Here is a 144,179-nt window from a genome sequence, read left to right as displayed (position 1 = left end):
TCTAAACATCAAGGACAATGTAAGGAAATATATGGTACAATTTACTTTGAGAGCATTCTTATGATTTATAGTTTATCTTTGGGCATCAAGTCACTCTCACAAAACTCAAGTCTGATCTTAAGGGACTCAAATCTAACCAGCAAAGATTTTTTAGACAAGAAAACCTAAGGCATTTATTAGATAATAACCACCATAATTGAATTATGCATGACATCAACATTAAATTAAATTGTTATTACCACCACAATTGAATTATGCATGACATCAACATTAAATTAAATTGTTATTGACAAAGCAAAGAAGCTTTATTCACAATGATTAATTTATAGAAATAGCATTTTAATCTATCGACATAGTTAAATTAAGTCAAGCTTGAGTGTATATTTATCAATTGCATTTATCTAATTATTTAAGATTATTATGTAAAGAGATTTATTTCCTTACACTTTTGTAAAGTGGACTTATCTTTCACCAACCATATTTTAGCCTTCATTTTAATTAGTTTTTCATATATAATACTAGCATTTGCATTTAATGGAGGTGCGATAGATTTCTTGATTACATTTTATGTACAATTTGTTTGAAAGGAATTTTATACTTGAACACTTTGTTTTACTATTATGGGTTACATATCAATGGAAAAAGGTCAAGGCCTAACTTTTATGTCGTAGACACTTAAAATTGTCATAAACACTATATTAGTTGATTTAATATTTCCCTTGACACTATAATTGATTATTAATTAATTAATTATATTTGTCATATTCTTCTATTCATTTAATTAGATAGGTTCACTTCCCTAATGTATTTAAATTTAATTTAAATACATCCCCTCTAATGTATTAAATTTATTTAATACATAGTGCTCCATAAAATCCCTTTTAAATAAATTCTAATTTATTTATGTCCCTCCACTTTATTAAATTATTTAATCCTATGATTAAGTTAAATCCTATTTAATTTAATCTTAATCCCATCCTAAAACCTAGTCTACACCCATCACTCTCATCCTTCTAAGCCTACCCATTAATTAATCTCACTTACTAATTCTAAACACCTTTCTAAACACATCTTAGTCCTTAAGTATTTGCTCACATATGTGTGAGAAACTCAAGATCCAAGAAAGCTTCCATTTTATTATTTTATTCAAAAAGTCTTACACCCGTACACACTTGTCCCCCTTTCCTTTCTCCAAGGTTTCTCACACACATGTTTGAGCAAACCTTGAGCCATCACTTTCACTAAAAAGGCTTATGTTGACCTTTGCATGGCTTGTCCCCTTAGCCCATGTCTCCCTTGTGGGGCCTATTGGATGCCACATAGATGCCACCTCCCCAAGGCCTCTCTCAAACCTATAAATAGAGCCCTTGTCTCAAGCATTTCACATCTCCTGCATTGCATTGTTATCATGCTAGTTGTGCTTAGAGTTTTCTAGTTATTTTAGAGATTTTTAATACTAACCCTTTGGTAGTTGTTTATTTCTTGCATTAATTTGCATATTCATGATAGTATTGCACTCTTAGATTTGCTTCTTACATCCACTTCCATATTCCTAAATGCTCTCAAACATGGTTGCTTCCATAGCCATTGTTTGAAGACATTCTTCATTCATCTTAGCTTAGTTTCATTTGTCATCTTTCATATTCATTTACATTGGGATTCATTCAATGGTTGTGTTTGGGAGAGCACATTCACATCCCACAATCTAGAACACACCAACAAGGCCTCTTATGGATGCCCTTGTTGAGTTGTTTTGAGGTTGCATGAGGACTCTAACATTTCAATTACATAGTTTTAAAACTAAAGTAGAATTAGTAATTTTCCAATCTTATTTGAATCTTTAATATGCATATGCTACTAATGTTTTCTTGTTTATGCGTGCTCCTAACATGTTAGTTTTTCGCGTATACACCATCTCCACTGGGGTTTTCCCTCTAATTAAGGGTTTCCCTAATTAACACATCTAGTGTTATTGTGCATGAGTATCTTGTTGTGGTTTCTGGTTATATTGTTCAAATGGTTAAGTTATATTAAGGTTGATAATTGTGATAATAGTTGGATAAATGATTCACCTCTCCCCCCCCCTCTCAGTTATATTGGTGGGCTATAGATTCTAACACATGTTGTATGTCACAATGCATCAGTACTCAATCATAGTAATACAACATCATGACATGACTCTTCCATCCCTTTAGGAATCTCATCCTCTATGAGTATCTCATCTAGTATGCAGTCTTAGGCCACTCTGCCTTATGGAGGTATGATCTCCATACTATATCATCTCCTTACATGCAATCAAATCTAGCTCTCCAATATAACATATCTCTAAATTGCCATATCTATGCTAGGAATAAGAATATACTCATGGAAGGCTCTACTCTAATGCCACTAGAACTCCTACTGGTCAAGTGCATTCAAAGTGATCAAATAACCACACTTGTAAGAGTGTATACATTGTCAAGTTTTCTCTCTAATGCTAGGTAAGTCTGCTCAACTTTGAATATAAGATTTCTAGCATACTCCTCCCCCATGCAATCACTTCTCACTCTGTCTCCACTTTTTATACAAAATAAGTAAAGGGTGTCACAAACACTATCTCATTACTATTGGGGTCATGATGAATTTTACTACATAGCATATTCATTGTCTAATCAAAGGAGTAGGACCCACTATGATGTGGTGAAGATTGATGTGGTCTTTCCTAGATCTCATATATGATCAATAACCCACACAATACTCCTCATCTACATAGATCTCCTCTACCTCCCTACCTGCATGTGGCCTCACTGGAAGCACTCTAATAGGAATATAGAGTATCTTGTCCACATCCTCTAAGCTCAATGTAATATCTACACTTGGAAGATGGAATGTACATGTATCCTCAATCCGCCTCTATATCAAGGATAGAATCATTCCTCGATGGAATCTTGTATACGATAGTTGGCCTACCTAATACGGGGCCACTTCTCTCAATAAATGGATGTTGTCCTCAATAATACTCTACATTCTCTCTCAAACAAAGTGCATCTCCTATGACATTGGATGCACCCATAGAGACAGCAGCTCTTACAAATCACACCAAATCATCCACCAGTACCATGATCTACAAACTATAGGAAAGCCCAATCAAATTTGACAAGGTCACCTTTCCCTTGATCAAGATCAAGTTCTCTTATCAGGAATGAATTTTCCCTAACCATGGTCAACTTTTATGATCAAGGTCAACTTCCCTAAGAAGGGTTCACTTTCTTGATCAAGTTCAACATCTGCCTAAACTGAAGAAATTACCTCCCAAGTGCATATCTCATAAACATAAAAAGCTCTAAATTTGATACAGAAAAGTTCAAGCACATAAAAATCAAAGTGGAATATGCTCAGTACTAGTACTTACCTCAAGAAGTGTCTCAACATCTATCACGACCTCTCTTAGAACCTCCATCCACGTTGGCTCCATATCCTTCTTTTCCATCTTCAAGACTTTTCTTCAACTTTCCCAATCTACATAGGTAACAAATGAATGGTAAGCATACCTATTTATAACTTTTTGAAAAAAAATTAGTGTTACAATTAGGGTTTCTCCTTTCTATGCATTTAGAATAGGTATTCACTCTTTTCATCATAACTTGTGCTACGTAACTCTGATTTCCTCACCATTATAGGCATTGGAGTTTTGATTCACTTATCAGCCCTTTAGAGTTGGTTTAGTGAAGTTTTGATAAATTTCTTATTAGTTTTGAAGGTACTTTTCATCAATCTTCATATCTGGTCCATAGGCTTAGCTAATATCACCTTGTTTCACCTTTCCTAAAGAGAAAGTTGAAATGTGGGGCATATAGGCACCTATAAATTTCACATAATCATTCTTAGTAAGCTCTAGGTGATTTGGATTTCTCACTAACATGTGTTCTGTAGGTTGTGGGTACTAATACTTCCTTGCAAGATCTTGACATTGTGGACTTTGTTATATCCTTTTTCCTTAAGTAAAATTTTTCTTTACTTTAGTTTTCATATTCATGTAATGTCATATCCAGTTACAGTGGAGGCAAAATGTATTGTCTTAAATTATAAACAGTTCAATTTATGACCATTTAGCACCTATTTAATGCAATTTAATGTGAATTGTGTATTTAGGATGAATTTTCATATCTTCCTTGCACTTTTCTTAAATGGGATGTAGGTAGGACATAATAAGTCCTCATTGGAATTCCTATTCTTTAAAACAAAACTTGGGGTAGGATCTATTTACTTAGATCCTCCCCTTTTTCTCATCCCAATCATCTTAAATTCTTTTCTGCACTAGGTCCCATTTTGGGTCCTCCCTTTTGGAACTTGCAATGAGGGTTGATCTGTGGCTTTATTTCTTGCTCATTCATCTAGTGGTAGAAAGTTAATCCAATTACCATTATAAGAACCCTTGATTGCTTCATTTGGCACATACGCGTGTAATAATAAGTAAGCATGCACAAGAAATGAAGAAAACAAAAGCAAACATGCACATAATGTTACTATGAATACTGATGATATTCCTATGGGGGAGTATTCTAGCATTGGTGGACTAATGGAGAGATAGTTAACATGATTGTGTTGCATTCACGACTATGTTTGTCATTTATGTCAACATACTAAGAAGATTAGCAATGTAGTAGGCAGAGATTGAGGTCGTACGGATTGAGAATTGAAGATAAAGTCAAATGCAGTTCAGGAAATGTTCTACATTGTGTCTTGATGACATGGCCAAGAGCACATGCAGAAAGTCAAAGACCAATAGTAGTTATTTGTGATTTACAAAAGATAGTTTGCAGACAGAGCTCCTAAGAAGTGGTTTCTGGTGTTCAGATTATATCTCCCAACAAGGATGAAATTTGGATGAGCATAGTTAGATAGAGATAGTAGACAATCATATGATGATGTCAATGAGTGCACGAGGTCCAAAGTTACGTGTGTGAGAAGTTGTGAAGACTATGAGATGACAGTATTTTGTAATTATGAAAAGATATAATGTATTGCATTACCTTAACGAGGTCCTATTGTAATTAATTGGGAAAGCCTCAAGGCTGACTCAATGAATCATTTGAGGACATGGTATAAAGGAAAGTTATTTTTCTTATGATAAAGAATATATTGTATGCAAGTGATTTTGTCCATGCGATAAGAGAAGAAGATTGGTAAATGCAAGTATATGATCAAAGGGATTATTGTGATGCAAGTTTGGAGATCTAGTATTGAGATCTGAGAAGTGTTTTGTGTGGTAGAGGCATGGTAAGAGGACAGAGAAATTATTTGAGATGTTGAGAACAATTACATTTCTATTATTATAAAAGGAAAAATATAGAAGCTAGTTGGACAATGAGTTCGATGGTCTTTCCCCTAAAGCTTTTTGAACAATGGGTCCATCTACCTTCTACAACTCCTAATAGTGTTGGTGTTAATATCATTATGGTTTTTAAAAAGTGGTGACAAAACATTTAGTCATTATCTAGAAAAGAACAGTGCAAGCTGAGTGCATAGTGTATGTCGAGCATAAGCCTCCAGATAATACATGTCAAGTAATATGATAGTTAGTGTCAAGCACTAGTATGTGTCAAGCAGTCAATGTGTGTCAAGTCACTCAAGTGCCAAGAAAACAAAGGGAACCAAGCAAACAATGTGTGCTGATTGATTCAGGTGTCAAGAAAGAGCAAGTGTCAAGTCATTCAAAAGTTGAGTATCAATATAAAGAGCATAGTAAAGGTCAATCATTAGAGTCTATTGATATCAAGTTACCAGTCTTTGACACAGATGTTTGTTATGGCACAAACTTCTATGTAAACTATTTTTGGTCAACATGAACATGAATTTTTTATATTAATAAATAAGGATCCAGTCATATTATGAATCCCTATGCCAATACATGCATCCAATAAGATAAAGGTAAGAATTAGGCAGCAATAAGGATCAACCATAGCCATTGATTATGACCTAGCCCATCTCCATAATTTCTACTTAAAGAAGTAAACCCTAAGAGGGAATTATCATGATGCAAAGAGAAGTATTACATGTGTAAGGAGAGGAATGTTAAGAGCATGGAGAGAATTTCATGGTGGAAATGATGGCTAAGTTATGGAACTACAATGTAGAATCAGTTTGAGAAGAATAGAGATAAGCAATAAAAGGATAGAGAAGATAGATCTGATTAGGAGGATTAAGAGATAACTAGTAAAGAGGAGATCTGACATCAAGCAGCAAGGTGCTAACCGAAGGATCAGTTGTTGAATCATTTTGATAGGTGATATAAAGTAAATCTCTTAACAGAGTAGTCCTAATAGACTTTTGAATCTCCTAACAGAGTACTTACTTAGTTGTGAGTTGAAATCCTTTAGTCAATGTGAGACCTAACAATCATGTAAGCCTTTAATAGGCAGACCTTTCACAGGGTAGATCATAATTTGTGATAAAAACTTTGTTGTCATAATTGGCCACGCTTTACAACTACAGTAGTGAAGATTTGTGGGTGTCATCCCCACCCCAGCTTTACCTTCTCATTGGAGGGTTTCTAGGTAACCAAAAAATATTATGTGTTATGTGTTGATTTACAATATGGTTCAGATGTGATGCATGGTTACTTATTTCAATTTATAAGTTAAGTTATGAGATGGATGAATGGTGAATTATTTTTATGGTAAAAGTTTTAAGTGTTGATTCACCCCCCCCCCCCCAACCTCCCCTTCTCAGAACCTACTTTCCCATTGTTATTTCCAATGTTATTGGTATAAGAGCTTTGTTCTCTAGAAAGGAAAGTTTGACAACTTTGGAGGTAAGATCTTGAATATGGAAGTCTACAAATTGGGAAAGACTATTGAGAACTAGAAGATTGAAATAAAAATTTCTCTACATCAACTCAAGGAGGCAAGAGATGAACTATAACAGCCATTGAAGAAAAGAAAGGAATAGGCCATTGAACAAAATCACACTCAGTATCATGAAGAAGACACTACTAGATTTTTTGAGGACATGAACTCAAATAAATTTGATGCAACAATTGCATATCTGATGGAAAAGAACAATGCCCTAAATGAAGAAGTCGAGAATCTAAAAAGGGAACAAGAAACTCAATCAATATTGTTATGTGAGATAGCTGAACTAAAAAAGAAAGTTGAAGAAGATAGAGTCGTGATTGAAGAAGAAAAAATACTACTAGTTGATAGACTTTAGGAGAAGTCATCAGATGTGGAAAAGTTATCAAGCATTCAATTGGATCTGATGAATCATTTGATGCTTGCAAATCAAGAACTGAATAGGAAAGACATTGAGATTACAACTTTGGAAACACATAATGCCCTATTGCAAAATGAATTGAAGACTAAAAAGGAAAAGCTTAACAAGCTTAGTGAAGCCATAAAGTACTTTGAAAAACTGATGGAAGCACCAAGATCAAAAAATGACACTGCTGGATTGGGATATTCTACCAATGAGAAAGGAGAATCATCTAGAAGTGGTGAATAAAGGAATGATAAGGGAAAGAACAAAAATCCCACTTGTCATCATTATGGAAAATTGGGTCATACAGTAAATGTCTGTAGGAGTAACACTGGAAATCAAAGCTCTAAGAAAAAATTCAAGGGACATTGCCATAACTACAAGAAGCAAGGACATCAGGCACATGAATGCAAGACAATGACCACCAACACTTAGAGTTTTGAAGGGTGTTGTTACAACTACCTAAAATATGGACATAAGCCATATGAATGTAGATCCAAACCCAAGTAGACATCAAACAAGAAAACCAAGGTACATCATCATGGGAATTCTTATGATTGGGATTACAATACAAGGTATGGTTGTCATTATTGTGGTGAATATGGTCATGTTGTTGTAAATTACATTAGGACACATTTCAAAGTTAATTAAAATAGATGGTTGAATGAGATTTTATGCTTTAGTTGTCTTAAGACTGGTCACGTAAGCAGAAATGATCCAACTTAGTCACCTGCACCGAGCAATGAATTCAACAAAGGCAAAGGAAAGGTAGATACTGAGAAGGTAAGGATGCATATGAAGAAAACATGGAAAAGAAAGAAGATTGTAGTACATCGATTCCAAATGAGGTCACTTTATCCAATGGATTAGGTGATCACATCACCCCCAACTAGGCATTCAAAGGTATGTGTGGAACTAACATATGAAATGATATATTTTACATTAGTTCCAAGCATGCAAGTAATGAAATGGATCTATCAACATATATTAAGATGCAATGAAGTGATTAGAAGAAGGAGACAATCTATTGCTACGTTGTTTTCTTTGCTTTTGTCGAGTATTGGAAGTATTGCAGTAAGTGTCGAGTAATAAGGTACTATAGTGACTATTGAGCTAGCTATGATAGCCAAGTGAATTGAAAACCCTATAGCAACTGAGCTTATAGTTGTATATGCACTAAGCATTAATTACAAAGTTTTGAATGCTATATACTCAATTTTTTGAGTCATTTGCATTTACTAGAAGATCAAAGAACACAAAGGAGATTTGAGAAGGGGATTCTAGTGACTGCATACCAGACTTAACTACTACATGACATTTTACATTAACTTGAAAGGTATTTCACTTGTGTTGATTTATACTATTTTCATTTTGCAAACCCTAGCAAGTGAAAAATCGTAGCAAGTTCATTGGCAGAAGTAAGAAAGGAAGGTAAAGAGGTTACCAATGTATAATTGATCAGTAATGATGTTTGTCAACCACCATTCCACACTATTCCTAAGATTACATACAAAGGAGATCCATCTAGTGCATTATCGATTATTTCGCCCAAGGTTTTGATGATTCAAGATGTAAGATGTTTTTGCACATGCAAGGTTGGAGAGGTTGGAGACTTAGAGATTAGAGAGATTATCAAAAGTTGTGTGAGAATGGTGTTTTGAAAGAAGAAAACAAAATCGTAGAGTGAAAAGGGTTAACACATGCCCTAGATTTTCTCCAAGTTTTCAAAATAGAATGGATAAAGATTGTATTGAGGTGAATACATGACAATCAGTTATGGTTAGAGAATAGACCTATTAGAATATCAAAGAGGATCATTCATAGAGTGATAGGGTATCCTACCCTAGACAGGTCGAAGACATTGAGGAGTGATGTAAAAGAAGTAATCGAGAATAATATTGGAGCCATATGGAAGAAGAGGGGAATTTCAATTGATACAATTGAAGACCCTATTATTACATTCGCAGTGAGAGTGATAGCACACAGATTCTACTAGTCGAGATGACTTAATAGTGTGTCATGCATTTTCGTTGACCTAGGTTACAAGATCATAAAGAAAGATCATTTTTATGACCTAGCTGAGCTACAGCTTTAACAACCATCAAAAAACCTAGAGGCTATCAGAAAAGCAAAGAGTTCTTCATGTAAGTTTGGTTCACTCATTATCTGCATGTTCTTCTTTGTCCAAAATACTTTTCCTACATTTGGCAAGGTAGTTTGGAAGTCCAGTCAGTCTATTACCCAACAGATAAGTGAATTCATTGAGCATTTGGGAGAAATTTTTTGATTCAATTATGACTATTTATTTTGAAGATTTCAAGAAATCAATGAAGTAGAGATCAAGAATTCTTGTATCTTTAGTGGAACAACATTATAATTATGTTTGCTTCCTAGTAGATGTCAACTATACCTATGTTTAGGAAGATACTCCAAGGGTTAGATGGTTGAGACCATTAACATATGAGATAAATGTTGATGAGGCATCAGTACCCATCACTACATTGTTGGCAGATGAGATTGACAAGGATGCTACATCCTTTGGGAATTATGATGAAGCCAAATCAATGATAACTATAAACTTGCAAACTGCCACCGTCATTAGAAAGAAGAACAAATGGTGAAGAAATTGAAAGAAAATTTTGGTGAAGGAGAAGAAGAAGAAGAAGAAGGTCAAGGACCTTTACAACTTATACAAGGAAAAAGAGAAGATCAAGCTTCATAGGATGAAGAGGAAGTCGAATAAGAACCAAATAAATCTAAAAAGAAGAGGAAGGAACAAAAAAAGAAAGTAGAGAAACCAATGAAAGTGGAAAACAAGGAACAACAAAAGCCAAATGCACCTTTAAGAAGTTGAAGCACAAGGGTTGCCACTATACAAGTTAAGGAAGCTCAATCTGCAAAACATAAAATTTATGATATGATGGCTACTTTTAAGACAACTCCTTTAGATATTTCTAACTCATTACCTAAAATTCTATATGAAAGAGTTGAGAAGAAATCAAAGTTTAGAATGAAGGCTGAAAAACAAATCAAGGAAGCTACTTTAGCTCAAATTATGTCTAAATTTGATAAGAAAATGATCACAAAGGTTGTTGATAAATACAAAGGGAAATTTGCTCCTAAATAAAGAGCCTTTCATATTATGAAAAGTGGAGTTGAAGAGGTGGCAACCCAAAGAATATTACTTTGGAAAGCAATCTTTGGGTTGACCACACAAATAGTGGAAATAGTTGTAGAAGAGAAAGAAGAATAAGTGAAGGATGATATAGTTGAGGAAGATGCACAGGATGTCAATGATCCAAGCACCATTACTACACATGAAGACAAAGAGAGTCAACAAAACTCATTAACTATTGAGGACATACCTGATAACTCTACACAAAATGTAAATCCATTGAGTGGGGAAGATTTAAAGAAATTGCAATAGGAATCCACCAATAGTGCTATTTCATGCACAAATCCTATATTGGTAAGGATTGATGAATCTCAAAAGGTTGAGATTGCATCCACTTAGATAAAATAGCAAGACACATCTATTGTGCCCCAACATGTTGTGGAAGTTAAGGAGAAGGAGTCACATTAACAAACAACATATCAAAGTGTAACCCTGGAACAAAAAGGTGAACTTAACAAAGCACCATCTTCAATGCCTACTATTGTCATTGTGATGAGTCTACAAAGCTCAAGGTTGCCAGCAGTTGTCATAGTTGAGGAAGAGGGTAATGAAGAGAAAGAGGATAAGGAAGAGAATCCTACACTCACCTCACTGAAACTTATTGAAGATCAAAAGGAGCTTGAACAAAAGAAAGATGATAAGATGACTGCTGAGATAGGGAGACATGTAGCTATACAAACACTGGTCACTTTACCAATCACTACACCTCCTCCCAGCAGCTAGACTCTTCAAATTTTGAGTACTCAAGATACACCATTGCAAATTATCAAGGTAGAGTACCAATACAACTAAGAGTGATGATACTACATCATTTTAGGATGTGATTTTAGATGAAGTGATTGTTCTACCCCAATTTTATCCAACAACAATCACACTTGAAGAAATGGTTGTTCTTCAAGAGGCTTTACAGAGGAAATCAAGGCAAGAAATCTTGAGAAGGGAGCATAAGAAAAATAAGGTTCTACATGATATTAGAGATATTTTGTAGATGCTTTTGATATTTCATATTCATTTTCCAATAAGAAGATCTTAGAGAAACTTTTACATATAGTTGATAAGATAAAGGATGAAGATATAGAGACAAATGTAAATTATCGGAATGGTCTGAAAGGACATTTCACGTTGAGGTTATGGACCAAATATCTAGTGCCTTTGTTGATTTATTAACTAAGATGGAGAGTGTGAAGAAAGTTTTGGATAACATTTTCTCTTTGTATAGAAAATTATGTGATGTTCATATCTTTACTAAAGAAACTCAACAGTAAATTGATGAGTTGCAAGGAGATTTACAATTGACGGGTACTACATTGAGGCAATATCCTAGCAATAGTCAAGTTCATTTTTAGAGATTATTGTTGACACAGAGTAGGCTTGTTGAGTTGCAAGCAAACGATGCAAATATATGATCAACATTCAGTCCATGCTGACCCCACACATGGAATTTTTATAGAAGGAACTAACCTTTGTAGAAACATTGATGAAGAAATATTATCATCTTTCTACACAAGAAGGTCTAGTAGATATGGAAAAAAATCTAGAAATAAAGATTTAATCTTTAGATGCAGCCAGTGATAATTGGGATTCCACTTTGGGAATCATAGTAGAACTACATAAGCCATTTTTGGACAAATACAGTGTACCATCCAACTAACATAAGTTTCCAAAAAAGGCGATTTTGAAGATTTTTCAAATTTTGGATAGTTTCATCAACGTAGATATCTACTTAGAAGGAGTTATAGAAATGAAATGAAATATTTACTCAGGGGGAGTGATGAGATATGGGAGAGCATTTTTTGCAAATTTTGAGATTTTGAAATTTTGTCTAGAAGCCAAATAGAGATGATATATTGTCTAACTTATGCATAAAATAAGATTGTATATGCCATGATAGTGTTTTGGACACTCATATCAAAGGGGGAGATTGTTAATCTCATTATGATTTTGACAAAGTAGTGACAAAACACTTAGTCATTATCTAGCAAAGAATAGTGCAAGCTAAATGCATGGTGTATGTTGAGCATAAGCCTCCAGACAATACATGTTGAGTAATATGACAGTTAGTGCCAATCACTAGTATGTGCCAAGAAGTCAATGACTGTCAAATCACTCAAGTGCTAAGCAAACAAAAGGAGTTAAGCAAACAGTGTGTGTCGAGTAATTCAGGTGTCGAGAAAGAGTAAGTGTCAAGCCATTCAAAAGCCAAGTATTAGTATAAAGAGCTTCATGAAGGTCAAACATCAAAATCTATTAATGTTGAGTTACCAATCTTTGACATTGATGTTTGTTATGGCACAAACTTCTATGTAAATACTTTTTGGCTGACCTGAACATGAATTTTTTATATTAATAAATAAGGTTCCAGTCATATTACAAATCCTTATGCCAATACATGCAACCAATCATATAAAGGGAAGAATTAAGTGGCAATAAGGATCAACCACAACCGTTGATTATGACCTAGCTCATCTCCGTAATGCCTACTTAAGAGAGAATTATCATGATGTGAATAGAAGTATTACATCCACAAGGAGAGGAATGCTAAGAGCATAGAGAGAATTTCATGGTGGAAATGATGGCTAAATTATGGAACTATAATGCAAAATCAGTTTGAGAAGAATATAGACAAGCAATGAAAGGATAGCGAAGATAGATATGATCAGGAGGATCAAGGGATGACTAGCAAAGAAGAGATATGACATCAAGAAGCAAGGTGCTAACTAAAGGATCAGGTGTTGAATCATTTTGACAGGTGATATAGAGTAAATCTCTTAATAGAGTAGTCCTAAAAGACTTTTATAAATCTCTTAATAGAGTGCTTACTTAGTTATGAGCTTAAAGACTTTAGTCATGGTGAGACCTAACATTCTTGTAAGTCTTTAACAGGGCAGACCTTTCACAAGGTAGATCATAGTTTATGAACAAAACTTTATAGCCATAATTGGCCACACTTTACAACTATAGTAGTGAAGATTTGTGGGCGTCATCCCCACCCTAGTTTTACTTTCTCATTGGAAGGTTTCTGGGTAACCAAAATCTTATGTGTTATCTGTTGGTTTACATTATGCTTTGGATGTGATGCATGGTTACTTATTTCAGTTTACATGTTAATTTATGAGATGGATGAATGGTGAATTGTTTTTATGGTAAAAGTTTTAAGTGTTGATTCTCCCCCCCCCACTCTCAAAACTTACTTTCCCACTATTATTTCCAACAGTTGGCACAACTCATTACAAGGTTGAAATCTCTTCACAGGGATTCAAAGTCTCTTAACATGGACTAATATGTACTGAATGTATTTCATTGGTTCCTAATAGAGTTCATCCTCTTACAAGGAACTTATGTATTAGTACATCATTCTATGGGTGCAATCTCCACCATGGTTTTCCCTCTGATCAAGGGTTTTCCTAGTTAACATATCTGGTGTTATTGTGTATGCGTATCTTTTTATGGTTACTGTTGTTATTGATCATATGTTTAAGGTTTCATAAGGTTAATAAAATTTGCATTGATTTGATAACTGATTCACCCACCCCCGCTCTCAATTATCTTGGTGGACTTTACTTTCTAACAATTGGTATCTTAACAATTTAAGGAGATCAATGGTGGATCATTTCAAAAAAGAAAGTCTTAAGTTTGATGGAGTTAACTATGATAGTAGGAAAGAGAAGATGAAGACACATCTACTATGCATGGGTCCATGATATTGGTTAATTAAAAACAATGGGAAGACTATTGTAGAAGAAAGAAAACTTGAAGAATGTACACAAGCTTAAAGAGATTTGTTTATGTGTAACATGCTTGCCAGAAAAGCACTTTTTTCAGCCCTTCTTGAAAATGAATATAGTTGGGTAATATCTTTGGTATCATCTCATCAAATTTGGAAAGTATTGGAATATACTTTTGAAGGTGATAAGCATGCCAAAATAATTGGATTGCAAAATTGGATATGTTTGTTTCAAGACGCTAAAATAATGGAAGATGAATCTATAAGAAGTTATATTGGTAGAATATTAGAAATTATTAAAGGAATCAAGTATTGTAATGGAACTAAACATGAGGATGAGGTCATATGGAAGATCTTGAATACTTTGACACTGTCATTCAAGAAGACAGTGTAAATGATTGAGCAAGTGATATCTTGTACTTAGAAATTTTCCAGAGAAACTCTTCTTTGAAGATTGGAAGTGGCAGAAGTAAGTTTTAAATAGTCTAGAAATTTTCCTAGAGTGGAGAATACTTTTAGTGCATTGAGTGTTCAGCTTTCCCTATCAAGGAGTGCAAGCGCTAGTGGAGATTATGCTAGCATCAATAGATCAAGATCTAAGGAAGACAAAGAGATTATAGAAGGAATTTCCTTGCTTGTGAAGAGAAAACTAGATGGTAAGAAAATATTTAAAGGTTAGACTTGTAATGAATTTGGTCATTATGCTTCTAAATGTCCTAAGAGAGTAAAGAAGTATAAGAATAATTTCAAGTCTAGAAGGCCTAGAGAATGTTTGTATACAAATGATGATGATGAATCTGATGAAAAGAGTGAAAGTGAAGATGAGTTAGGATTCGTTTCTATAAAAGAAGAAAATCCTTAAAAAGAAGTCAGAGAAGAGAAAGCCTTAATATCATAGGTTGAGAAGAAAGTTGATTGGATCATAGATAGTGGTTTTTCACATCATATGATTGGTGATATGAATAAGTTTGTTAAGTTCAACAGACATGATGGATGAATTGTTAGAGTTGGTAACAATGTGGCTTGTCACATTAAGGAAATAGGATTTATTACACTTGATGGTAAAACTAACATAGATGATGTTTCTTTTGTTGATGGTGTTGGCGCCTAAATTGACAGATTAAGTTTCCTATGAAATGATGATCCAATTATGGGAATTCCTAATAGCAATTTCCCAACTAACAGGTTCCACTCTAAATGAATGCAAAACTTTGCAATTTTGGCTCTATAGAACCAAGGTTGGTAGGCCTATACCTCACACCTTAGAGTCTTTTTATAGCAGATAACTTGGGGGACCTTGGTGTTTTAAGGGATTTTAAAAGTTGATAAAAGTTTGTAGGTGTAAAATGTAAATGTATAATAGATTTGTTGACCTTTTTCACTTGGATTTATGTCTTTTTTGCAATCAACATGAAGAATCAAATCAATAATCAATAGACTAGTGCCTTAACTGATGGATTCTTTATCATTCTTCTATCAATCATTCACAATGTTTAAAGTATCCCTTAGAGACAAACAACAAATCCTTTCGAGATAAATTATTGTCACTTTAATGATGTATGAACTATTAAATGCTTAAATGAATTTCAATACTTAGTCTTATTGAATTTAACTCCTCTAAAGAGTCCAATAAGAAAGCAATGAAGATCGATTTACCAATACAATATCACTATTTTTCAAACACTGAAATCACTTGTTGCATTCAATTAATTGGACAAACAATTAAAGAAAATTTAAAATTTGATCTGAGGAAACAAAATAAATGAGACATAAATGATATCACCAAAAGACCAATTGAGCACATGAATCCTTGTATTGAACTTGAAATGCTTTCACCACAAATACATGTGTTGTTGGTGCATACAGATAACAAAATCCGAAGTAGACAACAAAATCAACCTTCTATAAAATGTATATGAAAAGTATATGGTAGTGAATTATATATGATCTCCATAGTTGGTCCTTATAATTATAGACATCGAATTGGTTACAAAATGAAAGGGTATGACCCTTTTTTTACAAAATTTGAACTAACTGACTAAATAATAATCAATTGTCGATTAAACAAAACAAGTTTATAGAAAGAGAGGATCATTATGTTGAATTTGATGATGGTTCCTCAGTAAAATCATTGCATTTTTTTATGTGTTCATGATATTTATCATCCTTGAGAAAATCTACATTTTTTATCACCTCTCAGGCTTTGACTTCAATCTTGAACATTTACTCCATTTGCTCACTTATTTTGGTCATCATCAGATCATCATTTTGTGTTGCTCCTAGGGATTGGTCCTGCATTACATGGAACATTCCCATCCATGTCTCTTGGTCAATTGTATTTTTGTCTATATCATGCCAAGGTAAAACCCCATGCTCTATTACTAGTTATTCAAACAATTGAAAAGGGGTCTTGAAGTCTTGTGAATATACAATGTGATCGTTGATCAATTTATCTGCTTCCTAGATGTCTTCATCCTCTGCAAGATTATTCTTTTCCTCAACAAATTTCTTGTATACTTCATTATGTTGTAAGGCCATAAGTTTATATGTATTGTATAGATCCCAAACCTTCCCTAACTTGATTAGCAACATCCTAAAATGGTTTCTCAATATTGTGCCAGATATTTCTCATTGAATCATGGGTATATCCTTCAATTTTGTGTTTTCTTCTTGTAACCTTTTCAATTCAATTCTCAAAGCATCATCAAATGACTGGATCATAGGTTGTACCTATGACTTTCCTACTTTGAGCAGGTTTTCATACATTGCTCTCCAATTGTCCCTCTCAAATGCCACTCGCTTCATTTGGGCTTGATTAAAGAAGGTCATGTCCACCTACATACCTACTACTTTATTAGGTGTTTTCACCCCTATATTTAGTGTCATCAAATGTCCAAAGTCCTTATCTACATCAATAATCTATGGCCTTTGGTGTGGAGGGTCTAAGGCCCATAACAACATTGATCTTTCATCATCTACAAATCTAGAACCGATAATCACATCTTCGACACCCTGCACATCTAGCTTCATGTCCTTCTTCCTTTATTTCATTAGGCTATCAAAAATGTAAGAGGCACTCAAATCCCATCTAGGAAAAATTGTGATCCCTGTTTCATTTAGCAATTGTCTTCCTCTAGATGGAGTCATGTTTTCAACTTCCCTTTTAATATCCTCCTTCAAACCAGCCATTAGCTCCTATTCATTTTTTGGATAGATTTTTTGGATACTTTGCCTCAATATTTTCCCTTCGTAGTTATATAGAACATAAATGAATTCACTAGTAAATTTGGACCTAGTTTTTGATGCTTTTTTGTTGAAATTGCGACTACAAAATGTAAAAAACTATTGTCACTAAACTTTAGTCATACATTCAATGGCCAAGATAAGTGTCGATATATTGATAGAAAAACTATCAAAAATTATTGCCATCATCATCCCATGGTGGTGTTAGACAACTAGTTTAGAACGTTGAACTATCGACGCCTATGAGAGAGTTTGATGGCCAAGATGAATGTCGATATATCAATGAAAAAACTATTGGAAATTATTGCCATCATTGTCCCATGATGGTGTTAGACAACTAGTTTAGAACATCAAACTATTGATGATTATGAGAGATGGTTCGACAGGTAGTCAAAAACATTGATGGTAGGATGTGTTGACAGAGCGATGACTTGGAGATATGTTGTGATAGATTTGACATACTCCCAATGACAGTGTCCATCAAACTATAGACAAGCTATAGAGATGTTTTGACAGGTTGCCTATACTATCGATGATAGTTAATCTCAAAATAGTGACAGTAGTCAAAGTTTTTTTTTTAAATCATGTAGCAGCAAGCAGAATTCTATAAAATAATTAATTGTGATATAGATCTCACGTGGTTGTAGACATGAGATTGAGAACAGAATAAAGTGTCTGACAGACTGGAAAATCAAAGAGTTGAAAACATTTGGTTGTGTATAGATCTCTTGCTAATGCCCTTGTAAGAGATTATTGCAGAAGATATGCATGCCTTCATGAGAAAGGGTATAGGTTAATGTAGAAGAAGTTGCATCATATGTTGAAAGGAGTGTTTCTCATGAACTTAGTCCTTTTGTAGTTTTGGTCTACTACTTTTCGGGAAGGTTTCAATGTCCCAGTAGCAAATTTGATTGAATACCTTGTTGAATCTCAACTTAAGAGCTAGTGATAGTCAGTTTGTTTCATTTTTAAAGGAATTGCACTCTTTCTTTTGGCTTAAGAGCTAATGACAGTTAGTTTGCTTCCTTTTTAAAGGAATTGTGCTCTTTCTTTTGCACTAATCTTATGGCATTTTTAAGGATAAGGTGCAAATGTATGTAGGTTGTAGACTAGGCGAAGGCTCCAGAGGAGCAAATTGTGAGACTTTTAAAGCAGGCTAATGATTAAGAGAAAGTTATCTTATTGATCTATTGGGGGTGGATTATTGGTGACCTGGGCATGTGCATAATGGGAAACTGATTTTTGAGCTTTTCATCCTATTGTCCAAGTGTTTGGTCACCCACTTCCTATTAATGGTATGATGCATAGAATGTTGGCAGAAGATATTTATGAGATTGTATCTATTGCAATGGAACTGATTGATACAAGATTATCAGATGGTAGGATTCTGAGTTTATTTTGTATGGAAGGGGCAGGTAAGAAAAATTTGATGAAAAAAGCTTGGAAGGTGTTTTAGAAATGTGTGGTGGAGGAGTTCGACATGAGCAAGTTTGAGGCTTTTTGTTCTTCGAATGAGAACTTGTTACCATTAGAAGTGTTAGAAAGGCTTATTTCTATTGGCAACATGATAGGTTATCTATTTCATTAAGGTAGTAGGATAGGTTTGTTTGTTGAAGTGGTTCTGTATTGGAGAGTATGCTCCTTTTGATGTAATCATTTTCTTGGTAATATAAATATTAGACTAAAGAAAAACAATAATATCTTTGTAATATGATTATATAGATTAATTTGATCTTAAAATATTTCAGACATAATATGGATATATGGTACAAATAAGTTTCTAGAAAATGTCAATACTCACAAGCCACAAACAAAGCATTGGAACAACTTTTATGTTAAATTTACATTAACGTTATATTTCATCTCTTTTCTAACATTATGTCATTTTTGGTGCAACTACCTGAACAAATATTGCAATATGCCTTTATTTTATTAATCAATAAGTAAGATGTGCAATTAACTTCTAACCATTGTGACAATATGAAATATACTTTTTTATTTAAAGCTAGTGAAATCAAAAAAGAAATTCATAGCAAGACATTTAGACTTCCTATGTGAATATAGTATATATTTTTATTGAATCGGATACAACAACATTGAAATCTAGCCACCTTTATTTTGGACCCCAACAAACAAAAGATTATACTTACAAATGATCCACAGTAAAAACTAGATTTTGAATGAGGAATAGGTGGTCGTTGCATTGGCCTTTGGCATACTTTAGATGATCAAATATAACGCTGGGTGGTATTGCAAAAGATGAAATTCACCAAAAAATCATTTTGTATCTCTGCAAAAATCTGATAGGAAAAAGTAAGCACTATAAGAAAATCGACTTCAAATCACACCATCAACTAAACCTAAATGAATAATCAAATATCAAATAAACTAAATCTAAATGAATAGTCAAACATCAAATAAACTAAACCTGAATGAATAGTCTATGCTATAGTATTGTTATTGATTTACATTCCTTCAATGTCTTGAATGCAACTACTTGATACTTGAGTCACCAATGCTTCAATGGCTTAGTCATCCTCAATATGTTCCAATGGCATTCACTAGCATACTCTACCTTCATTTGCATGCCCATTTCATATCACCAATTTAGGAAATTCATTTACTTTCCTATAGTATGATTACTAATCATAGCAATGTCAAAATGAACTAGTTGTTGCACCAACCATAAATGTTGGAAACTCTCTTGCTGCTCTAAATAGATCGTGTGCATTAAGATATGGAACAAACAACCAAATACCAACTATATCCCATGTTGGAAATGCTCAAAAATCCAATTCGATGCATTCATAATAGGTCGATCTAGCTAGAAAGATCCCACAAACTCAATCTCAAATAATATTAATAAGATCTGTCTGTGACATAATACTACAAAGCGTTACAAATGTAGCATATTTATTAAATTCCATACAATAGACAAATAAGCATAAAAAATTCATACACATTTACTACACATTAAGCTACTAATCACCCAAGACCATATTGATGTTGATAACTTTAAGGTTGGCACACAAAACATATAAATAGATTCAAGTATTATTATGAACTCACCACTTGATATCTATGAAGTACACATTATACTTACAAGGCATGACTAATTTTTTAGTAAACTTAGAAGATTAATGTACCTTAATATTGACAATAAATACTTTCTCCTCCTTGGTGGACAAGTGTGATACACAATCTCTTTTGTAAGTATCATGTTGGAGACTTCAAAGTTTGAGCATCCCCATGATCTACAATAATGACAATAATACATGTGAGAATCAATAATGACATGATACAAAAATAAGTTGTAACTAGAATGCTTTTAATGGGTTTAGTTTGAGCTTCACTTGGTTTCGAGAATCCTTTCATATTCTTTACTTAACAAGGCCAACCACATGAAGGTGGAAGCTCATTTGGCCTCTCCGTCCTCCCCCCCCCCCAATAATCACTCTGAATTCCCCATTAACAACTAAGTAAATATTTCATTCATTTATTTTAGAAGTATATCATTGAATCATTATAACCACATAACATACATATAAATATTCATCAATAATTAGTGAACACAACAATCATTATAATCACATAACAATATTCAATAATATGACATAAAAATCATCAACATTCATCATCAATAAGCAACATTCATAAAAATCCATTAATAAGAAACATTCATCATCATAAAAATCCATTAATAAGCAATATTCATAAATATCAGAGATTACTTTAGTGGCAAATAGTTTCCTTTTGGCGATCCCGTCTCATGGGTCGATCATCATTTGGTGAATAGCACATGCAATGTAGGCCAACCGCATCACTAAATATTTATTAGATTTGGGTTCAACGCCTATGGTAGTTTCCCATTAGTTATCACATGATTGGTTAAAAATATCGATCCAATCGCCAATACAATATACATTTTGGATACATTTATTTTAAACATTTTTCCAGCTTTTACATTTTTTTTCTTATTGGCCTACGTTATTTCACCATTACTACAACCAAATAACTTTCCCTTGGGTTGGGCGTCACCTACCATTTTCCCATTTTCCCGACATGTGTCGACCACCAACCTTGTTTAGCTAACAATTTCATACTGCGGGCTTGCATAAGAAGGTGCGCTTCACCTACGTTTGACATTCCCACTTATTAATCCCGCATAATTTGCCAACCTAGATTGGACTATAAGATATTATTACTCCACACAATTTGCTATTTTCTAGTCTAGAGATTGGCATTTCTTATTGCCACCAAAGTTTTAGAGTGCTGAGTGCATTGCCCATTGACTTGTGCACCCTGGTTCTCATAAAAGGCAAGCGATTTTTAATTTTTTTATGTCGACAGCAGTACTATCGTACCGATATAGTGGTACTAGTTATTTTTTAGTTTTACCACTAGTGACTGGACATCTCACATGCTAAGATAGCCAGACCCTATAGGTTTGAGAATTATATTGGGTAGTACCGTAGTAGTAGTACCATTTTTTGGAGAATGAATCATATTATTGTTATTATATGTAGTCTAAGTAGTCTACTATCATTGTTCATAGTCTTTGAGTTGTCACTATTTCAATCTTTTGTTCAATAACTAAATTGATTTTTTTGCAACCTTTATCGGTTTGCAATCTCAAACAAGAGGGGTAATAGGGGTTCTGGTATGATCACTGAAAGCTAAGAGAGGCCACTATTACCAAAACACAGAAGCATAGCAGCATATTTTGGTGGTGAAAATGTTGGCAGCCTACAAGATTCACAAGTTAGATCTCTATTGCTTATTGAAAAAGGAGATTCATCACAAGTTGGAGACTCGGACCATATTGAAGTTCAAGTTGGTGAACCTGATATCTCAGTCGAGAACAAACTTGAACACGATTTGGACACTTTGTCCAAAATGAGTCTGAGAATTTCAACACTTTGTCCAAGGACTTACTAATGGGAAGAAGCTTCTTAAAGACAATGATACTAGATGGATCTCTTTGGATGGACTAACATATCGAGTAATCTCTGAATATCCTTCATTTCTTGAACTAATCCACTTTGTGCGAGACAGATTCCCTCGGCTATATTCAAGTCTAACTAATGTTAAGATACTCTTTAGCAGCTATTCTCCCCATGCTATAGGATATGAGAAATATTATAAAAAAAGGTTAAAAAAAGAGCTATGTACATTGCAGAATATAATAAGCTGCGTAAAATGACATGTAATAGCCTGGATACTCTATATCGATTACTACCATTAGATGAATCAAAGTTTGCAAAGTGGATAGAAATCACATATTTGAACAATCCTCAAAACTTCTTACATATTGGTGCAAACGATGAGGTTTATGCCAGGGTACATGGAGTTGACATACCAATGCAGTACTATGTCTGCATCAACCCTGACTCCAACCCCAACAAAGTAGGAAGCGAAGTTAAATTAGAACCAAAGAAGGTACTTTCACGTGTTACAAGTGAAGACTTCAAGAAGATCAAAGACTTTATGCTTGACTCTGTCAAGCGAGTTTGCTATAATATTTCATCAGAAATTAGATTCAAATTCCCCCCAGAGGAACTGCTCGAAGCATTGTCAATTGTTTTTCCACAATATTGGTCTCTAAACTGTTTGACTGATTTTTGAAGAAGCAAGACAACTTTGATTCAACATTTTTGCAAACCTAAAGTAATCAATGGAGTAACTATAAATGGAATTTTAGATGAATCTCGACTAAGAGATCAATCATATTCTTTTGCAAACATAATAAGGGAACAATATGAACTTATGAAGAACCCAAATGAAGAGCGAACGGTAACCAAGCTTTGAAAAAACCTTGGTGAGAGAAATTAATTGAGAGAATTAATACCAGAATATTTCAAGCTTACCAATTTTTGTTTGACAATGATATTGGGTTTAGTGGAGGATGAGAGAATTTTCAGTACTTTGGTCTTCCTGAAGTTAAAGGTTAGAAACAAATTAGACAAAAATCTGGATAATTGTTTGAGGCTCTATAATTCTAGGTATGAGGTAGATAGTTTCCCTTATGATAGGGTTCTCAACATTTGGAGAAACCAATGTCAAAGAAAAGAGACTGCCAACATTTTAGACCCAAGTGGCAACGGCAGTGGTAGTGGCGGTGGTGGTGGCAATGGCAATGGTAGTGGTAGTGGCAGTGGTAGTGGTAGTAGCAGTGGCAATGGCAGTGGTTCATGTCTTGATATTGAAAGCAATGAAGATGATGTTGACCTTGGCATGCATATTGATGCTGATAGTGAATCTAAAGAGAACACAATGAACAATGAAATGTTATATGCAATAAATGAGGAGGATTCTAATGATAGTGATGCTGAGCTGGTCCAAGCGAATTGGCAACTATAACAGCTTCTCAACCTCAAGTTCTAACTTCTGTGTAAGTCAAGTAGTAGGCTAGTAGTAGTAGCTCTAATCTAAGACTCTATCTACTAATTAATTATGTTTCTAGAAGTCAATTTATAGCCTTCATTCACTATCCTTTTATAGATGCTTAAATTTTTTTTTGAACATGTTGATGTTACAAACTTACATGTTGAGATTTTCATTGATTGTATTCTTTTAACATCTTGAGATTTTCATTGATTCTAGTTTCTTTAAGAAATTGTAACATAATGCATTTAACAGAATAAGCTCTACTTTTAAAAAATTGTATTATAATTTATAATTATAAATCAACTTGTAACATAATACATTTAACAATTACAAACAATTACAACCCTTTGCAAATGACTCGATGTCAAATTGAAATGACCATTGACCCTGAATTCCCTTTTGCAGATACAAGGGAGCAACAATAGCTATAGGTCAGTTTGTAATTATATATATAATCAAATTATTACTACATAATAAATTATGTGTATACAACATAGTTCCAAGAATCACGACGATTCACACAATTTGATGATTCGATTCACAATTTGATTCAAGCTTTCTAATTTTGATCTGATTTCGATTCTTATTACTTTGGTATACAATCACATTGCCAATTGTAAAAAAAATTCAAGTAGTAGGACTAGAGAAAAATTTTCCATCTGCTCTGTATAGTAATAGTATGTCAATGCTTGGCTACCCAACTATCCTGATATGTTGGCTCTTGATTCCTGTAACAATTAACTTTAAACAAAGTTGAAATTAAATTCAAAATTTGAAATTAAAGAGCAACAAGTAACAAAATGATTATAGTACTATCACTTACTAAGTTGTTACTTCTTAGGGCTATCATCTATGGCTGCCACTGATAGCAACAGTAACAGTTTTAGTTTGAGAAGATGACCTAGCTTCAATTAATTTTTGTAGGGTGCTCCATTCTGCATCATTTGGAAGCTCCATTTGTTTGAGGTTGTAGCTAAATAGTTGTAACCTCGTCAACAGTAAATACTTCTAAGAGAAAGTTTTACATGAATCAAGGAATTTATCTATAACTTCATTCATTGTTGACAGTGGTTTGATGCAACTTGCAATTCTTTCTGGAGTGGTTTCCTCGGGAAAGTTACCTAAATCAGAATTCATGTTGTCCTACAAATTTTTAATGTAATTTTCTTTTCCAATGAATCTATCATCTGAGTTAGCTAGATTTGGTAATCCAACAGTCAGCAAGTTTAGTATGATGTTATTCATCTTCATCAAGTCTTTGGAAGTAGGTTTGAGAGCTTCAGCCATTTTTGTTACTTGTTCACAATTGTGACAGACTTCAATGGTCATTACAGAGGCATCCAAGCGGTTGTTTATTCCATGGTTTGCCAAATCCCTATCACTGGATCTCTTTACTTTATTCAAAATTTGGCCAGAAATATTTTTTAAGGAATTGGTGAAGATTTGTCTTTTACCCACAAATATCATTTTTTACATTTTCAAAGACAAGTCTGAGATTGCTATTTAATTCAAGCCATTCAAACAAACTATCATTGTTCTTCATTATTTTGTCCCAATTTTCTTGTTTGATAATCTTAATTGTGTTTATTATAGTATCCTTCACATGATGGTCTTCAAAAAAGGTTGTTTTATTTTCTACCATTACATTCTCCATCTTTTTCTTCATTTTAGACATCTCTTTTTCACTCTTTTTCTGTATTTCCTCTAGTTTCCCTTGCCAATTAGTTTCTCTCATCCTCTCATCCTCTAATTTCTTCTTCAAATCTTGGATTGTGTTTGCAGTAGTTACCTCTATTTTCTTCTCATCCTCGAGTTCCCTTTTCAAATCATGGATTGTCTTTGTAGTGGACTCCTACTTTTTCTTTGCATTGTCCAAATCCTTCTTCAAATCATGGAGTCCTTGAGTAGACTCCTCTTTCTTCATGTTCACCAATTCCTTTCTCAAATTGAGGATTTTCTTTGTAGCTAACTCCTCTTTTTTCTTTGCATTCTCCAATTCCCTCCTCATATGGTGGATTTTGTTGGTGCTTGTAGTAGCACTAGACACCATTTTCTTTGCATTCTCTAATTCCTTCTTCAAATCACTGATAGTTTTTGCAGTTGACTCCTCTTTTTGTTTTAGATTCTCCAATTGCTTATTCAAATTGTGAATTGTGTTTGCACTAGACTCCTCTTTTTTCTTCTCATTCCCCAATTCCTTTTGCAAATTAAAAATCATCCTTGCCCTAGACTCTAAATTTTTCTTTTCAATCTTCAAATTATTATTTTCGTTGACAGCAGAGTCCAAGTTAGTTTTTAATTTATTGTTGACATGTGCACTACTCTTTACAGACTTGAACAACTGTGCAGAAGAGGCTTGTTCATGCTGAAGTCTTTTTGGCATTCATCCAATTCTTTAGTCAATTTTTGCAGTTGTTCATTCATCTTTTCTTGTTGGACAATTACCTCTATATGAGAAGATTTCTTTATCCTATTTTGCAATTCTTTGAACCTATTGTCTATTGCTTTCTCCTTCACCTTTGCATTATCAAGGTCTACTTGTAACTTTTCTATTTGCTTTGTAAGCCTTTTGTTTTCCCTCTCCACTTTCAGAAGTGTAGAGTAGACCATTTTGTTGCTCTCTTTTGATATATTGATTTTGAAAATATTTTTCATTTTTAACAAATCCATTGAAGAATGGTAACTTTTATATCATTATGATTTATTATATTTTGTGGTGGATTATTATCTCTACCCAGGGGCATAATAGCCATGAAGTTCATCATTTCATTGTTTGGATCATATGTTGGAAATATTTTGTTAGTAGATCCCTGACATTCATCAACTACATCACTTTTTAAAGTCTTCATAATTTGCCTATTTCTTTCACTTTTCTATTCAAAATTTGATGCAAACTCATTCAAACTAAAATCTAGGTTTGTTGACACAATTGAGTGTTTGAAAGGTGAATTATTAGTTTTATCATTGTATGCTTCTCCAACTCCAATTAAACTTACTCCACCTACAATTGTATTTTGAGGATTGCCAACAAACTAAAGATGGCCCATTCCAAATCCTGGCATTTTAGGACTATTTTCTGGGTTTTGTACAGAAGCTACTGGTGCATACATTGGTGAAGTAATTGTTGACATTGTTGGCAGTGTAATTGTCATAACTTTTTGCTTTTTTGTAGAAGGTTCATCCATGCTAGTGCCAGTGGGATCAACTACAATTGGATTTGAAGATTTAACAAATAATTTGTTGGGATGACCTTCAAAAGTAGAAGTATAATGTTTTTTCCCTTTCTAGATGAATCATCTTCAATATTAGAGAGTCCAATGATTGGATTACATCCTCTTTTGGGTGTGTTTGGTATTGGAACTGGATTCCAAATCCCTTCACCACTTGCACCAATGGGCCCTATACCTGCATAACCCATTTTTTGTATCATAGTTGCCCCTTTACTATATGTTTGTTTAATAGAAATTGTTCATTTGAAGTTTAACAATATCTCTGCCCCTGGTTGACCCAGAATCCTGAATACCTTGAATGTCGACATCAGACTCGAGGTCCTTCTATCTTTCATTATCACTATCACTGCCAAAATCATATAGTACAGTTGGATGCTCTTTATTCCAATAATTGTTGAAAAGTTCATCATCCTCAAATTCATCAAAATCAGCTGATTTCATTGGTTCACCCAAATTTTGCCTCATTTTTCAAAAATCAGTAATCTTGGTTTAACACCACAATTTAGCTATGCATGCCTCTTTAATTTCTTTCGGCATAGACCTCTTAGAAGGTTCATATGCTTTCTTGTAGAAATTTAAGAATTTCAGAGGCTCTGATTTGTGCAATGTCGTAATTTGGGATGACAATTCTTACATTGAAATATTATTCTTTGTTGCATGTTTCTCCATCTCTTTCTTAACCTCATCCCATGAATCCTTATTTTTTAACTTTTCTATCAATGGCATCTCCTGATGTTGATATTTTCTCGCAAAGTTCCCATTGGTAATAAGTCTCATTTTTATTATGTTTAGTGGATCATAATTCCAGTGACTGACAAAATCAAAGCCAAAAAAAGTTACCAATTCATTTGCCACTTTGAAATCCTTTCTCTCACATGTGAGGCCTCCAATTGCAAAAGGCAAGGAAGGAAATATCATTTTCTTTTGTTGTCCACTGAAAAGTTCATCTGCGCTCTCCATCTGCCGTACATATTCTAGTGCAAAAACCCTTTCTGTAACATGCATTGGAAGTTTGCAGGGTTCAACCACTAAACCATAAAACCTTAAGACAATGCACTTTTCCATGAAGAACCAGTCAACCAATTGAATCTGACTTCCCAGTTGAATGCAATCTTTACAAGACACAAGCAATCTAGGCATCAAAGTGCCTATGATTTTTTACTAAATAGGTGCCAAAAAGAAGTCTACAAAATGGTTGTAGTTTTTATTTGCAGTAGTCATCCTCATCTTATGTGTCCACTCATATACTAGACTTGGAGTCTCTGATTTATTCTAGCTTTTCTCATCAAACTTATAGACCTCAATATCAAGCTTGTCATTCTCTATCTCAAATATTGGGCAATGCTTTGCTAAAAGAAGGTAGCATAAGTAACTTGTGAACTAAATGTCTCATCTTGCCTATAGTTGTACTTTGTTTAATCATTAGTAATTGTTTTTGCATAGATTCAACAATGTGTTGAAAAAATTTATATCTTACATCTACCTTCTCAACTAATTGACCTCTACAATGGATATTATAAATCATTTCAAGAACACTAGCCCCCACTTCCTTGTTACTATCCAATCCCAAACAAAATGATAACAAAGAAATAGTATTATGAACCCATGGCACAAAAATATCATACTGATAAGGAGGCTTATGGTCTATGTCCAGTGTAACACTAGTAGAGGACTCATAGTTTATTAAACCCTTAATAAATGAATCTTGAAAAACTCTTTCCAATTTTTCATAAGCCTATCCTAGTTTATCCAAGTCAATGCGCCTGTTAAAGCTTTCTAGTTTAAACCCTAGCACTAGGTCTAACAGAGTGAAAAATTCACTCTTAGTTATGGATAAAATTTCCTCTTGAGTGTTTTGGTTTACAATTGCCTTTCTATTTGTTGGGTGATGCGACGTGCTCCCCAACCCACAGGTGGTTAATTATGTGGCGTTCCATGTTCACTAACAATCATGACTTTTGGTGCAATGGCAAATGGGCCCTACAATTGGTATCAGAGCCTGGTTTTGGCCTGGTCATGGGTTCAAATCTCCCCGGTGCCTTCTCGACCTACATAAGCACCTGGTATGCACATCGAGGGGGAAATTGTTGGGTGATGCGACGTGCTCCCTTGCCCACAGGTGGTTAATTATGTGGTGGTCCATGTTCACTAACAGTCATGGCTTTTGGTGCAACGGAAAATGGGCCCTACACTATTTTCATCTCAATTTTGAGCACATAGCATTACAATTTTAGGGCAAGAAAATACTTCAGGTACAGCGAGGTTTGCTAATCCAGTAACTAGAGCAACTAGTTTATTTGTATGTGCATGAATATTGTTGTTATATTTGTAATAATTTCTCCCCTTCAGTGGATCTTTCCACTTATTAAACAATGAATGTCTAGTTCCCATGATTCCTAAATCTCCATGGATAACAGGATCAAAAATATCATGACATTCATCGGTGAAATGTGGGGTTTCTAGCACTTGCCTAAGTTCTATAATGTGTTTCTTTTCCTTTATGCTTGCACTCATATGGGAGGTTTTTGAATTTGTTTTGCCCATGCCTACTACTGGTTATTACACAAAATTCTTCTTCAAGCCCTATATAAAATAATTGTAAAGTGTAAACCTAAGATAGTTAAAATCAAGATTTCGATTGCTGCAAATTGCAATGAAAAAAGTTTTTAAAAAATTAAATACGCAAAATCGAGATTGGATAATTGGTGTTGTCATTTGATACTCAAGTTTCACACTTTTAGTCTTTAGAACACAAAATGAATTTTCGCCAGTCTGAGAAAATTTGAAATTTGAAAACCCTATCGTATCAGACTCAATTTGGAGAACTTTCAACTTGTTACTCTAAAAACATACAGGGTTAATAGTTTTTTTTTTAGGCAAAAGTGGTAAGCCACTATAATATTTTATTAAATTTTATTCAACGAGGTCAAATGGGAAAGAATCAATGAAGAAAACCCAACATCGTCCCTAATATATACATAGATTTATATAGTTTAAGCAAATAATTACAAGGGGTGTATGAACTACCACCCAACGGTGAACTAGAGAGTGCCTTGACATTGATTTCTTTAGACTTTTCCAAGCACTATCTTCATGACAAGCTTATCCTAGCAATTAGCATTTATCTTACAAATCTTCCCAATCATACACAAATCCACCTTCAATTGACCCAAGCCCACTAGGAATAAGTCCCCAACTAGAACATAACTCTGAAGTGACATGAATCCAATCCAAATCTGAGTTATTGCACAGAAGCTACATTCATACCCTTGGAGTTGGAAACATTAGGTTCCTTCTGCAAATCAATCATAGCCTGACCCGCTATCTTATGGGCCAAAGCTTGAAGCATTTCAGGAGACTACAGGAGATCCATAGCATTGGAAAGGAAAATTGAAATGAACTGAGACGGGTAGAAAAACAAAAGTGTCGAAGGATATAAAAACTCTTCACCAATGATATGTCAAATAGCTCTTCAGACTATGAGTGAATAAATTAAAAATATTTGGTCCAACACCTAATCCGAAATAATACTCTGTAACACAGTTTCCTCCAATGTCGGTGGCAAGCATATACAAAAATTCTTTGGCATGATGACAAAATACTATTTGTGACACGTTTCACAAGCCAGAGTGATATCCCACCCACAACTCATCTTGTAACACAAACACGAGCACAGATCACAGAATTGAACTCTTGCATATATGTGCAATTGAAGATGTCATTCCTCAAGCAATAAATTACACAGTGCAACATGATATAAGCCATCTATGATCGCACAGAAAATGTCCTTGAAAGAGCTGGAAAAATTACTAATGATGATGCATTTTAATGACTCAGATTTAGCCACATGAGGAAATCAAATCACAGAAATAGAAATTAAATGTCGTAAGAGAATAATCAAATTTGAAACACTCAAAATATATTGTACATGTCATGTCATCATAAATGCTTTTGATAAAATCATACAACATTAATGAGCTTTGAATCCAAGGCAACTCGACACCTAATACTTATGACCTTGACTCGGCATCTAAAAACCTACTCTGCTCTACACTTGAAACAATCCTTCTAAACTTGACACCTTAACTCAGCACCTGATACCATTCTGCTTCACTCGGCACCTGAATGTAAGCATCTGGTACTTAATAGCATTACTCTGCTTCAATTGCCTTCTTGTTGAACTCAGTAACCAACTACTTTTCTTGACACCTAAAATAATCCTGCTAAATTTAGCAACTTAACTTAGCACCTAAAGGATATCAAATACTCTCGGCACCTGTTATTTTTCACTCGGCATATATCACATTCAAACTAGAATAGGATCAGCTATGTTTTCTAGACAATTCGGCACCTAATACAATTCTGCTTCACTCGGCACCTGAACATAAGCATCTAATACTTATCAGCATTACTCCACTTCAATTACCTTCTTGTTGAACTCAGAAACCACTATGTGTACTGATCAACTCGGCACTTGATACAATTCTATTTTACTCGGTGCCAGAACATAGCTTACTCGGCACCAGAATATAACTTGCTCAACTCGACACCTAAAGACTTTCTCAACATCTGATATTAATCTGCATTACTCAGCATCAATTATCTTCTTATTGGACTCAACACCTAAAGTATGAACTTTAGATGTCGAGCGGATAGAGGCTTCTAAGTCATCTTGAATAAGATTTTTTAGAACCTTGTATTTCTCAATAAAAGGTAAAGGATGAAAAGTAGAGGCGGCAATCCCATCACAACCCAAATTTGATAAAACATCTGCAACTTTATTCCCTTCTCAATAAATATGCAAAATGAAAATATCCAAACATTCATCGAGAAGTCTCCAAATTTGGTTAAGAACATATTTTAGCTTCCAAGAAATGATGCACCTATGGATACAAGCATCAATAATAACTGAAGATCCCCTTCTATATGTAACCTATGGAAACAACCTTGTTTAGCTAAAATAAGCCCGGCCAATAGGGCATGAGCCTCCGCTATGTTATTAGTATCAATGGGCAAAGGAGAAACTATGATAGCCACAACCTGACCAGAGAGATTTCTAATACATGCTCCAAAACCCAATGGACCTAAATTTCCTCTTGAAGCTCCATCAAAGTTCAACTTCCAATAACCATATGATGGGGGTCTCCAAAAATTCTCTCTAGGTAAGAAATAAGTGGGTGAGTAGCTAATTTTCCACCCATTTGGTATGAACAATTGTTGCCATGGTTGGACAATTTGGGAATCCCAATGGGTCACAATCGGGTTGAATTTAATCACTCTTTGATTGGAATTAGTCACTTCCAAGATTGATTTTTCAATACTAATCAAAAAAATGTCTAATGGTAGGGATTCCTTTCTAAAAATATGCTTATTATGTTCCCACCAAATAACCCAAACTACCAATGCTAGTATGCATTTCCAGATATTTGCAAACAATGCTTTCCAATAAAGAAGTGGCCAGGCTTGAAAGAGGTCCCAAAGATTGTTTGGTAAAGGAGTAAGATAATTAAGTTTATTCAAAATGAAGCACTAACATTGATAAGAAAATTAACATGTAACAAACAGGTGATCCACAGTTTCTTCTTGTTCCTCACAAAGAACACATTTAAGAGGAGCAATATGTAGTCTATTCAATCTGTCACTAGTTAAAATCCCGTGTTTAAGTGCTAGCCATGAGAAACAACCTACTTTAAGAAGAACAACTGGATTCCAACAAAATGAAAAAGCTCTGGAAGTAGGTTTATTCAAACCATTATGTTGTAAAATTTTGTACCCCTCTTTCACTAAATAATTTCCATCCTTAGCTGGAGCCCAAAAAATCTGATCTTGGGCTTCAAAAAAAAAGACTTGGCTTGAATTCAAAATATTTTGAAATTGAATGAAGTCTTGAGGTGACAGAGGTAATTTAGTGGGATCCTTCCAAACTATTTTCTTTGAAAATTCACAGACATATTCCACATAATGATTAAATTGGGATCCCCAGTGAAGCTCAGCAACTTGGATAACATTCAGTGAGATTCCACTCTTAGAAAGTGGAATTTGACCATTCTAGGAATCATTCCAAAAATTAATACTTAAGCCATTATTGACTTCCCAAGAGATGTAGTCTACTATGATTTTGTGTGAAGTTATCATGAAATCCCAAATAACTGAGCCTTTTGGAGGATTTGAAATAGAAAGTATTCTAGAAGGATCATTGTTATCTAGATATTTTTGCTGCATAATTTTGCACCACGTAGACTGAAACTTACAATACATGTGCCAAATCAATTTCCCACCAAATGCTTCATTTCTAATAGATAGATCATGAATTCCTGCCCCTCCAACACTTGGACTTTGTGACATATCTTGTAATGAAATAAGTGGAATCTTACGACATTCATTCATATTAATCGACCAAAGAAAACCCTTAATTAATTTTTGAATTGTAAGTAACACTTTAGGTGAGATCTTGAGGATAGCAATGAAATAATTAGGAATTGTAGCTAGAACTGATTTGATCAACAAAATTCTTCCCACTAGTGACAACCATCTAACTTTCCAAGATGCAATTCTACTCTAAATACGCTAAATAATCGAAAACCAATATGAAGATCTATTTGAACCCATGAAGAAAGGAATACCCAAATATACTGAGGGAAGAAAATCTTCCGAAAAACCCAAGATCAGTTTAACTTTGTCAGAAACCATTTTCTTAGTATTGAACAAATAAATCTTGGATTTCTGAGCATTAATAGCTTGATCAGACACAACTGAGTAGAGATCTAGGGTATAAAAAATATGGAAAACTTCCTGGACATCTGACAATCCAAACAAAAGAGTGTCATCCGCAAAAAGAGAATGTGTAATAGATATGTTTGTACCTAAAATAAGAGCTCCTTTCCATTTCTGCAACACTTGTTGGTGTGAAATTGCCCTACTAAATGCTTGAACCATAATAATAAATAAGGCTGGGGATAAAGGATCCCCTTGTCTAATCCCTTGTTTAGAAGGGAAAAAACCCATAGGCTTACCATTAATGATTAGTGAAAACCAAGCTCTCGAAATACATGCCTTAATCCATTTGCACCAATTTTTTGAAAAACCCATTTTATCAAGAACTTGAAGTAAAAATTTCCAGCAAACTCTATCATAATCTTTCATCATATCCAGTTTAATAACAAAGTTTGAAGAATTGCTTGAATTAATAGAGTGGAGAAGTTCCTAAGCCACGAGAGCCCCTTCCATGGTTTCCCTTCCCGAGACAAATCCACCTTGTTCTAGAGAAATGATACGTGGAATAAGATGCTAAATCCTAAGATTTATGGCTTTAGTGATAATCTTATAGGATAAATTGCATAAAGAAATTGGTCCAAAATTCACAAAAGTTTGGGGATCCTTAATTTTTGGAATAATGGAAATATTGGTAGTGTTAAAATATTTCAAAATATGTTTAGATCTTCTAGATTCTTCAACAGCTGCCAATAAATCCCATCCAATTATATTCCAGCAACTTTGGTAGAACAATGTAGTACAACCATCTGGACCTGGGGCTTTGTCAAGCGGAAATGAAAATACAACCTTTTGAATTTCTTGAATAGTGAAGGGAGCCATCAAAATATCATTGCCTTGTTCTGTAATCAATTTTGGAATAGAGTCAAGAAGTTCATCCACTTGTGACACAGAAGGATTAGGCAAAACGTCAGGTGCAAGAAGGTTTTTAAAAAAATTGATACCTTCATTTCTGATAAGATTTTCATTGGACAAGAGATCACCAGAGGTACATCTTTGATATGGAATATTGTACTATTAATTCTTTTTTGCTTAGCTGAATTATGGAAAAACTTTGTATTTTTGTCTCCATCCTGGAGCCATAATTCTTGAGATTTTTGTCTCCAGTACATCTCTTCTTTAGCACACAAGTCCTCCCATTGTGATTGTAGATTCTTTTGAGAAGAATATGTTTCTTCATTCATTCCCTATTGGATGATCTGATTATATACTTCTTCTAACTATTCCTTGACTTCTGCCTTTTGGTGAAACACATTTTTGAAAACCTTTTGATTCCATATTCTAATTTGGGATTTGACATATTTTAGCTTCATAGAAAACTGATGCATTTTCAGACCTTCCATAGGAACTTCATTCCACCACTATTGGATATTATGTAGAAATTTTGGATGCCTAAGCCACATACTTTCAAATTTGAATGAAGAGTGAAAGTGTTGTTCTGAACATTTGTTATTGCAAATGAGGCTTAAAGATATAAGAAAGTGATCAGATCCTGGCAATGTCAGGATTTCTGAGGAAATATCTGAGCAACTCAACTTCCAATCATTTGATAAGAGAAATCTATCTAGATGAGCAGCAATATTAGCAAATTCATATCTCTTATTAGTCCAGGTAAATGAGCCATTATTTGGGTGAACATCCATCAGATTGTTATTATCCACAAAAACATTAAAATCTTGTATCGTTTTGGGGGGGGGGGGGATAATACCTCCAATTTTCTTGAATTGAGATAATAAACCATTAAAATAACCTCCAATAACCACTTGTAGATGCTCTTGCATTTGAAGAGAGCATGTGATAGAATCCCATAAACATGCTTTATCCTGAGACGAAGCAGGTCCATATACATTAATGAGGATAAAAGATATGTCAAATGCAGTTTTATGAAGCATCTACCAATTTTTTTCTTGTTGGAGGAGCTATGAATTAGCTGTAAGAGGATTCCAAAGAACTACTAAACCTCCAGAAGCACCTAATCCTTGCATATGATAAGAGTTCCATTTTTTCTAATTAGCAACTATTTTATCAAAGTTATGTTGGGACAATTTAGTTTCCTGCAATAAAATAATATCTACCTACAAAGAATCAATAACTTGTTTGATTCTTTGCCTCTTGTAAGAGGCATTTAAACCTCTAACATTCCAAGAAATGATTTTCATTAGAGACAAGGAGAACACCTAGTTCTCCTTGTCGATCTTTTAATAAAAATGAAGCTAGTGTCCAAAGTTGTTTGAATACCTACAGCAATTTATGTTCTTATCTTGGAACCCTTCGGTCTACCTCGTGCCTTGGGTATTTTAGCAGTAGGAGGTATTCTAGACGGAGATTGCAATATTGATAGAGGCTGAATTTTAAAATTACCTTGATTGTGAAGATCTTGAGACTAAGATTCTTTAGGAAACGATACTGTAGACTTTTGTACTAGCTGATAGAGATTAGCCTCTAGTCCCATGGGATCTTCTGCCATTAAATCTACGTTTCTTGTGCCAAAATCCTAAGGAAATTGGTTAAGAAATATCTATTTTTCAAATGCCTGACTTGGGATCAATTTATTCCAAAATTGAAATTCTCAGAGCAGGGAGTCAATTACAAGTGAATTGTAATCCTCAGTTTACACACCTTCTTTGGAAATATAAAAAATAATAGAAGTGGTAATTTCAGACAAAATTTGATCACAAATAAAAGTCAATATCACAAGACAATGATGAATAGAGAGGCACCAAATAGGCTGCCCTAGCAATGAAAGTGAGAATCTTTAGTTCTGAAAATTGATCAAATTGAGTGACTTTGGAGATACACAATGTTGAAAGTCTATCAGAGGGAGTAACTTAGATCTCACATCTCTAAAGGAATCCATTGAAGATGAAGGGACAAAATCCAACAAAAATATTTTACTATTGAAGTACGCACGCTGGAAGAAAGCCATAATCCAAAGAAATTGTTAAAGATAAACCATGAATGAGATTGGCATAAATTCACCTGTATGCATGTTCGCTGCATGCATATTGTGCAAGCTATCTAATGTATCATCTTGATCCCCTGACATGGAGAGAGTGTTATTGGCCTCAAAAGTGTGACAGTCCATCAAGGAAATTTTTCGAGAGAAAATATTGGGGTCTGAACAGTGATCAGGACAAACTTGTAAAACATCCTCTTGTCCAGTTTGGCACATAAAACTGAAGTGACCAAGTTTATCTTGAAATTTGTGAATCATAGAGGAATCCTACACCTTAACTGATTGCATCCATTTCCCCCATTTGGATATGAGAGCAATAGATATAGGAAATGGTTTGTGCATATTACTCAATAAACAAACCCTGACTTCTATTTTAGGGCACTCATATGAAATCAAATCATGTTTCAAAAAAATACCCAACTTGTTAGCTATAATTTCCACAATCTCAGGATCACAATATTCCAAAGGTAGAGAAGGAAAAGAAATCCAATGTGGAAAGAATTGGATATTAATATCTCCTGGATTAAAATTTGGAATCCACAACATCGTATATAATCCCACTCCTTGACAAAACCAACCCTTCTGCTTATTAACAACATCTCTTTCATCTTTTGAATTAAAAATAGCAATAAAGAAATTGGAATCCGAGTCATGATAAAAATTATCTTTAAGTCTAGACCAGCGTGTGAAAGCCCAATTCTTGATATCCATAAAAGATAAAGAAGCAATAGAAAAATTACCTATGAGAGCTATCTGTTGAAGAGTAGAGATCGAGCTCTACAACATTTGATTTGAAAAAGTGACATACAACTGTTGTTGAGAAGGATTCAAAGGATCTTGATCCGTATAATTTTGATAGTTCTCTTGACTAGTGTCCTGCAACTGTTGGTCAGGTGCAAAATTCGGAAGGCCCTGATCTAATTTACCCTGAGGTTTCTTTCTCCAGATCTTTTTTGGTATGAAGGGGGCTCTATGAATTCTCAAATCTAACTTCTCTTGAGTCAAACTGTTTTGCATTTGGACAGATTACATTTGGATAGGTAAATCATGAGGAGCACCTTCACAAATATAAAAAACTGGTTTCTTTTTGAAGATATTTCTCTTTGGACTTCTCTGTGCAAGTGTAGATTTATATCACATATTCGCCTTTGCAGGAACTAATGAATCTGAAGTGTTTCTCCAGAACGAACGATACATTGAATGATTATTATGAGAAAAAATTTCCCGCCCAAAAGATTTTGGAGGCTGAGGCTGTTGAGCATGGTTAGAAGATTCACCCTTTTCAAAATAGGGTGAGAATCCAATGTTTGTAGCTTGTGAACCTTTAGATCTCAATTGCAACCTTCGATCATGAAAATGAGGGTTAAGGAAAAAGGGTTTGGCAGGCTGAACAATTGCTTTCCCTTTGAAAATAGACTTATCATTGGTATTTGAAAGCCATTTAGAATTTATATCTCTGAAAGGTCATCTCTGAAACAAAAAAGGGTTAGACATAGAATCGATTGGTTGTACCACTAGTGTAGAAGAAAAAATCTATCTAAGGTCATGATCTCGAGTTGTTCGAACAATAGGGGTAGATGAGACAATGGAAGAAAATTCGTGAAAGACAAAATCAAAGCTAGTTTGATTACCCTCTTCTTGTCGCATGTCGCCATGAGATTTTCCCTCGCACCTATGTTGATGCTTCTCTAGGCCACACAGCTTCCCCTCATGCATGTAATGCTGCTGCTGTTGATGAGCCAGGCCATGAGAAACCCCCTTGCATCTGAGATGTTGCTGGTCAACCCCCTTACCCCTATCATCAATGTCATTGCCCTTGCCCTTGTGCTCCATACCCAAAAGACGCTTTAACTCACCCATTGTTCATTTAAAAATTATTATACAGGGTTAATAGTTAATAAGAAAGTATTAAGTAATTAATGGTTTTAGGTACTTTATTAATAGTATGTACAATGTACATGCAAACAACATAAAGAGTCAAGACTCAATAATTTAGTAATGTACATAACAATAATAATAAAAAGTAAAAATTTATTACATTGATATACATTTGAATAAATTTGTTTATTTTAAATTAATTAATTAATAAAAATAAAACTTAAGTATCGATGATTCGATATGATTTTTTAGGTGAATTTGTGGAGTGATATCGCTATTGTCAAGAGTCATCTAGAATTGTGACAAGTGTTAATCGTGACACTTGTCAAGGACACGTGTCACAATTTCAGATGAATCTAGGCACTTGGGAAAGCATTCTCCAAATCAGCCCAAAATTCATCTCGGGTCGTCGATCTTTCTTTTAGTCAATAGTCAGGATTTCAATTTTCGGGTAGAATCTTGTAGTACATGTGTCTCAATTTTAAGTTAATTTAATTATTGATATTCAATGAAGATATATTAAATTTTATAAAATAAAATTGGTGCAAGATATGAAACAAGTGTCACTAGTACTTGCCTTTAGTTTTTATATAAATCTAATTTAAATTTAATAAATTTATTATAATATATAAAATATTTTAATTAATAAAAATGTAATATAATTATATTTTTATGTAATGATGTTAATTTAAATTGAAATTTTATTTATAAATATATTATATAATCATTGATATATATGTTCTACTACATATATATCATATGGTTATAATTATATTATATTAATAATTATATATTATATTATATCTTCTATTATATAACAAATAATTATAAATAGAAAAAATAATATTTTTATAATAATAATAAATCTTAAATGATTATAGCCAATAGTGGCATGTTGTGATGGTTAAGTTGTTGTGTTGTTATCCTTGCCATCAAGGTTCAAATCTCATGGGGATGAGGTCCCTCGTTTGTGGCCTCATTGGTTCATAGCTCCAGGTCAAAGCGTTTACCCCTCTTTTAAAAAAAATAAAAAAATCTTAAATGATTATATAATATAAGTAATATTATTTTTAATTGAATGACAAAAAAAATATTATAATTTATAAAAAAATACATTATTACAATATAAAATATCAACCAATGCACTTACATTAAAAAATATATAAATATTAACGTTAATGAATCACATTGAAAATGAAATATTTAGCTCTTAGCCCTAAGCCTAGTACCTGTCGGCAAGTACTAATAATTATTAATAAATTACAATGACAATAGTTTAATTTAAATAAAATTAAAAAATATAATTACAAATGTTATATTTTTATTCATATTTATTATTTAGTTTCAAAATAAAAATGTAATATAGTTTAATTATCTATAAATTATTAACAAATATTGATAATTATGATAATTGTTTATAAACATAATTATTAATAATATTAACCTAGTCTTCCAAGTGGCAATGATCGAACACGTGTCACGATTCTGGAGGAATCTAGGCACATTGGAAAGCATTCTCCAAATTGGCTTGAAATTCATCTCAGGCCATCGATCCTTCTTTTATGCAACGGTCAAGATTTCGGATAGAATCTTCGAGTACACGTGTCCCAATTTTGGGTAGAAATAGACTTTATCTTCAATCTTTCAAATTTTGGCCCGAAATTGAGCCGCGGTAATTGAAAAGAATTTACATAGCATATTAATTAATAAAGAGAAAAATAAAAAAAATTGTTATTAATTATTATTATTTTATTTTTAAACTTGAGCAATGAGCATGACGAAATCATGATGTTAATTTAATTATTTATATAAAATATTATATATATAATATAATTTATAATAATTATTATAATAGTTTTAATATATATAAATAAATGATTTTCTTTTCTATTATAGAAATGATTTTCTTTTCTATCATAAGCTTTTTATTGTAAAGATGATATGAAAAATTCAATGAAGATATATTAAACTTTATAAAATAAAATTGGTGCAAGATATCATGAAATAATAATAATGACAATAGTTTAATATAAATAAAATAATTACAATTTAAAAATATAATTACAAATGCTATATTTTTATTCATATTTATTATTTACTTTCAAATATAAAATATAATATAGTTAAAAGTATCTATAAATTATTAAAATTTAACATATATAGAAAATTGTGATAATTGTTTATAAACTATTAGTCATCATTTAAAAGATTTCATAATGAAAAAAAGTTAAGAATAGGTGACAAGATACGAATGAAATAAAAATTTGACACATATATTATCAAAATTATATTTAACTTTGTTAAAGTTATAATCTATTAATCTTTAGTTTTCCTTGAAGCTCCATTTGTTTTAACCAATCAGATTAAAGAAAAATAGTTAATTATTAATAGTTAACTATTTTTAACAAAGTCGCAAACTAATAGTTACATTTCAACAATGCATTGAGAATCAAGATGCCAAAAACAAACATACAAAGTTGTAGACTAACAAGAACAACGATTTGAGAAGCCAAAAATTATTATTTTCATTGATAATATTTTAGACTGTACAATGTACATAGTACTGATTCATAGCATAGATATTTTAAATAGCTGATTAAATCAGCCTAGTTTTACTATTTTGTAATTCATAAAAAAGAGCAAGGCCCAATCCAAAGAAAAATACAGATATCTTAAAAATATTTTTTTTCCCTAAGGGCAATGGGTAAGGAAACAATATTCGAAAATGGGAAAAAAGGAACCAAGGAGGCTGGAAGCATTAGTGGGCCGAGGGGCCAAGGGTTTGAAGCCTTTAATAAGAAAGATCTTCAAGTCCATCCACGAGGAATCTGTTGGAGAAGATGATGTCATTGAACTCGTCCAGCCATGTGAAGTCGATCTCGCTGATGTTGTCCAACAACAACCATTTCAGTAGAAAATCTCTTACGAGCCACACCCACTTTCCATGGCAAGTCAATTTCCATTCGTTCATGCCGAGCAAGAAAGGATGCTTATGTATAATGCACCCTATACCTTCCTCCCAACAGTTGTCTGCTACATCTGTAAAAGGGATGCCAATGCCCGACCCCGGTACCTACTCGACCAATACAAAAATTTTGACAACATCTTCTAAAAATGTTATGTAGAAGCATCATCATGTCTATTTGACTACCTCCAAGGTTGAGAAGAGATGCGAGGAAGCGGGAGGTAATATCCGTGGACATATGCTACCTCTTATCATTTCTCAAGAATTCATGGTCAAGTACCATGAATATAGCATGGCGGATAAAAAGACTTTGGGCATCTACCTTGCAAACCATGGCAAGGAAATTGTTAGGAATTCTACCCAAAAAGGGCTTTTGCAAAGACATTGTAGAGCATTTTAGGCAAATTAGCATATCCATGACTAAGATTCAAGAAACTTTGCAAATTGCAACTGTAAACTGAATTCAGATTGAAGAATAAGAGAAATGATAGTGAAAGAGGAATTGAAGAGGCTATTTAATGGTGGTTTCATTTAATTCTTTGGCATTCACGATCTTTCATATATTATTTTTTGTATTCCTATTAATTTTTGAGTGTGTAAAATACTGAAATGTACTGGCATTAATGTCGAACAATTGATAGTGCCTAACATTGAGTAATGATTTCCATGCAAACCCTTCCACATGTCTCCATTCTAGAAAATTACATGTGACTCCAGGTCTTTTCAAGTGAGTGGCCCCGAGATGCATCTTCTATCGTTGATCTCTAACTAATCAATAGTCAATAAAACTAATGTATTTACTATTAACAATACGAAAGTGATGGTAGTCGACTTGTTAATAGTGACACTGACATGATGCTATTTAATAGTAGTTTCATTCAATTCTTTGGCATTCACGATCTTTCATATCTTATTTTTTGTATTCCTATTAATTTTCAAGTGTGTGAAATACTGAAATGCACTGGCATTAATGTCGAATAGTCGATAGTGCCTAACATGGAGTAATGATTTCCATGCAAACCCTTCCACATGTCTCCATTCTAGAAAATTACGTGTGACTCCAAATCTTTTCAAGTGAGTGGCCCCGAGATGCATCTTCTATCGTTGATCTCTAACTAATCAACAGTCAATAAAACTATTGTATTTACTATTAACAATACAAAAGTGACGGTAGCTGACTTGTTAATAGTGACACTGACATAATGATGTTATGACATTATGAATAACACACCTAAGATAGTACACAAGTTGAAACTTGAAGAGACTACTCAACAATCAATATAGTCACTAGCCAATACATGTGCAAATTTCGCTTTCAGATTAAACAATTTTTCAGTTTACCATTGAAGATTAGCCAAGACCATTATTATTCATTTTCCTACAAAACAAGTAATTCACCTCTGACATTATTAATTTATTTTTGGCAAGGAAAAAAATAGCCATCATTTATTTATCCGTCAACAAAAAAAAACATTAATTCGCCACATTTAAAATGATTTTTTCTAAGGCAAGGAAAAAATTGCCAACATATAATATTTTATTTCCCTATATGGAACAAAAAAATTGCCCTTGACATTAAAATTTTTCTGCCCACAAAATGTTGGATTTACCAACATTTTAGGCCTTTTTTTGAAAGGGGTTTCTTAAAGTTATCACTGATAAATATCCATCACCAAACAAGGTTTTTAACATTCATTTCTTCTTTTTTTTTTTTTTTTTTTGAAGATAAAGACTAATAAGCACATCATGACTATCTTCGGCATCCTATGGCTCTTGTGATTCTGATCTTACAACATGAGGCTTCCTCTTCTTTTGTTGAAGACAAGGTTGATGCACCCCTATAATAAGAAATAAATGGGTTTAATTCTAAATTATTTTTTAATGTTATAAGTATTTCATTAATCTAAAGAATATAACATGGATTTTTCTTTACCTGATAGTGCCACATCATCTACTGTCACATTATGCTCAGCCCCAACCTCAACATATTGAACGCTAACATCATGCTCTACATACTCAAAAAATATCACATAATGGTTACACCAATTACAATTTAAGATGTTAAATTTTATTAATAACTACATGATTAATTTTCAATAGAAATTGAATATGTACCTGTATCATTGTGATACACATTGAGGTCTTCATCATGTGTAGGATCTGTGCCTTTATCTTCATGAGTAAGATTGGTGCTGCGAGTAGTAGATTGCAGTGAAATGTCATGCAGGCATTGTTATCATCGTTTGAAATTAACATCATATAGATTATTTTTCATGAAGTTCTTAATTACTTTTATTATTCATTTGGCCTATTTACTTGTGTGTCAACCGCTGCATCAAAATCTTTTACACTTGTTTGGCCATTAGAGTCTATGCGATAGTGGACAACCACTACTTTGTAGCCTTGCTTGAAGCCAATTTCTTTGTCTTCTTTTGTGGGCGCTAGATTAAATTCAATGCCCTGCATTTTTTGCATAATATCATCAATAATTAATGTATTGCTTATTTGTAATTTTATATTTAAAAATTGATATGAAAGTTCATTTACTACTACTTACAAGGCGTGAATTAATTTTCATATATTCACCAGAGCCAAGATGGTGTTGACCAACCTTCTCTTTCCAAGCTTTTGTTTCCTTCAATATTTCCTGCAACCTATATATGTAAACTTTGAAATATGTTAGATTATATAAATCCACAATCACACTTCTCGAAATATGTTAGAATATATAAATCCACAAATGAATTAAACATGCAAATTGTAGGAGGTGATGTTCTGTCAAAGTGTGATGTGTGATGAGACACAAAGGTGACCTTGCTTGTGCTATGCAACATCATGAGTGTTGGCAATCCAATTGAAAATATTGACTGCCAATGAAGATATTAATACAAGAATCTGACCATTGCTTACACAGAGATTGTGATCGTAGAGTTCGAAGGTTTATGTTTTAGTGATATCAGATGGAGCTGTGGTGTAAATGTTTTTTGACAAAAGTTGATAATGATTTGTTCCATTAAGCATCTTCCTACTGAAAAAAACAAGAGGCGTGATCTATTTAATTTATGCAAGGCTGAGTAGTCTTGGTTTGAAATTTGAAGCCCAAGATAGTGTCCAACAACCCATTTTCATTTTACAAATCCAAGTAGGTGTGGTGGGTGGATGTATGAGAAGCACCGCTCTTTGCATAAATAAAATACATAAATTGAGGAGTTTTGAATATTGCTTGCAAAGAAATTTAAGGTTGTGTTGATAAAAGGGAATCCACAGTGAGACATTTGGAGTTTCCAATTTTTGAGTTTTCCAACCATGATGCATGTGCAGTGCGTTAGTGCAAAGTTTGATGTGTATGGATTACAAAGATCTTTTTAGCTAGTTTCTGAACATTGATGAAGGAAATTCTAAGTTTTTCCTGAAAAAAAATGTTAATGGCTTCCATCACTTCACATTGAGATGAGCTAATAGTATGTTGAAAAGAGAAAGACAAAACATGATAATGCAATACCTTCAAAATGATTTGTAGTTGAGGTAGAAAATGTGTCACACTGAAGTTTTCTCTAACCTTCTCCCATTGTATTTTCATATGTTCATCATAGCACTTCTTTTAGGACAATGCATTAACCTTCTTATAAATAACATGTAATGGCAAAAGGCCTCATTGCTCACTGTTAGATAGTAAATATTGTGCAAATTTAGAATGAAGAATACATTGATTGTATGATTCTCAATGTATGGGGATTAGGGAAGGTGTTAATTATTTCTTGGTTGTCTTGATTGTTATCTTATGGGTTTGAATCATAACCATCTCTCCTTTTGAAGAGTTGACCATGAATCAACATGTTAACTATTGTTGCAAGCAAAAATAGTGAATCAACATTCTTGAAAAAAAAAACATGACTGAAGTTTATGAGACACATACCTTTTTTTTTTGGGTGGTGGGTTGATTCCTTTATCCCTTAGTCTCTTCTATTTTGCACCTTCAATGATTTCATTCCACTCCAACTGTGGCACCATAGGAGGATGCTCGTACTTTAGGTTGAGCTTTAGAGCCCTTATGTACTAGTCTCTCACAGTCTTTAGATGTTTGCAAGCTTTTTTTAGAAGTTGGACTCTATTCAAAATATTTTGACCAAAGAACTCCTCCATAGTTTTTATGAGATGATTTTTTAATTTAGGGGCTTGGTCAATCCAGCTTTTAACCAAAAACAAATTTGTTAGATAAAAAAATTAGTTCAAGGATGAACGAATAATGTAGCAACCAATTATATTAAGCTACATACCTTTTACATAATGTAGGCCCAAATATCTTCAATGTTAAATCATAAAAAGTTTCATAAAAAAGATCATTTCCTACAAAATCATCACCACATCATTAGTCAAAAATGAGTTATGAATAAGTAAACTACAATTACACTCTAAATAATTACAATTTTAAAGTACTTGGAAGATTAGGAAATTTTAAGGGAATCATATCTTTCTCGGTCATCAACAATGATGCCTCCAATGATCCAATACAAGTAACATGTGTTGCTCAAGGAAAGGCTGGTAAATTATCAGTAGTACTAGTATCAAGGGTACTTGCCACATAATAAAGTTAATCAATGTCATAATATACTCAAATGAACAAGAAAGTACAAATGTTATCGTATTCAACACAAAAAAATGTAGCAAAATAAGGTTTTACCATCTCTCACTACTACATTTAACATCATTTTTTGACCAAAAATTTTGACCATCAACTAAATAAATTTAGGGTGGTCGAAATGTAAAGGCAAAAATTTTGTTTTTTTACATATAAGACCCGTGTTGGCCGAAATTTCGACCAACATAGGGCTTATACATCCGCAAAGTTCAAAAAACATTTGCCCAATTACATTTTTCGCGCTCGGTTTCATTTGACATTTTTGGAGCATTTTTGCATGGTTATCTCTGCATTTTCGCATGGTTTTCTCTGAGCCCAGTTTCATTTCAAGTTTTCTCCACCCACTTGATTAATGATGTCTGCTAGCCCTGGGAATAATATGAAAGGGAGCCCTACATTTGCATCAATATAGGGGGGTGGAATAGTAGTTTGAAACTCTCGATATTGTCTTTCTTTCATTCTTCCTGATGTGCTCGACTTCAAAAGTTGTTCCATTCATGACCTCCAATCACACCTACATCTTTGGTGGTCGAGGAGAGGGATTTCTCTTCGAGCATATTTCCATAGGTACATGTGTATTTTTTTTGTAGGTTTTTATGATAATATTGAAGATGGAAGTGAATACTATTACTATCATTATTATTTTTTATGCCAAAGTTCAGCAATTGTTGTGTAATATAAATGGGAGAGTCTCCGCTCAAGTGTTTTTTCTCAGTGATGTTTTGATGATAAGTGTTAAAAAGAGTCTAGTTGCAAAAAGAATGTAATGTACTTGTTGTTTCATTTTATTGAAAGTGTGTAGATGTAGATTTATCATTTGGAATGTTGGTCTATTGTAACAACTATTATACTTTTTGTTATAGTAATGAAAGAAAAGAAAGGAAATGTATATGCAGAAGCTGTAGTTGTAAAAGCTTAGAAGAAATAATAATGACAAATTTTTTGTTTTATAAATATAGTTGTGTTGGTATCATATTTTTCTTGTATTTTTTTTTAATAATACATAATTATATTGTATCATTTAGACAACAATTTCATATTCAAAAAAAGAACAAAAAGAAAAGAAAATTGAGTGTGTTTCTCTCTTCAACTCTAGAACATTCAACTTAAAAATCAACACATGAAGATAATAATTTGAAATCTGGTGTGTTTAGTGCTTGGAGTTGTACCCTCAATACCTAGGCCATGTGGGCTATAAAACATGATATTCATGTGATTCTATGTTAGATGATGATGATGATAATGAATAATCACCATCTACTACTAGCTCATGTAGTGATAAAAGGTCTTCAATGTACCTCTAACTACAAGTATGCCATGGAAAACTTGTGATGGAGATGACTCCTCAAACTAATAGGCTATCATGGAAATTTTTTGATGAAGATGACACCTACAAATACTAGACTATCTTCAAAAACTTATGATGAAGATGGCAACTAAATTTACTAGACTATAATTGAATTGATGTACTTTGGATCCTTCACCGAAAGTCTTTGTCATTTTGTTAGAAGATGATTTATCTTCTAATTCAACCAAAAGAATCTCTCTCCTATATTTCAACATTACATTTAATTGTTGCATTGCAATTAGGTCTTCCTACAAGGGTTTCCATTTGGATGAATAACAAACTTTTTGGTGTTTTAAAACTACTAAGCAACAAAATGCTTAATACCAAGATGACAATACTCACACAGTCTAAAGACTAGCCAATTCTTATTATCAATTGTATGTGCACACCATTTGGGCCAAACTTCTACAAAACCAAGGGTGGTTTTCTACTCTTTTGGCTCTACAAAACCAGGGTGGGTATACCCAAGGATGATACAAGACTGGGAAAACTGTATGAGAATTATTTTAGTTTCATTCTGATTCTCATCTCAAATTCTCCAATACATGTACAATTATTGATACTTTAATAAACACATCCCATTTAATAGATATGGCCAAAAATATTCTATAGGTTTGCAGATGTTCTCTGCAATAATGGATAACTAAAGCTAAAACATTCCATGCAAAAAAATAGAGGCCAACTTTGAGGATCTACAAGAAATAAAAGTAAAGTTGATTATAATTCTGCATTTTGACAATCATGTGTGACACATTTCTCTTTCAGCTGGATTAAATTTGATTAGTGCCTAATCCATTGGGGTTCAGAGTCTACTACAAATCTCTAGATCTAATTTGTTGTCTTACAACAAATTTTATCAACAATTCTTATCAGAAATCGTTATTCAAAATCCTTTCCACTACTATGGAAACCTTATCAAATTCATCAAAGCTTTTACTTAATCCATTGAATTAACAGCCATGATAAACAGATATACAACCTAATTGAACTACATTCAATTGCACAAGCCTTTACTTATACAACATCAAGATAACCAAGTAAACAAAAGGAGACAAAGTTCAGAAAGAACTGATATGGGGACAATTCATAATTTGTATTCATTTTCCTTGAAAATTGTATACAATTTACAATAGACTCAGAATGACCTTCAAAAAGAAACATAGATCATTCTATATTCATGTATTCTCAAGATCTGACAGAGAAAATACATCACAAATTTTTGCTAGAAAATGGTGGACCAAAAACAGATTAAGTGTATCACTTAGCAAATAGAATTCGGACCTTTTCTCTTGCCCTATAATTTCACTTATATTGTGTGAAATGCAACAAGCTTCAGGCTAAGAGAAACTGACAGGTGTCTTTTATAAGGAGTATCTACATACACCTATCACAAAATGACAAAATTGTGGGTAATAGAAGATATCGAAATCAAATCATTCCTTTTGGTGGGTCAGCTTCTATTACATGTTCTGATGTTGCTGAGTTGGCTACTGATCTAATTTATCTTCATATGTAACTGCTAAATTAGCCAACGATGAAGCTTGTTCTGACGAGGGCACATTAACCTCCACCTGCAGGCTTCCACCACCTTCATTCTGCATGGTAAGGACAACTTCTACCTTTTCCTTTTCTTTAATTGTATTGGCATCTTGTGGTCCCGGTTCTGCAACTGAAAGTGACAGGTTTTTCTTGTCTTCTTCTTCTTATTGGGTTTGAGTAGTGATGGTATCAATGATTTGGACTTCCTCACACTGCACCTCATCATTGCCAGTTTCATCTACATCAAACTGTTCACTAGAAGGCATTTCTGCCATCCACCTATCAAATAATGTGTCATCTAGCCAATTGAATTGAAAAATATCCTTCTATTTCTTTATTATATAATCAGCCTCATTATCAATATCAACAAATTCCTATTTTAAAGAATCAAAGAATTTTTTGGCTTTCACCATTTATTCTATTGTGGTGGCCCACCATGCATGCCCTGTTTCATTTATGACTTGATTCATTCTTAAACAGAATAAATCATCAATTTCCTTCGCCCATTCCTCTTTGCTTTTCAAACTATTTTTCTTATCTAGGGCATGAGGAAATAAATTGAATTTTTGGCTCTTATATTTGTCTAAGTAGCCTATTATTATCTTCTGTAAATGTATCCTTTTGCTATCAAAATCAGCAAGATCAGAAAGAATGTCAAAGGTTTTATCAATCTGATCACGAGAATTATTTATAATAGATAGACACAATAAGGTTATTGCTTTCTCCCTTCTCACCCATTTGTTCACAATAGGCTTTATAGCCTCATCATCTACTTTTAACTCCTCCCAGATGTTAATCACCCTGGCCAATTGATCATGGATCAGTGGCCATTCAACCTTGTCTCCTAGATATGTAAGAGTTGTTCTTAGTTTATCTTCATATTTAGATTCCAGCTCTACATGTAAGGCCCACAGTTTACTCTTTTCTTCTTCAAAATCCTTAGCAGTGTAATACTGTGGCCCTTGGGGTGTGTCTGGTATTTCAATGAGGGGGGTAGATTTGAAAGGTTCAACAGGGCGGTGAGGGTATGTTATTTTAGGCCTGGTGGATTTTCCCAGCAGCTTGTTCTCAAGCTTAACTCTCCTTTTTACCTCTTTATTGTAGGCATCCAAAAATGCCTCATATTTACTTTGTAATTCAAATATTTCCTTTTCCTCCCTTTTAGCAGTAGCCAAGGCAAACTGAGAATAATCCACATTCATGTGGGCTGCCTGTACGTGTGAGGTATCAGCAACTCTCCTCACAATAATATTCCCTATCAGTCCTGAACCATCAGGTTGTGCTGATACAATCTTGGATCCTCTTCTTAATGACCACATAACAAGAGCAGCTTGATCATCACTAAAAGCAGTCTCTGCAAATTCCTTTTTATTTGGGTCTTGTAACTCTAGTCTATTAGAAACAGAGTTGAAAATCAATGCATCTGCAATATCCCAATTAGGCAATAATAGTATGTTAGAAGTTTTTACCATTTGCCTTCCCTCCTCAAGGGTAATGTTTTGGAATTCTTGCATCATTTCCTCCTTTATTTGGTTTTGGATGGAGGCTTCATCCATTTTTTGATGCTCTTTTTTCATGTTCTTACATCTTTCCTCAAAATTGTGGATGTTTGCCCTCCAAGCAAATTGATGGAAAGCCCTAAAGCTTACAAAACTATCATCTGACAAAAATTGCTGGCTGGCTTGTTCCAAAATAGGGTCCAATTCCCTTCCCTTAAAATCAGCTACAGTCAGCTCGAGGCTTAGCACAGGAGGTTCCTAAGGGTTCCCTTCATCGATCTCTGCTTGAGTGACAAAAACTCCCCTTTGTGATCCAATTTGTTCAATTTGCTCAATAGTGAGCTGCTCCTCCCCAATTCTCAAAAGGGTCTGTGAAGGTGAATACTCCTCAACATGAGAATCCTCCTCTCTTATTATTTTCCTCCTCTTAAGGGAGGGCTTAGTAGGCCTCTCTTCCAAAACCCTACTAGTGGGCTCAATTATTTGTTTGCCTTTGTCCACTGTATTCTTTTTATTTTGAACAATAGTATATCCCGGCCTTTTTTGGACAGTTAATTGAGCTGCCCTTATATTGGGAGTAAAACCCAATCTTCCCATTACTTCCCTGGCCTTATCCAGGTAGAACCTAATAAAGAATTGCTTCTTTTAATTCATTGCCTCTATTATTTCAGGAAAATTATTCATAAGTTTTCTAATCTTATCTACATTTGTAACTGCATCATCCAAAGGACTTTAATCTGGATCAAAACAATGAATGAAATCCAAAATTTTAGAAAAGACTTTCCACTTTTCTTTCCTAGTCTCTTGCTCCTGCAAGGAGTACTCATTCCTTATTAAGTCTTCAGGAAAATAAAATCCATGCTCAATTTTACCAAGCTTAATTCTCTGCCTTAGAGCCAAATGATAAAATCCTTCAGAATCACAAAAATGAGGATGGGAAGTGGCCATCTTATAATGATTCAAAATCTTGTGCAGAGAAAGCCAACCTCCTTTTGTGATTACAAAATAATGAGCCACTATGCAAGTAGGAAAAATTGACCCCTTTTGTCTTTTCAATAGAAGGGCTTCCTCCACTCCTCCCAACTATCACAATATCTCAGCAACTCCTACCTTCAAAGGCACTTGGTAGGGTAGTACGTGAGGGCTTCCTTTAAAACCATATATTCTAAATACAGTAGAAACAAAATATGGAATGACATCTCCCCAATTATATGAAACTTTCAAACCACTTGGGTTGTCCATAGGCCTCATGAGATTCATTAATGCTTTGGGGATTCTGGGATTGTCCCTTAATAGGAGGCATCTCAGCTTTGAAGCGAAATACCTATCAAACCTGACAAAACTGACATTCTCTGCATCCCAAGTCATATCTGCACTCCACAATTGAACTGGTAATGCTTCCCCACTCTCTTCTCTATCTTATTCCATTTCTTTACTAAAATATGTTACTCCCTTGAATAAGAACATGTGCATTAACAAAGAATAATGGCCAAAAGTTTTTTCCACCTTACCCTTAGCAATTCCAATCAGTCCAATGTGAATCTCCTCAGCTAAGTAAGAAGAAAAATCAAAAATTATATCCACACCAAAAGAGGAAATTTGAGTAATCATATACATAAAATCCACAAGCATGAACTCTTCTTCATCTCTCCCAAAAACTTTACACAAGGACCTATATATTTCTATAGCCCTAGAATTGAAGTATGCCCTTTTGAAAGGCTCCCTGGAGGATGTTGTTATTGCTAGCAGTGTTCCAATTCTACCTATGTGTGTGCTTAGCACTCCTTGCCTAATTGCATCTCTCTTAGACATATACTCATTTTCTAACCCTTTCAAATCAATGGGCACATGATGATCAGTGACAGGCCCTAAACTGAAAACTTCCCTAATCTCCTCTGTGCTAATTGTAATCAAGATTTCACCATCAGTTCTCCTCACTACCCTAAGGGCTTGGTCATAATTCATAGCTACAGCTTCCAAAAGATCATAATCCATGAAAACACTGGGAACCACTATTTTCCCTAGACCAAAATTCTAGATGTTGGCATGTGGGGCAAAAAGGTTCCTCTCTGAAAACCATTTTTTGAATAAAACAAGACCAGTCTGTGAAGTTGTTGCATCCCTAACCTAGTTTCCTTTGTCATATAGTCCATCTGCTATTTTTATCCTAGGGTTTAATGAAGTTAGCCTCTTAACTTCTACAGTTTCAACAGTGGAAGAAGGGAGCAGTTCAAGAAAATCATCGTGGACATTCCTATCCAAATAGTTCTCTTGACCAAAAAATGCTTTCTATTTTGGAGCCATTTTAATTAACTCTCGAAGGAATTGAAATAGCAGGAGGATTATAATGCAAGTACTTACTTTGAATTTCACTCCAGTTCTTCTCAGTGTTACTGCAATCTTTCTACGAACAAACTGCTTCACAATCTTACCAAATCCAGCATGGTCTTCTCAACAACTATTTCTACTTAGAAATTCTCTGAATCTTTGTTCGAGTACGATGGAATTAAGAAAATCATCTGTGTTATACTCTATTTTTCTTCACACGCAAAGCTTTCATCTCTCATAAATGCACAAGATGGCATCACCTTCTATATTCAAATTTACACCATGGATTTACGAAAAATCCTACAATCCAGGGATGCAAGAAAAGATGACTCATGTTCCTCTTGACAAGCTGGCAGTCAACCCAATGAAAATTTTCCATGTGTACCTTTCCTTCATTTTTTGTGCCTCTGAACTGGACCCACAGAACTTTGAGGACACATGTCACTTAGGTGCTATCTCATTGTACATAAAGAGTGAGCACCTTGCCATAGTGAGATAGTGCCCGTCATTGATCCTAATTTGATCATGTGGATGACATTTGATGCATTGCTCAAAAGAAATATGGTGGGCCCCTTATCACCATGTCGCTATTCGTAACCTTCATGCAACTCGCCATAGCAAGATAGCGACGATCATGGATCTGAGATAGATCTGATGATCAGTCTTTCATATATTTTGTGAATAGGGTGTGGGTCCAATCATTGATGACGTGATGAAATCCTATCTATATTACCTGCTACTTGGGGCCCATATTTTTTTATTTCTCGACCGGGCACTATGTCGCTAACGACGAGAAGAACAAGTTCCCGATAGTGACATAGTGAATCTCGATGTCTTTGCTTTTCCCAGCGTATACGTGTAGCCCATTATATGCCAGCGAATTCCAAAGCTTTATAATTGATATCTAATGGAGTACTTTTTGGGACCCACTTACTCTAAAAAGTTGTCGCAGTACTACTTTTCGTCTGGGTGCTATGTCGCTAACGACGAGAGACACCAATTCTCTGATAGCAACAACGATTTCTAGTGACTCATCAAAATTTAGGGTCAGAAAGACAAAGGTGAGTGAAGTCATAACTACCCTCGTTAATGCATCTGACACATAATAAAATAGCACGTGCACCATGCAGCCTGAAAAAACTTACGATCATCAAAAAATTTAAAAGTGTCTGCCGGTCATTATTTTTGGTGAAGGCGTCATGTCACTAATGGCGAAGTGCCCAATTTCTTCGATAGCGACAAAGTGACTAATCGAAAAAGCTAAGATTTTTGTTGACGCCTTTTGTACCTCAATGTTGTAATTCCTTTTTAGGTTCTGACATGTCTGTTGTAAATGTGATGAAATATCTCTAAAACAATACAATCTCCAGTCACCATATTTCCACTTGATGGTACCACTTTTCAACTTAGCGGTGGTCGCTATGTCGCTAAGGGTAAAATACTTGTATCTTTTCATAGCGAGATAGCGATTGCCGTAGATCTTTTAGGGATCGGGCGATCAGAAATACAAAAGAAAAGATGTGACTCAGGGTGCGAAAAGTTTGAAAAGGATGGGAATCTTTGCATATTTTTAGTTTTGTGCCCAAAAAATTTAAAAGAAAACAAGACCTAGGGTTTCGATAAAAATTTGCTTCAAAGACCTACAAAATATGACTTGGCTAGAAACCCTATTGACCATAGGTGGATCCCAATCTGAATTCTTCTATACCTTGGACAAAGGAATTTGATTATGCAAAAATTCAAACCAACAAAACTATCATGGAAAAATTCTGATGAAGATGCCACCTGCAACTATTAGACTATCATAGAAAAATTGTGATGAAGATGACATTAAAAACTATTGGACTATCATGTGTACAAGTCACAAAATGATTCCAACATATGAAATTAAGTGTACTACATAGGATAGTGATGACTAAATTTCCATGCCCTCCAAATTTGTTGGTTGTAACATTTATACCAATTTCATTTGTGGGATACACACTCTTGATAAGTTAGTTAGCCTTGGGACTAAGGTCAATGGGGAATTTTAACACATGCAACTGAGCATGAGTTTGAATTTGGTATTTTCTTGGAGATATTTACTTATTTGCCAAATAGAAGGTATCATCTCCATTTTGTCTGTCATGATAAGTTGTCACAGGTTTTTTGAATGAATTTATTTTTTTATGTGTATTTCTTCTCATAGAATGAACAAAACTTATTAATGCTCCACCAAAAGCCGTAGAAGGAACAACAATCTAAAGTTTGGGCTTGTCGTTGCCAGGATCTCCTCCCTTTCCAAAGAACCCCAAATAGCAAAAGCAAACAAATAAATTCAAGACCATTTAAGCTTTACCCAATAATAATATCCCAGGAGTCCAAGAACAACATTTGACTACAAGGGTGGTGACGAGAAGTGTGGGGCAGCATCCCTTCAGACCATATAAATTCTTCTACAGTTCATGTTTTGAATGCCATAAAAACCTAGAATTAACATTAGAATCCATGGTTTGAATAATATAAAGTCTTAGAATCAATCAATACAAAATCCATGGTTTGATTGCTCTGAAAACTTAGGACCAGTACTAAATTTCATGCTTTGAATGCAATAAAGACTCAGCATAGTCATTTAATGTTTTCTAACTCAACATTGCACTCTTCCCTGGAACATCCAATATAAAACCCTAGGTCACATTGCACTCTTCCCTGGAACATCAAATATAAAAGTCAAAACTCATAAACAAAAAATCAATCAATTTCATTTATAGGGCTTTTATAATTCCTCAATAAAGTTTGACTCATGAGGCTTCACCAATATGTCACTTTAATGACTTATATAACTATTTTTTGTGTTTGAATTAAGTTATGTCATTATTAAAGGCATACTTTTCCATTAAATATAATGGCTCCTCAATAATACTTTATGAAGATAAGTAATAAATTTACAATATAACCATTATAAATAGCTTTATTACTGTTACTATAATTTTAATATCTCATTGATTACTCATCATCTCTCTGTCTCATCTGAACCAGTTGGTCAACCATTGCTTCCATCGCACAACCAACTGCCTTACTAAAAATATTAATGGTTCTCTCTATTAACTTATAACCTACTATAACTAGTAATTCCCTGAATATTTGATAAAATTAGTAGTGCCAAGGGTTGTCACTGCATTGAGATTGGTCCAGGTGCCTTGCCAAATGTAGAAATGTTGGATACATAACTTACTATAAATTGTAAGTGTACCTAACTAAAACAAACGAGGAGCAATCGTAAAAACTTTTGTACTATAGAAGGGAAAGATCCTCTTGTTTTTCCATATGGGGCCCTCTAGCCATCAGCCTTAACCTATGAGGGCCAATAATAGGTCAATCCAAACATAAACTATGCCGAGCTAAAATGAGGACATTACACTTTATAACCAATCCTACTTGTCAAAAAACACATAGGACACTTCAACAAACACTTTGACGAGCCCTCTTAACTTCAACGAGCTCTATTCATCTTTAGAGATCCCATTTTTCATCACCAAATCTCCATTAAATGATCTCTAGCTTCTCATGGAGTTCCTATATTAGAAGCTTCATACATAGTATCACTTCCATCATCTGTAATAGTTGGTGATAATCCATATGTAACCAATGCACGATTGCCAACTAAAGAAATACTGGAGCCAATGTTGAGATCTAACTCCACAATAATAGCTAATGAGTTTCCATGCTTTTTTATCAATGGGTTAATCTATTGAATTATTAGAAAATTTATGAGTCAATAAAAAAAACTCATCAAATCAAGCTCGGTGTTATTCTCAATTATAACAACAACCATTTAGGCCAATTATTCGTAAACTACATATTGATATTTGGTTGAAACTCAATAGTTTGGATGGTGAATCTGATAATGTTTTTATGGTTGTAGAAGAAGAACTCATTTTTAGCATATCCTTGCTCAAAATAGTTTCCACAAAAATTAAGATCCACCAAATATTCTACACCTCAAAATAGAAAACAATCAAATGATGCTAGTTGTGCACACCATGTTTACTTTGGTTCTAATTATCTTCGTACCAAATAATAGTATAGGGCTTTTCTATAAAACAATGCTACTAGCTGCCACATTTCTAAAATAATCAACTGCATGCCACTATCGACTATACTCTTGCACCTATGCTTGGTGCAAGCACTAGTATATATATAGTACTTAAGATACCACTGAATATCTAAATCATTGTTTTTCAAAGAAGATGTAAGGCATAATTCGAGTGAATTTAAATACTCCAGGCAATTCTTGAGTGTAGATGTTTCAATTCCTTAGTGTCAAAACTTGAATATATTTCATGCTTATCATTTCCTCTAGCAATTCTTATGTAAAACATCATTAAAATAATTGTTCCCTTTGACAGTGTCAAAGAGTGTATATATACAATATTTTTGAAGTTGTTTTGTGCTAAATGAACCTTTTGTGATCAAGTCTTGTAAATATCTTGGTTGGTACAACTACAGATTTCTTACTGGCTTTCTACTAGTACCCAAGATTAACATTGATGACATTAGTAAAATTCCAAGTTTTTCTCTTGTATTCCTATTAATTGTACTTGATTGTCGAATATGTTAAAGAAGAAACAAATGTCAGTTAATTTACAGACTGTAACTGACCTGAATTGCTTGATGTATTTTTTAAATGTTGAGATGCATATACTAAGAATTTTTTGTTGCTGCAGGATAAGCCACAACTGACAGATAGGTCAAAGCTTCCAACTATTGTGGATCCTATGATTAAAGAGTTGCTAAACTTGAAATATCTTCAGCAAGTAAGTTGCATTGTAATGGCCTGCTAAGGGATCCAAAGAATTAACCTAGAATTTCACTAAGATTGATAGCATTTTTATTTTTTAACATGAAAGTAAATACCACATATAACTTATGCATAATAATGGAAGCAATAGCAATGTCCACTTGAAATTAAACATAACATACCTAACAAATTACATTCTTTAAGATCCCTTAACATTGAATTACATCTAAACAACTAACATTAATGAATCCATCTAGTACAACATCCACATGAAATAATAATGATAAGTCCAATGTTCATACATTATATTTCAAATGCTCAATCATCCACTGTACATGTCACAGGTTATGAAAAAGCTCAAAAGAATATACATATGTGAGATAAGATACACTATCCTATTCTAATCCATGATACATCAAAGTAAAGATAATCACATGATACACATGATACATCATCATAGAAGATATACATCCATCATAAAGATCAAACATAATAAACTAAGTGCACGGTTCCTCCCAACTGTAAATAGCATCATTAGACCATCGTGGATCCTAGCCATCCCTCCGTGCGTAACATTCCAAATCATCGAAGAGATCATCGGTATTAACATAGTAGGAATGTCACTCCTAACATATACTATATCATATGCAGAAATATAACATGCAAATAAAAGCATAAGATAACATCATCTAACATATGTTAATCATCAATGAAAGGATACATATCCACCATCATGAAGGACGCATCAGCCATGATGTCTCAATGAATCTTAAATGATAAGAGTGGAAAAACACTACCACCTGACCGTGTGGTACCTAAGTGGTCCACTCCCACCATGCTGAGGAGATAATCTCAAGTCCCAAATAGGCTATCCAAAACACATAGCATAAATCTCTGCAAATCTGGGAATCCTAAAAGTATACTAACTCAAAGATTCCAGACACAAAATCTGACATATAATCCCAGAGGCACACAATGACATGTAGGAACCTACTATGCAAGTGGAAAAGTGTCATCGCATTTATCACGTACAAGTTACCCTGGCAATTAGCTAAACTCCACGGGTCCATACTGATCTCACACGGCTACTAGTATCCTCTCATACTTACAAGGCATACTATGGAATGCAAGGTCGCAACCATGCATTCTCACTACTCCCATCCTAGTCTATACAAGCACTCAAGGCATGGGTGAGAACCAAACACTTATCTTTTCAAGTTCATTTAGTTAGTATTAGGTGTGAATGTTATCACTTATTAATTCAACTTACAATGAGTTACCCTAGCAGCCTCTTAGGGCCCCAGCTCCCATTGCAAGCCATTTCTCGACACTACATGCAGATATCCTACCCTAAGCTCATGGAATCATAAATCTAAAAATCACAAACGATAATCCATAATAAAAATCATCAAATATGCATAAAAGAATCAAATCTCCATGAGCAAGCATCCATAGAAAATCATGATCACAACAGCTCTCTATTGGCAACTGAAGTATCACTAATAATCAAAAAGTATCCATTGGTTCTCAATAACCAAAATATATCTCAATCATACTGATCGAAGACTCCAAAATGGTTGAGTCAAGCATGTCACAACATGACATCATCAAGAATAAATCCACATTTCAGTCCCATCATGGTGACTAGAAAATAACCAAGGATAACTAATCGATGACCAAAAATGGTTAAGTCAAGTGTCTCATACATAAGAATCTCAACTATAACAATCAATAATTACAACCAATACATAGAGCATTCCATCACATAACCATGGTTGGGTTTATAAAGATCAAGATTAAAACATCATCATGACATCACAATCACATAACCCCCAAGCCTCTGGTAGACGTCCTATAACTGGTCAACACTAGTCAACCCAAAAACCCAAAATAATAGCATAAAGAATACACAATGCAAACACATGTTTTAGTTTTGCTAAATTTACAAACTTGAATTTAAATGTAAAGGTCTCAGTTTACATTTTCCAATTTAAATATCAAGTGGAGAAATTTCATGTTTTACTTAACCCATGTATTGTATTAACAAATAAAAGTTTCTCCCCAAAAACCGTTAGACTCAATTTTCTAAATGTTCTAAATGTCTTTTGTATACACATTTTGCTGATAATGACCCCCATCATTTTCAAAATAATAATTGAAATTCTTTTCATATCCCTCTTTCCAAATTAAAAGATTAAATTGATCCTATATTGCTCAACATTATAAAATAATTTGTTATTAAAGAATTACTGTTTAAATTCCAATCATCTATCAATATATTAATTATTTATTATTAATAATGTATATACATATATACACTTATATATATATATATATATATATATATATACATATATATATATATATATATATATATACATACATACATATATATATATATATATACATACATATATATATACATATATATATACATATATATATATACATATATATATACATATATATATATATACATATATAATTATTAATTTACAAAATGAATTATATAAAAAATCGAATTAATAAAACATATGATAACCGCACATTACACACGACGAGTTTAATAACCGCCGGTCACAACATATATATATATATATGACCTGCAGATCGCAGGGTACACTATGGTCGCAGGTACACTGCAGACCGCAGGTACTTGCGATATCGCAGTCTGCATAGGCATTGCCGTCGGCGAGGGTGGGGAAATAAGTCCCTCCCGCCCATTCCAAAATTTTACTTATTATTTTTTTTTTTTTTGCATTTTTTTAAAAAATGCTTCCCTCCAATGTAAATCATGATGCGTTTAACATTCGCTCACTGCAAAATATATGTCATTCAACTTTTAATTAAATATATATGTATATATACATATGTGTATATATATATATATACACACACATATATACTTATATATATATATATATATATATATATATATATATATATATATATATATATATATAAGTATATATGTGTGTGTATATATATATATATAGAGTTTAATCAAATATCATAGCATATAGACACACACACACACACACACATATGTATTCAGATTTAAAAATATAAACATATATATACACAATATATAAATTCCAATTCTCAAAATTTTCCTATAAACTTTTGATCTCAAAATTTACTCAATAGTTTATCTAATGGCTTGGCTACAATTTAATCCCTAGCCCCGTGTTCTTTTCTATGCATATAAGATTTTCAAATAAATTTAACTACCCATATTGAGAATGCATACAATAAAAATAAGAAAATCCTTAAAAGACATATGGAAGACACGAAGAAGACAGGGAATGCAAGATGCGGAAATAGCATAAGTAAAATCACAAGAATCTACTCGAATTCTGATGCTAATTCGCTCTTCCTTAGAAAACCCACAGAGCAAGCTCCTCCGTCCTTCAGAGTTCTCGAGTCCTCCAATGCTCCAATTGCTCTCCAACGCTATGTCTAAGCTTCTAGGAATGCTTGAATATAAAGAGCTCTCAGGAAACCTCTAGAATGCTTCTAGAAACAACTAGAAGGTGTCACCAACTAAGCATGGGTCTTTTCCAACCTTCTAGATGAGTCATAGGGTTGTAGACACCATGTGCTTAATTGATGCACTAACCCTTGTGTTGTTGACATATAAGAAATGAAAAGGTGCGTTAATTCCCATGCAAGCTTATAATTCCAATTTACTTTTTTATATAATTTTTATTTAAATATTTATAACTTTCATTTTAATTTTTATAACTTTAATTATTATTATTTATTTATTACTTTATTATTATTTTATAATTATTATTAATTTTAATTTCTAATTTTCTTTTATTTAATTCATTTTTTCTCAATTAATTCTCATTTAATTAATTATAAACAAAATATCAAATATCATGATATTTTATATTAATTTTCTCAAATAATTAATTAATTAAATCTATTTATTAAGACTTAATTAATAGAAAATTCACCATAGACCTCCAAGATAAAATATGAAAACCCATCATAGAGCAATTCACGCAAAATCAGTCTAAAGGGTTAAAAATCATGAATTATGTCATCTGACACATTCAGTAGGTAAAATATCCAAATACTTGTCCTACCTCACTAGGACAATTGGCTTAAGGGTTTGGGATTTGGACTTGAGAATTTATCTCCCTTCTCTTATCATTGAGATAGTATAATAGGGTATGCTCATCCTGGCAATTCAGGGAAGTCAATACCTGGTACCTGCAACCTGCAGAAAAACTATGCATGTACATACAATATATAATGCTAAGCTAAACAGACAATGGCAGGAAGTGGTGCATCGTATAGATCCTGACTAAGCAGGTGACTACGACTCCCTTCCTTAACCATATTAGAAATGCCATACAATATGAAAACATGCACACCATACACATGCAAGTATGGGGTAAGTATCCATAATAAAACACATGAGATAATAAACCATCTAACTAATCATCAACAATAACTAAAAGCAATATAATGATCATCATGCATACATGAAATGTAAAGTCTAAATGATCTTATCATATAACCACTAAATCCATAACATAATGTCTGATAGTCTCAAAACAATACTACTAATCCATCAACATAAAACTAGTCCAACATAGTCTGATAATAATAGCAACAATGTCCGAAAAAGATGTGAACGAGGACAGGCACTACATCCACCCCCCCTTGGGTTAGGCTTACTCCTGGAAGCCTACAAACAAGTAGGGATATAACTCCCACAATATAGCTGCATCCTCCCATGTAGCTAAAGAGTCATCAGTAGGGTCCCATTGGACCCTTACCTACTCGATGGTTCGACCCTTGAGGGTCAACTCCTACTGCTCTAGAATACGAATCGGCTCCAAAGCCAGCTGCCCTTCCTCTACCTGCAATGCATTCCAATCAAGAACATGTACAATATCAAGAATATACTGCCAAAGCACTGAAACGTGGAAAACATCATGAATGCGAGCTAGGCTGGGTAGAAGAGAAAGGTGATAAGCAACCGGGCCAATCCTCTCTAGAATCTCGAATGGTCCCACAAAGCGAGGTGCTAGCTTAGAACCCTTTCCATAATGGATTGGACTCTTTCGTGGATGTACTCTAAAGAAAACCTTATCACCCATAGCAAATTTATTATCAGTCCTATGAGCATCGGCATACTTCTTCTGCCTATCCTGTGCCGTAGTCAAGTGCTCATGGATACACACTACCTATTGCTCCATATCACGAAGCATCTCAAGACCCAATAGGATGTGATCCTCAAGGCTGTCCCAACTCAATGGTGTATGACAAGGATGTCCATATAATGCTTGAAACGGTGCCATGCCAATAGAACTATGATACTCGTTGTTGTAAGCAAAATCCACTAGGTAGAGATAGTCCTCCCAATGTGTCTGCCTATCCATCACATACATCCGTAACATATCCTCCAAAACCTGATTCACCTTCTCTGTCTGACCATCAGTCTCTGGATGATATGTGGAACTGAAGTTTAACTGCGCTCCAAGCTCATGCTACAACAATGTCCAGAATGTGGATGTGAATATAGGATCCCTGTTAGAAATGATCTTTCTAGGCATACCATGTAATTTCACAATGTCACGCATGAAGACATTAGCTACAGAAGCTATTGTGTAGGAAGACCTGATCGCTGAGAAATGTGCCGCCTTAGTCAACCAATCAATGGTGACCATGATAGCATCATGGCGTCAAAAAATCATAGGTAATCCTACAATGAAATCCATGGAGATGATATCCCACTTCCAAGAAGGAATGAGATTTGGCTGCAAAAGTCTAGCCGGGTGCTAATGTTCTGCCTTAACTCTCTGACACTCAAGACAGCTAGCCACAAAATTACCAATATCTCACTTCATCCCAAACCAAAAGAACAAACGTCTCAAATCAACATGCATCTTCTTGACACCTAGATGTGCTGAGTAAGGTGTACGATGAGCTTTTGCTAGAATCAAGGTGCGAAGCTCATCCAATAATGGCACATAAATCCTCCCCAAATGTCTTAAAAGACCATCTGATTCTTGAACATAACCTGCAAACCTACCTTCCAAAGGTCTTCCTGAATCAATCTCTCTGCATACTTCTTGATACCAAGAATCCATAGGAAGTGCCTGAAGAATTCGACTCCTCAAGTCCACACTAAGAGTCATCGATGATACCACATGTCTCCTGTGACTCAAAGCATCCGCCACCACATTCTCCTTACCTTGAATGTACTTAACCTCAAAATCATACTTGCATAGAAATTCCATCCATCATCTCAGGCGAGCATTCAAATCAGGCTGGGTGAAAATGTACTGAAGACTATAATGATCGCTATGTAGCTCAAATCTGTGCCCCAACAAGAAATGTCTCCACCTTGTCAAAGCATGAACTACTGCTGCTATCTCAAGATCATGTGTAGGATAATTTAACTCATGATCCTTAAGCTTGCATGATTCATACACAATCACTCGTCCATTCTGCATCAACACTGCCCCAATCCCTCCAAGAAAAGCATCTGTACACACCATGAAATCACCTTTTGGATCCGGTACAGCTAAAATTGGTGCACTGGTCAAAAGCCCCTTGAGCTTCTAGAAAGCTTCCTCACATTTCTCTATCCATACAAACTTCTTTCCTTTCCTTTGAAGAGAAGTGATAGGATGTGCTATCCTAGAGAAGTTTTGGACAAATCTGCGATAATAACCAGCTAGGCCCATGAAACTACGAATCTCTGACACATTAGTCGGTGTCGGCCAATCTATTATCACCTGAATCTTTATAGGATCTACTAAAATACCATCACCTAAAATGACATGCCCTAAATACTAAATCTCTGATTTGAAGAATTTGCACTTAGCTGCATTGGCGTAAAGCTGATTATCTCTCAAACACTGCAATACCAACCGCAGGTGTTCCTCATGCTCCTTCTGAGTCTTAGAATATATCATTATGTCATCAAGAAACACAAGTACAAACCTGTCCAGATAAGATCGGAACACACCATTCATAAAATTCATGAAAATCGATGGAGCATTAGTCAACCCAAAAGGTACCACTGTGAACTCATAATGCCCATAGCAAGTTTGAAAAGTGATCTTGTGAATATCTACTTCCTTGATGAGAAGCTGGTGGTATCCTGACTTAAGGTCAATCTTGGAGAATACTATAGCTCCCTTGATCTGATCAAATAAGCCATCAATCCTAGGAAAAGGATACCTATTCTTAATCGTCACCTTATTCAACTATCTATAATCAATACAAAGGCGCAAAGAACCGTCTTTCTTCTTCACAAAGAGCACTGGAGCTCCCCATGGTGATACACTAGGTTGAATGCTCCCTTTGGCCAAAAGTTCCTCAAGCTAAAGACATAGCTCACCCAATTCCTATGCAGTCATGCGATAAGGAGCTTTAGAGATAGGCTCTGCTCCAGGAATCAGATCAATGCTAAAGTCAATGTCCCTCTTCAGAGGCATGCCTAGAATCTCACTTGGAAAAACATCAACATACTCCTAAAAAATCAGGTGATCTAAAGTCTTCCTCAGAGGATCTTCCTCATCAAGATCATTTACCATAACAAAAAATATTTGACATCCCTTACAGAAACTTCGCTTCAATTGCATAGCAGAAATCATCCACAGAGATATAGGCCTTGGTATCCCAACTATCTTCACATCATTCCCTTGATCATCTTGGCACATAATAATCTTCTTCCTGCAATCTTTACTGGCTCTATGAGATCCAAGCCAGTCCATGCCTAAAACCACATCATAGGAACCAAGGGGTATGACTCGAAGATCCACTGCAGTATCAAAGCTTCCTAAGCTAAGCCCACACTTATGAACTACAAAATCTGTGGAGACCTTAATGCTTGAGGCTAGTTCCACTTGCCAACCATGATTTTGCTTCCTTGCATCTAGCTTACACTTAGAAACTATAGATGGTGAAATAAATGAATCTGTAGCTCCTGAACCAAACAATACTGAAAGAGATATACCTCAAATAGCACCCATGGTCTCAATCACTGTTCCATGATGATCTGCCTAACGGTGATCAACTACTGCAAAAACTCTATGGGTTCTACCTGCATCACCCACTGTAGGCTCTGAAACTGTAGGCCTAGGTCCTGAAAATTGAGGTGCTCACTGTGGACACTGAGCTGCATAATGTCCAATCTAACCACATGAAAAACATTATGTATTCCTGCCAGATCCTCTACCCATAGGTGGTACATTTGATTGCTGAAAATTGTTCATGCTAGCAAAAGACTGGCTACTCTGAGCTGGCTGATTGGGCTAATTTTGTTTATTGCATTGAGCATTGCGGTTGTTCTTGGAATTAGAACCTTTGCCACCACCTTGAGTCTAAGAATTCGATCCCTTCTATTGTTGTGTCTGTTGAGACTGTTGCTGATACTGTTTCCCCTTAGAAAAAGAAGGCATGCAAAATATTTCTTTTGAAGGGAATTGACATTATTTTTAAAAATACATTCAATTTATACAATTTTACTCATGTTTTGGTGGATAAAAACTTAACGTTCTTCCACATTTCTTGCCCATTTTATTGCATATCTGAAATAAGACATAATCTTGCCATTTTCGAATAGCTAAATGTCTTTAACTGTGATTGGAATTTGGCATAAAATGTATTTTTTAGGTTAGATTGTCAGCTAGTTTTGGTTGATCACCATTTGAAAATTAGAGGTGCTAATCCTTTCATTGAAGATAAAATTTATAGTGCACTACATATCATCACACTTACCCAAAAAAGTTGAGCCAAAAATTTGATTATCTAGATTGAAAGGCATTGTCCACTTCATAATCTTAGCAAGAAGAACACCATAAGTGATTGTGAACCAAGTATTTATGATGAAGCAAGAAGGAAAGAAAAATGAAAAAATGTGTTGAGTCAAGAGATAGACATTGGAAAGAAAGCCATTGATTATAAAAAGTATAAAGATCAAGTTTTAAAATAATGTTTTCATTGACAAGCACAAAGCAAGATTAGTAGCTAAAGAGCAACAAATTTTCCTTGTACATTCGTGCACTATCTCCATGATTCCATGTTTGGTCCTTAGCCTCTTTGCAATAACCACATGATCAATGATTGCCAAATAGTGCCAACATACTATGTAGAAAGGCCCTTTCTAGATCATATTTCAATGCAACAATTTATCAAACAATGGTGCTTTGAGGGGACAATGATCATCTTCAACTGTGTGACTTTGGCTCATTACTTCAAATTTGTTAGAGGATATAGAAACTTACTGACTATAAACAATAGGTATGTTCTTAGAAAAAAAATATTGTAAACAACAGGTATGGACTTAATGCATATTTCATGTGTTGTGGTTCATAAAAACCCATACTCATCAACTTGAATTATTTGTTTAATACCCAATGCATTGAGGTGACGCTTATAATTTGAATTCATAACAACCATTTCTCATCAACTTAAATTTTTTGTTTAGTACCCATTGCATTGACGTGACACTTACAAGGTTGAAGTATTGCAACTTCCTAGAAGGTCTTCCTACTGAATTCCATGATGATCTAACTTTCATTGATCCTTGGGAGAATGATGCAGGAGCATCAAGGTCAAGGTTGAAGGCATGAGAAGACATTAAGGTCTCAAGATAACCAACATGACCATGTTAGAACAATTGATGTAATAAGACCCTGTGAAGGTCCTTTATTATATGTTTGTAATCATTTTAGTTACATTTGAAAACATTAATTAACAAAAACCATATGTGCAGGTATAAACATTAATCACAACATGTCTAATTTATTTGTAGGTATATTTTCCTGTGAAGAAAGACCATGCCTAAAAATATGAATCTAGAAGAAAATAATGAGACAATGGCTGTATTGTGAGCTCAATTCTAAAGAAAACCTGATAAATATTATTGTCCTTGCAAAAAGTGTAAGGGTTTAAAGAATCAAAGAATTCTAATCACAACAGCCTAGAGTCATTTTAGGCAATATGGTCATGTTGAAGGGGGCCACAATTTTCATCCATTGCTGAATGTGGATTTCCTACTGGAGGAACATGGAGGTATGAATATCCAAGCTGAGGATAACGCTCCCATGGAAGAAGATGATAATGTGCCAGAGGACATGATTGAAGAAGATGGTATTGGGGCCAGTGATGAAGGGGCTCACAATGATGGTACTAGAAAATCTGATAATAATGATGAAGATGGTCTTGATATACCTTTACTTGAGAAGGCACACAAGCCCTTATACCCAGGCTCCCAAACAACTCTACTATCGGCTATAGTGTTGTTGGTGAACTTAAAGATTATGAATAGCATATCCAATGTAGCAATGTCATGTATGCTAAGGTATGTCATTTTTTTCATCTTAAGGGTTAGCATACAATTACTATTCATTATAGTAACAATGCATATTTGTTGTTGTAAGTTGATTAGTGAGTTTTTTTTACCACCATCAAACATTTTGCCTCGTTCATACCGAGAATTATCTAACATTATGGATCAAATTGGAATGAAGTATCAGACAATACATGCATGTCGCAATGATCACATTCTATATCATAAACAACATGAATTTGCAATAGAATGTCCTGATTGTCATGTTAGTAGATATCGATCAGATCAAATAACAAAAAAAGTGCCTCACAAGGTTCTTCAATACATTCCCATTATTCCACGTCTGGAACGGTTATTCAGGTGTGCTAGCTTGGCACAATTTATGGATTACCATGCATGCAATAGAAGTCAGGATGACATTATGTGAATGCCTGCCGATGGTTCTGCATTTAAAGAGATAAAGAAACATGGTCACACTTTAAAGAAGAATCTCGTAATCTGAAACTTTCATTGGTAGCAAATGGTGTCAATCCATAGGGAGATATGTGATCTGTTTACTCAGTATGGCCTATTTTTGTTATTAACAATAACATTCCTCCTTGGATGTCCATAAAGAGGGAGCACATAATGTTGTCAATGATTGTGCTAGGTTTTTTTTTTTTATAGTTATCTAAATTAATTTATAAATAGTGCATGAAAATGGTTATAATAATTATGTAATGTTTATGTTCATTCAATTGCTAGGTAAATACCAAATTAAAGATATGAACGTTCATATTGAGCCCCTAATTGATGAGTTGTTGAAGTTATGGAATGACATCACTATGTATGACATCTCTAGACTGATAGGACATCAAAAATTTCAATTCCATGCAATGCTTGTAGGGACAATACATGATGCCCCTGGGCTAACTCATTTTTGCGGTATGTTATATTGTTAAGATCACATATTTTTGGTCTATTATAGTGCTTACACATTACTATCAAATGCTTAAGTTGCGCATGATAATTGTACATGATCCAATTATACGTGATCTTTTAGGTCTTTAGACAAAGGGAAAATTTGCATGTCCAGTTTGTGGTTCGAAGATGAAATGTCGTCATTCGAGAAGTTTAGGAAAGCAAGTGTTTGATGAGTTTAGACACTTTCTCCACAATAATCATAGGTGTCGAATTGCCAAAAAATATCTTTTCAATGGGAAAGAAGAGACATCATCAAGGCCATGAAGAATGACACCTCATTTATGGAAGTTGGAATACGATCGACTAAATCGTCGAGGTAATGTCCAATTTGTCGTCCAAAGTTTACAATTTGTATTTTGATATTGTCTTATATTTACTAATGCTATAATTGATGCTCGTGAAGGTCGTCAAGGCATCAATGACCAACTTCCTAAAGGAATGAAAAGTTATCCCACTCAATTTAGTAGGTTACCATACTACAAGGATCTCCCAATCGCGCATTTGTTTGATGCTATGCATATTGGAAAGAATGTAACAAAGACACTATGGAAAATGTTGGATGGAAGGCGTGATAGAGAACAAATTGTTAAAATTTGTACTGACATTCATGAATCTAATTATGCACTAAAAATTTTCATTGAATTAAATAGGAATGGAGATCACATAAATACAAGTGTCCTTCCTTGGTTATTAATGGAGCAACAAATTGATGCATTAAAAGAAGTCATAGAAAAAACAAAATTTCCAACAGGATTTGTTGCAAATATAAGCACTCTTCTATCAAAGAAAGATGATTTTGGGCCAGGGTTGAAGACACATGATTGGCATACCTTCCTCAAGGTAATTCGTGTTTTCTATTTATAGTATATTTGTAAGATTGAATGTAGTACCAGTTGCATTATTTAATAATATATTGAAATGATCATTTTTTTAATTATTACAGTTTGTCCTACCTCTATCCCTTCCACAACTATTTGACAACAGTATTAAACAAGTTATATATGATCTTGGAAAATACATGAGGTTAGAAGATTGTTTTTTCTTAGATTTGTAGCTTTTTATCTGAAATCTATTGTATAATTTTATTTGAAATCTCCTCTATGTGTTTTTGTGTGTTGAATCTCATTTAGGTGGTTATCATCTAAAGAAATTGATAAAAAAGATATAAAATATTGGAAGAGAAAAATTCCATAGCTTATGTGTGAAATGCAAAAGTGTTTACCTCCAATGTTTTTCAATGCTCAAGAACACTACCTCATACATCAAGTTGAGGAGATTGAATTGTTTGGACCTGTACAAGCTAGATCAATGTGGATGGTTGAGAGACATTTGAAATTTATGAAGGGCTTGGTTCGACAAAGAGCATGTCCTGAGGATTCTATGATAGAGGGATATATGATATACCAAACCATGGTGTATATCAGTGAATATCTTTCAAAGTTTGCAGCAGGTATCCATCTAGATCGCATTTGGGATCCCAACTATAATGACAAATTCAAAGGGGAGTACCTGACGGGGAAAGGTAGATTGAGGAGGGTGAGAGGTAATTATAAGTTTTTTTTTGTAATTTAACAATTCTTATCCATCATCAATAAATATAAGTTGTTTCTAATTGGTGTAATTGTCTTCTTTATAGTTGGTCGTGAGTGGGATGCACTACACTTGTATATTGCAAACAATCTTGATTGGATGACAGTGTGGATTGAACAGTCTCAAGAAAATAGTCACTCATTAACATGGGATGGTGTTGCATCATTGGTTAAAGAAGCTCATCGTAATGGAGATCCCAATGTTACACCAATGGTACTTCATCTAATATATGGCTTAAGAGATACAAAGGTATGCATAAGATTACTAATCATGAGACATAAGTTTAATATCAACTCACAGATCAATGAGAAGATTCTTGACATGTTTGAATAATTTCAAGTCAAATAGCACAAAGCTATGTACTAACATGGCTATAAATTTTGCACAAAAAAGTTAGATGAAATGAAGAAAACATGTCATTTCGGGATAAGTGTTGTCTTCGTGGTTACCAATATTTCATCTAGAACTGACATACATCCTCAACAATTTGAAAATTGATACTATGGCATTTTGGATGATATACTTGAGTGCAACTTTAATTCATTCAAAATAGTTCTATTTATCGTCAAATGGTTTAGGTTATGACTGAATCAAAATGATCCCGATAGGACTATTATTGAACACAACAATGGATTTACTATGATTAATACAAGGTCATTTGAGCCAGTCAGAGATGAGCCCTATGTTCTTCCAAGTCAATGCGAGCAAGTGTTTTACTTTGGTGTTCCAAACAAACTAGGTTGGTAATTTATTGTTAGACATGACCCAAGAGGAAGGCCGGTAAAGTATAATGTGATCAAAGAAGAAGATATTGAAGAAGCACAAGAGGAAGTAAATGATTATCAGGAACAACAGTTACCCAGTGATGAAGAAGAAGAAGATGGTGATGATTTTGGTCATGCTAACGATAATGGTGATAATGATGATGATGATGCTGATGATGATCATGATCATGGTGGCGAAGATGGTGATGATCATGGCGATGATGGTCATGATGATGATAGTGATCAAGAGGATGATGATGGTGATGAAGATGGTGGTGGTGATGACGACGATCAAAGTGATGAGTACGATGATGGTGATGATGATGATGATGATGATGATGATGACGACATGGATGATGATCAATGAAATCTTTAGGTACGATCAATGTCAACTATGATGGGGTCTTGTATGACCAAATATTTCTTTCCAAACCATATGTGCACATATAAACATTAAGTAGAACATGCCAAATATTTTTTTAGATATAAACATTAGTTACGCTAAATTTTTAACTTAAGACAAATGATTTACATATACAATCTACTTTATTATTAATATTTTTTTTGGTAAGTCTATTACTTTAATTTCACTGCTGATTTCTAAGACTTACTAATTTTTTTCACAGAGCGATATGGATGCACCATGTCAGACACCTTCAGCAGAGGTAAACATTAATTATTGTAAATTTTAATGTTAATATAGAAACAAATTTCCTATTATTATGTCCTTTTCTTTATGGCTTTGGAGTTATTTTGATGAAAGTATATGAATATTTGATGTCACAACTGATAGGAAAAAGCTGCAATGATCGATGATCAAATGCAATCTGAAATACGAGCATCATATCTACATGAAATTGGCCTTAGTACTGACCCTGTATTCATCATCCAAAAAATTACACAAAGATACACTGATGAGCTTGTTCAAATTATCATCAAGGGCGATAGAACTAAGGAGAAAGAGGCACTGAGAATAGTATTGGACCGTAGAATCCAATCTTTGAAAGTAAGCAGTAATTCGACCAAAGCAATAATAGAAGTTCACTAGATATTAATATTTTATAGTATCTTATGGATCATGATCTCTAATTTTATGTGTTCTTGTATAGACATATGTGCCAGTTACGATACCACATGTTGAACATGGTCAAGGTTGTTTCACAGTACCTTCATGTAAGTAATACTTTGTTTGTTTTGATCAACATTATAACACTTACCTTTTTTTTTGTTGATGTTTCTCGCTAGTATCCCATTTGATCTTTATCCATTGCAAATTTCTTTGCTAACAATATTCTATTCTTCAGCTCATGATGAAGTGCGGACTCCTCCTTCGGTTAGCAGTCCACTATTGTCTGCTGCATTGTCGACAACAAGGACCATGCAAACATCATCGTCTACTGGTAAAACTTTGTTTTGCTATATTTTGTAATGTGCTATATTTTTTAATGTCTTTCTAAAAGTTGATGAGCAAAGAAGTAGCACATTAATGCTTAAATGATGTCTACAGAAGCTTGCATACACACAAACACATGCATACACACACCACGCATACATACATACATACATACATATATATAGCCACACATAGAGAGACATGGACATAGGCAGGGAGGTAGACCAACAAAGAGTAGTACTAAAATTTCCATTTAATTGTTATGATGTTTCAGTTGATAGAGCAACAAAGAGTAGTACCACTGAAGCTGATCCATTTCCTAGAGCAGTTCGTGTGATTAGTACTGGTTCGTATGAAGGGACATTGTTGCTGAATAAGAAAACTATGTTTCCATTAAGAGAACGAAAGCTTCCAGGTGCTTTAAAATTGATATTTTTTAAAGTGTAAATTTAGTTTACTTTTACATTACTCATTTTGGATTGATAAATCCTTTATGTTTTTGTAGGTAATAATGCTTTCTTTGAACATCTTTTTCATATGATATTGAGACTGTTTGGACCCACCATACGTAAAAGGTATGTAGTTTCATATCATTGCTACATAATTTTTATTTTCTTCTATTTATTGTAATATATTAAAGTTATTGATCTAACAGTCTATTTTTTTTTTAAAAGGTGGGATTTACAAGCTGGGGAATTAAAAAATCAGCTGATTGCATCCATTGAGGAGAAATTTGGGAAAAACATTTTTGACACTGGCCTACTTCTGAAAATAGCAGCAAAGCATATAAAGACTATGAGGGATCAATATAGAAGGGGTCTTAAGGATAACCCAAAGTACGACCATCCTCCTATGATTCCACCAATGGAGTGGAATGAAATAATAGAAGATGCAAAGGAGAAAAGGCTATGTGAAGATAGAGATAATGAAGCAGCACAAGGCAAAAAGAGGTATGTCATTATAGTATTAAGTACATTGTAATCATGCACTAATTATTTATATTTTTAAATATATAATCTAAGATGTTTGAAATTGTTCATAGATTGCAGGACACATTCGTGGCTACAAAAGCGAGAATAGAAAAGGTTGGCCAACACAAACTTGGCTCTAGTGGCTATATGAATCTGTAGTCTCGACTTGTAAGTAGAGGAATGAATTTTGTTTTTTTTTTTAAATATAATGTTGCAAATAGTTTTGTTTAATGAAACCATACATGGAAAACTGACATTATCAAGCAAAAACCATAGGGCATAGATTTCAATGTGGAAGTCATAGATGAAGATAGAAAAATTGCCTTGAAGGAAGGCTATAAAGTTGTGGTTGCACGCCTATGTGAAGAATCTGTAAGCCTTGCCAAAGAATCCAGTGCACCAAATGATATCTCACAGGTAAATTGGTTAGATGAAAAGTAGATGAAATTTAATAGTTGAGAAGATTCTTTTTTGGTATTAGTTTTAAACGTAAATTGACTACATAACAATGTGCATAACATTTTACTACAGCCTTCATATCCTACCACAGAACCTACTCCTAACGAAGGCCATGATGTGCATTATAGTGGTGGAGGTATTAATTTGGTATTGGAAATTAATTATGCAATTAATAATACAATTTAACATCTTCAATTGGAATTTGACGTGTATCCTTTTTTTAAATATTTCAGAGCATGTTGAACATCATGCTGAAGGATTGGACCATGTTCCAAGTGTTCAACATGTTGATGCGTTGGCAGATCAAAATTTTAATGTACATGATGTGGCATTGTCAGGTAAGAAAAATGCATTTTATGTTGTACTCATACTTAATTACAAACTTGTAACAGTTAGAAAAAGAAAAAGAGTATGCCAATTTATCGCATTCACTTGTTCTTGCAACAGAGCCCCCTTTAGTGCAGCAACCTCCTGCTCCTCCAAAGAGAAGGAGCCATCATAATTTGACATTACACATGTCAGAAGAGGAGGAGAATGAAGCAGATATGGATGTCCCTATGAGCGCTTTTCTTAAGAGAGCTCAGAAAAACAAAAAAAAGAAATGATGTTTTAAAAATCTTCTTTGATAAACCTTGTTGGATAATGAAAGAACTTTGTTTTAAGTAATTATGTATGAATGATGCGTATTAATACAGATTTTTATTTTATGTTAATGAATATTGTTATGTGTTAGTGAAGTTTTGATTAGTATTGTGTATTAATGATTTTTATATCATATTAATGAATGTTATGTGATTGTATTGATTGAATGTTATAGTTCATAAATGGATGAATGAATGAATGAAGTATGTAATTAGATGATTATGGGTACTTTAGATTGATGTTAGGGGGAGGGGGTTGAGGCCAGATGAGATTCCACCTTCATGTTATTGCCCTTGTTAAGTAGAGAATATTATAGTATTCTTGAAACCAAGTGAAGCTCAAATTTGTTAAGTCTTCAAACACACATCCCAATTCTCTTTAACGAGACTGAAGTTTTTTCGCTTGTAATAGTCTCATTGCAGTCATCTTTTGGTTCTTTGAACATATAGTTCTTGCTTAGTTTAAATCCCAATTATTAGATATTTGTCCACATTGGAGTTAGTTTGGCATAGAAACCTGCATATTTTATTATATATATTTAGTCAACTGAAAGCAATGTAGAAAGCATTCGCATAGTTGATGTCTAACAAAAGAAGACAAGATGCATATACTATTTAGCATGGAAATCCTTGTAGGTGAATTGTGTGTGTATGTACACACACACACACACACACACACACACACATATATATATATATGTATGTATGTATATAACTTCAAACAAATGTGTAGACTCAATTAGCAAGAGACACCAACCTCAAATCCTGCAATGCAAAAGGAACTGACCTTTGAAATGCAAAGTGTTTATAATGTAGGTAGATTTGCCTTAGATTTCCTTCAAGGTCTTCAACAAATCTGCCTTGTACTTATGAATAATCCACCAAGATTTGAAATATTATTTTTCAATAAATGCTCTAAACTTGGAATATACCTTCATAAAAATTCTACCTTAGATCCGCTCATCATATTCAAAATAAGCCTTCACATGTCTGTTCACTTAGGTCTGATTTAGGTCTTCCACAAGTTTGGCTTATAATTATGCTCTTGAATCTCTTAAAATCTTTTTTGTATTCAAATGATATTTAATGAATTGATTGATACAAATTTCCTCATACTTGAATCCAAATATCATTGTCATTGTCAAACATAACACATACATAAAATCATTTTGGTTATTCGCTTGTTATACAAGTTAGTCTTATCTTTTTCATTTTCACAAGTCATGCACTTATGCATCTTTGGGATATCCACAAGCTATTAGAAATGTTTGGATGGTTCATGTCCTTATTTTTTGTGTTTTTTTTGTAGGGTTTTTGCCATGAAGTCTAAGGACAAACATGTCCACCTATAAGAAAAGTATCAAATGTAGAAAAAATGCAAAGAAAAGCTTGTAAGGGTTTTAGGTGTCTTTAGGCCTAGTACAACTCGTAAGGGTTTTAGGTGTCTTTGGAAGGATTAGTGAAGTTATAAAACCTTTGAAAAGGTTAGTGAAATATATTAAAGGCATATATGATTGTATGTTGTCGAAGTTGACACTTTGTGTCAACTAGACAACAAATTTTAGTTTATAACAAATTGGTAACAGTCAAATAGTTAGATAGCAGTGGTTGTTTACTGTTGTTTGGTTATTTAGAAGGGATTTTTTGAGTGTTTGGGGGAGAAGTAGAGTTGGGGTGGTGAGACAAGGCATTGTGAAAAAATTATAATCAATAAAATAATACTGTTCTCTGCAATTCAGTCTTTGTCCCATGGAACAGTGAGTTCCTATGATGTATCAAATGCATTTTGACTAATATTTAATGTGAAAACATTTTATTATTTTTGTTATCTTGTCCACACATTCTTTTAATTTTCATTGCGGGTTGAGTAAGGAATAATAGACTGGTGCATTCAAACCAGTGACTGGTTAGGCACAGTCAACTGTACTTATTCTAAAGTTTCCAATGTAGATTCTCTCCTACCACCTGTAGTCACTATTATTGGTGGGAGACAATGAGGTTGTGATAATTTATTTGTACTATATTAACCAAATTCAGGAGAGTGGGAAAACTTGGTGCAAGTGCAGTGTTGGATGGTAATTGCTGATGGAGGTTTAGCCTAGATTAGACACCAGTCTAATAGACAGTGGATCATTTCATGTTTGAAGATGTTTGGGGGGTGAATCCTTCATGTTTGGGGGGTGTCTCTGTTACCAAAAATGAGACAGTAGAGCACTGCTAGTGTTATGATGGGCAAAATATGTCTTTCATTGTGATAGACTATTTCTAAGTCATCTGTGTTGTTTCTTGCTATTGTCAAGTAGTCTTTGTTTTCCTTGAGACCATGAACAAAATTATCTACCATTTTTGCTAATGATAAACTTTTGACTTGAACAATGATAAAGTTTATTAGTAATCATTATAGTGGAACAACTTTTGACTTGTTCAAAAATTTTAGTCGAAGGTGTTGGAATTGGTAGTGAACCCCAAGCTCCTAGAAATCACCTACAACCAAAATGCATGTTACATTTGTGTCTGAGAGAGAATATGATCCAAAAAGCATGCCTACTTTGGTGATTTGGCTATTATTGCAGCACTACAAAGTGTCTTATAGTGTTTCTCATTTTCTTAAATAATAGGCAATTAGTTCATGATTTCATCATATCTTATAGTGGAACAGCTCCAAGAATCTTGGGTAAATTGTTTGCTATAAGACTTTCTTGTATAGGACACTCAATAATGTGGGCTAAGTGGTGGGCACAAAGAGGAACAAGAAAGTATCTGTACAAGTGCACGGTGTAGTAGAATTCAAAAATGAAATTATCTTAGTTTCATTCTAATTCTCCTCTATTACCCTCACATACATACATAGCTCACTTCGATTCTTCAATGCTCTCAAACTTATACACATCCCTTATCAGCAGATCTGGTCATAATTCTCCTAAAATTTACAAATATTCTTGGAAATAGCAGCTACCTAAGACTCAGGAATTAGATATAAATGAGTTGAGACCAACATTTATAATTCTTGAACAGGATTGAAAATAATTTTGATTTTGTAAGATGATTTTATATGCAGCAACAGAATTCATCCTTGTTTACTTCTGATTTATAGGACCAGTGCCTTATCCATTGGGCAAGAAATTGACTATTAGCAGGAGATCTAATTCAAATAACTTGTATAAGAACTAATCAACTGCAATCACCCATCTCCATTCTTATGCAATATCTATTTTATGAACTCATAAACCCTACTAATTTACTGAAGCGTTTATATAATTGCTTGAATTAAAAGCAACAATAAAACCAGCATACAACCCACCCAGACTGTATTTAGCCAAATAAACCTTATTTAAATGATGTCAAAGTAAATAAACCCATAAATTGGATATAGAAATTGATGATCCACAGATATAGTCTAAATACCCCTTTGTATTATCCTTTTCATATGACTAATACAATAATCAATAGAAAACCAATTGAAGGATCAATATATACTGTGAGGGATCAATATAAAAGAGGTCTTAAGGATAACCCAAAGTACAACCATCCTCCTATGATTCCACCAATGGAGTGGAATGAAATAATAGAAGATGTAAAGGAGAAAAGGCTATGTGAAGATAGAGATAATGAAGTAGCACAGGGAAAAAAGAGGTATGTCATTATAGTATTAAGTACATTGTAATCATGCACTAATTATTGATATTTGTAAATATATAATCTAATATGTTTGAAATTGTCCATAGATTGCAGGACACATCCGTGGCTACAAAAGCGAGAATAGAAAAGGTTGGCCAACACAAACTTGGCTCTGGTGGCTATATGAATCTGCAGTCTTGACTTGTAAGTAGAGCAATGAATTTTGTTTTTTTTTTTTTAATATAATGTTGCAAACAATTTTTTTTAATGAAACCATACATGGAAAACTAACGTTATCAAGCAAAAACCATAGGGCACAGATTTCAATTTGGAGGTCACAAATGAAGATAGAAAAATTGCCTTGAAGGAAGGCTATAAAATTGTGGTTGCACGCCTACGTGAAGAATCTGTAAGCCTTGCCCAAGAATCCAGTGCACCAAATGATATCTCACAGGTAAATTGGTTAGATGAAAAGTAAATGAAATTAAATAGTTGAGAAGATTCTTTTTTGGTATTAGTTTTAAACATAAATTGACTACATAACAATGTGCATAACATTTTACTGCAGCCTTCATATCCTACCATAGAACCTGGTCCTGACGAAGTCCATGATGTGCATTATAGTGGTGGAAGTATTAATTTACTATTAGAAATTAATTATGCAATTGTGAATACAGTTTAACATCTTCAATTGGAATTTGACGTGTATGCTTTTTTTGAATATTTCAAAGCATGTTGAACATCATGCTGAAGGACTGGACCATGTTCCAAGTGTTCAACATGTTGACGTGGTGGCAGATCAAAATGTTAATGTACATGATGTGGCATTGTCAGGTAAGAAAAATACATTTTATGTTGTACTCGTGCTTAATTACAAACTTGTAACAGTTAGAAAAAGAAAAAGAGTATGCCAATTTATCGCATTCACTTGTTCTTGCAACAGAACCCCCTTTAGTGCAGCAACCTCTTGCTCCTCCAAAGAGAAGGAGCCATCGTAATTTGACATTACACGTGCCAGAAGAGGAGGAGAATGAAGCATATATGGATATCCCTATGAGCACTTTTCTTAAGAGAGCTTACAAAAACAAAAAAAAGAAATCATGTTTTAAAAATCTTCTTTGATAAACCTTGCTGGATAATGAAAGAACTTTGTTTTAAGTAATTATGTATGAATGATACGTATAAATAGAGATTTTTATTTTATGTTAATGAATATTTTTATGTGTTAATGAAGTTTTGATTAGTATTGTGTATTAATGATTTTTATATCATATTAATAAATGTCATGTGATTGTATTGATTGAATGTTATAGTTCATAAATGGATGAATGAATGAATGAAGTATGTAATTAGATGATAATGGGTACTTTAGATTGATGTTAGGGGGAGGGGGGTGAGGCCATATGAGCTTCCACCTTCACGTGGTTGGCCTTGTTAAGTAGAGAATATTATAGTATTCTTGAAACCAAGTGAAGCTCAAATTTGTTAAGTCTACAAACACACATCCCAATTCTCTTTAACGAGACTGAAGTTTTTTCACTTGTAATAGTCTCATTGCAATCATCTTTTGGTTCCTTGAACATATAGTTCTTGCTTAGTTTAAATCCCAATTATTAGATATTTGTCCACATTGGAGTTAGTTTGGCATAGAAACCTGCATATTTTATTATATATATTTAGTCAACTGAAAGCAATGTAGAAAGCATTCACATAGTTGATGTCTAACAAAAGAAGACAAGATGTATATACTATTTAGCATGGAAATCCTTGTAGGTGAATTGTGTGTGTATGCACACACACACAAATATATGTATGTATGTATATAACTTCAAACAAATGTGTAGACTCAATTTGCAAGAGACACCAACCTCAAATCCTACAATGCAAAAGGAACTAACCTTTGAAATGCAAAGTGTTTATAATGTAGGCAGATTTGCCTTAGATCTCCTTCGAGGTCTTCAACAAATCTGCCTTGTACTTATGAATAATCCACCAAGATTTGAAATAGTGTTTTTCAATAAATGTTCTAAACTTGAAATATACCTTCATAAAATTTTTGCCTTAGATCTTCTCATCATATTCAAAATAAGCCTTCACATGTCTATTCATTTAGGTCTAATTTAGGTCTTCCACAAATTTGTCTTATAATTATGCTCTTGAATCTCTTAAAATCTTCTTTGTATTCAAATGATATTTAATGAATTGATTGATACAAATTTCCTCATACTTGAATCCAAATATCATTGTCATTGTCAAACATAACACAGACATAAAATCATTTTGGTTATTCGCTTGTTATACAAGTTAGTCTTATCTTTTTGGTTTTCACAAGTCATGGACTTATGCATCTTTGGGATATCCACAAGCTATTAGAGATGTTTGGATGCTTCATGTCCTTATTTTTTTTGTGTTGTTTATAGGGTTTTTGCCATTAAGTCTAAGGACAGACATGTTGGATGTTTTTGATAGACATGTCCACCTATAAGAAAAGTATCAAATGTAGAAAAAATGCAAAGAAAAGCTTGTAAGGGTTTTAGGTGTCTTTAGGCCTAGTACAACTCGTAAGGGTTTTAGGTGTCTTTGGAAGGGTTAGTGAAGTTATAAAACCTTTGAAAAGGTTAGTGAAATATATTAAAGCCATATATGATTGTAAGTTGTTGAAGTTGACACTTTGTGTCAACTTAGACAACAAATTTCAGTTTATAACTAACTGGTAACAGTCAGATAGTTAGACATCAGTGGTTGTTTACTATTGTTTGGTTATTTAGAAGGGATTTTTTGAATGTTTGGGGGAGAAGTAGAGTTGGGGTGGTCAGACAAGGCATTGTGAAAAAATTATAATCAATAAAATAATCCTGTTCTCTGCAATTCAGTCTCTGTCCGATGGAACAGTGAGTTCCTATGATGTATCAAATGCATTTTGACTAATATTTAATGTGAGAACATTTTATTATTTTTTTTATCTTGTCCACACATTCTTTTAATTTTCATTGCGGGTTGAGTAAGGAATAATAGACTAGTGCATTCAAACCAGTGACTGGTTAGGCATAGACAACTGTACTTATTCTAAAGTTTCCAATGTAGATTCTTTCCTACCACCTATAGTCACTATTATTGGTGGGAGAAAATGAGGTTGTGATAGTTTATTTGTACTATATTAACCAAATTCAGGAGAGTGGGAAAACTTGGTGCAAGTGCAGTGTTGGATGGTAATTGCTAATGGAGGTTTAGCCTGGATTAGACACCAATCTAATAGATAGTGGATCATTTCATGTTTGAAGATGTTTGGGGGGTGAATCCTTCATGTTTGGGGGGTGTCTTTGTTACCAAAAATGAGACAGTAGAGCACTGCTAGTGTTATGATGGGCAAAATATGTCTTTCATTGTGATAGACTATTTCTAAGTCATCTGTGTTGTTTCTTGCTATTGTCAAGCGGTCTTTGTTTTCCTTGAGACCATGAACAAAATTATCTACCATTTTTGCTAATGATAAACTTTTGACTTGAACAATGATAAAGTTTATTAGTAATCATTATAGTGCAATAACTTTTGACTTGTTCAAAAAATTTAGTCAAAGGTGTTGGAATTGATAGTAAACCCCAAACTCCTAGAAATCACCTACAACCAAAATGCATGTTACATCTGTGTTTGAGAGAGAATATGATCCAAAAAGCATGCCTACTTTGGTGATTTAGCTATTATTGCAGCACTACAAAGTGTCTTATAGTGTTTCTCATTTTCTTAAATAATAGGCAATTAGTTCATGATTTCATCATATCTTATAGTGGAACAACTCCAAGAATCTTGGGTAAATTTCTTGCTATAAGACTTTATTGTATAGGACACTCAATAATGTGGGCTAAGTGGTGGGCACAAAGAGGAACAAGAAAGGATCTGTACAAGTGCACGGTGCAGTAGAATTCAAAAATGAAATTATCTTAGTTTCATTCTTATTCTCCTCTATTACCCTCACATACATACATAGCTCACTTCAATTCTTCAATGCTCTCAAACTTATACACATCCCTTATCAGCAAATTTGGTCATAATTCTCCTAAAAAAATTTAATATTCTTGGAAATAGCAGCTACCTAAGACTCAGGAATTAGATATAAATGAGTTGAGACCGGCATTTATAATTCTTGAATAGGATTGAAAATAATTTTGATTTTGTAAGATGATTTGATATGTAGCAGTAGAATTCATTCTTGTTTACTTCTGATTTATAGGACTAGTGCCTTATCCATTGGGCAAGAAATTGACTATTGGCGGGAGATCTAATTCAAATAACTTGTATAAGAATTAATCAACTACAATCACCCATCTCCATTCTTATGCAATATCCCTTTTATGAACTCATAAACCCTACTGATTTACTGAAGCATTTATATAATTGCTTGAATTAAAAGCAACAATAAAACTAGCATACATCCCATCCAGACTCCATTCAGCCAAATAAACCTTATTTAAATGACTTCAAAGTAAACAAACCCATAAATTGGAGACAGAAATTGATGATCCATAGATATAGTGTAAATACCCCTTTGTATTATCCTTTTCATATGACCCAATAGAAAACCAATTGAATGCCTAGAATAGATTGCCATTTCTGTCATTTCAATTTGCTTATCAGAAAGTACAATAGAAGCAAACTCAAAACCTCTGCATATTATTGGACCGACTGAATATGTACTCTTCTTGAAAGAAACAAAAAATTGCACATCTCGGACCATCACAATGCCTTGAAAACTCATTTATATAGCATCAGTTGCAACAAGCAAAGGGCAATTATGATCTGACAAGTGTCCAAGGAACAAAGCATCATACAAAAGACAAAAACAATCACAACAGAATGCCAGGCATATCAAATATTCCTTCAAGTAGGATCGTTCCAGTTTCTATTGTGAATCATCAACTTCTTATTTGTCTCTCATTATTCTGGCTCCTTAGAATACATGGCTACCAAGCTAGCCAAAGAAGGATGATCTTGTGATACCTCCAAATCAGTTTTCTCCTGTGGGTTCTCATTGCTTTCACCCTGAGTAGGCATTATTACCTTTTCCCCTTCTTCTTTTCTCAGTTCTGGTGTAGAGGTGTCAATAACCTGCACCTCGCCTTCTTGTTTCTCATCATCATCTGAACTGTCCTCCTCTAACTACTTGTCCAACAGAAGATATGCCATCCAAGTGTCAAATTGTATATCATCCGACCAACTGAACTGTAGGATATCATTTTTCTTTTTTAAAATATAACCAGCCTCCTTTTCAAAACCAATAAATTTTTGCTTCAAAGAATCAAAAAATAATTGGACTTTAACCAATTCCTTTGTCATGGTGGCCCACCAGGCATGCCCCTTTTCATTAATAACTTTATTTATCCTTGTGCAAAAAAGGTCATCCAATTCTTTACTCCACTCTTCCTTATTTTTCAATTTCTTCTTTCTATCCAAGGCACAAGGAAATAGATAAGATTTTTGATTCTTGTACTTATTCAAATAAGAAACAATTTTCAATTGCAGAGCAACTCTCTTGTTATCAAAATCTGATAGGTCATTAGCAATATCATACAATTTTTCAACATGGTCATTGGAAGACTTTATAACTAAATAACATAGAAGGGTGATTTCCATTTCCCTTCTTCCCCATTTATTAACAATAGGCTTTAGGGTATCATCATGAGTTTTCAATTCCTCCCATATATCTATTACTTTTACCAACTGATCAAAGAATAAAGGCCACTCAATTTTGTCCACTAAATACATTAGAGCCTTTCTAAGCTTATCCTCATACCACATATTTAACTCTACATGTAAGGCCCATAGTTTTCTCTTCTCTTCTTCAAATTCCTTAGCTATATAATATTCAGGCCTTTGAGGTGTGTCTAGTATCTCTACAAGGGGGGTGGATTTAAAAGGTTCCACTGGAGGACGGAGGTATGTTATTCTTGGCCTTGTGGATTTCCCCATTGCCTTGTTTTCAAGTTCAATTCTCCTTTTTACCTCCCTATTATAGGCCTCAAGAAGTGTTTCATATTTATTCTATAACTCAGACATAATTTGTTCCTCCTTCTTAGCAGTGGCCAACACAAACTTAGAAGAATCCACATTCCAATATGCTGCCTATACATGTGAAGTGTCAGCAACCCTTCTTACAAGTATATTTCCCATCAACCCAGACTCATCTGATTGTGATGGTGTGGCTCTAGATCCCTTTCTCAATGACCAACTAACCAATGCAGCTTGATCTTCAATGAATGAAGTTCCTTGGAAGTCTCTTCTATTTGGGTCTTGCAACTCCAATCTACTTGAAACAAAATTGAAAATTAATGCATCTACAATATCCCATTTGGGCAATAATAAAATGTTAGATGCCTTTATCATTTTGCTCCCCTCCTCAGGGCTTATATTCTAAAATTCCTTCATCATTTCTTCTTTAATTTGGTTTTGCATGGAAGTTTCATCCATTTCTGGATGCTCTATTTTCATCTTTTTACATTTCTCCTTGAAAATGTTCATGTTTGTCCTCCATGCAAACTGCTAAAAAGCCCTTGATTTCAAAAAACTGTCATAAGTCAAAAATTGATGACTTGCCTGCTCTAAAATAGGGTCCAACTCCCTACCTCTATAATCAACTATTGTTAGATCCAAACTTGGGAGAGGAAGTTCTAGAGGGTTACCCTCATCTAATTCTGCTTGAGTAATAAAAATATCTCCCTATGATCCCATTTGTTCAACCTATTCACCAGTGAGCTTCTCTTCTCCAATCCTCAAAGGGGACTAGGTGGGTGAATATTCCTCATCTTGAGGCCTTTCTTTTGTCATTACCTTTTGCCTCTTAGGACTAGGCTCTTCAGGTCTCTCCTCTTGGGCTATACTGGTAGATCCTATTATTTGTTTTCCCTTGTCTATAGGAACCCTTTTATTCTAAATTATAGTACATTTGGGCCTCTTTTGTACAATTATTTTATCAATTCTCACATTTGGAGTGAAAGCCAACCTCCTCATGACCTCTCTGGCCTTATCAGGATATGAATCAATAAAAAATTGTTTCTTTTCATTCATGACCTGCATTATTTCAGGGAAGGTATTCATGAGCTTACTTATTTTGTCAGCCTCTATAATAGCATTATCCAAAGGATCATATTTATTATCAAAACAATGAATGAATTCTAAGACCCGGGAATAAACTCTCCATTTTTCCTTTTTAGTTTCCTGCTCCTACAATGAGAATTCATTCCTTATAATATCCTCTGGATAATAAGAATCATGCTTGACCGGTCCCAACTTGATTCTATTCCTCAACATCTAATTGAAAAATCCCTCTGAATCACAAAAATGGGGATGAGAGACAACCATCATATACTGCTCCAAAAATTTATGCAAAAAGATCCATCCCCCTTTTGTAATCACAAACTGATGGGCCACTGTGTAGGTAGGGAAAATTGACCCTAATTTCCTTTTCAACAAAAACATTTCTTCCACTCCCCCTAACTGCCATAAAACTTCAGCCATTCCCACCTTCAAAGGAACTTGGTAAGGCAAAACATGAGGGTTCCCCTTGAAACCATAGATTCTAAAAATAGTTGAAATAGGGTAGGGGATGATATCTCCCCAATTATGTGAAACTTTCAAGTCATGGGGGTTATCCATAGGCCTAATGAGACTCATTAGTACCCTAGGGATTCTAGGATTGTCACTCAATATGAGGCATCTCAATTTAGCAGCAAAATATTTATCAAATCTGACAAAACTAGCATTACTTACATCCCAGGTCATATCTGCACTCCACAACTAGACTGTCAGTATTTCCCCATTCTCCTCTTTGTTTAGCTCCATCTCATTACCAAAATATGTCACTCCTTTGAACAAAAAAAATGCATTAATAGAGAGTAGTGACCAAAAGTTTTTTCCACCTTGCCCTTTGCAATCCCAACTAAACCAATGTGAATTTCTTCAGCCAAAAAGGAAGCAAAATCAAAAATAACATCTACACCAAAGGAAGCAATTTTAACCATCATGTACATGAAACCAATGGGCATAAATTTTTTCTCATCTTCACCAAAAACTCGACATAAGGTCTTGTATATCTCTACAGCCTGGGAAGTGAAAAGACTCTTCTTAAAAGGCTCTCTAGAGGCTGCAGTAATTACTAGAAAAGTTCCTATTGTACCAATATGTGTCCTTAGTGCACCTCCCCTAATTACATTCTTCTTTGCTTTATATTCATTCTCTAATTCTAGCAGATTGAATTGCACATGGTAGTCTGATAATGGTTCCAGGTGAAAAACCTGTCTAATTTCTTCAGGAGTAATCGAGACCAGAGGCACACCATCCTTTCTTCTTACAACCCTAATGGCTTGGTCATAATTCTTAGCAATGTCTTAGAGCAAATCATAATCCATGAAAACACTTGGGACTACTAACTTTCCCAAATGAAAATTCCAAACATTAGCATGCGGGGCAAACAACTTTCTTTTCAAAAACCACTTTTTAAACAAGATAAGGCCAGTTTGAGTAGTTGTTGCATCCCTAACCCAGTTCCCCTTGTCATATAGGCCATCACCAATTTTAAGCCTAGGGTTTAAGGAAATTAACTTTTTAACTTGTGCAGGCTATACAGTAGATTCTGGGAGTAATTCTAATAAATCATCGTGGCAGGCTATACAGTAGACTCTGGGAGTAATTCTAATTAATCATCGTGGACATTCCTATCCACATAATTAATTTTCCCAGAGAATGGTTTCTTAGGAGGCATTTTGACAGTATTGAGAGAATTGGAATGCCACAGATGTTATAATATGAGTACTTACTTGACTTGCTAAACTTGTTCTTCTCTGAACTTCTAAAATTTCTCTTGAATGATAGAAGAATAGTTTCACATCTTTACCAGGCTTGACATGACACAATCAATTAGGCTCTTGTGCTCAAAAAATTTGCAATCTCTGTTCGTGTGGGACTAGAATTAATGAAAATCTTTGTGTTATACTCTGTTTCTCCCACACGCGCAGCTTTCACTTATCATAAATGCACCGAACAGAAAAATAGAGTGGTGTCGCACTTTCTTTTTTAAACTTGTGTCATTGATCCTTGAAAAATCCTACGATCTGGGAATGACAACTAAGCTGACTCAGCTTTCTTCTTAACACATTGGCATTCAAGCCAATAAAACACCTCCACCTCTACCTTTCCTTCAAGGCTGGCGCTTCAAACCAGGCCCATGCATGACTATGCACACATGTCATCAACTCGCTAACTCGTTATACATAATTCTCGAGCACCTTTCCACAACGAGCTAGCGATGATCACTGATCTTACTTTAATCGTGTGGTAGACAATTGAAACAGCCTTTAAGAACACGATGGTGGGTCCATTGCTCGTTAACTTGCTATACCTAATTTTTGAACATCTCTTTATAGCAAGTCAACAAGCATTGTTGATACGAACTTGATCTTGTGGACAGCAATTTTACTTCAACAGTAGTGGGCCAAACTCGCTAACTCGCTATACTTAACTTTTGAGCACTTCTTCATAGCGAGTCAATGCCACCCTTTGATCCTGGCTCGATCTCACGATCAAAAATCTTCGTACCTAGTACACGGGAAGTGGGTCCATGATATCACTATCCATGATATGGGCCCTACAAATTTCTACCAAGCATTGGTCAAAAGTTTGACCAATGAATGGCAAAAAATGCACTGACAACATCAACATTTTTTGACCACCGTATTCGTCGAAGTTTCGACCAACCTACTGGATGGTCAAATTTTTGACCAAAAATTTTTCAACCAGTGCCATCTAGTTTTCTACCATGCATTGGTCAAAATTTTGACCAATGCCCCACAGATTTCTACCAAGCATTGGTCGAAAGTTCGACCAATGAATGGCAGAAAATGGCTCAACAACCTAGACATTTTTCGACCAACGTATTGGTCAAAGTCTCAACCATCCAGTAGGTTCGTCAAATTTTTGACCAAAAAATTATCGACCAATTCGTTGGTCAAATTTGGTCAAAGATTGGTCAAAAAGTGGGTCAAAATTTCAACCAATAAAGGTCAAAAAATGAGCCCATATGTACTAGTGTCTAGTTGTAGTAGGTGTGGATGTTTGCATGCTCCTTGTTGTCAATCCTGTAGTCAACAATCTTGGAGTTCTGGTTGGCCTCGTGAAATTAGGCATATGGAAATCATCAGCACCTAAAAAAAATCATATATAATTTAATAATAGATAATAAATAACAATGGCATCGCTATCGAGAGAAACTCTCCACCCATGAGTAATTCCAAATAAATATTATCAAGTCGAGGGTAAGCATTATACCACTATAAGCAAAACCATTCCTATAGTGGTGCAATGCAATACAACCATGCAGCGAAAACACAAGAACAAGAAGAAACAAGATCTGATACCAAATTACAATTCTTGACTCATAAATATATAACTGATTACATGCAACATGCTCGGCTGTAAGGCCTTTCGAGTTCGAACCAAATACAAATAGAAAATTACAAAATCAATTCTACAAGATCCAACATCATCCAACTTACAACCAAACTCAGGTAGTCCAGATCACAACTAGATAAGAACCCCAAGAAGAATCCACACTTGTACCCATAGGTCCACCAACAGATCCTCTAGTTCCTAAGCCGCAACTCTAGCTCTTTTCCAAATTCGCTCTTCCAAGCTCCTCTACTTCTCCATGATGGATGGTTAATGACTAAATACTTCCCAATAACCCCTACTTATACCAATCTGAGCCACAAGTCAACCCAAAACACAAATTAAATGCCAAAGTCGGCCTCCTACAACAATTAAATTTTCAAAATTGATGTCTTAGTAAAATTGTGATATCTCCTAGCTTCAAATGAATTAGAACTCGATCTTCAAACCATAGGTAGAAATCTAAGCCCTTTTAAATCTTTGAAATTTTCATCCTTTAACTCATTGTGGAAAATTAGTTATACAACCTGAAACAGACACTAAATTCCCAGACCATGCCGAGCAACCAAAGACCATGTCAAGCTCCATAGACCATGCCGAGCTCCATAGACCGTGCCGAGCTCCCAAGACCATGTCGAGCTCCATAGATCATCTCAAGCTCCATAGACCATGTCGATCTCCCAAGACCATGTCGAGCTTCATAGACCATGCCGAGCTCCATAGGCCATGCCGAACTTCCTAGACCATGCCGAGCTCCCAAACCATGTCAAGCTCCCAGTGTATGTCGAGCACTAGTATTCATGAAGCTCCATAACCCTTAACCGAAATCCCTCTCAAACATGAAAGATTGCAAGTGAACCCAAGATGCTTCTGCATCATATAGCGCGCAATATATCAGGAGTAAAAGATCATCATAGCACAATAAGAAATAATAAATAACAATGGCATCGCTATCGGGAGAAACTCTCCACCCATGAGTTGTTCCAAATAAATATTTTGATGTTTAAGGATCAAAATAAAACACAACAATAGCATCATTAGTTGTAGCTACCATTCTCATTAGTTGTACAGTTCAAATCTCATTAGTTGTAGCCACCAAATAGAATAGCTACCAATCTCATTAGTTGCAAAGTTCAAATGGAAGATCATCCTTGCATAATTGTTATCAAACATATCAGAAACAATAGAGATAATCTTAACATTGTTGCATTGGACTAAGTGCAAATATATATACCAAAATCATCTTACATATACCTAATTTTTGTATCAGAGATAGCGGTGGCATTGTTCTCATATATCATATCAATTATATGACATAAGAAAAATCATTTAAAAGTGGTACCGTAGACTATTTTTCTTACATCAATCATTATTAGTTTTAAGTGTTATTTGAGACTTTAAGGAAAGAAGTCTCTTGTAATTGAGTTTTGTAAGTATTTTGTACCTATTTTCCAAATTTTAATAAAAGGAGACATTACATCAAGGGAATTATCAATAAGGAGAAACACATATATCAAAGCTATATATAGAAAGTTTTAGAGGCATATTTTATGAAAATGAGAACGAAATCATATTAGAGGCAATGATAGAAAGTTTCAAACCAACTGTTATGTAGAACACAAATATCAAAATCATATCATCACAAGCTCATGGGCATGGAATTGGTCAAGAGGATATATATTTAAGACTATATTAGATGATTGAGAATTGAAATCACATACCTATAGGACATACACTGCTACCCTCATCAGGTGGAAGAACTCGGTGTGGTCTCAAAAAATTCTATAACAAAACATACATATTGTGGCTCATGATCAAAAAATTAGTATAAAACATAAAGCTTTATTGGACTATTATCCTAGAAAAAGACTCATTGTTACTTACGTCCAGACAGCATGCTCTACAACATAATTCAATTTTTGTGGCCTCTTTTTCTTCTGTTGGATGTGCATCCATGACAAGCCCAAGAATTTGTAGATTGACATTCTTCAGGGTCTTTTTATACAGGCTAATAGAGTCACTGCTATATGTGATGTCATCATCACATAATACAGTGGCTATCATTTTAGTAAGAATTGCTCTTGTGCAATTTGTTCCTTTCCCATTCCCTATGAATCAAATTGTGACAAAAAATATCGTAAAACAATCAAAACAAGTCCAAAACCTTCATGAAAGTAACATAATAATCTGACATTTTGTAAAATTAAAATTGCATTAATTTTTATATAGAAGGTTTACCTATGCTAGAGAAGAGGTGGGAGCTATATTCCTACCTCTATCATTTGATGGCTCGTCCATGTTGCCCTGTGACAAAGAATATATATAAAAACATCACCATAATCAAAGGAATAGTCAGCTTAGCAAAAAAACTTATTATTAAAATGGTATATCATATATTAGAGTTCTAATTGGAAGTAGTTAGTTAAATTTTACATATATAGTACTTACAATTCCCATGATAGTAACTTTCTTTGTATCTATGCGATTCAAATTGTAATCTATTAGCAACACTTCCCCTAAACTTATTGATTTTATCACACGTACAAAAACATGATTTCCCTCACGTGCCTCAAAAAGGCAATTGGGTTGCTTATTAATTGACCCAAGATGCGTACTATTTATAAAACGTACAATGTTCCCTGTTGCTTTTAGTCTTCCATCAATGTACATAGCAAGTCTTTTTACTTTGATCATTTTCTTTCCATTGTAGATAATTTGTTGGCAGTGCATACCTAGGCATACTTTTTTTTATTGAACTATCCACATCTAGTTTTTGTAATTGTAACAAGGTCCTACATACTCCATCAATTAAAAAATCTTGTTATAAATTACCTTTATGCCATCCATGGAAAATAGGCCCAAACCATGTAATGATGATGGAGCTATGTGATATATCCTCTCATTAACACAAAAATCAGTGTTAATTGGAGGTAATTCCTTGGGTACCATTCTTTCTCAAGATGTGTGTACCTCAAGGGAACCTTCATGTTGCCCTTTGTCTCATCATCATAAGAACATGACCCCCCTTGAGCAAGGAAAAATTGCATACATGTATTGAATTTTCTTCTAATCTTTTGCCCTCTAGTTTGTCTTTCTTTCATAGACCTACTACATGTCTCACTATCCTCTTCTATTCCCACATTTCCCTCACTTGAGGAAGAAAAATCTAATATATACCTATTTGGTGGTACCTGGAGCCCATCAAATGATAGATATAGTTGAAGGAACAAAATATCAGGATATAACATGAGGCTAATATTGATAAATTTTGCTTAAAGTTAATGTCGAAGGTAAAGAGAAAGCAAGCATGTAATAAACTTATACCTCTCGATCAATGTCACTTTGTACGATCCTTGTTAAAGGGGTATAGTTTCCTGCATATGTAAATCATTTTTCTTAAGTTAGTTACAAATTACATGATACTTATGCTACAAATTATGCATACAACATAACATGAACAATATGCATACATCACAAAAATATAACATTGTATATTTTTCAATTGGTTACCTCTACAAAAAACATATTATAAGTAATCAACACCTAATAAATTTCCATTGATCATGGCATTGATCATCTTCTTCATCCATCTCATCATCATTATTGACATCATCATCCAAATCATCAGAATGACCATCATCAACATCATGATTGTCACTATGACCATCATCGTCATCATCATCATCATCATCATCACCATCACCATCACCACCATCATCATCTTTGCTACCATCATCATCATCATCAATGCCATCACCATCATCATGAACATCTTCACCATCATCATCATCATCTCCTTCTTCATCTTTGCCAGCATCAGCATCATCATCTCCTCCTTCATCTTCACCATCATCATCATCATCTCCTCCTTCATCTTCTTCTTCAATCACATTATACTTTACTGGTCTTCCTCTTGGATCGTGTCTAACAATAAATGACCAACCTAGTTTATGTGTAATGACACTTGCTCGCATTAGCTTGAAAGAACATAGGGCTCATTTCCAACTGGCTCAAATGACCTTGTATTAATCATTGTAAATCCATTATAATGTTCAATAATAGTTCTATCAGGATCATTTTGATTCAGTTGTATTTTGTAACATTCGACACTAAATAGAACTTGTTTGAAAGAATTAAAGTCGCACTCAATTATATCATCCAAAATGCCACAATATCTATTTTTTGATTGTTGAGGATGCATGTCATTTATAGATGAAATATTGGTGACCTTGAATATTGCAGTTATCCCATAATTGCAAGTTCTCTTAGTCTCCTCTACCTTTTTAATGTGAAGTTTACAACCATTGTAGTGCATAGCTCTGTGGTGCTTGACATATTATTTTTCAAACATGTCAAAATTGTGCATCCATCCTTGAGTTGATATTAATCAAATGGGTCATGATAGATTAACTTATACATACCTTTCCACCTCTTAAACCATTTGCTAGATCAATTACCATTGGTGTAACATTGGGATCTCCATTATGATGAGCTTCTTTAACCAATGAAGCAACATCTTCCCATGTTAATGAGTGACGATTTTGTTGAGATTTTTCAATCCATAGCATCATCCAATCAATATTGTTTGCAATATACAAATGAAGTGCATCCCACTCATGAGAAACTGTATATAATAAATTGACTAGTTAGAAACAACTTATATTGATGATGGATAATAATTAATGAACGACAATAACATCTTATAATTACCTCTCACTTTCCTCAATCTAGCTTTCCCCATCAAGTACTCCCCTTCGAATTTATTCATGGAGTTGGGATCCCAAATGCAATCTACATGGATCTGTGATGCAAACTTGGGAAGATATGCACTAATGTAAACCTCTCCCTCAACCATGGAACCCTCAGGACATGCTCTCTATTGAACCAAGCCCTACAAAAAATTTAAGTGCATCTCAAGCATCCACATTGACCTATTTGGTACAGGTCTACACAATTTGATCTCCTCAACTAGATGTATGAGGTAGTGTTCTTGTGCATTGAAAAAATTTGAAGGTAGACACTTTTGTATCTCACACAAAAGCTGAGGAATTTTTCTCTTCCACTACTTTATGTCTTTTTTATCAATTTATTTAGATGACAACCACCTAGAAGATATTCATCACACAAAAATATATTAACGAGACTAATAACACTTCCATACAACAAATCTAACAAATAACACTTCTAACCTCATGTATTTCCCAAGATGATATAGAACATGTTTGATACTCATGTTGTTGAAGTTGTGTGGGAGAGATAGAGGTAGAATGTGTTGTAGTAATAAAATGATCTTTTCAATATATTATAAAATAAAATAATCAAAAGTACATGATGTTTTCAATCATGACATACCTTGAAAAAGGTATGTCAATCATGCATTTTCAACCCTAACCCAAAATCACCTTTTGTTGATATAAGACTACTTATGTTTGCAACAAATCATGTGAAAATTTTAGTTTTTTTATGGCTTCATATATGGCATCAGTTTGTTGTTGCGTTAATAACCAAGGAATGGCACTCATATTAATCTAGTTTCCATCTCTATTTGATTCAACAAAAAACTCCAATGCATGATCAAATTCATCAATGTCATTGCAAATTTTGACCAATTTTTCTTTTTCACACCTTTCATTCAATATTTTCCATAGTGTCTCTATTATATTCTTTCCAATATGCATAGCATCAAACAAATGCACAATTGGGAGATGCTCATAGTATGGAAATCTACTAAATTGTCTAGGATATCTTTTAAGTCCTTTTGGAAGTTTCTCATCGATGCCTTAACAACCTTCATGAACATCAATTATATCATTAGTAAACAAAATATAGTATCCAAATTTAAATTTCATACAAAAACCTAAATCAAATGGAATGACATTACCTCAATGATTCATTCTATTGTATTCCAACTTCCACACATGAAGTTTCATTCTTCCTGGCTTTGATGTTGTCTCTTCTTTCCCATTGAAAAGATGTTTTTAAGCAATTTGATACTTATGATTTCTGTAGAGAAAGTGTTTATGCTCATCGAACACCTACTTTCCTAAACTTTTTGAATGGTGAGATTTTATCTTTGGACCACAAATTGGACATGCAAATTTTCCCTTTGTCTAAGGACCTACAAGATCGCGCATAATTGGATGACATGTGTAGTATAAGATTCATATTTGCAACTATCACATACAACAAAAAATATGTGTTAACAGTTTTACATACCAAAAAAATGAATTAGTCCAGGGGCATCATGTATAGTCCATACAAGCATTGCACAGAATTGAAATTGCCTTTGACCAATTGGTCTAGAGATGTCAAACATTGTGACCCCATTATATAATTCCAAAAACTCATCAATCAAGGGCTCAATATATACATTCATATCTTTCACTCGGTACTTACTTAGTTGAATGAACATAAACAAAAACATAATTATTATGGTCACTTTGATACTGTGTTTATAAATTAATTTTAGATGACTATTAAATGGAAAAATACCTAGTACAATCATTGCCAACATTATGTGCTCCCTTTAATGGACATTGAAGAAGGAATGTTATTGTTAATAAAAAAAACAAGCCAAGCCAATTAAATAGATCTCATCTCTCCAAGTGGATTAACACTGTTTGCTACCAATGAAAGCTTTAGATTATGATGTTCTTATTTAAATACTGGCCACCTATCTTCTATGTCCTTAAATGTAGAACCATCTACATGCATTTGCATAATTTCATCTTGACTTCTATTGTGTGCACGACAATCCATAAATTGTGCCAAGCTAATACACCTAAATAATCATTGCAAGCATGGAAAAATGAGAATGTACCGAAGAACCTTGTAAGGCGGCTTTTTTGTTATTTGATCTAATCAATATCTACTAATGTGACAATTAGGGCATTTCGTTGCAAATTCATGTTGTTTATGATATATAATATGAACATTGGGACATGCACGTATTGTTTGATACTCCATTCTGATATCTTTCATAATGGTCGATAATTCTCAGTCAGAGAAAGGTAGAATGTTCGATGCTAGTAACAACCTATGGAAATATATTAATATTAATATAAAGAATTGTAATGGTACGCTAACATAGAAGATGAAAAAAATGACATTGTACCTTAGCATACATGAGATTGCTATATTGGATATACCATTCATAATCTTGAAGTTTACCAGCAACAATACAACAGAGAGAAGTTTTGTTTGGGAGCCTTGGTACAAGGGCTTGTATGCCTTTTCAATTATAGGTATATCAAGGTTGTCTCCATCATCATCATTAAATGCATGACTATCATTGTCTTCATCATCTTCATCAGTTGTGCCAATAACATCTTCTTCAAACTTGTTCTCTGGCACATTATTAGCTACACCAATACCAACATCTTCAATTGTGTTCTTTGCCTCATGATCATCTTCTTCCTTGGGAGAATTATCTTCTACTTTGATATTCACACCTCCATGTTCCACCAATTCAAAATTCACATTCACCAAAGGACGAAAATCGTTTCCCCCTTCAATGTGATCGTGTTACCTACAATGTCTCTGAGTTGTTGTGCTTAGAATTCTTCAATTCTTTAAGCCCTTGAATTTTTTGCAAGAACAATAAAATTTTCCATCACCATTTCTTTTGAACTAAAACCACAATCTAGCAGTTGTCACCTTATTTTGTTCTAGGTCCATATTGTTAGGCGTGGACTTTCTTTAGAAGAAAATATTCAAGCTATAAAATTATAACAAATATAAACATACAAGTATTAGTAGTTTTTTGTATATAATTGATAATAATTAAACAATTAAATATTACTATCTCTTTAGTAAAGATGGCATCTAAACAAATCAAATGAATTATACAATATAAATATTGGCATTAATTTTGAACAATATAGCATTAGCATTGATTCTAGACTTCATTCAACTTGGTAGAAAGCTTTTGAACGATTACATCCACGAGGTAAGGCCGAAGAAAGTGCATACCGCATTGTGATGATCCATGCTACCTAACTATGTCCAAGGCTACCTAACTATGTCAAAGATGTCTACACACTGGAGGCATACTTCGCCTACTAGGTTGCCTACATACCTGTATACTCGAGATCAAGACCCTTAAATTACTCACTCTAACGAATATGTAGTTCTGGTTTCTAATTGTTTTGATGTAGTTATATTCTTGAAACCATTGGTGAGCTTTACTCACTTAATACATCTCTTCGCCATCATACACCTACCCAAGGGAATCAGGCAATTTTCTATAATTACAATCATGTAATAACCTAGTACAACCTTTATGTTGTAGTTTACAATTAATGTAAGGTTAACCTATATACGTTCTAACTCACTCCTTATAGAGTTATGTTTTAAATCTTGTAACAATAGTCAATGGGTCTAAATAGAGCAGTGAAGTTAATGCTAGATGGGAACAACTGATTGTTCATTTTATTGCACCTAATCTGATGACAATTCTATAGAAATTTGTAATCAACCTAGTAATTAGCAACTAGACCAATTGACACATATACATCCTAACTCATTCCTTATATAGTTATGTTTAAAAGCTTGTGGCCATGCTACTTGTTGAGTGAGTTTTATTGTTTAAATACATACACACACACATACATACATATACATTGATCAAAAGGGCATGGCAATGAAATCCTAGATCTTGGTGCAGGGGCCCTAGGTCCTAAATAAGGTGGTCAAACACCAGGTAGGATAGTATAGAAGGTGATCAATAAGCATCCAAGTTGACACAAGATAGTTTAGACAATCTCAAACATGTATTTAGGCAAGTTGTTTACATGTTGTAATAAGGTTATAGGTAAGTCAAAGGTTGGTCAATGATTGGTCAAACATTGTGAGTTGACCAAAAATCTCCATTTTTATGTTTTTCAATCTTTTTGCATATTGTGGTATAGTTTTGAAGGCATGTGGAGTCTTTTATTTGAAGTTTGTGTAAGAATTGTAAAAATTGCAAAAAAGTACAATAAAAATTGTCTTGTGACTTTTTGCAATTTTTCTTGCAATCTAGAAGTGTAATAGTCAAATTGTTATTTTGATCAAACATGGAAGGATGAATTTGTAAGGTCAAGAGTTGTGACCTATAAATTGATTATCTTCAACCTAGTCTAGGTTATGGATTTGGAATGAAATAGCAATCCTTTTGGTGGGAAAATCCTTACTCTTGTTGATTCGGTCTTCATCCCACCATAACATATACATACATACATATATAAATACATACATACATATGCATACATACATATATATACACATGCATACATACATACATCTACATATGCAATTTTATCGCTCATTTAACTAACTGTACTTTCAAATGAAAATTGAGGAACTAAAATATTAGAATCATATAAAGGAATCGTGGAGGAAAGTCCAAATTAGAACCAATATCTACAATCTAATAGTTTCAATCAATTAAAACTAAGATGCAAAAGAAATTCATGTGGTTCAATGCATAGTTAAATTTATGTCTGGCCTTTTGGAAGTGATTTGAGGCAGACCAATTTGATGAGAGAGACCCAAAAGAGAGGAAGAGTAAGAGCTCCTTCTTCAATTGGTGGTATTTTGGTTTATGCAGTGGTTTATTTGTATTGGTTCTTGTGATCATGTACATTCAAGAAAATATTGAGTGGAGTTTGGGTTTTTCTCTCCTAGTTGTGGCCATAGCTATTGCTCTTACTCTATTCCTCTTTGGAACAAAGATGTACTGACATAAAATACCTTGTACCAGTCCAGTAACTCAAATTGTCCAAGTTTTTGTTGTAGCAATTTGCAAGTGGAATATATATGGCCATTCTAAAGAAGGCTATTTATATGGTATTCAAGGATTAAAGGATGAAAAGAGAAGACTTCTACCCTCTTATCAATTCAGGAAAATCTCATATATACTTGTTCTTGCAATTTGGAAGAGTTCATTCATAATTTCATAAGCAATTACATTTCTATTTAGTTTTAGGTTCGATCAACTCTGCTTCTTTTTAAAATGCATTTCACAAGCTTAGGAAAATGCTTCTAAGAACATTTGGTGTTGTTCTATAGGTTTCTTGACAAAGCTACAATTGCAACAGATTGAAACCATGAGAACAAAACAAATATTGATTGGAGGGTATGTATAGCTACACAAGTTGAAGAGGTCAAGCTTGTTCTAAGATTGATGCCTATTTGGATGACTTGTTAGCCGATAGGCTATTAAAGGTGGACATTTCATCCAAACCTATCCATTCAAGTAAACCAAAAACCATTTGTGGTTTTCCCTATTGAAAACTACTAGATCAATGGATATCTTGTTTCAATCATGATTGCCAGCCATATTTATTATGCATATATGTTTCAATCTTGTTCACCCACCATATTTATTTCAAGATTTTAGATATGCATATCTTTATATATATCAAGAGATCTTCAACATATCTGTAAGATTTGAAAATTGATTCATTGCAGATGTTTATATAAATATCTTTAACTCAAATACAATCAAATGAAATCTTTCATAGATACAAATAGGGAGAAATACGAAATATGCAATCAAAACAAATCTTTATGCTCATTTCTTTTTCATGTGATTTATAGGTGAGGGTGTTTATGGTCATAGAGAGGACTATGTGAAGACCGGATTTCTCATTGTGGTTGTGGCTATTATCTACCAGTGCAGTTGGGATGTCTTTATCGCCCAAGAGGAGCCAAAAGTGGGAAACAATCCATAAGCATTTAACATTTAGCTTATTGTTTATTTTCTAGAAAGGGGTGACACCGCGAAGGGCTGAAGTACAGTGTGGGCATGGGTGGCGTAAAGCCAAGTGGCCAAAAAAAGGTAGCACTAGCTCATGTCAAGAGATTTCCCTTCATCACAAGCCTCTTTCACTCCTCCAAACAACTCCTCTAAAAGATCCAGTTTGTAGGTCTCCTTCTTATGCGGCTGCTCCACCACGGGCAATGCAGGGATGGTATTTGAAGCATCGGCCGCCATTAATGGCTGCTCTGATCTTATGAAAACTTTATTAATCTTAAAAGAATGAAATGAAAAAGCTCTCAAATCTGCCACAGAAAATAAAAAACCAGCACGCACTCACCAATCCACCGAGAGGGATACCACATTTGTTGCTGTCACATGGTTTTTCTGGCTTCTCTCTTCTCACCAAAGTGTAGAGGAAACCATTCACACCAAAATCCTACACATCTTACATAAGAGATTGCAACCCTATTCATTTTCTATTTTTTCCCTCACTCTCTGAAAAATTAATTTAAATTGAATATTGATGAAGTTGCAAGGTTCAAAATCATGTGGATTCACCGGGAAGGAAGAAAACATGGAGAGGGAAGATATAAAGACATTGGTAAAGAAGTGGAGGGAAATATACAACGATGAATCTCTTGAGTTGAGATCAAATAAGAAAAATGCATGTGAGGGGAAGAGGAGATATGAAGCAGAACAAGGCACTCCTCAAGCTTTATGTGGTGAAATGCCTAATACCTAAGAAAAAAATGTCTCATTCAGCCGTGAGAATTAACAAAATATGGAAATTATAATACGTCATGATGAACTTGTAAATAGAAAGGCAATAGCAGCAGCCCATGTTTTACTCAAACAAATTTCCTATTGACAGAAAAAAAAAAACAAAAAAAAACAAAAAAACAAAACAAAACAAATTGGTTTGAGTTTTTTGGGGAAAAGGATGTGCGCATCCATCTATTCTTTCTTCCTCGATAATAATTCATGAAAATTTACTATAATTTTTTATAAATAGTACATTGATCCTTTAGCCCATTCAATCAGATCATATAACTTCTGAAGTTGTTCTGTAATTTCACCATGACTATCATAGGAGCTCGATAGTTTCACATTTGTAGGTTCAAATGTCTAATCCTTCACGTTTTTCATTTTATGTAGCATTTTTCTATAGTTTTCTTCCATGCATATTTCAAAACATGTGCTCGTGGATAACTAATCCTAAAATTTATGGATAGATTTGCTTAAGGATGTACTCAAGTCCATGTGTTTTCTCAAAAGATTTGCTTAAAACCACTCGACTCTAAAAATTTCAATAGGTTTCTTAAGGATGTGCTCAAATCCTTCTGAGAAACATTACTTTCATGCTATCTCCTTCTGTATCTCATAATTCAATTTTTTTTCGTAAGCTTCCTTGCCAATTTGTGATGGAGAATCTTTCTCGGGAATGTTTCTATGTTTTTATAAATATTTGCATCAGGGCTTCTGACTCTTAGAAGAAAGATATTAAATGATTGTTCAAGGTAGCGTGTTTCGATTCCCTGTTGAAAATATTTCTTTCTTAAATTTCATACAATCATTTTTTTAAGGGCTCTCAAGCCTTTAAAGGATTACATAAATTTTCTAGAGTACGTGCTTCTAATCTTCTAGAGTGCATTAAATGCTTATGTTGAGGATTTGTCTAAAGATTGTTTCTTTTTGAAGTCCAAAAAACCTTGCTAGCTCTGGTGTGATGATATCATTAGTTATTAAAAATGACTAAAAAATATAGTTTGTGATTTGATCTTATATCATTGTCAAATCTTTAGATTTTTTGTTCTTTCCCATATTTAGGGAAATTGCTTTCGCTTCATAAATATATTTATTGTCTGATGTTAGATCTGTAAGGAGTAAGTGTATATAATATGGTTGTTCACATATATTATTTTCTTAGACATTTAATCTAAATATATGAAAGGAAACTTAAGAGATACGAAAAACAATTAAACATTGTTAACTTGAAATAGTTAAATTTAGTTATTCTTAAATTAATATACATTTATTATAGAATGAAAAGAAATTTAGAAGAAGCTTGGGAAATAATGGAGTTTAAGCCATTGTTAAGATATTGATGAGATGTTGCATATTATGTCATGAAGTGTATAGAGTATATATTTACTATTGATTGTATAAAGTGTGTCTTACTTTTGAATGTTGATTAATATTCATACGACCTGTGTATCTTAAGTAAACTTAAGTAAGTTTTGTGATTAAACTTAAGTAAGTTTTGTGATTAGGATATAATGATAGACATGTTAGGTAAAATAGCATTTTGATGCCAACAATATATAAGAAAATAATCAAGCGTTGTTTCATTGTATCTCTTTGAAACTAATAATATCATGAATTATTAACCCAAAAAATAATGATTACTTTAAAGGAATGAAAGTAACAACAAAACTAATTAAGTGCCTAATTTCTAAGGATATGTAAACATAATTTTCCAAGTAAATCTAAATCAAGAGTTGTTTTGAAAGAAGCGTGATTTAATGAAACAACTCAAAAAACTATTGTGAAACTATATACAACTAATCTCATTGCTCAAAGATAATTTAATATGTTATATGCCAAGGAATAAGATGATGGAAAGTAATATTAGATTTGAGGAAGATCATTTGGGATATTGTAGATACTATATGATTTCAATAATGAGCAATGCTAGAAACTAGTTCCTGTTGATTAAATAATAAAAGAAAACCAAATCAACCATAAATAATAGAAATCTTCACAACAATAAATGCAAAGAAATATAGAAAGAATGAGGGACTACTAGAAGTCACCCACCATAAAGCAAAGCTATTATGATACACATTAACAGAGGATGTGTCAAATATGGTTACAAATCTCTAAAATTGAAAGAACTTCAAAGCCATGAGTATGTTCCATTGCTCTTATCAATTCTTAACCCTGAAAATATCTCAAAGACTCATTTCTCTGCATCAGTTTTTTGATGTCTTTTGTGTTTGATCTTTTGAGGGTTGAATGCCTTTAACTCCATCCCAAGGCATATTTTCTAGAAATTGTATCATATTGGTATTTTTCTATGGCATTCATAATTTCACTCTCTCACACCTTGTTCTGTAGATATGACATTTAAGCTTTTTCTCCTCTCATGTTGCATGGAAATTGTGAACATCCTTCCTTTGAGTACCCAAATCTTTGTGTTGCATGGTGAAAATCATAAAGACACCAATCATATGCCCCAAAATCATGTGAATGTTTGGTATTTGAGATTAGTGGTCTATATCCAAGAATGGTTTTTCTTGTGTGCTCTAAGACATGGACGATTGGCAATAGTATTGTGAGATGGGTGAAGAACAAGTTACAACTTTTCTGCAAATGTTGGATGATCCTCTTCTCCCCACTTTGTATTTCCATTGCGAAAGAGTGGGGAAATCTTATTTTTTATTGGAGTGTTGTCAGGCTGGAGATTTAGATTCACTTCGCTTGAAATAGAAAGTAGGTTTCTTTTCCAAAGAAATTGCCAAGTATTTTATGAGATTGCATAGATTCGTATTATTATAAAACATAAATTGAGAATTGAATGTAGGATAATATATAAAATATAGTTGTAATTCTACATTAATTTTATATATATATATATATATATATATATATATATATATATATATATATATATATATATATATTGTTGGTTTATTAGCATCTTCATATAACTAGAAAAACATGAATTGCGAATTGATTGTGTAAAAGATCTTGTATTTTGATTTTCATTACCATTGTAACCTTTGATTTTGTTCTCTTTATATTTTTTAGCACAATTTGATTTGTTTCATCAATGTCATATTTTTATCATATTGAATTTTATCTTTCTATTAACCACCATGTTCGTGTTCCAAGAAGTGCTCTATTTTGTCAATACAACTAGTTTCATTATCTTGAAAAATGTCTTGGTTAATGTCATATCTTTTGTTGCATGTATAGGTGTCTTCCAAAGAAAAATAACTAGTGTTAAATGCTATAAAACAAAATTCACAATCAGGTATTCTTCACACAATATTATTGCTTGTTAATGTCTAAATCTACAATTCATTGATGCACTAAGAAAAAAGGTTTGGCATTCATAATTAGATATAAAGATGTATCTCTAGTGTGCATAAATGAACACAACAACAAACATATAGAATTTAAAATGAATGATACATAATAATATCATAGATTTTTAAGATGATAATTGTGATGCATTTGATGTCTCATTTATAGATATCAATCACCTTCTTCCAGTTAAAATGGCCCCTTTAACTAAATCTGCAATTACAATTATTAATGATGGGAACCTACAATTACAATAATAACTCGAAGTCGTAGACATTGTTGAGTTGGGACCAAACCAAAAAGTGATGCCACAATACAAAATGGACCTCTCTGATGGAGTTTTTAAACAAAAAAAAACAATTCCAAAGAAACATAATGATTATGTCACTAGTACATTTGACCCCAATTTTTGACCAAAATTTTTGACCATCTATTAAAATGTTTTAGATTGGTCAAAATATGCAAGGAAAAATATCTTTTTTTTTAAATCCATGCCCGTGTTGGTCGAATTTTCAACCAACACGAGCTTCATATGTTAAATTTTTTTTAAAAGTGGGAAAAACTCATTGTTGCTGAAGACGAAAATGGAGGAAGGGTTTCACAGGCTGGAGGAGGCAAAGGCGAAGGTTTTTGAGAAAGGGGCATCTATGTATAGGGGGTGTGTGGAGACAGGTGTGGCAGCGACGGTGTTAATGAAATCCTTGCAATCAATGTTGTCGTCTGCTAATGAGGAGGCCAAGTTAGGGCTGAAGATGAGAGTGGTGGCGTTGGTTAATGAGGATGGGGTGTTTTGATAATGCAGGATCTATTAATTGCTGGTTTCGACATCACTAGTGCAACAATAGAATGGGCAATGGTAAAACTCATTCATAATCTAGATAAAATGGAAAAATTCCAAGGGGAGTTAGAGGAGGTTGTAGGTCATAGTAGAAGAGTGGAGGAATCTGATATTGATCATCTACCTTACCTTCATGCAATGGTGAAAGAAGTGCTTCAACTGTATCCTCCTGGTCCTCTTTTGATCCCTCATAAAGCATCAATATCTTGTGAAATAGGGGGTTTGTGATCCCCAAAGACACACAAGTATGGGTTAATGTGTGGGCGATTGTGAGGGATCCTGTTGTGTTGGAAGGAGCCTTCCAAATTTATGCGAGAGAGGTTTTTGGAGGGAGAGGGAGCTACTGTGGACTTTAAGGGACAAGATTTTGAGCTTATACCATTTGGAGTAGGGAGAAGAATATGCTTAGGGCTTCCTTTGGCTGATAAGATGCTTCATTTAATTTTGGCTTCGCTGGTTCACTCCTTCAACTGGAGTCTTCCTAATGGAATGAGCACAAAGCAACTAGACATGGACTATATATTTAGAGTGGTATTGTGGAAGAGTCAGAATTTGGAAGCAATCCCACTACACCTACAACATCACTTGTATTAATTCTTCAATATTAAGGTAATTTCTTCAATACGTTGGATCACAAAGTCTAATATGATAATGTCGTTTAGAATGGAGGTGTCATAATAGATTTAGTAAGTTGACTGACTTTCCCTACAATAATTTTATTAGTGTCTAAGACTCTAAAGTATCAAGAAAAGTGGCATCTGTGTACACAACATAGTGAACGAGGGCTACCATTTCTTTCTTAGGTGTCACACCTCTGTATCAAGAGAGACATACCCATACAATGTAGACCCTTCCCGCACTCTACATGGCACTACTTCTGTGCATATCAATGAATTTGAATTCAATATTATAAATAATTTTTGCATGCAACTTCTTACCATTATATACTTATTTTTGTTTAAATTAATATGATCATAAATGAGTCTGAAATTTTTATTAGAAAGACTTTGAGATTTTTATATGGTTTTTGTAATGTAATATGGGTCTTATTCAATGTTATACCACTTCTTTGAGTGTGTTTCATATTGTTTCAAGGAAATTCAAGGAAATTTGGATTTATTTGTAGCTACGGGTTCTTGTGCTTTGTCTTGATAATAAAACATGAATTGGCACCGGATGGACATTCTAGATTATCTACTTTGAAACGTGAATTTGTTGACATATGGGGTGAAAACCTCTAATGTATCCTTGGCATGCACTGATAATAAATGGCATATTGTTATCCTGATGTCCAAGCCCACAAGTTATGTGGAGTAACAATGGTTGAATATCGAAGTCTCTGAGAGAACCTTGGAGACATTACGACTCATTTATTGGATCTTTATTACTAACTCCTGCTTAAGATCCATGTGGAAGGGTTTGGATTTATCACTAGTCCATAAATATTGTCATGCATAAATGTTAAAATGCCAGTATCATTACTATTAATGAAATATATTTCCACCAGGTTTATAAAACTCTTTATAGAGTCATTTACCAAAAGCTCTCTATTAATAGGATCTGAAAATACTCTATTAATAGACTTTAAAAATACTACATTTTCAATAATAAGCATTTATAACTGATATAGTACAAGGCTAAAAAATCCATTTATTTAGATTTTTTTTTTTTAACGCTGCTAACTCTTCAGAGCCCTTTATTCATCTAGCTCAATTGCAAATGTTCTGCTCTGGAACACAAACATTTACGTGCTTTAATTCAATCGAGAGTGTTGTATGGGGGTGTTTCTAAATTTATTCAGGTCAATTGCAAATCAACAGCTCTGTGTCGATCTCCAGCTACAGCATCTACAGGAAAGATGGCTTTGATTTCATTCATGTCATCTGCTGTCAATTTTACCGAGAGAGAAGATATTATCATCTAGGTTCTTCATCTTGGTGATTCCAAGAATGGGCACAACATCATTTCCCTGGTCTTGAACCCATGCAAGAGCAACCTGGCTTGGGCTGCACCCTTTTCTTAAACTGATCTTACTTAGCTTTAGTAATAGATTTTGGTTCCGCTCAAGATTCTCACCTTAAAACCTCGGATTCCCCTATTTAACAGATCAATTATTATGATATGAAACAATCAACAATGACAAAATCAAATCAAATTAATTTTTACCTTTATTGTCAGTCTTGTCATGTAGATTTTTGTTTAGATTTTACTTTGTTGTTCAGTCTCAATGTTTGAACTCAACATCAGATCATCTTTAAAATGGTACAATTATTAAATGGAAAAAAAAATCCTATCCTTTACCTTACGAAGTCATTATCTGTCACACTTTGAAGAAGTTTTCCTCCTGTGTTGAAGAAACCCATGCCTAAAGGACTGTATGGAACAATCCCAATCCCCAACTCCCTATGAATGGAATAAAATGAAATAAAATAAATATAAGTAAGATTGTATTCCTTATCTAAGTTCAAATGGAACAAAGTTCAAAAAAAATCTTATTAAAAACTTCAACTTTTGGTATATACTGTGAACCCAATTCACAAATATTTATTCTCAGTTCTCTGCAATCTATAAAGTAAACATTGAATCACTGACTGTTGAGGTATTATATCGTCACAATGTTTACCTAGAGGTGGGAATAATTTGGGCCTCAAAATCCCTACTCAAGAGAGACCATTCAAGTTGCACAACAGTGATTGGATGCACTGCATGGGCCCTACGGATTGTTGAAGTAGAGGCTTCAAACAGACCCACATATTTAATATTTCCCTCTTCTACCAACTTCTTCAGTTCACCCATCTGTATAAAAGGAAAATTGATTTGCTTGTTATCAAATTTCTTATGTTTTGCTAGGCGTCGGTAAAGAGCCAGAGGGATACAATCTTGCCCTCCAAAGCCATACAAACTTGATTATTAGACACATATTTTCTAGTGAAATTAGAGGTTTGAAATTTTGATTTTCCTGTTTCTGAGACAAATCCATTGACTCATGTTACATTAGCTTCATAAGAACTCATCTCTCATGACAATAAGTTGGAGTAGTATTGCACTTAGTGACCTTCTAGAAAGGCTTAATGCTTTACCTTATGAGCATCATCTAAATGTAATGAGTACTATGTGTTCCATTCATTCTTATGAAAAATGAGTTCTTGTGAACCACTATTAAAATAACTTGTGTCAATGCGTTTCACTAGAAAACCACACAGTTGAATCCTTGTAGTAAAATCACAATTTGACTTGCTGTAGAAAATATTTCATACTTATCAATCTCAAGAATTGATATGTAAAATATATTTCTCACATCAAATCAAATTCAAGATTCAATTATGTAGTTTTTGGACAAAAACCATTGCCCAAAATTTTATAAATAAGATTAAAATAAAAAACATGTCACAGTAGTACAGATTTTGAATCTTAAAACTTACAACACCATGACAAAATAGTATTTTGGTGCAAGGTTAAGGGTTTGGAATCCGAAGACTTATAGTAGCTTCTATGGGTACAGTAATATCCACCCTATGCTGGTAATAAAGATCAATGTAGTCTATATCAAGCCTCTTGAGGCTTGCTTCACAGGAAGCCCTGACATATGCAAGATCTCCCTTCACACCAAATTCTCCATTACTCCAAGTCAATCCAAACTTAGTTATAATATGCACCTTCTCTCTGATACCTTTCAGAGCCTATTTAGGAAGGAACAATAAAAGCATTATGCACGGTGTTAGAACAATCAAGCTCAGAGAATTAAAAGATTAAGAAATGGAAACAGTACGAGTTGGAAACAAGATGTGCATCTTTTGATCAATCAATGGTTTTAACAAATGCATCTTTTGAGTAATATTGATCACTTTTCAGTGATGGTTTATATAGTTTTCATCTATGTAAGGATTTGATACAATTGATGCTTCCGCAGCTCATAATTATGTTATAATGTTGAATTACTTTTCAGAAGAGTCTTCTAGTGCAGGCTGGAAAAGAAACGTTAGAACTAAAGTATAAACACACAAGAGAGCTTGTTAGGTTTGTTTACATGAATGATCCAATGTTTTCCAAGATGACACAAAATAAAACAGCATGTATGGTAGAACCATTTTTTAAATTGTAAAGTGAAGCTTCTCGACACCTAACATTTAGAAACTGTTATCCAAATTTGCTCATCTACATCACCACTTATCAGTTACAGCAGTAATCTTAAACTATATCATAGCAGTAACTGGGAGCCAGGCATGCTCAGATCAACATGTATGGTAGTCACAATCAAACATGGATTTCAAGAATTTTTAAGGAAATGAAAGCATTTCATTTTATTCATGCTGCCTATCCAAGAACCTTGAATGGCACAAAGAAATCTTACTCCTTTTGTCATATATTCTATCTTGGCTATATTTATAAGATGTGTCTGTATAATCTTTTATCTAACTTGAGAAGTCATACAAAATATTTGGAAATACCTTCATCTCTGAGTTACAAGGCTTAGAATCATGCTAAATTTCTTTAATCCACCTTAGGTTCAGATTTCTTGATTATGCTTTGCAAATATTGATACACTGTTATCCTCTTTTGTAAATCCAATTTGACATTATTTGATTGGTAGTTGCTCTGTATTATGCATTAATGGTAGTCCATGTTCAGAGAATGTAATCCCATCTTTGTTATATGAATAGAGTTCGCATAAGAGATGTTGGTATGGTTTTTATAAAGCAGGTTAACAACTCTATCTTCTAAGTTCTTTCTTATAAATGGACATTTGGATATGGTGATAGTAATGAAGGGTCTATATTGGTCAATATGATTGTGTTGGAACAGACAAGCAAAGGAAGTAATCAAAGCAATTAAGAAATGCATTGCCAATAAGAATCCTAAGATCCAAATTCTTTCTCTGACGGTTAGTATTGAATAATATTATAAATTTCTATATACATTTTGATTTATTTTAAGTTATCATTACTGAGATATTTGGTTGAATTCTGAGTGCAAAAAATTTACTATAGTAAGAATTCATTTATGATTGACTTTGATGGATAACTTTGATTTAATATTTTCCTGGTTATTTTTGCAGCTATTAGAGACACTTACAAAAAATTGTGGTGATACTGTTCACTTGCAAGTTTCCGAGAGAGATGTGCTACATGAAATGGTCAAGATAGTAAAGAAAAAGGTCTGTAAATAAAGCTTTTGTGTAACTTGCACATGTTTTTTTGGGTTGTAGCTTAAACAATTTTCGGTTTGTGCTCTTAGTGCATATTTTCAGCAATCCTTTATGTGGGTTTTATTTGTATTTTATTTTGTAGCCTGATTTAAATGTTAGAGAAAAGATCTTGGTCCTGCTAGATACATGGCAGGAAGCTTTTGGGGGGTCAAATGGAAGATATCCACAATATTATTCTGCATACCACGAGTTACAGGTAAGGAAAAAAATAAAATGAATCTTAAGGATGTTCAACAAATCTCATGTTTTTCAAGGGCAAGTTGAATATATTTGACTGACTCTGCCAAATGGTAGGGTAAAACATTGACCTTGAGATTGACCCTCATTTTTGTTACCTAGATTACAGACCTATTATCAGTCACAAATCAAACTGTAACAATTCAATCTATAGGTTTTAATGCCATATAATCAACATGTATCACATCCAGATGTTAGCTAGCTATTGTAGGCTTCTGTAGACCACTTTGGGACTAGTAAATGACCACTTTAAGGTATGATATGAAGTATGATCTGCAACAGAAAGACTGATATTATCCTACACAGGTTTGATATGCAATTTCCAGCCATTATATTCAGTGCCACGAATCTAATATGCACTTTCAACCACTATATCCCTTCAGATATGGTAAGTTTGAATGACACTATAATTTGATTCTAATATTGAAAACTAAGAACTCAAATGACTAGTACATTGTGATCCTGTTACACCAAACATCTAGAACTAGATTACTTGAGCAAATTACAGATTCACACTGAATGATATTTCTCATCAATGCTTTGGCAATATAAATTGTAGAACTAACTATAAAGAAGCAAAGACTGAGTTTCATAGTCAATATTAAGGCATTGTTATATCTCAAATCACATGTATAGGAACGAGAAATGTTACAGTTCTGGATCCATATTAGCTCTCCAAGCAGTAGGCAACAAGCCTCTATTTCCCATTGTGACTAGTAATTCAACTATGCTTTTCTAACCTCTGATTTTTTCATCTAGCACCAACCTTAAGAGCCTTCTAGGTGATCTATGTTGTTTAAATCTCTCTCAAATATTGCTTATTTATTTGTTGCTATTGTCAGTCCCAATTGTAGGGACACATTTATCAATTCACCCCTTGTACCACAGTTATCCTAGTATAGCCATGACAGTCAAACAGTGAAGGCTGAACTTCTTTTGAGATTCTCATGCATGGCTCTGAATACATTCTTGTCACATTAAATAAATAGACAACTATTTTTGCTAAGAACGCATTTTCAGTCTACTAGTCTTTTGTTTGTTTATGATCCATAGTGTTAGTTTATAGTTAATAAACTATAATAGTAGCTTATCCACCACCTATGAGCATCATCTAATTGCAATGAGTGCTAAGTGTTCCATTCATTCTCATGAAAGATGAGTCCTTGTGAACTATTACTCATGAAACATGGGTCAATGAGTTTAACTTAAAATCTACAAAGTTGAATCCGCATAGCAATATCATAATTTGACTTGCTGTGGAAAATATCTCCTACTTACTAATAATATATTTCCGTGTTGGGTAGTTAATGGTTGGTTCTTATGGGAAAAACGGTTTTAGAAGCTAAAAAAGTGAAGGCCTTTTGAAAAATAATTGAATATTGTAACTAATATAGAAAATATAAAAACAATATAATATTTGTGAAATTTTATGTTACTTAAAAATGTGATTCTATATTTTGTTTCCATTTTTTAATCTTGTACTCCACGTGTTCATCAATGTATCATCAATGGCCTTTAGCTATATAAGCTATAGTCTTATTCTAATATATGTCCTTTTCCCATGCAGTCGAGCTGTTGGGTATAGGTTTGGACCACATCTAAATGAAACTGTTCCCCTACTTATTAACTATTGTAAAAGTGCATCTGAAACTGATGAGGAGCTAAGAGAATATAGCTTGTAGGTGTTAAAAGAGTTTGGTTGTAGAGAAATTATGTATTTTCATCTCACACTATTTGTTAACATTAGTGGTTCCATTTTAAAAGTTCATATCATCTATATTGAAAGTATATGTATGTTTTGTGAAATGCATCTTCAAATTTCATTCTTCAAATAGAAAACCCTGATTATTCAAAAATCTGTAAATAATCACCTTAAAGATGCAATTTGCAGGCATTGGAGAGTTTTTTCCTATGTTGTGCCAGAGATGTGGTTGTTTATTGTGATACGATTTTGGAACTTGCTCTGGACTACATAAGCTATGATCCAAACTACACTGATAATATGGAAGAAGATATAGAAGAGAGTAATGGAGAGGAGGATGAGTATGTTAAAATTTCTTAAGATAATTATTTGCTTGAGAAAATTTAATTTTTGCACAATGGTGTCTTTTATTTTCATGTAATTATGAATTTTATGACCAACATGTGAATACTATTCTTTTGATGTAGAGAGAGTGCTAATGAATATAGCGATTATGAGGATATCAGCTGGAAGGTTCAGAAGGCAGCAACTAAGTGTTTGTCTGCTATGATAACATCTCGTCTAGAAATGCTATTAAAGTTGTATGAGGAGGCATGTGCTTTGAACCTTTCTCAATTGTTGATGGGAGATATTTATCATTTTCATAAAAGTTGACTCTATTTGTCCTATACATTTGCCATGTTTTTTGACCTTTGTGTGCCCAATAATTTTGGCTTAGTGTCTCTTCAGAGTTTATGGCTTACCTCTAAAGAGTGACAAGAATGGCCCTTTGTCTTTGTTAGAGTCAAGAGGATACATAAATTCCATTCTCTTGGCATAACACTAACCTGCTAATGTTATGCACAAATAGGAATAAATTGAGTTTTAAATGATATATATCAGTTGTTATCTCATTTCAAAATGTGGTTAGCTTTAGGAATTCTTTTATAAGATGTTATATGAAATGATTTCTAGCTAACACCTGCCAAGGAAACATAACTTGCTTCTTCTCACAGTGAATTCTGCTCAAGGTTTTGGCATTGTGAAGTGTAGCCCAGTTCTTTATGTGTCAATGGCAATATTGAGAATGCTAAGAGATGGCATGCTTATTCTTGTTGATGTTATTTCTTTGTTGATAAATATATCTATTGCATTTTCCTTGGTTTGTTAAATGGGAAGTAATCTAAGGGGAGAACACTTCGTTATGTTTCCAAGTAAGTGTTTTTATAAATATAAAATGATAGCATTATTTAGACTTGCACAATACACCAAATTTTTCTTTGCTTCAAGCGACTTGGAGGGGTGACTTGGTGAGTTGACTCGACGAGCCAACATGGTGAGCGAACTTGGTGAGTGAACTTAAAGAGTTAATCCATCTCACAAATTTCAAAAGAAAATGTTGACAGTTAATCCAACAATAAGATGCTGCTCTAACTAAGTGCAAAGAAAAGAAGGTTATTCACGATATTCAAAGAATGAGTTTTTTGAGAAAAACAAGTGCAAATATACGAATCTGAAGAACATAGAGTAAATCATACAGGCCTCTAGAAATTCAAGAAATAATACAACTCACAATTAATATTTTATATCTTCTATACATGCTAGGCTAGAATGCTTTTTCCTTTATGGAATTATTTTTGGGCTTCTACATGCTTTTTGGTCTATGAAACCTTGCTTTGTCAAGCCTGCCCGGGATGTACAAAGTTTTACCACAATTGGAAGAGAGATTTCTTGGTAGTGGGCCAAAAAGACAAGGATAATAAAATGTGTATCATCTAATATCTCACTGAGAAACTAACTTCAACAGATTGCTGGTATTCTGATTAAGAAGAAGCTAAACAAGGAAACATTAAACTGACAGAAGAAGCAATCCTTGAACTTTGCAAATGTTTTGAAGATTAAACCATATATATTCAGTGTGATGAGAATCAGATATGATATTATTGGTGTCAACACATATTGCTTATAGGAAATGGTTCTTCTATCAGAACTAATGGTATTACTATTAGACAAAGGCCATCAAGGAGATGGGTTGTAGAGATAGAAGACAACATTCAAAAGATCAGTTTGTTGGGCACCTTTGACACTGCAAAGGATGAAGCAGCCTGCCTTTTGAGGGGCAAAGAGACTGCCAAGATGCTCCTCCTCAGGTTCAAGGATGCCCGTGCCAAAAACAAGACTATCAATTCTAGTTCAAGTCCCAATTTTCTCTCTAATTCTGAGACAAATTGTCTCAAGAATCATTTCATACAGTCAAAAGTCAAGCTGGGAACATAGTATCTCAGCTCTAATGCCCATGTCCAAAATTTTGAACTTACCTTTAGAGAAGTCCTCTTGCATTGGAAGTAGGATTTCCAGCCTAACAAACGTGCACATTACTCCAAGTTCATGGGTGAGGGGAATTTCGAAGGTAAAGACAATGACTCAACTGGTTTTTCTCACAACTCTATACAACAGAGACATAGTAATGGTGAAAGACAATGGCTATAAACGTTAGTGAACCATAATTTGGTAAACTTTTAGTTTTCCATCCCTTGTCTCTCTTCTATTTAAAAATGTTCTTTGTTTTGGTAAACTTTTAGTTTTCTATCACCTTGCCGATTAGGTTCCGCCTTGTAGATTTGAGGCGACATGTTTGGATTGGATCTGGTTTAGGTCCTTGTTTACGAGTTTTGTGCCCAAATTTGGGTCTTATTTCATGTGTCTAAGGCCTATATGTTTCATGTTCTGGGACGAGGCCCACATGTTACCCTTTTGAGGTTAGATCTATCTCAAACTTAGCCTGGTATATGTTCCCAAATTCACACCCTATATGCTAAAGCCCTAGCCACTTGGATCTAGGCCTAATTAGGCATGTATTTCAGCTATTGGGGCCTAATCAAGCCCATTCTACATTGAATTATGGACTTGTCTAATTAGATCAGGTCTATTCATTAGACCGAGAGGCTGTTTAAATAATTTTTAGGCTCTAATCTCGAGTTTTGAGCTTCATGTTTCATCGTAGGCCTGATTATAGGCATCATTATATCTAGTTTAAGCTTGATTTGGTCATATAAGGCCCACGTGTTTCATTACAAAGGGCTGTCTGATTGGTTGATATTATATCGGTCTTTAGGAATGTGCCAACAGTCCCATAGGAATCTGGCACCTGAGAGGAATCAGTCATGGAGAAAAGAGAAGAGTGAGCATTGCCTTAGAAATTCCTATGAGCTAGTATAATAATATGGTTCATTGGTTCAATAGATCTCAAAGTTTGTCATTTTTTCACTTAATAATTATCAGAACATAATTATTGTTCCTCCATATTGGTATCGGTTATGAGTGTTGCATGCTTATTATTGCTCAGTCATATGTTGATTGATGTCCTCTTGATTATTTATATTTATTGATACAACTTCTCCTGACTTGTGTATCATCCTGTTACATAGTAATCATGGACCATCATTGGATATACATATGATCATTGATCAATTATCACTTGGTTTTTGGTCTTCATAGTAGCTATCATACTTATCAGCACTTGGGAACCGGAATACCCATTATGGATTCCTCGTTTTCTATTATGTATCACTCCATATTGATTTAGTAATTGGTTCATTAACCAAATCACTTCTTCTCATGATGTTGATGTGTATTGACTGCTCTTCAACTTCTTCCATGTATGATGCAGATTGATATCTTAGCTACTAGTGAAAATAGTTCTAAATGACGATTTATCCATAGTTGTGATTCTCTAATATGAGTAATTTCCTTCATCTAGGAATGATTGCTCAATACTAGATGTCACGCTGAGGATCCTTCACCATTTGATCATGGATAATCTTGTGATGGTTATTGCTTTACAATTTACATGATGACTAGTTTGAAGATGTCATGCTGACTGTCCCTTTGAATGGTTTACCCATACAACATAAAGTGTTTGATGCTAATGAAATCCTATATATGAACTACTTGAGCTCCTCCTTTCCTCTTGTTGGTAGTTGTAATGATTTTTATGCATCCATAAACAAAATCCACATCAACCTCTGATTGAAGACAACACAATTTACAATTTAGAAACTACCATGTGTATGCCTATTTCTTGATGAAGATAAATACTGACTTAATTCCTTTATTTTGTCATCTCCTATGCTGCATCTTCTCAGTGTGAAAACAAAGGTTGTGATGTGTTTGACTATTTTTCATCTAGCGGTGCTAATCTATGTAACTTGATATCTTTCTATTTTGATTTGTTTAATTTTGTAACAATATTAACTAGTTCCTCTTGTATTCAGATTGGTGGAGGTTCTTACTCATCTTTGTATTCAAGTCGTGGCATGGGTGGTGGATACTTAAGTGGCCGTGGCTCATCCTATTATCAAACTGTAAGTATAATAGTCATATTTTTTACTGTAAAATTTTAGTCTCTAATAGTAAAGTCTAATCTTTTGTTTGTGAGACCTTACTGTGGTTTGAGTAGTAGACTACAAAGCTGTCTTAGTATGATGTCTCTTTAACACATCTCTATGGCATACAGATATGTGATCATGAGGCTGCCATAGCCTGGAATAGAATCAAGCTTTAAGAGGCATAATTTAATTTTTTAAAGGCAACATTCTTTTTATATGAGAAGAGGCTCTTGTAGCTTGAGGTGGGTGAATGAGAATCGAAGTGCAGAAATATTATACAAGCTACTAGTTGGTAGCTTGAGAATTTGAAGAGATATTGGTGGTAGCATTTACTATTTCATAAATTAAAGATATTAATATCTCAGGTGTGGGAAGGCATAGTATGCAAGATGAGTAGCACATTATTGTTTACTTGTATCTAGAACTTTGTTATTTTTGTAGGAATTTTCATCGAATGACTCTTGCAGATAAAGGATGATGAGCTTGCATATTTTGTCAATGCTTTTGACATCAACTGGAAGACATTTTTTTTGCCACAAGTAACTTAGGTATCTAACTAAAATAATAAGATAGCTCAATATAAGCATAACTATATTGAAATACAGTATAGGATGCCCATGCAGAGTTTTGACCTTTATAGTTAAGAAGCTTAATGTAAAAAATTAAAAATCTTTGCCTATGTACATGCCATGTATCTTAGTTCAAGATAACTACCTTGTAAATGTTTTAGTTAATTTGATAAATTTCTTAATGGACCAGGTACCTTGACTATGGTCTGTGCAACTTCATTAATATTATAATATATCTTAGCCGAAGTGATAAATAGAAATTGTGGAGATGATATGCAAAACCTTAGTTTGAATGTGAGATGGACAAATAGATTCCCCTTTAGTCTGCCCTATGGAACTATTGTCAATTATCAACCATACAAATATTTTTATCTCTTAGTTGCTACCTTTTAGAAGGAATTCAACTTAGGTAATGAAGGTCACTGAGTTTGAATGTGAGATGAGACACAGACTCATGTACTATTAGGAATATCCATTCATATGGAGCTTAGATGACTTTTCAACAATGTGCCAATTTATTTCTCATAGTTGCTTTACAATAAAATTGTAGTAGCTCTATGCTTTACAATCTGCATTCTTAAAAAAAACTTATGTAATGTGGTAAAAAACATTTGTGCTAGTTTTCTATTAATTATTTAATGAAAATGCTAGGAATGGTTTTTTCCTTCTGTAAGGTTGATTGATCATGATGTGTCTTAATTTATCTAACAAGACACAAATTAAATATTGAGGCAAAGCTAATTTTCATTTTATTCATGTTCTTTGTAATTAGGATACAATGGCCAGGTGACCAGTTGATCTAGAGGAGGAGTTGAGGTTGATGTCTCAGGAAGTATGTGGTTATGTGGAAGTTGTTCTGAATAGTCTTGTTGCAAATGTACCCAAAGTAAGAACCTTAGAACATCCTTACATTAAAGAACTACAGAAATAGGCGTTCTTCTGTATGGTTCTCATGAGTATTGACTTGTCCTTCAATGATTGACAGGTTGTGGTGCTCTGCCAAGTTGAGAAAGCCAAAGAGGAAATGTTGACTCAACTTTATAGCTTTATCAGGTGAAGGTTAATTACATGTGGCTAATATGGCCATGGTACTAGTTATATTTGTTTTCTGTGTTCCTCATATATTATTTTTCAATTCTACTTCAAACAGCTCTCAGAGTACAGCAAAGATTGAACAACTTCTCCAAGAAGATTAGAATGCAAAAAGGAAACATGAGAGATTCAAAAAATAGGCATCTTTATTGTCAAGACTTACTCATCAATTAAGTATCCATGATGTTCGAGCAACAAGTGATAATTCTTCTTCAAATGGAGGTACTTGATATATTAGTTTTTGTTAAGTGAAATGTTCCTTTTCATAGTAATTGAATAATATATTTAATTTCTTATAATGTTTATATCTATATACAGCTTCATATAAAGGGAGAATTGTTACAATAGATCTGTAACCTCCATTATATTTAGAAGCTTCATATCTGCTTAATGTTCTTTATAACAGTATTTTATTGTGAAGATATATGCTATTCATTTTTGTTTTCAAACAAAATTGCACTTGCATTTTAATATATGTTTTTAATGAATATTCAATCACAATAACTCAAAACCAAAATGATAAGAAAAATTATAGCAGATATTGAGAGGGATCATCACATTTGAGGAACCATCCATGTAGAGAAAAATATATTGAGATTATTTTGTTTGTTAGTGATGTCATTTTTCTCTACTCCTAGCTACATTCTGCAACTAAAAATAGTTGAAGCAAAGGAATATTCTATACAGATATGATCTAAGAAAACCAACATATACTTTTCTAAGTCTACAATAGTATCATTGGCTCAAAAATTTTAAATAACCATTTCTTTGCAAGGGCTGGCACAAGTTATATGCCTAAGGTGCATCAAATTGTTTGAATAGAGTTTGTCTCAAAGATAATACCTCTAACATTTACTTGCACCTTTTGAAAGACTTCTCTGACACTTAGCATAAAGAATAGGAGTCCCCATCTGGACAGAACTTCTTACCATCATCTTTATCTTTATGAACCTGCATTGCCACATTATTCACAACAATAGATAATGTGGCATCTAGATAGACTTAGAAGAGTTATCCCCTACAACCAATTTATTAAGCAACAAAACTATCTGAAAAAATGACTTTTTTAGGTAGATAATTAGACCAAATCCTTGTCTCTTAGCCCAAACATTCCTAGAATCATGAAGACCTCATAGGAGGTTCAATTAATTGCACCAATCCGCAGAGGGTAGTCAAGCATACATGTAATCAGGAGTAACTTGAAAGAGTTTCTTACCACCAACCCATTTAATATTCTTCTACAAGCCAAAATTGCAATGTATTCTTGTATAACAATATTTGATTAGTTAACACAATTGCACACATGCCTAGATAAGTCCCCAACCTTATTTTTGCAAAGAGTTTGAGTTTGTTGGAAAGTTTGTGATTTGTTGGGTATTTGAGCAAGTATTCTCACAATTTGATGGTCCAATTGATATGGGTTCCCCTATTACGATTTCATGGTCAAGCCTTCATAAGAAATATCAAAATGAGTTTTGTCTCTTTCTTATCAAATTTTATATTTGATATCAGTGTTCCTTCCCACAGAATTACCACTTGTGTTGGGGATGCTGCTACGTTGCTTGCTATATGGCACATGCCATACATATTGATAGCAAACTTTTTGAAATCTAGTTTACTTTTCATGGGTTACTCAGATATGTTATTTTGTAGATTCTGCCTAATATTTCAGTTCTTCTCAATTCGTATACTGGCTATTTTCCTGCCCACGAATCTTGTCTCAGAGCAATTAAGCTTTTAGAGTATATGGTGACTAGATACATTTGGCATCTTGACAAATTGATTCATGACCACTGTCATTTGATACCTATCTTGTTGGTATTTTGTTTGTGAAATAAATATATAGTGTTGTAATAGTCATTATTTTTACTCCAAAATCAAGTTACTCCAAAATCAAGTTATGGATGTCATATTAGGTTTTGTTGGAGGAAGGCTTGGGGTTGGACTTAGTTAACTACCTTGCCATAATTATTGGTCATTTTTAAATTTAATTTGAACATCACTACTTATGGCCATTGATGTTACCTTGATGTGGGAAACAATGAAAATCAGAGCTATGTCTATGTTTAAGGAGTCAAAATTGAGAATGTAAAGAGTTTGTGAAGGGAAAAATATCTAATTATTGAGGGCAAAGTCAAGTTCTCATCAAATAATATAATTGCCCCAATTTTGATTTGTAAAGGATCTTGATAGCATTTCCTGAAGTCTAAAAAAAGCAAATTGTTAGTTGGGGAAAATCTATTCAGTCATCCATCTTATCTTTCTGGACCAAGTCTCTCAGTAATAAATTGTAGTGCCATTTAAAGATTTACAAGTTTATCATAGAGGCTTCAAAGTAGTTTCAATTAAATATGCAATTTTTCTTTAGTGTTGATTGAATCCAAGAAATTATATTTTTATGTTCTTGTTGCATATGGTGTAGAGCTTGTTGACATGTTATATTGGGTGTAGAAGACAATGGTCCCGCTGCAAAATATGCTAAATGTATAAGTTTTGACTCAAACCCTCCTCGCGGTTGAATCCTGATGAATTAACATAATTTGATACACTGGAAACAATACTCATATGGGAATTAAAGTTACAATATCCATAAAGATAGAGGTTTCACACATCACATATCCTTTTGTTATTCATTGATTACACGATCAATAAAGTTAACTAAAATCTCTACATTTCATGTTATATCCATTTGCAGCATGTGCCTCATGGCTATATTTTTGTGATGAGCGATAACTGGAACAACAACTGTGACTCTCATGTTTGGTAAGTAGAGTGGAAGCTTAAGTTTCTAATAGACTGTGTGCCACCTATATTTGTATATCTGACTTTTAAATGGACTGACTCTGATTTGTCTTATTTTAAAATAGGGGATCTCTTCCTGTCAAGAACATTCTAGGAAGATATGTAATGTGTTATTTGCGACTATCACAATTGGGATCCGACATATATAGACATCATTAGAAATTTAGAGGCACGAGATTTGCTAGGATGTTACTAGACAATAGCTTTTATGACAACATGAATGTCTTTTTGTGGAGAAAATCCTAGTAGTAGTCATGCATCATATGCAACCTTCAAATATTGGCAGGGACCCTGGTGGACAGAAAACTAGTGGTTGTGAGTATGTGTCATTGGAGTATCAATTCCTGACTAGGGTAAAGCTTCTTAGGAAAATGTTGTCTATAGTAAAATGAGCAACTGCAGACTCTACAGACTCACTTCTTAGTCACATAATTTGGTGGTTGTAATTTCCTTATGTTTCTGATTATGAGATACTACTTGAATTCTTCACAATTCAATGAATATAGAAATAGTTTCTTGTATTAAAGTAATATTTGAATGATTCTTAATTCCAAATGCATCTACAGTATGGTTCAGATCAAAATAATTATGATTGCATAACAATCAAGATGATATATATTTTCTATTTCTAATATACAGGAAATTACATGCAATGATTGAGGAAATTCTCAATGCCTTGTACTGTTCGTTGTGTCTGATATACAAGTAAGAATTTGCAAATATGCAGGCCATCTCTGATATAACTTTATATTTATGCTCTAAATAATGTGATAAGTTGTCTGATATGACAATATAAATATACTCAAAGATGATGTCGTTTCTGATGGTAGACTTTATATGCCTGCACTGAATGGGTGCCAAAGGCAATATGCTCTCTTACAAAGTGATCATTGTGAGATACAAAATATAATAAGTTCTTCCAATCATCCTAAGTTTAATGATAGAACTACCTTTTTACAGCTTTCATTAGAAATGATTAGTCATGTCGTAAATGACGTGAGTTATCTCTCTTTTCAGTCGCACCCTTTCATAATAATCTCTAATCACTTCTCTTATGATCCAGATTGGTTTGTTCACAATAAGCACTGGGTGGGGATGACTTGGTGATCTGACCTAGGGGGTGGACTTGGTGAGCAAACATAAAGAGTCCAGTTGGTGAGTGTACTTGAATTGTCAGCTTGGCGAGCTGACTAGGAGAGTTGGCCTGGTGAGCTGACATGGTGAGTCGACTTAAAGTGGCGAGTTGGTGGGGCAAGTGGGGGTGACTTGGTGAGCTAACCTAGAGAGTTTTCCTAGGGGGCAGACTTGGTGAGTGAACTTAGAGAGTCGACTTGGTGAGCATACTTCAATTGTCAGCTTGGCGAGCTGACTTGGGGAGCAGGCCTGGCGATCTAACATGGTGAGTGGGCTTACAGTGGCAACTTGGTGGGGCAAGTTGGCGAGCCAAATTAGCGAGGCCACTTAGAGATGTGACATAGCGAGCTGACTTGGTGAGCAAGCTCGATGAGCGGACCTAAAGACTGACCTTGATGAGGCACTTTGGTGGGGTGACTTGATGACCGAACTCAAAGAGTCAACTTGGCGAGCATACTTGAACAGTCGACTTGGTGGGGCAAGTTGGCGAGCTGACTTAGTGAGTCCACTTGGTGAGGCGAGAGGTGAGTCAACTTGGTGCGGTGACTTGGCGAGCTGACTTGGTGAGCAGACTTAAAGACTGACCTTGATGAGGTGCTTTGGTGGGGCGACTTGATGAGCGAACTTAAAGAGTCAACTTTTTGAGCGTACTCAAACAATCAACTTGGTGACATGACTTGGTGGGCTGGCTTGGCGAGCCGACCTAGCATGCGTACTTGAAAAGTAGACTTGGTGAGCTGACTAAAAGAGTCAACTCATTAAGGTGACTGGGTGGGAGTGACTTGGTGAGCTAACCTAGAGAGTTGACCTAGGGGATGGGCTTGGTGAGAAAACTTAGAGTCGACTTGGTGAGTGCACTTGAATTATCGGCTTGGCAAGCAGACTTGAGGACTTGGTGGGACATGTGGGTGAGCCGACTTGGTGAGGCGACTTGGTGACATGAATTGGTGGGCTAGCTTGGTGAGCCAACCTTAAAGAGTCAACTTTGTGAGTGTACTCAAACAATTGACTTGGTGACATGACTTGGTGGGCTTGGTGAGCCGACCTAGCATGTGTACTTGAACAGTAGACTTGGTGAGCTGACTTAAAGAGTCAACTTGTTGAGGTGACTCAGTGGGGGTGACTTGGTGGGCTAACATGGAGAGTTGACCTAGGGGGTGGACTTGGTGAGCGAACTTAAAGAGTTGACTTGGTGAGCGTACTTGAATTGTCAGCTTAGCGAGCTGACTATGGGAGTCGGCCTGGCAAGCTGATATGGCGAGTCCACTTAAAGTGGCGACTTGGTGGTGCAAGTTGGTGAGCTGACTTATCAAGGCCACTTGGTGAGGCGACTTCACAAAGTGACTTGGTGAGCCGACCTACTAAGTGTACTTAAAGACTGACCTTGATGAGGTGCTTTGGTTGGGTGACTTGATGAGAAAACTTAAAGTGTCAACTTGGCGTGCCGACCAAGTGAGTTTACATGGTGAGCGAGCTTAGAGAAGCAACTCTATGGGGCAACTTCGTAAGCACACTGAGTGAGCCCACTTGCTGGGGCAAGGTGGTAAAACCACTAGGTGAGTCAACTTTTTGAGTTGACTTAATGAGTCAACTTGTTGAGGTGGCTGGGTGGGGATGACTTGGTGAGCTGACTTGGAGAGTTGGCCTAGGGGGCAGACTTGGCGTGCGAACTTAGAGAGTCAATTTGGTGAGCATACTTCAATTGTCAGCTTGGCGAGCTGACTTGGGGAGTCGGCCTGGCGATCTAACATGGTGAGTGGGCTTAAAGTGGCAACTTGGTGGGGCAAGTTGGTGAGCTGACTTAGCGAGGCCACTTAGAGACGTGACATGGCGAGCTAACTTGGTGAGAAAGCTCGATGAGTGGACCTAAAGACTGACCTTGATGAGGCACTTTAGTGGGGTGACTTGATGATCGAACTCAAAGAGTCAACTTGGCGAGCATACTTGCACTAGTGCATTTGGGTTCATTTTTTGACCTTCATTGATCAAATTTTTGACCCAATTTTTGACCAAATTTGACCAACCCATTGGTCAAAAAAAATTTGGTCAAAATTTTGACCAACTCACTGGTACATGATTTGTCTCAATCATATAACTAATTATATATTTTTCATATTAGTTACTGTTAGTTTTTTTCAGGCATTCTATAAAATAGTTCACATGCCTTACGTATGATATGACATTTTGCATGCATCCTGCACTCTCTCTCATCTAGCTAATGATGGATTACGTAGAGTGATCTGAAACCATGATGCTAAAAAACACACAATCAAATCCAAAATGAACTTGCACTACAAATGGATTGTGGAAATCTGATATTGGTAAAATTGCATGCATGTCTACTAGGACAATCACAACTTAAACATATATTTGTCCTGGTAGACATGCATGCAAAATTAACAATATCAGATTTCCACAATCCATTTGTAATGCAAGTTCATTTTAGATTTGATTGTGTGTGTTTTTTAGCATCATGGTTTTAGATCACTCTCTGTAATCCATCATCAGCCGGATGAGAGTGCAGGATGCATGCAAAATGTCATATCATACGCAAGGCATGTGACTGTTTTATAGAATGCTTGAAAAAAAATTTACACCTACCTGTTGGTAGAAATTTCTACCTTCATTGGTCGAAATTTCTACCTTCATTGGTCAAAATTTTTGACCTTCATTGGTCAAAATTTCTACCTTCATTGGTCAAAATTTTTGACCTTCATTGGTCGAAATTTCTACCTTCATTGGTCAAAATTTTTGACCTTCATTGGTCGAAATTTCTACCTTTATTGGTCAAAATTTTTGACTTTCATTGGTCAAAATTTTTACCTTTATTGCTCAAAATTTTTTTCCTTCATTGGTCGAAATTTCTAACTTTATTGGTCAAAATTTTCTACCTTCATTGGTCAAAATTTTGATCAATTCCTGATAGAACTTGCACCATGGCTATGGAGGTTTTTCGACCAACGTATTGGTCAAAATTTTGACCAACCAGAAGGTTGGTTGAAATTTCGACCGAAAAAATTCTAACCAATGGGTTGGTCAAATTTGGTCAAAGTTTGGTCAAAAATTGGGTCAAATTTTCAACCAATAATGGTCGAAAAATGGTCTTAAATGTACTAGTGTGTGGACTTAGGAGAAATCATGAAGGGGCCATGGTGTTACTTAAGGGGTATAGTTACCCTACTATTTGCAAATCTATGAAGGTTCTTCTATAAGATTATCCAATAATGTCTACTTGTAATAACAAAATCAATTTTTGCTCCATCTTTTGTGATATGTTACGATATATAATACTTGAACTCGATATGCTCTTGTAGGTGAATTTTTGTTTCTAAAATAGACATTACTTGCTTGCATCATCATATTAGTGGTAAACCCATCTATTTATGCAAGTAACAAGGCCTAGAATTACATGCAATAGACTTAGGTTCTCCATTGACAAATATCCTTAAAAAGGAAGATGCTTCAAAACTCCCTTCCAAAATCGTGAGGCCCAAGAAAACATCATCTTTAAAGAATAAAGAAATAAATCCTACTAATACTCCAATTAGAAACTTGAGTCAATATCAAACAAGGTGGCTTATAAAAGGGCGTATTACCATGAAAAAATAGATTCACTTTTTAAGACCCAAAATGGAGAAGGAAAAGTCTTCTCCTTTGATATTATAGATTGTGAGAAAATTGAGGTACACATCACTTGCTTCAACAAGATTGTAGATATTTATTACTTGGATATCCAAGTGGAATATATATACCATCTAAGGTAATACTGTTAAGACAACAAATAGGCTCTACAAAAAAATTAAGAGCCAACTTTAAATTGTTTGGAAGACAATTCAAGGGTTTCTCTCATAGATGATGACCTTGAAATTCCAAGACATCAATTTTCTTTCACCCCTCTTGATGAAATTATGCATGTAGAAAATGATTCCCTTGTTGATGTAATTGGAATAGTTATTTTTGTTGATCCATGTACCACAATACAAAGGTTGTGATAATACAAAATTTCTTAGGAGTGTCAAATTCATGGATATGTATTCATCTACTATAAATCTAACTTAATGGGGACTATCCACTCAGAAAGAGGGGATACTTTGGGTTGTTTCTTTTAATGAACCTGCCACCTACCTTCTGGGTATGTCCACACATGAATTATATATACTCCAATTCAATGAAGATGCAAAGATTAATGAAGAGGCGGTAATCAAGAAAGGATGATTGAAACAATTCCTCTTCACTATCTTAGTTGTATATGATTCAAGTGCCACTCAAGGTTGCTTGAAGTTGACGATCACTAGTGTTGATGCTATTTTCAATTATATTAAAAATACTATATATTTGGTGTATTTAAATGTTTACACTTGTATTTAGACAAAATGCTTCCTTTGTCAAGAAAATTGATGGTATGAAAAACAAGAGTGCTTAAATATACCTTTTCTCTTCATCTCTAATACTACAAGTACATAATTGTACTTCCATCATTGCGGCTATCTACACCCATGTTAAAAAGTAATATATTTTTGGTAAATTTAAATGTTTGTGCTTGCATATAGTTGGGATACACAATAAAAAAATGCTAAAATTAATCAATCGTCCTGTTGCGCTTAGTATTGCAACAAGAGCACACCTTCAACCAAACCCCAATATTGATGTTGATTGACTTCCTAAAGAACTCTTGCTATGTAAAGGCTAATGTACAATGTTAATGACAAACATTTGGATTCAAACATGCTTGGTAAATGGATCACTTGGGGAGGTGGTAGACATTTTGTATACATCAGGTTGTAAACCCCTAGAACTACCTCTATATGTGGTTGTTAGGTTTGATAATTACAGTGGCCCACCTTGGGACCAAGATGACCCAAAAAGTTTGTCTATTACACCTATAACCACTACTTATGTTGATAGTAAATTTTACTTTATTTAAATATTTTTTCTTCTAAATGACATATAGGGACCCATTGGGTAATTAATAATGATAAGCTTCTAATAAATCAAGATCATGGAACTAAATTGGATTCGAATATTAAGATCAAGAATTGTTAGAAATAGTGATAGACTATAATATGAGAATTGTAGTGAGCTTGGAAAACACACCCAATTGAACTAAAAGGTACTCCTTTCAAGATGGTTGATTAATCGAGGATAGTCTTGCAAAACATGGGGTGTCTTCGCAAAGGATTATGAATCTCAACTTGAAAGGTAGTTTTAGGAAGGAAGGTTGAATAATAGAGGTTTATTCCTCATGACATAAGGGATCCTCCGAGAGGCTTAAGAATCCCGATTGAGGAATCCTTAAGGACGTGTAGAAATATTGGCATTACAAGAGATCAATTACTATAATTGAATTTAATAGTCTATGTTGCTCATAATTTCTATAGGCAATCTTGTCTTTAGGAGAGGGGCATTATAGTGGTATCAAAGCATAATCCTGCTATCCTATGGAACTTGTTAGTCAACGCATCATCACACCTTAAATAATGATGGCAAGGGAACTAGCCCAAGAAATAAGGAAATTTATAGAAAAAACTAATGAGAGATTTGAAAGGACTAAAAACTCCAATAAGGTACTACTAGGAGCTATACAAAAATTAAACACCAATACAAGAAATGTACCCACTACGTGGAAAATCTCTATTAGTCTTTCAAGAAGAGATGAAAGATCTGAAAGAACTCCTTATTGATGAGTTCAGCTTCTAGAACCAGAAATTATTTTTAAAATAGATAGTAGATTGCAAGAAGCTTTCACCCATCAACAAAACATGTGCTTTGGAGGTACATCTGTAATTCTTGTTAGTGACTTAGCCCAACTACCCCCTAACATGGATAAACCAATCTATGTATCAACTCAAATTCCAAATATGTCATGCCCAAACTACGAGGGCAAAACACACACAAATATTATTTTTTAATTAATAATTATTATAATGCTCAAGTTGATAAGATTGTGATCACATTTCAAGAAAAGATTCTCTACATTACATCATAAGTTTATAACTCTTGTGGAGGAATACATTGTTTAAACTGAAGCTCTCGATATAACAATAATATTGGCGTTTCCTTCGTTTCATGTTAATCTTAAAACAATAAATTTAAACTTTACTCTATAACATTATAATTAAGATAGATTTAACAGTTATTACACAGCATCTTTTATCTCATATAAAGTTAACATTATAATAAAGAAATTTTAATCGAGTTCAACTAGATGAAATTCAATTACAAATCTCATAGACAATTATCTATTTACAATTTAATCGATATTGAAAAGTCGCTAAGAAAAACAATTAACTAGAATTAAAACATATAACAAGCAATTATACTCAACACCAATTTTATTGGCCAACCTAATTCAAAGGCTCAGCCGTGAAAGAACCAGGAAGAAAACCCGGCTTCGTTGCCAATTACAACAAGGTTTAAAATACAATTTACAATAGGATCTCAATCCCAAATTTCAACAATTTAATCAAATTTTCTTCATGACCCTAATCAAGGGATTTATAATGTTTTCGGCAACTCATTTCTAGAACCATGGAGGAAATAGAATCTAATCAGGTGACCAAAAGCATGAACAAGAACAATTCAAAACATGCATATTTATACAAGGTTTTCACAACAAGATCTATAATAAATCAACACTAGGGAAAGGTGAATTCTTCCAACTAGGAGAAGTTGAGCACAACACCAAATCATATGCCCAATCGAGGCTATTAATCAAGAACTTCCATTCTTCCATTTAGAAATGCCATACTCATACGAGGTTTGTGCTGACAGGTAGGGGCCCATAACACCCTACCCTTTCTCCCTCTTCTCGTCCTGAGAAGAGACTCTACACTGGTTGGAGTCCAACTAAACAGACCTTTCCCAAAATTGGTCACTTCTGCCCTCTCCAAGGGTGAGTAATACCAAAACACCCATGCAAGAAAAATCTCAAAATTACAAACACAAACATGAAAGGAAAACATCCACAACAACAAGATTTTCAAATCTTCCCAACATACCCACAAATACACAAACATTGAAACAACAACCAAGTAGCATGAACATGAAACAAACATGAAAACTGAATAAAGGGGGATGAAAATTTCCTACCTTCACAAAGAGGTAATGGCAATGAACAAGTTTGAGTAGAGTTTCCACTTCCTTCCTTCAATCTTCAAGAACTCCTCTCTAAATGTAGAGATTGGGTAACAACCTCCACAAGTCCAAGAAGGGCCTCTAAATAAGCCTCCAACTCAACCACCCAAGGGCTCAATAACTACCCCACCCACTTGCAATTCTAGAAACTCCTAACTCGACCTACACTATGATTAAACACTAAGTGGAGGTGAGGTGAGGCAACTCATGGTGACCACTTGCAATTTTCGCACAAAAGTAAAATGAGACTTTTTGAGTGATCTCCAAAGTCAACAAAAGGGGCTTAGGGGTTGGAAAAGACCCCCAACCCATACCCATACCCCTTGGGTATAATTATTTCATGTTTTGAAGCCTTAGGAATAGTTTTAGAGCCAAACAAAGGCTAGGAAAATAATTAGGACCAACTAACAACTCTAACAAAGAAGATTAAGCACTAATCCGAGTTAAGGGAAAACTAACCTCAATTAAGAACCCAAAAGCAAACTGACACCAACTAAACCAACTTGGGTCCAAAGGTTAAACAACTAACCCTAAACAGCACACTGAAGCACATAAACAATTTACGAGTGTCAAGAGACACTAAAAGAATCATAATTACGAACATTAGTATTTACTGAACATAGAAAGATACATACATACATCTCACAATACAATACGTGAATTACGAACAACAAGGTTTCCAAAAATGGCACATAGGGATCAGTTATGTTCCTATGTTGGTTTCCTCAGCTAAAAATATCTGCACACTCATTGCACACATCAGTAGTCCCGTAAAATCACATGTACATAAATGTATACGTATCAGAAATTCACATAAATTAAAACATACATCAATCAGGGTTCCTCTCATCCTATTCACTTCTTAACCATTTAAAATCTCTTAAATCAAAGTAACAATCCTACATTTTACTTAATTCATCACATACATATACATAAAGCATTAAATGACGGACATCAAATATCTAAAAATAACATCACACAACATAAAATAATATGATATGTTCAAGTATCTAATAATGTCTCAACATCTCGAGTCGTGAGTATCAAAATAATAAAGTAACAACTAAGGCTACGAAGGGTCAGGGCGAGGCCTCACAAAATACCTTTGGGGGCTATTCACAATGGTTAAATCACATTGACTACCATATTTTTTGAACAAGGTGACACTCAAATACAAATTTCTTTTCATCACATGTTGCAAAACATGTGCAATGTAGAATCGAATGAACTTGATTGGGAATTACTGATGAAACATACAAACAAAACACTACTTGTTTTTTAACAAATTGCATTTGACTAGACAATTCACCTTTACTCTAGAAACAATTTAGTTGGGCTACACAATAAAAAAATGCTAAAATTACTTAATCATCATGTTGCACTTAGTATTGCAACAAAGACACACTTTCAACCAAACCCCAATATTGATATCAATTAACTTTCAAAAGAACTCTTTCTATGTAAAGGCCAATGAACAATGTTAATGATAAACCTTTGGATTCAGATAAGCTTGGTAAATGGATCACTTGGGGAGGTGGTAGATGTTTTGTATACATTAGGTTGTAAACCCCCAAAACTATCTCTATATATGGTTGTGTGATTTAATAATTACAGTGGTCCACCTTGAGACCAAGATGACCTAAAAAGTTCACCTATTATGCCTATAACCTTTGTTAATCATAGACAAATACTAGTATCCATGTCATGGGCACTCACAATACATAAATCCCAAGGACCAACACTTCAGAAAACAATAGTTGACATTGGTACAACAGAATGACAAGGTTTGACTTTTACAACTATATCCAGAGTTAAATCACTAGACAACCTTCGTATAGAACCACCATTCTCCTTTGAACGATATTCTTGAATGAAAAATAATCCATATACAATTACCAGAATAAAGGAAGAATCATGATTGCAACAACTCTCACTATAGAGCAAAGAGGTACAAAGTATCATACTTTCGCTTAATGTATGTAACTCTATGTTAAATTCATTTATTTTTAACTTGGTTTTATTTAAGAAATTCAATATCATATTTCCCTAATGCACACAGTTGTTGTGTAATAGGTATGGTGCAAAGATGCTCCTTGTGGTGATGCGATGTGGTTTATACTTTTCCTTAATAAATGTGACTCTATGTATGCTTACTTCATTGATTTGTAAATGGGCTACATTTAAGCAATTCATTATCATCTTTCCCTAATGTATAAAGTTGTTGTGTAATAGGTATGGTGAAAAGATGCCCCTTGTGGTGATGCAATGCAATTTTCTTTGATTGATGCATATTAACATGATTGATGCATATTAACATATATCTAATGTCAGTTATTACTGATGGTGTTTACCATATTTATATTGTATTTAATGTTTATTTCATTGTATTTATATTGAACGAAACTGATTATTATAATATTTATAAATTGGCTATGTCAATTTAACAATGTTTGATTTATTTTTCTTTGTTTATATACCTTTCATATCATATTAAATTTTTGATAAAAATATATGTAGAGCCTATCAGCGTACCCCTTGCTCCTTCAGGTGCAAGTGCTAGTTTGATATATGGTGTTATTTGTGCACAAACACCAACATTTTTTACAAAATAGGGGAGCACAATGGATAAAAGGATCATTGGAGACATTAAAATACCTACAAAAAACTTGCAGAGCTTGATCAACCTGACTATTCTAGTGCTTCTACCTGTGTATGATTGAATCTTTGTCCCACTGACTAGGAGCATAAGTGGAAATGAACATGGTATAACTCTTCTGCAGAGAACAGGGTTTGGTATGTTTATTTCTATCATTTCTATGGTTGTTGCAGTAATGACAAAAATGAAAAGGCTTCAAGTAGCAAGAGAATATGGAATGATAGACCTGCCCCAACTGAAAATTCCACTAATTATTTTGTGGCTACTTCCTCAATACATCCTATTTGTATTTCAGATGTGTTCACCTATTTAGGCTTGAAAGATTTCTTTTATGATCAGATGCCTAACTCATGAGAAGCCTTGGGGTGGCCCTCTATTTGAGCATTTTTGGAGTTGGTAGCTTCCTCAATAGCATTCTTATTTCTATTATTAAGGAACTTAGTAGCAGAATTATGGGATTAAATTGGTTTACAAACAACTTATACAGAGCTCATTTAGACTACTTCTACTGGCTTCTGGCTACACTCAATGCACTCTTCTTATGTATCTATATATCTTTTTCTAGGAGCTTCATTTACAAGCAAGAAGAAATGTTTGCAAAGATGAAGAGATATCATAATCATTAAAAATTACTCACAGAAATATTCTATGACGGTCTCTTCAACTTTGTCAAATATTGGTATATAAGTACATAAAGACTCCATAATTCAAGAAATGAAGAGGAAACTTTGCCTTCATTTCAAATCCTCATTCTATAAATTTTTGTGTAGAGCATAAGTTTCCTAGCCCTCATTTAGAACTACATGTATAGAACATATATACACCATGCTTCAAGAAATGAAGAAGAAACTCTACTTTCATTTCCAAACCTCATTTTGAAAACTTTTTTATTCTATACAACAACAAAAGAAAGCATGAAAGTTCAGACCTGTATATTATCAATTAGTTGCATAGAAGATGGATGAATCAGGTTTGCAAATACTTAGCATTGCCCTAACTTTAAATAAGTTGACAATAAATTCAACTAATGTAGCACAAGATGACCAATTTTAATTATGATACAACTCGAATAAAACTAAGGCCTTTTTGATAAAGTGTACCGAACACAATTTTATGTTCCCATGAAAGTGGGTGGGTTAGAATTCCTTAGGCATTGTTGGAAGGAAGATCAGGACAACTCAATGAGTATCATGGATTGAGCTTTTTTATGTTAGGAGCTTCTTAAGGCTAAGTAAATTAGTACATTGAAAATCCTTTGCCTTTACCTTCTATTCTCCTTGCAAGAATCTTGTAGCTGATTTTTTTTTTTTGTGTGGGTAGAATGAAACATGTTGTATGTAGAGAGTCCTACTAGCATGGATTTGGATTCTCATATTCCAATAATACTGCAGGAAATAATTCCAATGATACACAATCTAGTATGGGTTATGTGACCTTGCTATTATACTACCTTAAATTACAACCTTGTAACACCATATTTTTTTTAAAAAATAAAATTAAAATCACAAACCTTACTTTTGGGCTCTTCTATATTGTTCTTGAATCTCATATATTCATTTGAGATTGTGCCCATTATTATAAAGATTCACTCTTTATTCTCATTCAAGCATGTTTGGTAAGAAATTGAGAGTGGACACGGATGATTTGTCCACGGCTTAGCAGTCGCTTCATGACCACAGCAAAGAAATTATTTGTTGATTTCTTGAGCTCCATTATCAGACTTTAAACTTATATAAAAGCTCCCCTAAATTCGTATAAAAATTGTTTCAAAATTTGTTTCATGGTATCGGACCCAAATCCTCAAAATTACTCCTTTTTAGATCACAATTTCTATGACAGATAAAAATGTTGAGATCTAATCGAAAATATGGAAATTGGGGTAATGTGTGAAAACCTTCAACATTTTGAACAAATTGTGAAAAGTGTGTTAAAATTGTCGATGGAGGATGAGAACAACAAGAAAAGATCCCTAAAGGTGGTTGCAGGGGTGGAATTAAGCTATCAAAATCTCTTCCTTATTTCTTCCAAACCCTAATACATTTTAAATTTATTCTACTATTTGATCAGAGCGATATTATTCATAATTTATAATTTATAATTCTTTCCTTCCAACATTTTGACAAAATGACACCAACAAATAACTCATAGCACAAAATTCACCACCGCACGATAAATGCTTGACCAAAACTCAAATATGGTCATCATGGTGTGAATAGGAAACAAAACAGATGCAATTTAACCCTTACTTTAAATGCCATTTTAATTTAACCCTTACGTTTAAACTTCACTGTACAACTCTTCCTCAAGCCTCCCTTGCTCCCGCATGCTCGCACTTTGCCACATAAACAAATGAAGTTTCACTTTCTTTCTTTTTTATTTATATCCCCGATGACGTCAAAATTTAGATGCCAAACTTAACTTTCATCAAAAATTTGACATTATTGGTGTCATTTTTTTTTTAAATGAATTTGACAAGCCAAATTGGCTTGCCATTGAAAATTTAGGTTGAAAATGACCCCCAAAAGTACTAGTGATTCTTTGGATTTAATGGGCATCATCACTCGCAAATTACTAGATTCAAGGAGTCTCTCATCCTTTTCAACATTTACTCTATCAAGCACTTCAACATCATGTTCTAAGGCTTGAATTACTGGCCTATCCATAGTCTTATTTATTAGAACAAGGGGGTCTGGTATGCTCTGAATATCATCTTTAAATTGTTCCTTTGCTTGATGTCTTTGCTCTTCTAGCTCTTTACTTTGATCTTGTATCTTTTGTTGTACTTCCAACCATTCCATGTTCTTGAAGATTTCTTCATAATCAATGCCCTGATGAATGTAATCACCCAGTTTTTTTTATTTTCTACATGCATGAATATATCCCTCTAGATCATAATGTCTCCATGGATCCATAATATACATGTGATATTCATTTTGCAACTTTTCTCCAATCTTATCATAAGATTTGGTGGCACGGACAGTAAAGTCTCCAAAAGACAAAGTGGCTGGGAGGAAAGTTTGTTTTCTTTGCTTCCCTCTAAAATGTTGTTTACTAGACTCAGACATCTGCATTACTATCTCCAAATATGCAATTTTTCTAGGCATTGATGCTGGCAATCTGTATGGTTTCCCTTCAAAACCAAAAACTCTAAAACAAGTGAAGTAATCATAGGCATACCAATCTCCCCAATTATGTCTAATTTTCTCTCCTGGCTCATTGTCCTTAGGTCTCAAAAATCTCTTAATATCAGGGCTAATGGATGGAAAATCTTGATGTCCAAATAAAATGTACAGAGGCTAAACAAAGTGATCCTCAAAAGTGAGGTAGTAGGAGGCATTGTATATGTAATCCCATATTAATGTCCACATTTGAACTAGGCTCTTTTCTCCATTAGTTTCCCACACATTTAATTTCAAACTCTCACTACATAATCCTCTCAATTAATCATAGTATAGAATCATATGCATAAATAGAGAATAATGCCTAAAAGTTGGATATTTGACATTATTAAAATTGGAAAAAGAAGTATGAATGTTATCATTCACATACTCTGCATAATCATAAGGTCTAGGCTCTAGTATTTGAATGTCAGACACTAACACCATAGGTCTAATCTCCATCAAGTCGGGAACTTCCATTCCTCCTACTTGTCTACAAGACTGATATGTCATATCTAGATATTTTTTGAACATATTGACATTGAATGGAGGTCCATCTATTGCAATTAAGGGCTTTCTAACTATTTTGTGCAACATTAGCTTCCACTGCATACATGAGATGTTTGATCTCTCATATTCATTCTTCAATTCTGTGAATGATAACTTCTTAGTGAGACCATCTGTTAATCTAAAAAACTTCATTCAAAGAATCAATTAATATATCCATGAATTTCTCCCCACATTAACCACTGTCAACTTCCCTAAATTCATCTCCTAGGGATGAAAAATAGGTGCTTTATTATTTCTTTTGACATAATGGTAAAAGAAAAACTCATACCCCCCATTCCTCATCTAGATATCCCCAACTTCACTTTATTTATCTTCTATTTTTTTTGGAGAGGCAAACTTACTCCTTCTGGACTTCGGCTCGACTAAATTCATTTGCTCAATTAAATCTCCGTTCAGCTTTTTGAGTGGGACTTCATCCTCTACCTTTTTATTCTTTTATGCCTTACTCTTTTTTACCTTCTTAGCTTTCCTCTTTTGTGTTGAACTAGAATTCTCCATGTTTCTCTTTGAAATTCTCCCTACGATGAGTTTCTGTAAAAGTTTGTATGTTAACAAAAAATCTTACAACTTCATCTAAAATTTTGTGTACAAAACAAGGAGTGATTGTCTTTTTATTACAAAACACTCAGTGCTCATGCATTTACTTTCTCGCAGAAATTGAGATCATAAAGATTTTTTGATCATTTTACCACAGCACTAAATGTTAGAAGTCACTTCATGTAATTCCTTTTGCACCTTATAAAATGTATTCAAACATTTGATCACTATAACGTTTGGCAAAAAATACATGCATGCTTCTAATCGCTATATCACAATGCTGAAAATAGCAAACTATTTTCATTTTTATATTTATCACTATAGTAATGGAAATAACTCCATCACTCATCATTATACTGTAAGTCCTTTATCTGTGATCTCTGATAGATGTTCTCGCTATTAGGTATGGGGATCAAGAACCTTAGTCATTGATACAAGTTTTACCCTTTCACTATAACACATAGCAATATGCAAAAGGTCATCGGTAATTGATATATCTTTATTACTCCAAATGTGATTTGTGATCATTCATGACCTATCATTATAATACATAGCAATGCCTTCTTAATATTCTATCTCTTTATCGTTGTAGAATGTAGTGATCACTTAACTTCATCGCTCATCGCCATAACATAAATTATCTTCCTTCGATCATTGAAAACATTGATCACTATATTCTATAGCGATATCCTCCATCTTATCGCTAATCGCCAAGACCAAAACCTTATTACTTCAATTACCGATAATCGTTGAAGGTAATAGCGACATCCTTCCTTTTATCACTCATCGCTATATTGACATCATGTTTTCCCCACATAGAGATGAACCTTGATCGCTAAATAATATAGCGATGCCTTACCAAACTTTAACCTTGTTGTTATTGCTATAGAATATAGCGATACTAGATGCTTCATCGATGTAGTTATAGCGATATGCACACAAAAAAAGGTATCTCTCAAAATTTCAATAAAATCATAACCAAGATTGATTGATAGGGACTGTCATGTGATGAGTAAGCCCTAGGAGTGCAATTTGAAACAGGAGCCTTTGACTTTAGATGGTAAATTATAATTTTTTGCCAACACAAAGAAATGCAGTAAGTGATTCTTTTATTTGATCACAGCCATACAATCAACCTAAGGCATGTAAATGGTAAGTAATTTTGCAATACTAATGGTAAATAAAAAGATGCATAATAATAAAAGCAAGTAAAAGTTGAAGAAATATTTGCAAAATATTGAGTTTAACCAGATCGATTGAAACATAATATTCTAAGTGTTGGATAGTTGATTCAAAATGGATATCAATTACAATTCACAGAGAAGAAATGTATCATCAAGGACAAGAATGGTAAGATGATTGGCACTGGTACAAGATCCAAAGGTAATGTTTCTTAGCTAAATCCTACAAAGATAACATGTTTGGTTGCTAAAGTTGATAACAGTTGGTTTTGGCATACAAGGTTTTCTCATATTATGAAAGTGGGTAGTACTTTTTTTGTAAGAGATTTACCAAAAATTGTGAAGCCTACTATTGTTGTGTGCAAGGAATGTGTTATGGCTAAGTGGAAGAAAAGTTATTTCCCTAGTGCAAGACATTTTCTACAATAGCAAAGTTGGAGATTGTTCACACATATCTAAGTTGTCCCACAAAGACAAGAAGATTCTACGGTGAAAGGTACTTTATGATTCGTGTTGATGACTTTACTAGGATGATGTGGGTAGTGTTCCTTAGAGAAAAGTTTGAAGCATTTGAGAAGTTTAACTTGTTTAAGAATATATTTTAGAATGAATCTAGATTGAAGATTCAATATTTAAGATCAGGTAAAGGTGGAGAATTTACCTCAAATGAGTTTAACACCTTTTGTGAAGTAAATTGCATTAAAAGACAACTATCAACCCTAAGACTCCTTAGCATAATGGTATAGCTGAGAGAAGAAATAGGTCTGTAACAAAAGAAGCAAGAGCAATGATGTTTAAGAATGATGTATCAAAGACATTCTAGAGAGAAGAAATGTGTACAATGAATACAGTGCAGATCAGAAAAGGTACAAACAAGACACCTTATGAATTATGGTTTGGACATGCACCATAAATTGAGTATTTTAGAATTTTTGGAAGCAAGTGTTATATCAAGAGAGATGATGACATTAGTAAGTTTGATGCAAAAAGTGATGAAGGTATATTCCTTGGTTATTCATTGAAAAGAAAAGATTATAGATGTTTTAATCAAAGGACTATGACTATTTTTGAGAGTGCAAATGTAATAGTGGATGAGAAGTTTGCATTTCAAGAGAGAATGCTTGATTATAATTTTGATGATGAAGAAGCTAATCCTAAGCCTATCCAATAAAATGTTAAGAGCTTTTATGAGACTAACAATAATTTACAGAATGATATATAAGTTGTGGAACAAAGGGAGGAACCAAGATCAGAACCTAGACTAGAAGTAAGAGTTGAGATAGTGACATCGACACCAAATAAGAAGTTGACAAAGAATCACCATGTTGATCAAATTATTGGAATCAAAGAAAAAGGAGTGATAAGAAATAGAGTACATGAAGAGTTATGTTTTATTTCTCAAGTTGAACCAAAGAGTGTAGATGAAGCATGTAAGGATGATCATTTGATTCAAGAAATAAAGGAAGAGCTAGATTAGATTGTGAAAAATGGGACATGGGAATTGGTCCTTAGACTAAAGGACAAAAATATTATAGGAACTAAGTGGGTTTTAAAAATAAGATGAATGAACAAGTTGAGGTTGTGAGAAACAAAAAAAGATTGGTATGCAAAGGATATTCACAACAAGGTACAGACTATGAAGAGACATTTGCACCTATTGCCAAAATTGAACTAGTGAGAATATTCTTGGCTTATGAAAAAAATAAGAAATTCATAGTGTATCAGATGGATGTGAAATCAGCATTTCTGAATGGAGAACTTGAAGAAGAAGTCTATATTGAGAAACTTGGAGGATTTCCTTTATGAGATATGGTATACAAGCTGAAGAAAACATTGTACAGACTAAAGCAAGTACCTAGAACCTGATATGCGAGGTTGGATAAATATTTGGAAAATTTGGGATTTTCTAAAGGTACTGCAAATAGTAACTTATATTTGAAAGAAACTGAGAATGGTTTGTTGATTATTGTGATATTTTTGGATGATATAATCTTTGGAGGTGCTGATGAATCAAGTGACAAATTCGCAAATGAAATGAAAAATGAATTTGAGATGAGAATAATTGGTGAGATGAAATAGTTCTTGGATTTGTAGATTGTGCAAAATAGTAAAAGTATTTTCATTTCTCAGACTAAGTATTTGAAAGACTTGTTAAAGATATTTGGTTTGGAAATTTGTATGCCTATTGGTACTTCGATGATAACTGGTCACTTTCTAAGACAAAGCACGTATCGATTAAGTAACATGTCTCAATACAGAAAGTTATAGAGAAAGAAATCAAATTGGATTATGTTAATATAAAAGAGTAGATTACAAATATAATTATGAAGCCTTTTACTAAGGATACATTTGATTATTTGAGAGGTATGCTTGGGATTAGGCCCTTGTCTACTTTAGAGTAGATGATGTTGAGATTGCATTAGTCTAGTGATATAGAGCACTATTGTTTATCTAGACTGAATGTTGATGCTTCCTTTATGGGGGAGTATATGTGATTGAGTAGAGTCATAAAGGACTCTTGGTAGATGATATTGAATGGTGTCTTTGGACACTTGAGCTGGTTGAACACATTTGAGTATCTGATTGACATAATGATGCATTTTTTATTGATGTCAATGGGGGAGAAGTAAGCACATGAAAAACATCTCCTATGAATAAGGAAGAGTGGGTAGGGAGAAGTAAGCACATAAGAAATAATACATGAGAAAGATGAGTATACAGAATGGGATAGAAGTTTATCAATGTGGGAGAAGAAATTGTTCCTAAGAGTTTCGAATTTGATTGATGAAGAGGATTTGAAAAAATAAGAGCAACAGCAGTAGAACAGTATGTTTCGTATTCTTGAAACTTAGATTTATTTTTTATATGTTTCCATCAATACCAAAGAGGGAGAATTTTAGCCTGAATGCTAATGATATTCCTATGGGGCAGTATTCTAGCATTGTTGGAGTAGTAGAGAGACATTTAACATGATTGTGTGTTGCATTCATGAATATGTTTGTCATTGATGTCAACATACTGAGAAGATTGGCAATGTAGCAACCAGAGATTGAGGTCGTACAAATTGAGTATTGAAGATAAAGTCAAGTGCAGTTGAGGACATGTTATAAAGTGTGTCCTAATGACATGGCTAAGAGCACGTGCAGAAAGTCAAAGATTGGTAGTAGTTATTTGTGATTTACAGAAGATGATTTGCAGACAAAGCTCCCAAGAAGAAGTTTCTGGTGTTCGGATTATATCTCCTAACAGGGGTAGAATCTAGATGAGCATAGTTAGACAAAGAAAGTAGATAGTCTAATGATGACATCAGCAAATGCGTGAGGTCCAAGGTTGTACATGTGAGAAGTTGTGATGACTATGAGCCGACAATGTTTTTTAATTATAAAAAGATGTAATGTTTTTTATTATCTTAATGAGGTCCTATTGTAATTAATTGGGAAAGCCTCAAGGCCAACTCAATGAGTTATTTTGAGGACATGGTACAAAGGAAATTTATTTTCCTTATGATGAAGAATGTATCATACACAAGTGATTTTGTGAATGTGATAAGAGAATAAGATTGGTAAATGTGAGTAAGAGATGAAAGGAATTATTGTGATTCAAGTCTATAGATATGGTATTAAGATCTGGAAGTGTTTTGGTATGGTAGAGGCACGATAAGAGGTAAAGGAAGTATTTGAGTTGTTGAGATCAATTGTATTTCTATTTTTTTGAAAGGAATAATGCAGAGGCCAATTGGACAGTGAATTCAGTGGTCTTGGCCCTAAAGTTGTTTGGACAGTGGGTCCATTTTTCTTCTACAACTCCTAACAGGGTTGGAATCTCCTCACAGGGATTCAAAGTCTCCTAAAAGAGATGAATATGTATTGAATGTTTTTTATTGGCTCCTAACAAGTCCATTCTCTTACAAGGAAATTATATGTTAGTACATCATTCTGTGGGTACCATCCCCATTGAAATTTTCCCTCTGATCAAGGGTTTCCTTAGTTAACATACCTAGTGTTATTATGTATGTGTATCTTCTTATTGTCACTATTGTTATTGATCACATGTTGTAAAGTTTAATAAGGTTAATAAAATTTGTATTGATCAATTAGAGTAAATTAGCCTTGGGGATTGGTATGGTATCTAGGTTATCCTCAAACCTATGCATTGATGTTTCATTATCATTCAAGTTCAAAATTCATGTTAGGGTTTGGATCTATGGATTTTGATCTTGACATTGCAAATCCAAAGCTCGTACATGAGCATCCACACATTACAATTTGATTCAATGGCTATCTATGGAGGTGTAAAATGCTAAAATGGGGGGTTGACCAAGGAAAACCCTTAAATAGCCACCCAAAAACCCCAATTTCAGATATCAGTAAATTTTGGAAGGCATAATAAAGTACAAATCTGGATACCTTTTCATGGAACTTTAAAACTCTAAAATTAGATATGTATTCAAACACATCAATCAAGGATGCATCTCTTCTTTGCATAAGGAAAAGTATCCTCTTCTTAGAAAAATTGACTCTATTAGGAGCATAAAACATTTTTGGATTTTGAAAATTGGCCATTTTTAGGCCCAAATCTAGCTTTGTTCATCGATGGGAGCAGCACAACAAGCAAAAATTTAGATTAAATTATTTGGATCCTTTTTTAGATAAGGACTCCACTTTCTTTTGTCAATTCAATAGTTTGTACTTTATTTTTCATTCATATTTCATAGATCTAGAAGTGATTTACTTGGATTGCAAGGACAGAGTGCATTCTCTTTCCCATCTTCATAACTATTAAATCTTCATTTGAGTTGGTGCTTTGTTATCATTTGGATTGCATGACCAACTAAGATTTAACATCTTTGAGTATTGGCTGGAAAGAATCCCTCTCCTTGATTAAATCCTCTTGAGGTGTGAGGATATGTGATGAGCTTAGGGTTTAAACTCTTGATTCACATTTCCCCCTATAGAGTTTCTTAGTTATATCTGAGTAGATTAGTATTTTTTTGGTTGATTAACACATTATTATCATGTGATTCCATGATTTTTATCTTCTTTATTTCATGTGACCTTGTGTACTATATCAAATATTCTATTTAGAATTTATTACTTTAGTGGTTGCAAAATAATGACACTCTTTCATTTCATGTTGTAGATGAAATTTCTCCATGATGAATTGAAATACAAGGTTTCATATCAAAATCATATGTCCCTTGAATAATCGATAATCTTTGAACTGGATTTACAAATTGAATCAAACTAAAAGGGTTTTATGTTAGAAAGTATCATATCCCTTTAGTAACGCATAGTCTTTATATGATAAATCAAAAGGTTTCATATTAAATTAATATTTCCCTTTAAAGACTCATTATCTTTATACTTATACCTAAATCTGCACATAGAAATAACTCATTAGTTTAAAACACTTTCTTATTTTTTCCTATTGTCCTTATTATTTTATTGGTCTTTTTTTGAATACATGTTTATGAATGTATAATAGGTAATGATGGGAATAAGGCATAGATACTTCAGTTCTTATTTCTAGTAACTAAGCCCCTTCTATACTATCATGTGTTGGAAGTACATTAGGGATGTAAGACCTAGACCTTTGTCAACACCTTGAAGATCTTGTATTGTCCTCCATTATCAAGCAATGGATGATATATACCTTACCTTTATCTTGTCTTTTATTTTTTTAGAAATGTATCACTTTCAGATTATTTGTTTTATAGAATGCCAAGGCTTGTGTGGATTTTGATTGTGAATTGCCTTATGTTATCTTTCATAAATGAATATACATGAAAATATCATTGTATTTTCCAAATGAGTCATATTTAGTCTTATGTAAACGCTCTTGCAATTATCTATACTACTTATTAAGAAACAAAAAAAAAAATCTTTACCTTTCTACATGTGTACTTTTTTCAATTTAGCTTCTCACTTTTATTTGTCAGTTCAAACAAATCTCAAAACTTAAAAGTTTGGAATTTTAACAAATGTACCTTAGCTTAGTAACAATTACTCGGCATATTTTCTGATGACCTCTCAAGATATTTTCTTTTTAAACAGTATCAAACTAGATGCCTTTTGCATTCCATTAAGAATAGAGTTATCTCCCATCTTAAAAAACTCAAAACCTCCTCCAAACAAAAATTGAAACTTCATAATTGTTGAACACTAAAAGTACACTAAACCAAAACAAACTAGCTAAAAAATAAAACTTGAAACCAAAACTGGCTAGATAATGGACTTCAACATGATTGCATGAATAAGATTCTTTTTATATGAAGAAATAGAGATATTTACCTCTTACTTCAAATGATAAGTGTTATGTTAATAAAACTTGATTATGTTGTGAAGTAAGAACCATACCTTGAAATGGTGCATTGTCAACTTGTTTTTCTATAGTTACAACCCCTTTGTTCATCCTGGTGTTGGTTGCAACTTGAGTATTCTAATTTTGCATTTGTTGAAGGTCAATATAAGATAAATCTTCACTTGACAAATTCATCAAAGTTATTGGAGTTGTATGTTGTTTCTTCTAAATCGCCTTCTCTTGAATTTTGCAACTTCTATTCTATTGTAAATACCTATCATTCTGAGCCACAAGAGCTTGGGATCATTTTAATAAAGCCTTTCCAAAATTTGTCCACAAATGCAATTGATTACATGCAAAACACCCATTAAAATCTTATATCACATCGTTTTGCATAGGGACTAGTATTTATTAAGTACAAGGCATCTTGAGATCATGAAAGACATTTGGGATACAATCTAACACCCTTCTTTGGTCTTGATTATGAAATTGATAACTAGGCTTGTCTAGCTAATATGGCACTCGATATGGCTTATTTTCTTAGCTTTGCATCTTAAGGCTGATCAACTCATTACCAAAGGTCTAAAACATACCCTTACTATCTTATTTAAACTTTTGGGATGGGGTTTAAATAATATTTTCTTATGTCACTAATGATAGTATAGTAGCTATGACATATGGTACCACAAATATAACCAATTTTATTTCAGCAAGATATGGCATTGGAATTCTAGATGCAATCTTACTGGGCATAATTAGGCAATTTCATCTTTATGGAAATTTTATAGGCTTCTGGAAATAATTTAACCTCCATTAATTGAATCATAACTCAAATACTAAATCAAGAACCCTAAGATAATGCAAGATTAGTAGTAGGACTTACCAAAAATGGAATTGTGTCCCATGTCCTTTGAAATTGACAGTTGAAATCTCTCATATGTTCATTATCAACCTACTTTAGCTTAGTTAATTTATCCATAAAAAGACACTATTTAATTTGCACGCAAA

At 34.0% G+C, this 144,179-nt stretch overlaps 2 pseudogenes; one reads left to right on the top strand and one right to left on the bottom strand.

Moving 5' to 3' along the window:
* Nucleotides 1-41,325: 41,325 nt before the first annotated feature.
* On the top strand, nucleotides 41,326-132,051 carry LOC149552275 (protein NRT1/ PTR FAMILY 5.10-like; annotated as a pseudogene).
* On the bottom strand, nucleotides 106,324-108,980 carry LOC149552276 (putative aldo-keto reductase 2; annotated as a pseudogene).
* Nucleotides 132,052-144,179: the final 12,128 nt, after the last annotated feature.

The sequence above is a fragment of the Cupressus sempervirens genome, chromosome 6 (assembly GCF_028749045.1).
Source record: "Cupressus sempervirens isolate cs-2001-9-10 chromosome 6, ASM2874904v1, whole genome shotgun sequence".
NCBI classification, from domain to species: Eukaryota; Viridiplantae; Streptophyta; class Pinopsida; order Cupressales; family Cupressaceae; genus Cupressus; species Cupressus sempervirens.
The sequence above is the reverse complement of the archived record's forward strand: the minus strand, read 5'-3'. Positions and strand labels throughout refer to the sequence as shown.